At 36.4% G+C, this 121,896-nt stretch overlaps 12 protein-coding genes across 23 annotated transcripts in view; 8 read left to right on the top strand and 4 right to left on the bottom strand.

Annotated features, from left to right (window-relative positions):
• Nucleotides 1-1,351: 1,351 nt before the first annotated feature.
• LOC106174902 (uncharacterized) lies at nucleotides 1,352-6,939 on the bottom strand. Its single transcript, XM_013556673.2, has 5 exons — nucleotides 6,514-6,939; nucleotides 5,189-5,358; nucleotides 4,860-5,040; nucleotides 4,358-4,563; nucleotides 1,352-4,042 (listed from the first exon to the last, which is right to left on the bottom strand). Exons 1-5 carry the CDS (start codon nucleotides 6,866-6,868, stop codon nucleotides 2,681-2,683), a joined length of 2,274 nt encoding a protein of 757 aa, XP_013412127.2. The 5' UTR covers nucleotides 6,869-6,939; the 3' UTR covers nucleotides 1,352-2,680.
• A 225-nt stretch (nucleotides 6,940-7,164) lies between these two features.
• LOC106174880 (cytospin-A) lies at nucleotides 7,165-27,804 on the top strand. Of its 7 annotated transcripts, none has more exons than XM_013556625.2 (9): nucleotides 7,165-7,282; nucleotides 11,957-12,159; nucleotides 17,521-19,455; nucleotides 20,926-21,369; nucleotides 21,710-22,350; nucleotides 24,872-24,977; nucleotides 25,104-25,220; nucleotides 25,455-25,514; nucleotides 25,733-27,804. In XM_013556625.2, exons 3-9 carry the CDS (start codon nucleotides 17,569-17,571, stop codon nucleotides 25,826-25,828), a joined length of 3,351 nt encoding a protein of 1,116 aa, XP_013412079.1. In that variant the 5' UTR covers nucleotides 7,165-7,282; nucleotides 11,957-12,159; nucleotides 17,521-17,568; the 3' UTR covers nucleotides 25,829-27,804. The 7 variants fall into 7 exon arrangements, with proteins under 7 accessions (XP_013412079.1, XP_013412078.1, XP_013412081.1 ...); XM_013556624.2 differs by having other exon boundaries at nucleotides 11,957-12,173; XM_013556627.2 differs by lacking the exon at nucleotides 7,165-7,282 and adding an exon at nucleotides 10,336-10,944 and having other exon boundaries at nucleotides 11,957-12,173.
• A 455-nt stretch (nucleotides 27,805-28,259) lies between these two features.
• On the bottom strand, nucleotides 28,260-52,372 carry LOC106174802 (zinc finger SWIM domain-containing protein 7-like). 3 transcript variants are annotated; one of them, XM_087000177.1, is made up of 6 exons: nucleotides 52,251-52,372; nucleotides 32,008-32,105; nucleotides 30,815-30,836; nucleotides 29,816-29,997; nucleotides 29,308-29,333; nucleotides 28,260-29,139 (listed from the first exon to the last, which is right to left on the bottom strand). In XM_087000177.1, the coding sequence occupies exons 2-6, from the start codon at nucleotides 32,069-32,071 to the stop codon at nucleotides 29,035-29,037; spliced, it is 399 nt and encodes a 132-aa protein (XP_086856303.1). In that variant the 5' UTR covers nucleotides 32,072-32,105; nucleotides 52,251-52,372; the 3' UTR covers nucleotides 28,260-29,034. The 3 variants fall into 3 exon arrangements, with proteins under 3 accessions (XP_086856303.1, XP_086856305.1, XP_086856304.1); XM_087000179.1 differs by lacking the exon at nucleotides 32,008-32,105 and adding an exon at nucleotides 43,767-43,863 and having other exon boundaries at nucleotides 52,250-52,293; XM_087000178.1 differs by lacking the exon at nucleotides 52,251-52,372 and adding an exon at nucleotides 43,767-43,863.
• On the top strand, nucleotides 44,923-46,148 carry LOC106174801 (lactadherin-like). The gene is made up of 2 exons (XM_013556492.2): nucleotides 44,923-45,432; nucleotides 45,661-46,148. The coding sequence occupies exons 1-2, from the start codon at nucleotides 44,980-44,982 to the stop codon at nucleotides 45,796-45,798; spliced, it is 591 nt and encodes a 196-aa protein (XP_013411946.2). The 5' UTR covers nucleotides 44,923-44,979; the 3' UTR covers nucleotides 45,799-46,148.
• LOC106166439 (lactadherin-like) lies at nucleotides 49,497-50,965 on the top strand. The gene is made up of 2 exons (XM_013544997.2): nucleotides 49,497-49,997; nucleotides 50,226-50,965. The coding sequence occupies exons 1-2, from the start codon at nucleotides 49,545-49,547 to the stop codon at nucleotides 50,361-50,363; spliced, it is 591 nt and encodes a 196-aa protein (XP_013400451.2). The 5' UTR covers nucleotides 49,497-49,544; the 3' UTR covers nucleotides 50,364-50,965.
• A 108-nt stretch (nucleotides 52,373-52,480) lies between the features above and the next one.
• LOC106166453 (beta-ureidopropionase-like) lies at nucleotides 52,481-60,120 on the top strand. 2 transcript variants are annotated; one of them, XM_087000171.1, is made up of 13 exons: nucleotides 52,481-52,693; nucleotides 53,400-53,571; nucleotides 53,895-53,982; nucleotides 54,151-54,245; nucleotides 54,402-54,486; nucleotides 54,896-54,972; nucleotides 55,356-55,410; nucleotides 56,108-56,222; nucleotides 56,438-56,519; nucleotides 57,306-57,375; nucleotides 57,523-57,563; nucleotides 57,861-57,947; nucleotides 58,620-58,649. In XM_087000171.1, exons 1-13 carry the CDS (start codon nucleotides 52,593-52,595, stop codon nucleotides 58,632-58,634), a joined length of 1,083 nt encoding a protein of 360 aa, XP_086856297.1. In that variant the 5' UTR covers nucleotides 52,481-52,592; the 3' UTR covers nucleotides 58,635-58,649. The 2 variants fall into 2 exon arrangements, with proteins under 2 accessions (XP_086856297.1, XP_013400481.2); XM_013545027.2 differs by lacking the exon at nucleotides 58,620-58,649 and adding an exon at nucleotides 58,795-60,120 and having other exon boundaries at nucleotides 52,482-52,693.
• A 682-nt stretch (nucleotides 60,121-60,802) lies between these two features.
• Nucleotides 60,803-70,830, top strand: LOC106166452 (protein regulator of cytokinesis 1-like). Of its 2 annotated transcripts, XM_013545025.3 has the most exons (14): nucleotides 60,803-60,964; nucleotides 62,063-62,321; nucleotides 62,741-62,974; nucleotides 63,326-63,496; nucleotides 63,810-63,959; nucleotides 64,195-64,342; nucleotides 64,947-65,083; nucleotides 65,300-65,398; nucleotides 65,657-65,803; nucleotides 66,195-66,317; nucleotides 66,584-66,694; nucleotides 66,818-67,012; nucleotides 69,036-69,081; nucleotides 69,633-70,830. In XM_013545025.3, coding segments are annotated over exons 1-14 (1,836 nt in total). In that variant the 5' UTR covers nucleotides 60,803-60,950; the 3' UTR covers nucleotides 69,635-70,830. The 2 variants fall into 2 exon arrangements, with proteins under 2 accessions (XP_013400479.2, XP_013400478.2); XM_013545024.2 differs by lacking the exon at nucleotides 69,036-69,081.
• Nucleotides 70,831-70,968: 138 nt separating this feature from the next.
• Nucleotides 70,969-76,297, top strand: LOC106166436 (acid-sensing ion channel 1-like). Its single transcript, XM_087000170.1, has 8 exons — nucleotides 70,969-72,968; nucleotides 73,213-73,450; nucleotides 73,658-74,216; nucleotides 74,444-74,542; nucleotides 75,115-75,286; nucleotides 75,481-75,537; nucleotides 75,684-75,840; nucleotides 76,158-76,297. Exons 2-8 carry the CDS (start codon nucleotides 73,317-73,319, stop codon nucleotides 76,267-76,269), a joined length of 1,290 nt encoding a protein of 429 aa, XP_086856296.1. The 5' UTR covers nucleotides 70,969-72,968; nucleotides 73,213-73,316; the 3' UTR covers nucleotides 76,270-76,297.
• A 409-nt stretch (nucleotides 76,298-76,706) lies between these two features.
• LOC147764932 (uncharacterized) lies at nucleotides 76,707-78,857 on the top strand. Of its 2 annotated transcripts, XM_087000175.1 has the most exons (4): nucleotides 76,707-76,847; nucleotides 77,035-77,226; nucleotides 77,482-77,652; nucleotides 78,073-78,857. In XM_087000175.1, the coding sequence occupies exons 1-4, from the start codon at nucleotides 76,815-76,817 to the stop codon at nucleotides 78,355-78,357; spliced, it is 681 nt and encodes a 226-aa protein (XP_086856301.1). In that variant the 5' UTR covers nucleotides 76,707-76,814; the 3' UTR covers nucleotides 78,358-78,857. The 2 variants fall into 2 exon arrangements, with proteins under 2 accessions (XP_086856301.1, XP_086856302.1); XM_087000176.1 differs by lacking the exon at nucleotides 77,482-77,652.
• On the bottom strand, nucleotides 77,352-87,941 carry LOC106166459 (uncharacterized). Its single transcript, XM_013545033.3, has 10 exons — nucleotides 87,652-87,941; nucleotides 84,354-84,603; nucleotides 83,110-83,306; nucleotides 82,565-82,709; nucleotides 81,892-82,045; nucleotides 81,390-81,572; nucleotides 80,987-81,101; nucleotides 80,360-80,554; nucleotides 79,747-79,886; nucleotides 77,352-79,271 (listed from the first exon to the last, which is right to left on the bottom strand). The coding sequence occupies exons 1-10, from the start codon at nucleotides 87,710-87,712 to the stop codon at nucleotides 78,906-78,908; spliced, it is 1,806 nt and encodes a 601-aa protein (XP_013400487.2). The 5' UTR covers nucleotides 87,713-87,941; the 3' UTR covers nucleotides 77,352-78,905.
• A 1,024-nt stretch (nucleotides 87,942-88,965) lies between these two features.
• On the bottom strand, nucleotides 88,966-100,900 carry LOC106166442 (DNA-directed RNA polymerase II subunit RPB2). Its single transcript, XM_013545002.2, has 23 exons — nucleotides 100,717-100,900; nucleotides 99,288-99,624; nucleotides 98,808-99,064; nucleotides 98,556-98,677; nucleotides 98,170-98,334; nucleotides 97,687-97,883; nucleotides 97,413-97,532; nucleotides 97,093-97,279; nucleotides 96,541-96,684; nucleotides 96,043-96,182; nucleotides 95,483-95,594; nucleotides 94,867-95,021; nucleotides 94,436-94,634; nucleotides 93,970-94,138; nucleotides 93,686-93,782; nucleotides 93,331-93,425; nucleotides 92,892-93,013; nucleotides 92,638-92,718; nucleotides 92,070-92,207; nucleotides 91,439-91,660; nucleotides 91,096-91,256; nucleotides 90,619-90,814; nucleotides 88,966-90,389 (listed from the first exon to the last, which is right to left on the bottom strand). The coding sequence occupies exons 1-23, from the start codon at nucleotides 100,733-100,735 to the stop codon at nucleotides 90,300-90,302; spliced, it is 3,525 nt and encodes a 1,174-aa protein (XP_013400456.1). The 5' UTR covers nucleotides 100,736-100,900; the 3' UTR covers nucleotides 88,966-90,299.
• A 149-nt stretch (nucleotides 100,901-101,049) lies between these two features.
• LOC106166443 (phosphatidylinositide 4-phosphatase SAC2) overlaps nucleotides 101,050-121,896 on the top strand; it is a 79,306-nt gene continuing 58,459 nt past the window's right edge. The window contains exons 1-9 of the mRNA XM_013545003.2: nucleotides 101,050-101,224; nucleotides 101,652-101,732; nucleotides 104,224-104,360; nucleotides 104,895-105,029; nucleotides 105,354-105,398; nucleotides 106,008-106,187; nucleotides 106,458-106,635; nucleotides 108,944-109,011; nucleotides 109,632-109,743. Of these exons, the coding sequence (XP_013400457.2) occupies nucleotides 101,128-101,224; nucleotides 101,652-101,732; nucleotides 104,224-104,360; nucleotides 104,895-105,029; nucleotides 105,354-105,398; nucleotides 106,008-106,187; nucleotides 106,458-106,635; nucleotides 108,944-109,011; nucleotides 109,632-109,743 (1,033 nt within the window). The 5' untranslated portion in view covers nucleotides 101,050-101,127. The remainder of the gene's footprint in view (nucleotides 101,225-101,651; nucleotides 101,733-104,223; nucleotides 104,361-104,894; nucleotides 105,030-105,353; nucleotides 105,399-106,007; nucleotides 106,188-106,457; nucleotides 106,636-108,943; nucleotides 109,012-109,631; nucleotides 109,744-121,896) is intronic.

The following is a 121,896-nucleotide window of genomic DNA, read 5'->3' as shown; positions in this document are numbered from 1 at the left end:
TGAATATTACTATATGAATCAAACCCCAGAAAAATTGCTGGCAAATATCTTTTAAATCTTAACATAAATAAGATACATTGAACTGTACTGATGGATAATTATGCCTGCTATTCTGCATGTGATCTTTCTTATTAACATATTTTGACACAGGCTCCTCGATCAGACTTGACAGCCTATGTCAAAATATGTGAATAAGGAAGGTCCAGAGTCAGAAACAGAAAATATGGTCTAAGCAATGCAGAGAAAATTCAAATCAATGCAACATATATAGGTTAATGTAATGTCAAACAATTATTTTAAATTGATGTATTTTCAATGTATTTTCAACAGCAGTCTGTTTACTTACCACGAAACAGATAGAAATGCACTCTTTTTTATTGGTCCGTTTTCTGTGTTATCCATATTATCGGACATTTTGATGCTATCCACGCCCTGCTGTAACCTTAATCGTTCGTCGAATCTAAAATTCACCTATAATAATTTAAAAAAATCATCAAAATTGGTTAAGTATTTCTTATCAAATTCAGTGAAAATTGAGGCACGACGTTTTCTTCCTGTGCTTTTAATAGTTGAGCGGCAGGGCCATTTATTTTGATATTTGGACAAAATACAATCGCAATTAATACATTGGCGTATTTTTCGTGGTACGAACTACTTGTGGGCATTCTTCAACTGTTTATCTTCATGCACTGCTACTCTTTTAAGGCAATAAAATGATAATCGACCGCGGGCAAATAGCCTACACTGGCCACCATTATAAACATTGTTGCATTGTGGAGAGCAGCTTCTGAAACAAAAAATACGCACCACCCGCCTTAAAGATCGAAATAAAATGGAGACAGACGTTAAATCGTATTCGAACTCACTCCACTCACACTAAACGCCCTACGCTAAAACATCCCATTCATCGTTGTAAATTCCCCTCAGACATTAGTTAGAAATGCCAGGGTAAACGCGCACGAAGCGAACATCTCACCGTCTCTGCACCATCCAAGGGGGCTTTAAAAACCGGGCCGTGACGTAGCGCATGGAACGGGCTTTATGAAATGGAGCCGTGCCATTGGACCGGTATTTTTGGATTGACCCCGAGGTCAATTCTTCTTAAACTAAAATTAATAAAAATCAATAAACTGATAGGAATTTTGTCACAGAATCGTACCCAAGACTTGGTAAATGCTGACCCAATGGAGACATTTGCATACCCAAGGCAGTTGCATACTAGAAATGAAAGATGACTAGATTTTGCTGTGAAAATACTTTTTTTTTTTTAGAAATTTGCTTGTCTCGCATAAAGTGGATAAAAACTTTTATCTAAAAAAAAAAGAAAATTACACAGAACTTGAACAAAGAGTTAAGACTTCAACATTATATTTACTGCCACCTTCATCCCTCATCTATTTACAAATTTTCTACAGAGATTTTATACACTGTGAGATCAATGAAAGATGTGATGTCATACGTGCCTGTGTTCTGATGTGGTATGTCAAACCGTCAATAAATAAATTATCATAAAGCACCATAAAGTAAACTCTGAAAATGACATTCTTAACAGCAAATACTACAAAATTTCACATCAAAAACAACTTTTCAATTTGCAAATATGTACACATCACTACTAGTCAATGATACATTAAATCACATGCTACTATTTAGATTATCAGTCCATATCATTTATAAAATTATACTAATTAGAGCCCAGTGTAAAATTAACATATTAAAACAATACAGGACAGAAAGCATATGCACTAAAAATATAAGTAAAATGACAGGAGTTGAAGCAACATCCAAATAGAGTATAAATGCCTAAGAGGGCAACATGCTCAAATTGGATTAGATGCGATTTAAAATTCACTATACAATTCTAAAGTAATTTCTTAATCTTTCAAACAAAAATAAATCATATTTGTAATGTGTTACAAACACTGAACATTGTGAATTTAATGGACTGAATTACTGGCCTGTATCTAGGTCAAATCTCTTTTAGGAATAATACTACTAACATGTATGCATGTCTATTTGTGTGCAAAATTATGGTGGGAGGTATTGTTATATGACTCTATACATTTGTTAATGCCAAAAAACCAAATTTATTTTAAAATGTTCATATCAACAATAAATAACAGGGTTAACTAAATGAAAAAAAGTGGATAATAGTCAATAAAACCCTGAATTTGACTTTGTCAATGGAATATTCAAGAGGTGGAAGCACACATTTCTGTAGTTCACCTCATTGCAAGTCTGGTCATAAAAAATTTAATGTACTATGACTTGTCCATCCTCAGTCAAAAATCCACTTTTGTAGAGTTAAGACAAAAGAGTAACATTTTTTTTATAAGAAAACACTAAAACTCATCATTAAACATCATTTAAATTGTTAATAAAATGAATTTTCCCACAAAAGATGTCTGCAATTTTTTTCCTAAATGGTTTCGAAAAATATACATTTATAACATCTGCAATCATCACATAAAATTATGCAACAAAAATTATCCATCATCATTTAAAAACTTTGACAATTACTTAAAATACACAACTTCCTAAACATCAGCAGCCAATACTGTAACATCAATAAATCCCTTGCATATTTTGTTTCATAAAAATAATGTGAAAATGTTTAAATTCATCACAAATTTTATGACAATAACAAATATAATCAACTATGATGGTAAAGGTTGTACCGCTATTGAACCTTTTGTCGTAGCCTGAGTTTCATACTGGTATAGAGGTGCTGGTTGGCCTGCTCCTTGGTCAACTTACAACTGCCATCACGCCTTGACCGCTTCTCTGACATGTCACAATTATAGGCCAGAACCTCACCAACTTGCCTCTTTGATCCAGCTATTTTTATATCCTTTTCAGTACCTATGTCTCCTTTACTGCTGTCCAACTCCTCAGATTTGACAATCTCTGACGATCTCCTAGACGATCTTCTTGTGCATACTGGTTCATGATGCTCTGGCGTCAACTTTCCTAATGTGCTGGTTGACTGTGGAGTGTTCTCCTTTCCACCATTACAAGGAGTATTGATCGAGGACTTTTCCCCTTTACTATTCTTAAAATTATTGCTTGGAGTAGCTGTGCTTTCAGATATGCCACCCATTTCCTGTGTGGCATCCTTAGTCGACAGCCTTGTGACCATTTTTGTTCCCTGGAGTTTGTTTGCACTGTGTGCTGTTGTGACACTGTTTTGAGTGGATTGTGGAGACTGGTGCATCTTTTCCTTTTTACCACTGCAAGACTGGGCTATGCTTTCACTGTCTGCACTGGAATCATCAGGGGTTATTTTGCTGCACTGGGCAATATGTCTTTTAACTTTAGCCTTTTCTTCAGGTAAAAGTTTTACAGAATCTTTTACAGAGTTTTCGGGTGTCGAGTGTGCATTTGAAAAGCTTTTTGCTTGAAAACTTTTCTCTCTGCTAAAGCCAGCAACCTGCTTTTCTGGGTCCCCATCTCCACCACCATCATTAGCCACCCTGTACTTAGTTGGTGTCAAATACTTGGGAAATTTCCCATGTTGTCTCTGAGTATGTTCTTTGATTCCCTTACCCTCTGGGGCTTTGACTACAGGCGGTTGACTAGGAGTCAACTTTTTTCCATCAGCCTCCTCAAAGTCGAGTTTTATCCTTTTCGGATTTGCTGATCGTTCCTTGGGGGACTCATCATGAGCACGTTTCCTGTACATGCTAGGTGTAAGGATACGAAGATACGGACCATCCATTGGATCAGGAATTCTGAAGGGTTTCTGATACTGACTTTTAGACTGGGGCCCAGCCAGGCTTTTGGGCTCACGTGTCACAGAAGGATATTTCTTCTCAAACATCGCCTGACTTTTTGGCTCTGGCGCTGTATTTACAGGGCTGGACATACTTTGTTTCTTTAATCTCTCTTTCTTGAGGTATTCTTGTCGTGAAAATCCTGGAGGGTCTATCAAGACAACTACACAGCTGGTGTTGTCTGCCCTCAGGCTTCTCTTGCGCCACTTGTCTATGGCAGTATTCACCAGGGTGCAAGCTGGGTTAATCCAGAAATTTTCTGTCGTGTTCTAAAAAATGCAAAAAGGAATTTTTAGGTCAATCTAATTAAATGCAGTGACTGCAAACTGTATTTTTTCCTGGTGAATTTATTCATTTTTTATTATTTCTTATCCATTTCTGATATTCTGTATTCAAGCATATGAGTTGGTAATTTTTTCAATGTTCACCTATGTAAAGAATTTTATTTTTTTATTGTTTTTTATTTTATTTTTTATTTATTTATTTATTTATTTTTTGTAAAGGAGAGGTCACTACTATTTGCCAAAGCTGCTTATCCTAACAATTCAAAGACATACCAGACTATTAACAATTCAAAGACATACCCGACTATTAACAACTGTTTCGTATGTTTGCTTCTCCACACAATGCACCATTTCTGCCAGGTCCTGTGAAGTGAACATATTCAGCAACCCATCAGTGCCTAGGATCAGACAGTAATCAACCCTGTGGTCAAAGGGAACAACATCCACATCAGGCTCTGGTGAGACCGAGTATTCATTGGTCGAAGAGTTGTAACTCCACAGGTCACCTGAAAAACATCACATATTACATGGCATATTTAGCTTTGAAACATATGTACATTTGGAGATGGCACTGAGACATATCAACCCAGAAGTCCACATCCTATCATAAAACTTCCTGTACATTATTGCATATTATCTTCAAAATACTCAATGTCCCTTCATTACTACCCAAAATGTCTTTCCAATTTTTAACAGTTCAGAGATTACAATTTACAAATATTCAAAGTCTTGTTAAAAAATACAATAGTGATGATGATAATTAGTTAAGTATAATAATAAGTTAGTTCCTAGGCTAAGTTACCTAAAGACCTTGCAACTGCTAGAAAAGGTACATGAACTAGCTCTGTGCTGCGTCGAATAGGACCTTTATGGTTGACAGAGGCCCGCTTCCACACCACTCTGTTTACCCCAGACTTCACCATCACACAACCACCAGCATCTTCTATCCTCTTTTTCTCAAAGGGGCTTTCTGGCTTATGGTCCTTTATGAAATGATAAAAAAATCACTGATACATTTTGAGATAATTAATAAATCCCTTTTATTTAAAATTAAGTTGCAGTTCAAATCCAATTAAACAGGGACTCTTTTTTTTTTTATTAAAGACATTCTAAACGTGTCATTATCATTACCTTTGTAAGCTGTTTTCCATGTACCTTCTGGGTTTGTGGATCTTTGTACCCTAGTATAATACCCGAATCACCAACATGGCCAATATAAATTTTGCTATTTTTCATAATGGCCACACTGGCAGTGGTGCCTGCTGTGCTAGGAAACCCAGATGATGTTTTAGACCAATTACCTGCAAAAGAAAAAAAAATTAAGGTCCATCATTTAGAGGACTCCAAAATCTATATACACCATTATTCATATAATTACTACCCTGAGCTTTTAAGTCCAATAATGACTGTCTCCATTACTAGAAAGTGTGTGTATGTCAGCTTACATAGGCATGGTATTTACCATTAATTATGGGTATGCAATCATCAACTCCATCTATAACAAAAAGGCAGTCTCATTGTTTACCACACCTGTAAGCACTACACTATGATGAATGCTGGTGAGCTCCTTTAGTAATACTACTAGTACATGAATCATGATTAAAACAATAAGTATTAATGACTTCTTAATTGACTTAAAACATTTTTACTGAAAGAAAACAATCATATTTTTAACAAAAAAATCCACTATTCAAATTTATTGATTTAAGGGCATGGTAAACTTGTCAAACCTATGCAAGAGAGCTAGAATTCTAGATAATAGTCAAAAGCATGAATCTGACTCAGTGCACTTGAAATGGAACAACAGGTAATTTCTTGGGTTCGAGGCACACAAGTCCTACTACTGTCACTAGTTCACTATATTGCCTGCAGGAATCTTAAGCTCAGGGTAATAAGCTGATAATATAATTATGTTGCCCTCACATATTTGACAGTTCTAACTGAATGTAGGGAAAGTGTGATAACACTTGTAAACAAAGCAAAAATGTTAATAAACAACATACACAAAATCATAGATAAGTTGCTAACATATTGAATAATACACAAGGCAGGAGACCCATTTTACCATATCTGACAAAAAAGCAGTGCATATCATGGTAAATCATTTGCCTACAATGACAAAGGCATAAATACAAACATAAACTCTAGAGCAAAAAGGACAGTGTTATCACAGTTGGCCCATAGCCAGCTAATCACCTGAGTGTGCAGGCAGAGACCTGCAAAATGTAAATACGTTTGATATGCCCATACAGGTTTTACTACTAGACTGCCTATAGTTTCAAATAAAAAAATCTTGTCCAGTCCCCACAAGATCATGCTTCTGGTACTCAAATACAGTCTGATAAACATACCCTTTAACTTTACATATCCTTTAACTTTGGGCGGTAAAAGACTTAGCTAAGCGGGAAAATGTTTTTACGAGTAAACGCTCCAAACGGCCGGTAACGAAAACGTACCTCTTTCCTTCCACATCGCATCATGTGTAAGTGTGAATGCCAGCTTGATCGATGCCTTGATCTTTTCGTCATCCTCACTCCAAAATCCAGGCTGATCTTTTAAATACTGAAGTAAATGCTTCTTGGCGAACTGAGAGGCTTCTGGTCCGCCATGACCATCGTATACGGCGAAAAACCCGAACAGTATATCATCGCCGTCTGGTGACTTTTCAAAGTGTACTTGGGTAACATCTTCCATATATTTTCTCATCCCTTGGTTAAGACTCATGGTCACTCTTAAGTTAGCCCCGATCCCTCTGCATATTCCTTCCATTTCAGGGAAAGAAGAAGAATTTTGATATTCCCCCCTCCACATATTTCAGCTTCGTTTATTCCTCAACTTCATAAATATGCATTTGTTCGGGCCTGACACTAGCAAGACCAGCTGATTGGCTGACCTCCACGAGGTCAATGTCCAAATTTGAATGTGAAAAGTCATTTCCGTTTACTTGGGTTTCTATCGAATAGAGATCGGACTATGAACTATCCAAATTATGCAACTTTTCTTTCTCATAGATCTACCTACATAAAATAGCTTCTATATAGTAAAATCGATGAATTTCATGCCTTATTTCAAGAAATGATTGAATAGATATTTTTCAGTTCCTTGTTTAGTATCATATGTGGACACTCTCGGCTCAAAACGGAAATGCGCAAAATAGATGCGCATAAGTAATTTAAACTTGGCGTGACTGGCAGCAAGTGTAAACATTGGCCGGTACGAGTACAAGTAAGTAGTTTCTTTGATGAAAATGATACAGCTTAACAGTGTTTAAGAGGTGAACAGAAAATGGTTATTAAGAGGTAATTACTACCCGTAAATTGCTGTGATAAAGGACAAACTCACAGGTCGTCACCGCGAACGTAGAATACTGTGCTGCAAGTGGCAGCTACAGTAGAAGTGTTTCATACTCTAGGTGTTACTATCACTGTCACATCCGGTGACATAATACGGCATCTTCATGAAAATCAGTTCTTTTTTATGAACTATGTGCACCGATTCGTGTTACACCAATCTGTTGCTATCGTTATTAAACGAAGAAAAAAGACAAGAACGACAGCTGTTATTCTTTCGTTCATCTGGTTTTCTTCAAGTAACTTAACACTTATAATACAAAATTAGTAAAGAGAAATACCCAATCTCGTGAAGTTGTGTGTATTGGCAGCAGTCTGTGCAACTTTGTCACTTTCTTATGAAGAACCAAACTGTGTTCTTTTTTCACAATTTGCCATAAAATCCTGTGTAGTACCAACAGACTGTTTCATTTTGATTTGGATTTAAAAATTAAGACTGGCATATATTGTGAATAATTTTTGTTCCAAAATTAATTGAGGTTTAGCATGATGTATATTGTCATATCCCAATGTTTTCTCAGTCAAAACAATTGTCTTTCTTTAGATGCGCTGAGTTTTTTCTTTATTCGGTTAAGGGATTTATTTTCTTTTCACTTTTCACTGAATTGCCCTTATCCAGTAACCTCAAATGGACTACTGTGAGGGTTATAAATGTATAACAGTACTTTTATAAAGCTAATGAAATGTTTTTAAAGATTTCAAGGACATTTCAAGCATTTTCCCCAATGGCTTGCAGTCCAGTTTATGGTACAAGTTTTCCCCTCGTCATCCAACATCTCTGATAAAACTTAGGTGCTTATCACATTTTCCAGATCACACTAAAAAAAATGTCAATTTGCCCCCTCCCCCCACCAACTTACAGTCATTTTGTACCTCCACCAATTTACAAAAGTAAATCCATACTTTAAAAACCTGTAAAGTATTGAACAACATTGTAAAGCTACATTGTATCCTTACCTAACACCTTCCCTTCTATTACTCCCTTCCTGTCTGAAGATTCATATCATTCAGTGAATTTGAAAGTCATTTTAATCTTTCCAACTTAATTAGAAAATAAAAGGCTGTAAAATTCATGTTTATCAACTTAAACATAAAAAAGATTGAAGACGATAATGATTAAATTAAGGATTGACACCATAGGATGATTCTGTACAGTTATGAAAGATATCACTGTATTAATACAGGTAATTGAAAGGTTGACCCCCAGCAAGTTGAAGATAAACTTATTCACAAAATAGCTAAATTATTGAAATGCTATCAGATTTTGAGGTTTGTGGAGATATGAAATTTTTATGATAATACAATATTTTTTTCCAGTTTTAACCTACTGTTTCTAGTGCATCGCCATGTATCTGGTTTGTATGTGTACATGTATTCTTTGAGAGGCAGGGATGTGTTATATTCAAGTTGTCTGTAAGATGTCTGAGGTGTTATCATAATTAAATGGGAGCAAGAGATCAACCACAGGGGTTAGGTTTAAATGATTTGTGGTTGTGATCTCATGGCAGGTGTTTTCAGGTGAAGTGAACCTGATCCACCTGTAGCAATGGAGAGGTGCATACATACACAGCACTGAAGGCAGTGGATATGGAAATAAAAGCCTACATTATGTGGTGTGTATGGGAGTTATAGTAGAAGGAGGAAAGGCATGAAATTTCTTGACATATCTGGAAAGATTGATGTTACTTGACCACCCTTGGCGATGGTTGCAAGTCTTTTGATATGATTTAATAGGTTAGCTTTACATGAAATATTCTATAGGTTTTATCTTTGTTGTCATCAGTTTGCTTTTACCTCTGGCTGCAGGATGTTACCTGGACCAAGAGTCCTTCAGCAATAATTACATGTATTTCCGATTATATTATGGTTACAAGTCCACAATTGTTTACGCTGTGTTGATTTTATTTTGTTTATGATTTTGGTGTAGAGGTGTTCAACAGACTCAACAGACACATGTTACAGTCACTCAAGTTTAGAAGGTAAGGACGTAGGTTTGAGTGCTTGACACATATATATATATATATTTGAGTAAATACACTTTTATTTGGTGAACGCTATACTTTTGCAAAAATTATGAGGGGGCTACTCACTATAAATACTGCATTAATTGGAACTCTAGTACTTATCTCGTTGTGCATCTGCAGTAATTGTGATACCTCTTGGTTGAGGCATCTAACAAAAAAGTAAGAAGTTAGTTATTTTTATAGGAAGTAGTATTTATTTATTTGTTTATTTAGTTATTTATTGTGAGGGGTGTATGTTCATGCCACTTAATTTCACTGAAGAAAACAGATTTGTGTTGAAGCTACATGTACAGTATGTAGAAGTTGAACTCAGTCTTTATTGTATATTATCCTGCTGGACAATCTTTATCTGTGCTTTGATAATCTGCACACCATGCAGACTGGCAGGAAACCCTGCTGTATATCCCTTATATCACTTCATTTAGACAAGCATGATATAATTATGACTTACCGGTACAATGATTTTGCCATGCATGTGTATTTAAGTTTGGAGTCCTTTTTTATCAGGCTGCCTTTTTCTTATTGTATGACTTTTAAGAGATTTGTTGGTTGTTTTTCCTTCTGTAAGTATACCAATAACATATTAAATACTGAAAAAGCTTTTATGCTGTAATTTGTTTAGATTGCAAAATGAAATTTGATATTGCAAGTAAAAATCAATAGGTTCAAAACCTTTCAACTATTTGTCCCAACTTAGAATTACCTTTTAAGCTTGAGTTCACAAATTAAAATTTGAAAAAGTTTTAATAATTTATGATTGAAAGCACATTTAATTTCCGGCATAAAGTATTGTTCCACATTTGAAAAGTTGAGCTGATATCTTTCATTTGCCATCCATGTTTTCACAGCATAAAGATAAAACTGTAATTGTGACTATTGAAACAGGTTGTGAAAGGAGGACGACATAAATCCATCTTCAGTAGTTTCACCTGTCACCTTGCAGACTTTTTTTTTACTTTAATGTATACATAAGTAATTCTCTAGCTCAGTCTTTTCATGGGTCTCTTTCATCCCCGGTAGTGGCTCTGCTTTGCTGATCCATGTTCATTTAAACCCAGCCAGTGTAACAGCCCCGATATTTACCCAGGTAGCATTGTGAAGAATTGGCCCTTTGAGGAAACAAAATGTTTGTGCGACTTTCCTAGCTTTGTTGGCAGAGAAGAAGAAAAACAGCGTAAAGAAAACACGATGTGTTTGCAGTGGGAAGGCAAAGCCCAAGGTGCACAATGAAGTCTTTTGGTGAAGAAAAAACATCAAGCAGTTGAGCACAGTACCCAGGGAGTTTGAACAGTGTATACCTACAGGATGTGCTTCATTGAATTGAGTCGGTCGGGGTCTGGAGTGGTGACAGCCCATCCAGGCATGTTAATCCCTGAGAGATAAGAGTACAGGTTGGGAAGGTCCTTGGTGTTTGGTGATCAGAGGCTGTATGTACACTTGAGATATATACCCCAAGAAACTTGAGCTTAGGACTAGAAATGGTGAAGATGATCTACTTTCCGTGACATTGAAGGTATTTATCATCACACGTGAGGCTTTGGATTGCTGAGTCTGTCTGGTTCCCATGTTATTAAAGTAGGACATGCGTAGTCCACATGTACTCATCATGCTGATGAGTGAGTAGCCTACACATTGAGCTGGAAGTGGTCACCCAGAGAACACTCAGAGATGACCAACAAACACACTTTGGTGCTGCTGAATTTCTACATATAGTATGTTGAGTCTCACATCTAGGGTTGTGCAGCAAAAACATTTGAATTGTTGGACAAAATTTGAAACTCCCCCCCTGTCTAAAGTGGTAATTTTTGTCTGAAATTAAAAGGAACTTATTTGATGTTCATAATTTTCTAAGAAGAGTTAAATAGGATTTGAACTGTTGATGGTTAACCAGAGAGGAAGAGGGGTGAACCAACCACAACTTCTTATGGAAATTTGATGTTTGCTCATAAGCTTATTTTAGGCCTGTGTCATAACTCACATGTCTCTGCAGTGTTTGTGGGCGATTCTCCTTGTTAAAATGAATTGTAGCTCTGGCTGCAGCTCAGATTTCATGCCTCATTTTATGTGCCTTAAATGTGATTAATAGGATTTTGTCTTTTTTTAGCTTAATCTGTGACACTGAACAAGAAGTTGGAGATTGTCAAGAGCTTTAGGTAGCTCTGCATTCTGTACATGTATTCTTAGTTTTCCATATATATATATACGGTATATATATATATATATATGTGTGTCTGAGAAAACTAGCAGTTGAATTGGACAATTCCTCAGAATATCATTATTGTTCTATAAAATTATGTTGGGAATGAGGAGTTTTCAGAAACTGATTTCAGTGACAAATCAGTGCTCCAAGTCAAAAGGAAGGAGGGTACCACCCATGTAAATCAATGTTAGAACTAGCCATTTATTTTGTTATGTGCATCTGTTTTTTGTTTTTAAGTCGATAATATTGACTGTATTGTTCATATTACACACTCCATACTGCTGCAGAGGAAAGTGTTTACCTATGTTTTGTCTCTTACTTTCAGATCATGAATTGTGTGAAATGAGTCAGCTCTGGCTCTGACCTGAGAATAGACAGTGGGACAGCAAGCAGAGGGGACTGTGACCTGAGAATAGACAGTGGGACAGCAAGCAGAGGAGACTGTGACCCGAGAATAGACAGTGGGACAGCAAGCAGAGGAGACTGTGACCCGAGAATAGACAGTGGGACAGAAAGCAGCAGCAACAGGTGAGGTGTGGACAGTAAGTGGCAAATCCAGTATTCACAGTATAGTCATTGTCATCCAAATTCAGGATAATTGTTAGCTTTTTACCCTCCTTATAAATGAATCAGTATCATACCTGTGGAACCCAGTCCATCCCTGAATATAAATTACAGTTCAAACACTTAAATTGTTTGATTAGCAGGTTTGTCATGACTAAATTTATCATTGATAAGGGTGTTAACGTGGTAGAGAAAAGATTTGTGTCGTTTGGTGATTATTTAACAAGTTACAACCTCACAGAAGGTAAGGCGAGAAACTTAATGAAAGGTATGTTGTAAAGAAAGATGAACTGAAATGTATATCTCATTTAGTTAATTACTAGTGAAACTGGTGAGAAGAATTTATACAGTACTAATACATGAATAGCATCAGAGATATAAGGTGTTAATTAAGAATCTATATTTTTACTTAATTAAGGATTTCACATTCAGTTATATTTCAGACAAAAAGTGAATTTTTTTTTCAATTTTGAATTATACAGAACAGATTTATCTGGCTTCATCTTATTTATAAGTACTCCTAAAGAGAGAGTGAAAGAGGGGGCAGGCTACTCAGGGAGGGAGGGAGGGGGGCTTCACTCAAAAGCGGTGACTTACTGCATAAGCTAATGCTTATTTGAAATAATTATTCCATTGTACAACTACTTAACATGTGGATGGTATATTATTATTAAAGTAGACCAGTGCACACAGAACAGGTAAGACCAGGGAGGGTTAATTGCTATAATTGGTGGGGCACGCTGACATCACATACACAACCTTGATTCATGAAATGGAAATTAAATGATTTCACTCCCTGCAAATAATGGGCTGCAGGTGAGAACATCTGATAGTCAGGTTCTCAAAGTGGAGTTGATCTAGACTGGAGTGAATTAGTGCTAGTGCCTGTATTCAGCATCAACACGCAACCTGTTAAGATGTCTACTGCTGTCAGGAAGTCCCTGCAAGCTAAGGTAGTCTGTTTTACTTTTATTTTTCTGTGATATATATATATATATATTGGAGAGGAATGGTTTTGTTGCTTCTTGTCTAAATTTATGTGGCACTTAAGGCTAGCTTATTACAGTAATTAATGCATTAACTTGGTTCCTTGGTTCCTTAGACATGAAGCTGTCTAATGCTCATCAGTAGGAATACGGTAGTTCAGGTGAGACAAACTGTTATCTGTTGCAATAGAAAAAATGGAAAGGTTCATGATATAACTAATTAATGTATTTGGTAACTTAAAACAAGTACATTTCCATTGAAGTGTATTAGACCCAACTAGAACTCATTTGAGGAGCTTCAGGTATAAATAAAATATATGTGGCACGTCCATATGGCAGTAACCAGATAAATAACACAAATATGATTTTTACCTTTTTTCTCCCCCCCCCCCCCCCCCCCCCCCCCCCTTGTCCAACTACTACTTGACTTTTCCAGCTGGCATTATCAAGGATAGACAATGTTGATCAGGAAACCCTGAGTATAAATCTTGGCCATGTACAGTGTGTATGCATGTAAAGGTCAGTCTTGACTGTGTTAATGGAGTGACCACAGGGAGTTATGCAGGTGAATTAGGATTACAGGTACTAATTACTACCTGGCCAGTCTCTAAGGCTACCTGAACCAGCTGAAAGATTGTTAATCTGTCTTCCTTTGCCCTGCTATCCCTTTGATTATTCCCCGCCAACCTGGGGCTGTCATAAGTAGAAACAGTCATTAGAACAATATAAATGTGTTTTTATTAGAATAAGCATATCGTTACATGACATAACTTGGCAATATTTTCCTCACACCTTGCCAATATTTTATAGCCATTATCCCTTTGATCTCTTTCTTATAATCAATTTCTATTGTATTTCACCCCTTAGGATGTTTCACTTCAGTCAAAAAGAGGGCGCTTTGGGCAAATCCTTCTCAGCTGGGTTCAGTTAATAAATGCCATGTTATTGAATCTGTTGTGCCCTTGTCAAGATATGACTAAGGCACTATAATGTGGGTCTGTTTATTTAGAGGCACTAATCAATACCTGCTCCAATAGACTGTGTTTATTTCATCGGCTGTGGGCTGAGCCCCACCATTACCATATGAAAGCATGGCCAGTGGTTTAGCGAGTGCATTTCCTAGTCAGTGCACAGAGTGCTGGCTAAGACGTTTTTAAGTCCCAGCTGTCAGAACTGCTCTCAGATGTGCATTCTTGAAGAGGCATATATTAGATTTTGTGTATGGGAACAGTGCTGAAATGGATCGGGGACCCTTAGGTGAGTCTTGTTGATCTAGTGAACTGTGACTGGGTGTATGACTTAACACCAGGGCTTTGTATGGGGAGATATGGCTGTATGACAATAAATTTTAGCTGTTTCTATTTTTTTTACGACGGAATGAAGTGTATGAGGTGCATTATTAGAATTCTTCTCTGTGTTTTCTTTTAATGATATCTTTTAGGTCTGAAGCACTTTTGGCATTAAGTCATCCTTTAGGTTTATTTCTAGACAGATATTATGTTCATGCTTATAATTGATCTTTGCTAGTCTGTATATAAATTATGTACAAAAGGAGCTGTTTATGTGAAGGATGCATGCTGGCATTTTGCATATGACTGGAACTGAAAATATTTGCTGTATTTATGCAGTCAAAGTATCCCCTTCTTTGGAGATATTTTTCTCAGATCCTCATTTGAAGGTACAGGATTTTATACATCTTCAAAGAAACATGTTGCATATACATGATGATAGCTGTCAAACATGAAGTTTCAAAACTATATAGATATATATATACATATTTTTTGAAAATAAGGGCTTTTCTCCCCTACCTAATTTGGTTGGGTATGACGTAATGGCTGCTTCCTACTGATTGGAGCTGCAGCTGGCAAATCTATAGACTTCTGGCCAGTGAATGCATTATGTAATATCTCTTATTGATATCCTTATAAGCAAATATTAGTTCTCCCATCAGACCTATTTGATAATATTAGGTGAATTATAATTCCCTATTTATGTGATATTACTGTATCCAATATAACTAGGCATCCAGTGCAGAATTTGAGTACAGTGGCTGTGCAAAAAGTAGCAGGGATTTCTTTACTGTTCAAGTTCAGGTTTATTATGTAACATGTAATTGTCATTTCCATTTGTTGTCATTTTTTTCTTTTTTTTTTTTTTCATTCTTACAGTTTTCTTCATTTTACTGATAAATCATAACTGACTGAATATGACTCTTGCAGATGCAGTTGCATGGTTTCCCAGTTGTCAATATTGTTCAAGTAATATTTCCAAGCTTGCGTGTGTGCTGGTGTTCCCACACAGATGCAGTTAATGATTGATACTGACTGCCATTTTTGTGTATCCTAATGTGTCTCATTAAGGCTTTAATTATGGCTTCAGATATAATCTGTCTTATACTGGGATTTCATGGTAATTTTATGACTTGGTGATCCCTGCAATGCTCTTCGGGTAAGAGATCATAATTGTAGAGCTCATGCATGGCCATTATATAGTTGCTATCATTTATAGCATACAGCATGAAGACTTGAAGACTTAAAATAGACTCATTCTTTAACTGGCATGGAATATTTTATTGGAAAACAAGACACACTTCTAAGGAACACACAGGTAGCTACAAAAAGTGGGTCAAAATATATTTGTTGTTGCAAAGGTTTGCATGAGAAAAGTGATGCTTTGTTTTGGGAACTGTAAGCTAACACTTAAACACAGCACATATATAGTTGCTTCTTCTAATAGCCAGATATGATGGGGGAGCTTAAATAAAAGTTTTATTATATTATTTCTTTAATGGAAAGCTGGAAAGATTTAATGGAAAAGTCTGTCTATGAATTGAACATATGTTTTTTTCACTGCATTGGGCACAGTGAGAACCAAAGCACTTTCACAATATAATCATTAAGTCATTCTTTAAAAAAAATCTAAATACTTAGACTTGAAAAATTGCAAACAGTTTGGCTGGCATTCATACTCTTTCTTGTATTTGATTTCCATAACAAAGAGTTATTTTTCTTTTTAATGGCATGTTATTGTATATATATATGGTTTTGACTTATTGAGGGTTTTTTGTCTTTAAATTACTCTTTAGCCATTAATAAACTGAATTTATGCGTCTGCTTATAAATATATTTTGGTCATTTGAAAAAAAAATTGGAAATATGATCAAAAGCTTGGTATAAATTGGCCTCGGCATACAATTGTGTGATTCAGTGCCATCTCTCCCTATATTACAAACTGGCCAAGCAAGGATCTATAGGCAGTGATGCAATAAGGCTATGCAGGCAGTGCAATAGGTAAGCAAATTTGGGTAGTTAGATAGGGAGTGTTTGGAGCGTTTCTCATGGAGGATTTTATTTCTAAATTAAATAAAACATCTGGCATGTGAGACATATCAGTATCACTGGGCTTGGCAAGGCAAATGTCTCATTTGAGTTATTTCAAATCAATCAAATGCCCACCCGATGGAAAGATGACAGCTGAATTGTAGCCGAAGAAAAGAAATTGTCCCTTGTAAAAAAGATAATGATTCAATAATGTGTGCATCATTGCTCCCAGTGAATAGCCTTCATCACAAAGGCACAGTGTGGGCTGCTCGCTGTTGCGAAACACTCCATGCGATCTCGTGAGAGATGCTGATCATTTTCCAGTGCAGTTAAGAGTGCAGGGTAATAAACTGAATGTGTTTACTACATGTATAGGAATATATAGCAGCACTGGGTATGGAGCTGTCCAGGGTAGATATGTCTGGTAGGATATTTTGAAGGGTTGTCTTGACTCTGAAAAATATTGAGACATTAGGGGTATAAGAATAAGTTATAGATACTCATGTCTAAGTTACATATTTTAATTAAACTGTGCACAAAAAAAAAATTAAATTATGATATGTGGAATCGTGTTTTTTACAATTAAGATTAACATATTTACAATGTCTTCTGGGATTGGTTTTGGGAAAATATTGTATTTTGTTTCAGAAATGTATGTCTGAGTCACTTTTTTATAGAACAAAAAAAGGAACAGGATGTCTTTTCAACTGTAAAATACAATAGAATACCAAATGGATTTTGTTTGTGTCAATTAGAACCCACCCTGGGTGTCTAGTTAAACAAGAAATTTGTCATTTCCTTAAACTGTATGACATATTGTGAAAACAGGTCCTTAGTGGTTTTTGATGTTATATGACAATTATGCAGAGTTTAGGCAGGTTATATGTTGATGTTTAACAATCAAAATGTTTGATAACTGAGTTAAGCATTGTTTTATAAATTTTATAATGTATTACATCTTCTTACATTTTATTCTATAAGATGAAATTAAACTGACCATTTTCAAATCATAATTTCAGCCTCTTTACAGCCAGAAAGCAAGTGTGCTCCCTGTCCCCAGGCCTGCAATGAAGAAGACACAACAAGGCTCCACCAAAATCCCTGTTCAGGGCAAATCACCGTCATCGAGCAAGTTGCCTTTTGAAAAATCCAAATCTGACCTTGCAGCCACAGCTGTCTTCAAGAAACCAGACAAGCCGCCTATGAGCAAGAACTATCTTAGTAAGAGTCATGACAATCTTGCATTTACTTTACGACGACGTGCTAATACAGCACCAAAACCACGACCCCAATCTACGCTAGGGATACCAAAGCCAGAGGACTATAGCAAAAGATTCTATATGAACAAGGATACAAATAAAAGTCCTGCTCCTACGACACGCATACAAAAATCACGTCCTACAAGTGGTAGTACGACATCTTTGCGTAAAGCAGTTAGTACACAAAGTATAGAACGCACTGGTTTGTCGACACCAACTAAAAACATGGAGGCCAAAAATGGAGGACTGATGAAGAAAAGTTCTAGCATTCAGAATATTGACAAGACTCCTGTTGTTATTAAACGGGCAGCAAGCTCCCAGACTTTAAGCAAAGAAAGAATGGGGAGAAATAACCGTGTCTCTGCCCCAGCAAATGTGCTGGCTTATAATGCAGAACTCTTAGCAAACTTTGAGAAAGAGAAACGCATATTGGAAAGTAGAATTTCAGAGCTTATCCAGATTACAGAAACTAGAAAAGCAGAAATTGAAAAATACAAAATAGAAACAAGAAGACTGAAGGAAAAGCTTCCCTCACAAGAGGTTAAAGAGGAACTTGATTTATTACGCAATGAGAACAGACTTCTCAAAGACAGATTGCAAGAGCTTGGAATATCTGTGGAACAGATCACGGACACGGAGAAACTGTCCATGCTGAAGAAATCCCATCACGTCCAGAAACACCTGACTGTGGGCTCAACTCCTGCTACCAGTGCCACAAATAGAACTGAGTCTAGCTCAGCTGGGCATGAGGAGGGCCCTGCAGGTAGCAGTGCCTCAGAAGACAAGCCTCAGTTAGGCAACAGTGCCGTGTGCTGCACAGGCAGCATAGATAACATTGCTGGTTCCTGTGCAGGTGAATCAGACACGGGGCTGTCTGTGGGTGAGCTTTCCTGTGTTACTCCAGACCACGGCTCCTGCTTCTCCATAGCTGAGAATGCTAACTGGGAGACCAAGAGTAATAAGAGCAGCGATGTCTTGAGTGAGCTCTCCGTGGCTTGTCTTCAAGACAGGATTCTCCAGATGGAGGAGTCCCATTACAGCACCAATGAGGAACTGCAGGCCACGCTGCAGGAGTTTGGAGACATGCAGGAGGCTGTCAACGAACTGTCCATGGAGAATGAACGGCTGGCAGACGAGAAAGCGGTGCTGCTGGAGTCTCTGTGCACCCAAACTGAAAAGTTAGAGAACTGTCGCATTCAGATTGAACATTTGAAAGCACTGCTGTTGACTGATATCGATAATGGTGATCGCTCTGAGCGTGAGGTACAGTTGGTCTCGCTCCTCAAGGGTGCGCAGGAGGAGCGCGAGGAAATGATGCTCAAACAGACGGAGCTAATTAACAGTTTCCACGCAGTGGAAGGAGAGAACAGGGAAATGGAAGACATCATTAAAGCGCTACGCGACAAAATTCACATATCTGAGGACAAAATAGAGAGCCTCCAGGCAGATAAGCAGGAGATTGAGAAACAGGTCCTGGAGCAGAAAGAAAGGATTGAGAACGATCAGCTTGAAATCAATCGCCTCAAGGCCCTGGTAGAGCATGAGAAAGCTAAGTTAGTGGACTTGGAAAGCAGCAGGAATGTAGAAGACAAGTCTGAGCTGGAGACCCTTCTGCAGAAACTGAGACAGGAAAAGGATAAAGCTGAGACTGAACTAGCTGAGGTGCAGGACACATTGGCACACAGTCAGTGTGAGGTATGTACTTAACTGGTGGAGAGAGAGGGAGGGAGGGAGAGAGAGGGGAGGAGGAGGAAGGGGTGGAGAGACAGGCAGAGAGAGGGAGGGAGGGCAAGAGAGATAGAGAGAGGCATGGTTATTACAGAAACAACCCTTTATGAATTAATATCGTGAAAGAAAAAAAGGCAAGTTTAGAATTCACCAGTATGTTTACTGATATATGAGATGAGCTTGCTAGTTGCTGCTAAAGGCACTACCCCCCATACCAGCCACATTAATCACTGTGTACTGAGTGAGTGTGGATATACATGTATACCACTGACTCAGATCATGGCAAATTTGGAATGGCAACAGTGACTGCACTTGTATACCCCAGTTTCAGCTTACCTCTGGTTTCAGTTGACCCTATCGTAAGTGAATCACAGGGAAAGCAATATGTGCTTTATAAACCAAGCTAAATATACACACCTGAAGTCCACCACTTCTCCTTTTACCTGTGCACGTTCATCTAAAGGTGTGTTTACAACCCAATGTGCTGCAAGCTGAGAATTGCAGTGCTTTTTTATGTAGATAACTGCAATCACCTGCTGGGTTGTTTATCCTCACAGAATGCCATGTATGAATGATTGGGTAGAAAATACCAAGGTATGAAATAAATGTCTGTTTTGTTATATTTTTTCTTTGTCTAAGGGAAAGGGATTTTTTTTTAAGTGGCTAAATTATTATTCCCGAAACTTACCTGTATATGAATGCTTGTGTTCATGTATATTCAAAGGGAATGTCTCTAGTGCTCCAATAATGTGAGGCTTTTCTTATTTTCATTTAGTTTTGAAAAGACATGATAATAAATGTCATTGGAGTCCCTCGCTACCTGTAAGGTACATCTCAGATCACACATTGACAACTGATGATTATTTAAGAGTTGCCTAATATTACTCAACATGGCCAAACCATTAACTTAACACTCTAGCAGGAAGCAAACTTTTGAAGTTGTAAAAGAGAGTTAAATCCCCTGTAAGGAAATTACTTGTTAGAGCCTCTCAAAGTGGACTGGTCCAGTTCAGTATACCATTCAATGTGAAAAGGGCCCCAATCCCAGCATGCACAGTGCAATCGTGGGGAGGGAAGATTGCTGTTTCAACCTTTCTTCCTTTTGTCAAGTGCATTTCACTTCTTGTAATTGTTTGTTTAGGTGGTATTTGATATTAAAGTAAATGTCAGTGTAACAGCTTGGAGTCCTTCAACCCATAGAGTAAACAGCTTTATGTAAGCAGATAATCATGTTACAGTATTTTTTTGTACAGTTTTTACATTTTTTTATATTATTATTGTTATTATATATTGGATGCTCTTTTCTCTAAATATCAGTTGCACAGTCATCCCGTGCAGTTACAGATAATAGCTATTTATACCAGTCTTGCTTATGCAGCTTTTCTAGTTATTTAAGAGATAACTTAACATTGTTCTAATTTCCATTTTTTTCCATAGGTCAGCAAACTGAAGGAGACTCTGACCACTTTGGAGGAGGAGTACAAAGTGGTGAAAGCAAACCAGACAAAGCGCGTGGATGAGCTGGAGACACAGATCCAGAAGGTGACCACCGAGAAGATGGAGCTGCGCCAGGAGGCTGACACCCTGCGCGACCACATTGACCAGCTCTCTCAGGACTGTGACCGCTACCTGGAGTCCAAGAAATCCTACAACGCCACGCTGAGTGACCTGCAGCAGGACCTGCGTGAGTCGCGCCTACGCTGCGTGGAGCTCCAGAAGGAGATCGAGGAGATGCAGCACCAACACGAGCAGGAGATAGAAGACTGGAAGCAGTTCCAGCAGGACCTCCAGACGGCAGTGGTCATTGCAAACGATATCAAGACAGAGGCGCAGGAAGATGGAGAGAAGATGAGGACTGAGAATGATGTTCTCAGGGATCAGGTAGGGTGGCATGCTAGGCCAGGGTATGGTTTCAAGATATAGAGTGTTTGGATTTTCACCAAACTTAAATCATCAAAGAGGGAAGAAGACTCTGAAAATTACTTTTTATCATTGATCTATCATAATGAAGACTCAGCATCAAATAAAGTCAATATGGCCTTAATTATTATTACATTGGAAATATTTCAATATCTTGAAAATTTTACTCATTAGCTCTTTAGTTACAGTATTTATTTTAAAATTGAAAATGATGACATGATTTCTGTGTGGGTTCTATCAAGCTGTTATGTACTGCTAAAACGTGTGTGTAACAGAAGAATCATATGTTTTTGTTTTGTAGATAAAAAAGCTGCAGAATGATTTTGAGAGATATCGTGAGGAAGCCGACAGACTAAAAACCCAAAGAACAATAGAAAACAGATCTCCAGGTGTGATTTCTTCCAATGAGCTGAAAACACGCATCCTGAGTTCTGCTGATCGTGAGCTGATTCTTTTGCGTCAAGGACGAAAGCCAAGTGACGCAAGAGGTGGAAACCAGTCGCAATCTGTGAAAAATTTAATCCGATCTATTGAAGATCAAGTGAAGACATCTTCCAAGTCATCTAGTCAGAACAGCTCCAGGAGGGGCTCTATGGACAGTCTGGGTCCCTGTAGCCCTGCCAACATGGGGGCAACAAGTCCTAAATCAGAGACAATCAAGTCCCCAACAGGTGACTTACGAAGAGCAAGTGTAGCTGTGGACACTCCTTTTTCACATAAAACTGTATTTAAAAAGACTCCTGATTCCGCCAAAGATGTGCGCCTCCAAAGACATTCCGTGACCTCGCTGATCTATGAGAGCTCACAACAGCAAACTGACGATGCCAAATCTTCGCCCTCTCTGGCTGCTCCTACAGCCAGGAGTGAGGGAGAAACACCAAAGAGAAGTCCAGCGATAACCTCCATATTGACAACAACACCAAGAAAAAACAGTATAGCTGGGTGAGTATCTTATTACCTGATGAATTTTTTTTTTCTCTACCAAGTTAAATATAACAATGTTTCCTTTTTTCCTTTCAAGTTTTATTGGTATTTAAAAATTTACCCCTTTTATCAGTCTTGTTTCTCATTATTCTCATCAAGATCTTATTTGATAACAATCAGTTTTATTGTGTTGAGATATTCTAAAGAAAATTCAACATTTGGAATGTGTCCTCATAATATCGTGCCTACAGATGCTATAGATATAGCATTTGGGTTTCCAAGATTGACCCAAGTAAGTTTAAAAGTAAGGCAAACGGACCATTAAACTGGTACAATCTGTTTACTGCAGCTGGTAGCTATAAGTAACACTCATTTCAAATAAGTCTAATTCATGTTGCACGTGGACTGCTACATTAACGGTCTCCAGGGGGTAGCACAGCAGTCAGGGGATTAATCATTTAAGTGTTTTTTAAAGGTTTTTTTTTTTTTTCGTCCAAATTGGCTTTTTTGCCTGTAGTGCTAGTAAACAGAAATGACAGTTAGATTGGCTACATAGCTTTGTATTTTGGCACTCAAAGGAACAGAATAAATTCATTGTATGAACTGTCAACGTGGCGTCAACTTTTGTAATTTGGAAAATAATCACAAAAGCAATCAAATATTCCTTCATATTGAAATATCACTATATGATTGGAAAAAAAGTTATTGTACAGTTTGGTCTTATATGGATAATGGATACTGCATGAAATTTCATATATCTGTTACTCCATTATATAAAGAAAGACGTTCTACCAGTTAGATTGCAAACAGTTTGTGTAAAGCAAGTATTGCTTTATATTAATCAAACAACATTAATATCATATATATGTGACTGGATGGGGCTGGTAAATGCTGATGGAAGACCTGAGAAATGTTCATTTATTCTGGCTTATGCTAGCACTTCAAGTCCATTTATATACCAAGTTATGACTATTTCACAAAATAATCCTTATTTCATTCACACGCTGCAGAGAATGCGTATAAAGGCAAAGCCCTCTTGTCCCTTTGAGCATTGTAAGCTGTGTCCCTAAAGGTATGATAGAATTGTGAGAAGTGGCTTGAGAACTGAAGATGCTGCCCTTTTTTTATTTTGATTCCATCCAAACAGAAAACATACCTCCACTTAAATACAGGCGCCCCATGAAGATGAAAGATGTACATGAAAATGTTATGAAAATTGTGCACTGAAGTATCAAGTGAGGCTTATAAGTTCCATTCAGTATTTTTGAATAGAAACTTTCTCACAGACTGAGTTTTGGCATGAAACTTTGGTAGATGGCAATTTCCTCTTTGGGCATCGGTGCACCCCACGACCCTTGGAGACCTTCAGCGACACAGTGAACCAATATGTCCACCTGAACAACAACGCGGTCCTTAATTGACATTCCATGCTTGTGCTCAGCAACAATGCTTAAATAGGAAGAAGAGTAAATCTCCCATGATCAGCAACATGCTGTCATTGATAATTTTTTTCCTGTGAATGGCAGAAACTGACATTTTTTTTTTTTTTTTCATAGTGGAGGGCAAAATAGTAGAAGTGAGGGTCTAGTCTGATGCCTCTGCATTTGGTTGAAACTTACAACTCCTCATTTTTAACAAATTTAAGATAAAAAATGGCATTGCTACTTGCCATCTCCTTTAGTCAATTAACTTTATTGAAATCATACTAAGAAAAGAGTTAACTTCTCACCATGCCAGTGTTTTCTTGAATAAAAAAAATATGACCCTCAACTCTCTGGCAGTGCATGGTCATTTCCCAGCACTTCCTTCCTGTAACTCCAGTCAAGGCTGAGGATATGCTTGGAGCTGGAGTGTGAAAGGAATGGATGGCTCTTGAAGATTACTGACATCTTGTGGTGAAGTTGTTGACCTCTGCAATTTGTCAGTCTCTAACCCTTCAGCCACACTGCTGTACACACCATGGCACAGCTCCAGTGCCTGCACCCATGTGAATGTTATGGTGAACATAATGCAGAGAGAAATATGGGGGGAAAAAAATCAAGAATTTGTTCCTGTGTGTGTTTGTGAATATATGGCTTAAAATAATGTACGCTTACTCTCCCAATGCAGACAATGATGTGTTCATGCACAGGATCTTCACATATGTGGACTTCACATATTTGGACTACTGTGGTATTCACAGTCACTTTAACAAAAAAAAAAAAAAAAGGACTAGAAATGCAAATTTCATACATGTACTTAAGTGTATCATACTAGGCTTAAACATAGAAATACATCTAATAATGTTGGCCCATAACTAACAATTTTAAAAAGTAGGGTGGGGTATCATGAAACCTTATATATAATCTAGATCAAATTTTACCCAGAGCGTACCCTTTCCTTCCAAAACTGCAGTTCGTTGGAACCCCCCCCCCGGCTGCTGTACTGAAATGACAGTGGCCCACAAAAAAATGACAGACATGAATTGTTTCACCTGTTTGTACCCTAGAGTGTGCCGTCTGACTGGTCATTGAACCTTTTTTTGTCCGTTTTCTTTCAGGAGTCCCGAGGTGCGTGACCCCCTGGCTGCACTGGCCAAACAGATGGGCGGATCCAAGAGGAATGCCCTCCTCAAATGGTGCCAACAAAAAACTTTGGCACATAGGGTAAGTATGGGTGCAGTTACTTTACAAAAAAAGTCTTATTTAAAAAGAAAAGAAAAAAAACTTAATGCTAATTAAATATATTTTATATTAAACAAGTTTAGTATCTAAAATTTGCTGTTGTTCCAGGGTATTGATATCACCAACTTCAGCAGTAGCTGGAATGATGGGCTGGCTTTCTGTGCTCTCCTCCATTCCTACATGCCAGATAAAATACCATACAATGAACTCAACAGCCATGATAAGGTACAGAACAGAAGAATCAATCATGTTTTGATAAATATTTTAATCACAGTACCCGATAATAAACAAATTGCTCTTGAAATAAAATTGTTATCATTTATTATGGACCATCTCTCACTTTTCAGCTATATTTGTTACGAGTTGGTTTTAATTTGTGGATAAAGCTCACATTTTTGAGTCTGCTGTTGTGTACGTAGCAGTTCACCAAATTATGTTATGTAATTCTTTATTTTACAGAGGAGAAATTTCACATTAGCTTTCAAAGCTGCAGAGAAGGTTGGAATTCCATCGACTCTGGTAAGTTTGTGGACAACAGAGACTCCATGTTTTTGTAGAGACCTGTGTGTGTGTGTATTTTTTTATGTGATACATTTTATATTTAAAATATAGTTGGAGAAGGCTTTGGTAAAGTAATGCTGTTAGTGTAATTTTTTTGCTTTCTAAAAAACATCATGGATAGTAAAAATGTTAGGGTACGGCATTTATTCTCCTAAGCCGCCATTTTCTCTCTCCAGAGTATCAGCGAGATGGCAGCCACAGAGCGTCCAGACTGGATGCAGGTGATGGCGTACGTGGCCAGCATATACAAACATTTTGAGTTTCATGGTTGAACAGCGGGGATCGATGCTTCACTGGGACTGCACTCTGACGTGTTTAGTGAAGAGGAAATGTAGATTTTAGTAATACACGAAGATCATTGTTAATTTTTTTTGTCACGGACTTGAAGGTACTTACTGTGGGGGATGGAGAGATCTGGAACACTTACACAACATAATACAAACTAATATTCATAAGTGAATTACATGTGATATAAGCAGTGAATATTTGATGAGTGGGCTTAAACAGTGGAAAATAACAATTATTATTTATTTTTTTAATCATTTAAAAAAACTTTTTTTGATCATTTTTAAGAAGTTTTTTAAGTTATTATAAATGATGTAATTTCCATGTTTGAACTACTCATAACTGGTACATTGTAAGGTAATCAAAAGCCATGCTTTAAACATATTATGATAGGCTAAAAACGAAGCATTTTTTTCCACGTGTTGCTAACCATTAATATAAATAGGTGCATGTACTTTACTACTTAAAATACAATAATTGTAACAGTGTATATAGATGTAAAACAAAAGTACGACAGTGACAAGGCAAGATATCACTGCACCAATGTTTGTACTGTTTTGAAGGGTAACAAGAGGAGTTTTGTGGACATTTTTGGTTTCTGTAGTCAGCTGTAGAAAGAGTAGGCGTAAATATATAACAAGTGATTTTAAGATGTGAGGCAGACCTTCACCTTCATAAGTTATCCTTTGAAAAAGCAAATCACAGCAAAATCTATGCCAACCATACTCTTGACCCAGAGATATATAACATGAAAGGTGAGAAGCATGTTGAAACTCTACTCACATTTGTAACCAAACCAAAACCCTTAAGAACATGAACCTATGTCATTAAAGAAAATTATTTTATTGATATATATTACCATAATTAAAATATTTTTATGCTGCTAGTTCTGGAATAATATTGGCAGGATATTCTTTGTGCTTTTTTTAATCTGTGGTTCCAGTTTTGTACATGTATTGTTGTATTTGCATTGTGGGTCATTTGTTAAGGTGACAGTGTTACTTTTACTTTAATTCACTTTTCACAGGGACTTAGTGTATCTTTACTTGGAGGGCATTATTTATTATTTCAAAAATTTGTCTCATTACTTTGCATATAAGAGCCATTATAATATTTTGTAAAGCGTAAATAACCTGTTTGCTAGCTTCTGTGTATATTTATGATTTTTTACAGTGGATAATTTTATGTTACCATTCAGCATGTGTGCATATTTGTAACATTAATTTAAAATGAAGAATTGTCCCAAGAATTATATATATATATATATATATATATATATATATATATATGGTAGGTATATTGTAGAACAACCTGTCTCTTTGGGCTTAAGCCTGTGTAACATTGTAAGCTGCCAGCAGCTTTCCACCGGTATTTGTACATATCAATGTTGTAATACAAGACAATCTGTGGAGAACAAACAAGGGTAGTATCACAAGAAATCCCCTCCTGCACAAATGCACTGCTCAAATTTACATGTACCAGCACATTATAGTCAATGTACATCTGATAGCTAAAATTACAACACTTTTAAATTTGTTCTCAATTTTGTTGTTGTAAGTTCTTGTTGAATTGGCACTATATTTCTATTAATTTATTTTTAATTGATCAAAAATTTTTTATCGTCTTATTTGTTCTTGTCACAATATGCTATATCTCATTATTTTATTTATAATCACATCACATTATATTTTGTGCTCATCATTAAGTTCTGACATTTCATGTAAATAGCTGATATCACAGTTTTCTACCTTTAGGTATACCCATACCTGCCACACAGAATTTTAATCACTGAAAAAAGTGTCTCAGTTTTATGTTTTAATGCTAGCATGGTCTTTTTTCTTTACATGTATAATTCTTCTTGCTGTAAAATTCTTTGTAAATGTGCAGCTTATATTGCTGGTCATGGTTTCTTGTTAGAGGTTTTATCTGCCTTTTGACGTACAATTAAAATTATTGAAAATAAGGACATTTTTTCTTCCATTTATTTCAGTTCCTTTACTCTTTCATGGGATTAAAAAACAAATATATCAATCTCTGATATGGCTCATAATATATATCATCATACAAAAATTCAGCACCTCAGAATACAATGTCAGTCAAAGTATAAAAAGAAGTGGAACAAGACCAAAATTAGAGCAACAGTTTGAATTTTTGCAATGCAATCTTACACATGAAAATTTACTAAACATGGGCCATGGGACACAGACCAAATGGGAAATGGTTTACTGTAAGGTTCTTTTCAATAGCATACTGAGCCTTTTTGAACATGCTTGTCGCTACTTTGCTTAAATTACAGTCTCTATTGTTAATGTAGTATTTTCTTAGGCCGCATTTTCAACGAATTGAGCCAGGCTTTACAAATCCTGAGGACTAAAAATGGTGGACGTGCATGAAAGAAAAACTGCCTAATCTTTTAATAGTCTCTCTGCCTCTCACTCGCCTCCCCACACGTCGTCCCTGCGGGGTACAGTAATTAAATCTCGGCTCCGAACATGAATATCTCTGTGAATATCTCTGGTGATATTATCTCCGTAGATAGTCGATTCATTGCTGCTCTACGGGCCAATTCATTCCTTTTTCGTCTCTGTTTTGAAAGATAATAGAACAGAAGAGCTTTTTTCCTTCGATCGCCTTCAGCCGCCATGCTTTCTTCACCACGAGTTTAACTGATGAGCATGCGCACTTAATATTTCTCAGGTAGCTTCCGCATGGCGAACGGAGCCGAGGTTTAATTACTGTACCCCGCAGGGACGACGTGTGGGGAGGCGTGTGAGAGGCGGAGAGACTATTAAAAGATTAGGCGGTTTTTCTTTCATGTACGTCCGCCATTTTTAGTTCTCAGGATTTGTAAAGCCTGGCTCAATTCGTTGAGAATGCGGTCTTAGTGTGTCGAACAACTTGCTTAGCACAAATTTCATTTTTCAAAACCTTACTTGTTACTCAACGAGAATCTACTTGATCATACTTGGTTTCAAGAAGTGATGAAAACCATGCAAGTGATTTTCAGTTTAACTAGGTCCTTCACATTATGAAATATTAAAACCAACACATCTTCATGTCATGATGGACAAAACTGGACCTATCTATAGTTGAAAAACCAAAATGAATAAGTACATCAAATACTTGTCCGCTAGCAGACCCTGAAGTCATAAGATGTCAAAAGCCTGCAGAGATATTAGATCTGCTCAAACTCTTAGTCCATTTGTCGGAGAAGTAGAGCCAGCTCTTTATTTGAAACTTCCTGTTTCTTGCACAGACCCATGGCTTCACTGAGATGGATGGCTAGCACATGCTTGCACTGTAACAGCAAAACAGACTGTGACCATGTTACTTCACGTGGTTATGAACATGAGAATGACTGTTTAAATGTCTTTAAAATCATTTACTTGTTTTCCACTTACTGTATATTTTAATATTGTTCAAACAATATAGTGACCAAAATTCCCAAATAACTATCATTACTTACCATTATAGTATCTCCTCTTTTTAAAACTGAAATCGTAAAATGTTTGAATGAGCCCAAAATATGAAGAGAAAGCAATATTTTCAAATATATTCCAGTAAAGAAGACAATTATGGGGGGGGGGGGGTCTGGTTTGTAAGAACGACAGGCAGCAAATGTGAAGCTGACACTCCCCCCCCTCAACCTCCAACCCCACCCCCTTAGTGTGGGGTTTGGGGCCCGATGAAGGGCCCCAAAAAATGTTGGTATTTTAGAGGGCGAATGGTGCCATTTGGTACAGTTTAGAACTATAATTCAGCTAGTCAAAATTCTTATTTCAAGAGGGGACCATTGGTGTGATTTTTTTTTTCAGAAATCAAAGGGGGGGTCAGGACCCCCCTGACACCCCCTAAATCCGCCAATGAATTCATCTTTCCCACTACCATGTATTGAAAGCATTACTAAAATAACAATAGGTACAGATATGCATACATGGGTATAAAACAATCCACTTAATACAGAAATAATTTACCTGAGAAAGTGTAAGCTGGACAACTGCAGTAGTCGCTGGTGGCCAGACAGCAGTAAGGAACACCTGTGGTGCCAGTCACCTGGTACACTGACCGCCCGCTGGGGCTGACCAGGTGTGTGATCTTGCCATGGTCAATGAGGTCCAACGATGGCAACAATGGTGCTTGGAATACAAAATTCAGCCTGGAAATGGTTTTGTAACAAAACATCAAGGATGGCACATGTAAAAGCATTAAATTAACAAAAAAGAAAAAGAAACGGGATTCACTGACACCTAGGCAAGATGGGTGATCCCTTTTTTCTCAAAACATTTGGAAGAGAGGAATCAATATCTATCATGATAAGAGGATGTTAAACAGTTTTATTAGCTATGTGTGTTTAATAAACAGCTTTATTACTATAAGAGGAGAAATCATGGCACTGGTGAGTTTCCAGTCTTCCACATATATTACCCACGGATATTCCAATTTATTTCATAAGATGCCGAGATTTAGTGATTCTGATTTCAGGAGAAAGTGACCAGGGTGAAGTCACTTACACCCAGAGGACATTTTAAAATGATTTCATTATTAGGTGATCATCTTTTTTTTCTGAACCATTCAAGGTATACCAAAGTCTGTCAGAGAAGCAGCTACAAATAAATGCACTGATGCAATGCAGGGAAGAAGCATCCATCAGTGAGAATAAAACTGTGGATCCTTCAGTCCACTTGACATGGGAAACAAAACACCATAAAAAGCAAAACACAATGCAGTTGTAAATGTGTGCAGCAATGAATGAAATAAGAAATGGATTAAAAGTGGCTTCATGAATGTATAAAACTAGCAAGGTTTACACGGAGTAAAAAAAAGCTTACATTGTAACCAGTAAAAATATACTAATGATCTTCATAAGTGATTATATATTGATTAAATTCTGCATACCACATTGAACTGATTCTTTAAATTTCATGACAAAAGAACTGAAATTCCATTTTCCTAGGGAAATTACAAAAACTTACGCTGACAGTATGTCATCTGTCACTGAAAAAAAAAGATAACACTACATAAGTCAGGCATTATTAAAGCATTATGGAACTTTAAAAAATGTAGAAAACAAATTACATCTATGAAAAAGATTTTTCATGGTTTCAAAAAAGCAAGGTTCTTCTTGACTGAGAGATTGAATGACAATTGTCTCTTAGACTGTGTTCCCATCCCTAGATCAATCCATCTGGATAAGTAACATAAGTATAAATAATATCCATTATAAATAATATCCATTATAAATAATATCCATTATCACTGGATGTTTGTCTATTTTCACATCAATTTTGCTCATTTTACCAAATCCAATGTAATTTCTATAAATTCACATTACTAAATTTAATTATTAAAAAATATTAATGGTTAATATCAAATTTTACAAGCAATAATTGAATTGCTATACACCCAAGCACTGATCCATCTGGATCGATCTATCTCCCTGGGGAGTCTCACTAAATACTGTCAACTTAACTGGCTTAAATGTCTATCACGCTTACCTAATCAGCTAGGGGGTAAAGATAATTACCCCCAACAGCTTTACTAGACAGACATTTAAGCCGGTAAGGTTGATAGCAATTTAGTGAGACTCCCTAGGGAGAACGATCGATCCAAATATCTGTGGGAATGGTCCCAATGTTTCATCAATTTCAATGATTGGGGTCCATGGATGGTGGATTGAAACAAGGTGTGCGACTAATTCATCTCTAACTGAAGAACAACTGTTTTATCACATTACATCTACACTGTAGGAGGAAATTGGATAAACGTATATAGGATTCAGAGTGGCAATCTAACATTTTGATCTAGTCTTCCAATTTGTGAGTTTTGTATTCCAACAAAATTCCTAGGAAGACATCTGAGAGGTCCGTATTTCTAAATCAGATACCAAAACCCACACAAAAGTCATTACTTGGAGGCTACAGTGCTGTGTTAGACAATAATTCATTTTAAAATACGTAACATAAGTATAAATAATATCCATTATAAATAATATCCATTATCACTGGATGTTTGTCTATTTTCACATCAATTTTGCTCATTTTACCAAATCCAATGTAATTTCTATAAATTCACATTACTAAATTTAATTATTAAAAAATATTGATGGTTAATATCAAATTTTACAAGCAATAATTGAATTGCTATACACCCAAGCACTGGTACATACAATGTTGATGAATCTGGTAACCTCGTTTCACTTCTTCAAACAGTTGTTCTACTACATCTTCCATGCTGACCCTCCATACATTTCATAAAACACATCTCCTAAAAACCAGAATAAAAGCAAGAAAAACAATAAAATTCCATTACACAGTAAGTTTGTATTATATTCTACCAGGATCACAGAGTGAATATTTTTTCAACGAGACAATTTCTCTTCATTTTTGATGTCCCCTTCTGGCCTCTGGTAGAAAGTAGGTTTGTATGCATATTATAATGTAACAAAACAAGAGACTTGGCAAATGAAAAAATCATATGTCAAGGATACTGTATCATGGCACATTATTATGGAGTAAAATTAAAAGTATTCACCTTATATTGTTGATGTTTTTTTAACAGTGTTATTTAAAAATGTTATATTGAAAAATAATGATATATCAAAATAAAGGGCAGAAAAGCTGACATTTTGAACAGACATTACTGTAAAAAACTGATAGGCATTAAAGAAGTCACAAACTGATGAATAACCATATTAATGATGAAAAAATAAAATACTTTTTGTCAACTTTGTTACAAAATTACGCATAATTATTACTAAATTTTGATTAAGTACTACTATTACTACTGACATTCAGAAATTGCAACTAGGACAGAGCTTGGGAATTCAGAGTCAGACCTTTAAAATGTCATTTTGTGAGAAAAGAAAACAATGCAAAAAAAAAAAGAAAAGAAAAAGAAAAAAGAAAAAAAGCCTCACCAACTAAAGACAGGGGTTGCAGTATCATAGCATTAAAGAATAAGGCTGCGTTCACATGAAAAATCTATTTTCTTTAAATCTATCTGCGGTATCTTGTGATCACAGTCTGTGCCCTGAATACCCCACAGTGTAACTACGGGCAGCGCGAGCCAGTTACTTCCAAAGCTGTAATTAATTCTCGTAATTAATTCAGTAATTACACCGCGGGGTATTCAGGGCACAGACCGTGATCACAAGATACCGCAAATAGATTTTTAGATTTTTAGAAAATAGATTTATCATGTGAACGCAGCCAAAGAAGACAAGAAAGGAACACACTACAGAAGGGTACAAAAAAGAATGAGTAACTTCCAAGGCCAGAGGAGTCTAAATAAATACCCTCTTTCCAAACAAATTTTATTTAATAATTCATTGCCTTTCATCTCTTTCCATAATGCCATTTTGTCTCTGGATTGCAGAGCAATGTGATTCTTCAACTGTACATCATAGACGAAATATAATCAAGCCCATTTTCATTATAACTTGACACAACACATAAATTCATTTCTTGTTTATTTCAAGGAAATGAACAGATAGCCATCAGCGTCTCAGTTTCTGTCTTTGTTCTGTGCCAATTCGTAAATAAATAGAGCTGTATTACCTCATACCAGTCCCTCAGACAGAAGTCACAACTGATTAATGCCAAGATGGGTATGAGACAAGCTAAGGTGCTGATCATTTTGGTACTCTATGTTGCCGTTCAGTCAAGAAGTTTAAAGGATGAAGTGAAAGTCCTAACCAACCGCCTGAATTCCTTGGTCCCTCCAGAAAACTGTAGGGACCTACTGGTATCTGGGAAGCAACCGATTTCTGATAAGGCCACACTTTTTTATTTTTCTGGATGACATCCTGCCCGCGCACCGATTTTCGTCCGTTCTCCAAAAAAAAAAAAAAAAAAGTTTGATACGTGTTTCTGTGGTAAATTAGTGTTTCCAGCTGTGTACTGAAAACATACCTTTTCTTAAGCAGTTTTTTTTTTTTTTTTGGACTGTTTTTTTTTTTTTTTCGCCCGCTCGCACCGATTTTAGGGTCACCAGAGGATGTCATCCATAATTGATAAAAATAAAAAAGTGTGGCCTAACAAGATTACAGCTTCTTATTGGAGGCAAAATCATGTTTGCAGCCCAGTCATGTCAAGAATATATAAAATGCACAAGGATGTTGGAACCTGGTGTGCTGACATAAATGACCAACATCAGTGGCTGCAGTTTGACCTTGGGACAGTGAGGAAAGTGACAGCAATACTGACCAAGGGCAGAGAATTTGATTTCAATCAGTTTGTCAAAGAATATGAGGTGCATTATGGTAACAGTAGCCAACTGTGGATGAAAGCATACAGGGATGCAAATGGACGTATTAAGGTATAGCACTACTGTCAAACATCCATACAGAAACTTAACTAAATATATATGAGATTACTTAATTAACTACCTAAACTATGTCAAACTTTCTCATAGCCTATTTGCAATAAATATAGGCGACATTAATGTCCCTATGATATCAGGTTGCAATTGTCATATTGACAAAACAGTTTAAACTCATATTTCTTATACTCAACATTGTTCTATTGCTAGTATACTGCTTTTCATGTTTTTTTTTTCAGACCTTCAATGGAAATGTGGACACTAGGAATATTCAGGAGAATGTGCTATATCCTCCAATATATGCTCGTTATGTGCGGTTAATCCAACCTCCTGGAATGATCACATTTCTATGAGAGCAGATCTGTGTGGATGTTGAATGATGAAAATTTTCAATTTTGGACATTTGCACCAAAGTTAAATATATATATAAATAAAATTAAATATATATATATATATATATATATATATATATAGTAAAATGGTGAACAAAACGTTGCAAGCACAGTGATAACACAAACAATTAGCTCTAAGATGAATAGATGAACAGAATGCTCTTCAGCCATATCGTATCTAGGGCACAGCATGTGAAAGGCGGAGCCCATCCCTCTCCTTTTGATGCCTTAACTTCCCTAGCGGACCAGGGAACTCACCACATAAAAGGCATTTACTGCTGGTTGGACAGAGAAAGTTTTCCAGTCCGGACCCCAGTGGGATTCAAACCCGTGACCTTCTGCACCATAGTCACGCGCTCTTACCACTCGACCACGACGCCTTTCAAAATTAATCGCCTTTCAACATTTGTCTACCATAATGAAAAAAACTCACCACATAAAAGGAATAGAATACTAGATATCATACAGTCTTCAATGTATATGGTTTGAGTTCAAAAACCTCTCTAAGGGTGTATTCCCAGAGATTTAGATCGATCCAGGGATTAAGATTTAGATCGACCTAACTCCCTGGGGGTTCACGCTAAATTGCAGTCAGCCCAGCGCGCACAATAGTTAATTACCCCCTTACAGCTTTCAGTAGGCGAGACAGACGCTTAAGCCGGCTAAGCTGACAGTAATCTAGTGAGACTCCCCACAGGGATAGATCGATCTAAAATCTATGGGGTCTAAGTCATATTTTCTGTGTCTACATATCCTGCTAAGCCATTGATCTTTCTCAATTGAGACAATTTAGATATATAAAACCCTTCATTTATTGTGAAATATATATCTCATACGAAGAGTTATTATCCTTTTATGGAAACAGTTTAGACTCCGTTCACATGAAAAATCTATTTTCTAAAAATCTATTTTCTATTCGCGGTATCTTGTGATCACTCCGAGCGCAGCCGAGAATTAATTACAGCTTTGGAAGTAACTGGCTCGCGCTGCCAGTAATTACGCCATGGGGTATTCAGGGCACAGGCCATGATCACAAGATACCGCAAATAGAAAATAGATTTTTCATGTGAACGAAGCCTTAATTGGGCAAAAAAGGAAAAAGCACTACCATTAAATGTTCAACAAATAATACCAAACCCTTTAGCTTTATGTGGAGAAAATGGATCCCCCTAAGAGGAAGATGGACCCCCCCCCCCCCCCCCTCTATAAAGGAAATAAGTCTTTATCAAGACATTTTTTTTTTTCAATCAAATTACCCACAAACTTTTAATATAGGGTTCCCTAAGGAAATTGCCTACACTAGCATATATATATATATATATATATATATATATATATATATATATATATATATAGTTATTGACGCAATGTTTCAGGTAATAGCACCACCATTACCATTACTTAAAACTTTCAAACAATATGCACAATCTCTTTACAATAGTAATATACTTAAATTATTTAAAGTCAAAGATATTGTGTAAATTCATGTTGTTTTCGATAAACCAGTGGACAAAAATAAATATTATCCTAAACAAGTTGAATGTGATAGGAGAGATCAGGGTTGCTTAGGATTACTCATGAAACCTCTTTACCAGCAGTCTGGCATGATTTTTTAAGCAATAAAATTGCTCATAGAGCAAAAAAACCTGCAAATGTTGTGAATTTTTTTAAATTTCAATTTACTTTCAGGAATCGTCCTGGGTCAAATCTGGTTGGGCCAATTTGGCCCACTTGATCAAAAAAAGTGGGCCATTTTTAAAAAATGTGTGCCGTGAATTATTTAAAGATGCTACTACCCCGAAGTCCTAAATAATTGTAGTTTGTGGAAAAATCTTCCAAAATAACAAATTGTACTGTCCGAAAAAATTGTACTTTATGGAAAAATCTTTCAGAATTAATAATTGCACTATGCCGAATGCATTCTTTTTTAACCTGAGAGAAACCTGCTTTAAATATATATATATATATACTTACATAGAATCTACGCTCGTAGCAAGCAACTACATAACATTACAAAAACAAGTTAGCATACCTATTAATAAATTTACACATGAAGTATATGTGATTATTACACTGCTGCATGGCCTGACGCTTCTGGTAACCTGTCCGGTCAGGCTTACTGCTAACAAGTTTCACCTGTCCCAGTTTCCCCAGATAATTTCCACTTGCATCCCCCCCCCCACCCACCAAAAAAAAAGTGCTTTTTTTTTCAATATCTAAGCTAGTTCGTTTAGATGAATATAATGGACAGTTTTGCATCCTGACTGTGCCACTGCAGATTTTCTGCATTGAAAACAATATTGTCCCTCATTTTAACATGCAGCGCTGCTAAAGGTGCAATATTACTTAAAATATCCGTTAAAATTAGTTAAGAGCACCCATCTAAAAGCAAATGAATATTTCTCCCTTTTACTTATTGATTACTCAACATGCGGTCCGAAATTAAAATTGAAATTAAAAAAAAAATTCTGAATAGTTCAGAAAATAATATGATAATCGTATTGTACTAAAAATAGGGCTTGGTTTGTATGATAGCAGAGATCAAGTAACTAGGTAAAAACATCTTGATAAAATTAAGTTGTAAATTGTATGAGGAAATTTATGTTAATGTTAATAGGTTGCATGGTTACATAGTTAATGATCCCGACTTGAGTAGGTTATATAGGTCAAAGGTGGGTAAAATTATGCAGGTTTTGTTTGTATGTTCTGGGTGTGATTATGTTTCATTTTTTAGGGGATTTGGTAAAAAAACAATCTACTCTGTATTTCATAGGTATGCTGACTTTATATATGGAAAAATTGCTGTAGGAACTCTTGATGAAGTAGGTGCAGGGAACTACAGAAGTCAACTATTAGCTTTTTACCGTCTGTCTCTTAGGTTGTCTTTATTTTAGAAAATGCTGCAATGCTTTTTTGTCAGTGAATCCAGACAGTAGCCCCATTAGTTTTTTCAGAAGTTTGTATAATAAGGACCTCAGTTATTCAGAAAATGTTTCTATTTGGTTAGGTAATATAAGGTCGGCTTTGTTAGATGTAGAATTGTAGCATGTATTGCCACTAGAAGATAGCTTAGAGTGTCCCCACAGATGTGGGGACAAGCAGGCCAGAATAGGATAGAGTATTTAGATGTCTTAGAATGGGGGTACCAGTTAGAAGGGAAACTCAAATATAAATTCTCAGCAAATGAGGTGGATAAATTAGCACAGGATAATTTTAATTTCTTAATGGAAGGGTGTAGTTGTAGGAAGGTAGACCACGTGTGGCAACCGTTGTGGATGAAGGAAGAAAAACAGAACATGTGGGCCAAGTTGTGTATGCGAAGGGGAGTGCATGTTTAAATAGCTTAGATAATTTATGTAGTGAAGTAATTATAAAAGAAAACAGTGATAGTGAAAATAGTTGTAGTGAAGCAGAACTTTAAAAAGCAATTCGAACACGCAAACATAAATAGCTAGGCATGCTTTATTGTCGACAGAAAACTGGATATATGCCCTTCATTTTTAATTAAGAAATATAGGACCGACTTCTTCTTGAAAATTGAATGATTGTTGTGATTTGTCAAGGGTAGAATTTCCCACTATCTATAGAGCCTTCTTGATTCTTGGAGTAAACTTTGAACTCAACTTTTAGTCGTATTTTATTTAATATTGGGATTGGTAATGTGATCTTCATACTACATGGTAGAAAAGCTACAATTATACCAAGCTCATTTTTTTCTTTTTTGCCCATTTTTTGGTTGGCATAGTTTGAGAAATCTGCTGAACAGGCTTTATTTCCAAGAAATCACGAGGAACAATAATAATGAAACTGTTTACATAACTGCTATATTTGGATTTTCATTACAAAATTTAATCAACTGAACTTTAATAATAAATGATACAATCAGATGGTGCTACCACAGACTTTTTACATAACTGCTATATTTGGATTTTCATTTCAAAGTTTAATTAACTGAACAGTAATAATAAATGATACAATCAGATGGTGCTACCACAAACTTTTTTCAGGCTACAGAATTTGAATGCTTTAGGTTGCACACTTTTAGATTGAAATGTCAATAATAAATGACCCAATCTTGATGTAAAAGCTGATTTCCTTAAAATTTCAGTGGACGTGTCCACATAATTATTTTGGGTTAGGGAATATGAATGCTTTGGGTTGCACACTTTTAGATTGAAAAATCAATAATAGATGATTCAATCTAGATGACAATCTTTGATCATAGGCTTTGATTTTATTTTATTATATTCTTTTCATTAGGTGTTTCTAAAGAATTATTTTGGGTTTGAAAATTTAGGTTGCACACTTTTACAAAGATATGTCTTCAACAACAAAATTGTATGTTCTTAATGGGGGCAAGTCGAAATTTCTTTAAAAAATGAATGACATTATCAAAATCAAATGGACTAGGTACTTGGTTTTTTCAATGAAAAATCACAGACAATTGTGAATTTTACACATACTGTATTTTTTAATTCATATTTTTTTAATTGTAATTTTCTCATTGAGTGGTACAACAAAACTAAGGGTGCTTTCCCAGAGATTTAGATCGATCTAAAGATAAAGATTTAGATCGACCTAACTCCCTGGGGGTTCACGCTAAATTGCAGTCAGCCCAGCGGGCACCATAGTTAATAACCCCCTTACAGCTTTTAGTAGGCGGGACAGATGATTAAGCCGGCCAAGCTGACAGTAATCTAGTGAGACTCCCCACAGGGATAGATCGATCTAAAAATCTATGGAAATGGGGTTAGTGCCTTACAGTTTTATTCTTTATAATAAAGACACAAATCCTACATGGAAATATATTTTTGAACTGAACTTTGCAAATTTTCTATCCCTTATATCTGGAAAACTGGCAGAGATACGCCCATAGTTACTATTGAACTTGTATAGGAGATCATATTCTGGCAATCTCACCAAGACCTTGCTAGTTGACCTTTGACCTACTTTTCACCATGATCTGAACTTCTCAATTTTTAAACTAATGCTATGATTTGTCAAGGGTAGAGTTACACACTATCTATAGAACCTTCTGAATTGTCGGAGTAAAATGAAGATTTTATTATTACAGGTGGTTAATCAGTTGTATTTTATTTAGATAAGACACATTACTAATGTGCTATATTTTTAAGTAAATGAAAAGAGACAGGAAGTGAGAGGTATTCAACAACTTTAAAACTCTTAAATCTTAACCATAACAACACCTTAACAGCTGACTGCCCACATACCTTGTATAAACTATGGATTCTGCTATGGTCTGACAAAGGTATGAAATACAGTAGTACAGAAATTGCATATACATGTATGTAAATGTGGATGATTAAGAAAGTAATTTTAATGAGGAAAGTTGTTTTGGAATATAAAACCTTTGAAGCATTCAAATATGAATTTGTGTGAAATTATTTTTAAAATTAGCTTTGTTTCATTTTTCAGATAACAGCATTGCAATGGCCACATACTTCTTATTAAAAGGACATATAAGGTATACGTACTGTTTGCTGTTAAGAAGAGACAAGAGATGGACATTTTTTTTTTTTTTTTTGTGTCCATTTTGTTGCTAATAAATTACCACATATATATATACATTTACATAGTTGTTTTTTTCTTTCATTTGTCACTCCATACAAGTCTCACTGAGGCAAATACCAATATTGGCACAGATTTTCTTAAATAAAAATACACATGCGATAATTGTTAAAAAGTTGACATAAGACAAAATAAGTTATAAGTTATAAGTAATAATGATAAGTAATATCGGAGTTTTTTTCATTTTTCATTATTATTTTTTATACAAACATCATACAACATATATATGTTTCTTATCTCCCATATGTATTCTCAAAACAGGAAGTACATTTTAACTATTAGTTGCTCTTGTCTTGATAAACAAATAACACTTGACATCTGACAGCTAGAATCACGGTGCCAGTTTTCCGACTGGTAAAAAAAGTTGCCAGGTTAATTTTTAATGAAACTTGATAGTCAATTTTCTCATGCAAAAAGCCACCTTCCATTGACGTGAATAAGGTGCACAGTTTCTGTGACGTGAGATATCTAAAAATGTTAGTGTTGCTATGGCCAAAAAGTGACCAGTTGGCAGACTTCGTTGAGATCTACCTCATTCATTGCTTCTTACTTCTAGGTAAATCACAAACGCTGATACACATAATAAACTCTACTACCACGTCTTAATTTTCACCAGGTACTTATGCAGGGAATAAAGTGCAACTCTTGAACTTCCGCGAAGGTTACGCAATTTACAAAATTTTCAACTGCGACGCCATCTCAGAGCATGCACTCCATTCTGAATATCTTCCTACGCGCAGCAAGTTGCCATATGACTGGTAAAAAAGTCAAAAACTCGAAAAGTCAAAAACTCGAAAAGTCAAAATTTCAAATATACAATAGGGGCCACCATAGTATTGTATTATTGCTTGTACTGGTACATGTATACTAGCTGCTCTTCATGTTTTTCAGACCTTCAAGGGAAATGTGGACACTAAGAATATCCAGGAGAACATGCTTTATCCTCTAATATGTGCTCGTTATGTGCGCATAAATCCAACACCGTGGAAGAAACACATTTCTATGACCTGCGTGGATGTTGATGACGAAAATTTTCAATTTTGGCCGTTTACACACAGGGTTTTTCTTCTTTTACATCAATAGTACAATAGTGAACATACAGTTGCCAGTTCAGTGATAATACAAACAATTAGCTCTAAGATGATCAGAAGAACAGAATGCTCTTCAGGATAGGGGAAAAGAAACATAAGAATAATAATGACTGATAATTCCAGCTAAAAAAAAAAAAAAAAAAAAAAAAAAAAAAAAAAAAAAAAAAAAAAAAAACTCCAAAGTTACTAAGTACAAGTTCCATTGTTGTGATATATTCAGACATTTCAGATGTACATACATTCAGATAAGTGCTTATAGTGCTCTGCTTCGGACTTTGATGATAATAATCAGATCGTCACAATTTTGTCCTTCATTAACAATGTGCATTTACAGTGAATGGATTACTAAATGTAAAACATTCTTTCAATTTAAGAAGTTTACATTTTTTTCTTCAAAACTTAAATTTGTATTATTAAATTAAAAGACACGGTAGAAGACCACTGGCGTAGACTCCGCAACACCTGGACATCAACATGTAATGAGGTTCTTGGGAAGAAAAGGCGAAAGCACAAGGAGTGGCTCTCTATAGCCACATGGAACCTCATCAACAACAGAAAAGAGCTAAAAGGAAAGATCAACTTGACACAGGGCCAAGAGGAGAAACAAGAGCTGCAGACACTTTACTGGGAGACCAACTGGCAGGTAAAAAAAACAGCACTAGGCAAGACAAGCGAGCCTTCATTCACGAACTCAAAGAGGAGGCAGAGACAGCAGCAAAGAAGGGAGACATGAAAAGAATCTATGAAATTACAAGAGCGTTATCGGGAAAAAACGAGGAACCCTACCCAACCAGTGAGAGACAAGAACGGTAAGACCATAACAGGAAGGCAGAGCAAAGAGCAAGATGGACAGAATATTTTAAGGAGACTTTGAACAGACCCCCACCAGCAAGTACCTCCTGACATACCACTGGCCACTCAGTTACTTGACGTTAGTACTAACCCACCAACAAAGCAAGACATCATGAAAGCCATCAAGTCCCTGAAGTCTGGCAAAGCAGCAGGACCAGACAGCATTCCAAAAGAAGCCCTGAAGGCAGATGTCCAGACATCAACGAACATGCACCCATTGCTAGTAAAGATCTGGGAGAAGGAAGCAGTACCAGAGGACTGGAAGAACGGCTGCATTGTGAAACTACCCAAGAAAGGAGACCTCACCTTGTACAACAACTGGAGAGGGATTATGCTACTTTCTATACCTGGAAAAGTACTGTCAAAAATCATCTTGGAGAGATTTAAGACTGCCCTCGACAAGACCCTGCGATATGAACAAGCAGGCTTCCGCCAAGATAGATCCTGTACAGACCACATCCCCACAATGAGAATCATCATAGAGCAGTCATTGGAGTTGCAGATACCACTATACAGCGTTTTTGTAGACTTCCAGAAGGTGTTTGATAGCGTGGACAGGGAGGTCATCTGGAAACTGATGCAGCACTATGGCTTTCCCCCAAAGTACTAGTACATCACCATCATTCAGCAGATGTATGAAGATGCAACCTGCCAAGTCATACACGAGGGAAAGCTAACTGACCCCTTCCAGATACAGACCGGCATATGCCAGGGATGCATGTTGTCACCAGTTATTTTTCTGATGGTGGTGGACTGGATTATGTGGCAATCCACTACAGGCCACAAGACCTGCATACAGTGGACATTCACCAAGCAGTTGGAAGATGTCGACTTTGCAGATGACATTAGCCTTCTCTCTCACAGAAAACAACTTGTCCAGGATAAACTAGAACGTGTCGAGTAGAGACAGAGAAGACTGGCCTCAGGATCAACATCGAGAAGACCGAGGTCCTACGCATCAACAACCAACAGCAAGACCCTCCATTTCTACAGCAGGAGGAAATCAAGGAAGTAGACAAGTTCACCTACCTGGGCAGCGTAGTGAGTAAAGATGGTGGAACAGATGATGACATCAAGAGCCGCATCAACAAAGCAAAGACATGCCTTCAGACTTCTTCGTCCTATCTGGCGATCTTCAGCTATCTCACTCCAAAACAAGATCAGAATTTTTAAAACCAACGTCAAGTCAGTCATGCTGTATGGCTCAGAGACATGGCGCACAACAAAGACCAACAGGAAAAGACTGCAAACTTTTGTCAACAGGTGCTTGCATAACATCTTGAAAATAAGGTGGCTAGAAGTTATTTCAAACGAAGACCTCTGGGGTAGAACAAAATAAACACCAATAGAAACAGACATCAAAAAGAGGAAATTGGCAAACCAACATCAAACGTAACTCGCCAGTCACTAGACTGGAACCCCCAGGGAAAGCAGAAAGTTGGAAGACCTAGGCAGACTTGGCGAAGGAGCACGGACACTGAAATGAAGACAGCCGGAATGACATTGGCTGATCTCCCAAAATCATTTCCGTTGGAGGAGTGTTGTTGCTGCCCTTTGCTCCCCTGGGGAGATAGTGGCATAATGGAATAGATGGAAATTTAATTATAAAAAAATATTAATGGCTAATATCAAATTTTACAAGCAATAACCGAATTGCTATATACCCAAGCACTGGTACATACAATGTTGATGATTCTGGTAACCTCGTTTCACTTCTTCAAATAGTTGTTCTACTACATCTTCCATGCTGACCCTCCATACATTTCATAAAACACATCTAAAAACCAGAATAAAAGTAAGAAAAACAATTAAATTCCATTACACAGCAAGTCTGTATTATCCTCTACCAGGGTCACAGAGTGAATATTTTTTCTACAGACAATCTCTTTCTGTTTATGATGCCACCACCCTTTTGGCCTTTGGTAGAAAGTAGGTTTGTATGCATCTCACAAATGAAAAAATCAAAGGAAAGAAATATTCTCCTCTTCATAGTGCCAAGGATACTGTATCGTGGCACATTATCCAGGAGTAACATTAAAAGTATTCACCTTATATTGTTAATGTTTTAACAGTGTTATTCAAAAATGTTTTATTGAAAAATAATGATATATCAAAATAAATGTGGACAGACATTAATGAGAAAACTGACAGATACTGAAGCAGTCAAAAACCGATGGAAAACCATATTAATGATGAAAGAACAAAGTACTCTTTGGTCAATTTGAAGCAAAAGTACTACTAAAAATGCCACTTTGTGAAAAAACAAAAATTGCAAAAATAAAATAATTATAACAACAATTATAATAATTATTATTATTATAAAGAAGAAAGCCTCACCAACTAAAGAAAGGAGTTGCAGTATAGCAGTATTACAGAGTAAGAGGACAAGAAAAGAACACAATACAGAAGGGTACAATAAGGAATGGGTAACTTCCAAAGGCAGAGGAATCTAAATAAATACCCTCTTTTCCAAAGTTTAATAATTCATTGCCATCTCTTTCAATAACGCCATTTTGTCTCAAGTATAATATTTTCATGTTATAAAGAGCTTTTCAGTCACAAATACCAGATGTACTATGATTATGAAAATTTTGTCTTTTTGCCTTTAGAGTATTTGTTACAGTGCAGTTTCAAACTGGATTGCAGAGCTTTGTGATTCTTCATCATTAATTCACAGAAATGTAGTTGAAATATAATCAAGCCCATTTTCATTTCAATTTGCCACAGCGCATTGATTCATTTTTTATTTATTACAAGAAAATTAACAGATAGCCAATCGCTGCCTCAGTTATCAGCATCACAACTTCCGTCTTTGTTCACTGCCGACTTGTAAATAAATAGAGCTGTACATCACCTCATACGAATCAGTCAGACAGGTCCCTGATTAACGCCAAGATGGGTATGAGACAAGCTAAGGTGCTGATCTTGCTGGTACTCTATGTTGCTGTTCAGTCAAGAAAATTAAAAGATGAAGTAAAAGACCTAACCAACCGCCTGAATTCCTTGGCCCCTCCAGCAAACTGTATGGACCTACTGGTATCCGGGAAGCACCCGATTTCTGATAACATGATTACAGCTTCTTCTTATTGGAACAAGGATGCACACCACAGCCCAGTCATATCAAGAATAAATAATAATTACAGAAAGGTTGGAGCCTGGTGTGCTGACAAAAATGACCAACGTCAGTGGCTACAGTTTGACCTTGGGACAGTGAGGAAAGTGACAGCAATACTGACCAAGGGCAGAGAATTTGATGGGAACCAATATGTCAGAGAATATCAGGTGCACTTTGGTAACAGTAGCCAACTGCAGATGAAAGCATACAGTGATGCAAATGGACGTATTAAGGTATAGCACTACTATCAAACACCCATACAGAAACTTAGCTAAATATATATAAAATTACTTAATCAACTACCTAAACTATGTCACACTTTCTCAGAGCCTTTTTGCAATTAACATAGATGACATGAATGTCCCTATGACATCAGGTTGCAATTGTTATTTTGACAAAACTATTATTTCTTATACTCAGTGTTGTATTATTGCTAGTATACTGCTTTTCATGTTTTTCAGACCTTCAAGGGAAATGTGGACACTAGGAATATCCAGGAGAACGTGCTTTATCCTCCCATATATGCTCGTTATGTGCGCATTAATCCAACTTCCTGGTATAGTCACATTTCTATGAGAGCAGATCTGCGTGGATGTTAAATGATGAAATTTTCAATTTTGGCCATTTGCACACTTTTCAGACATTTGAGATGTATGCATATTCAGATATGTGCTTATAGTGCACTTCTTCTGACTTTGATGATAATATAATCAGATTGTCACAATCTTGTCCTTAATAAACAATGTGCATTTACAGTGATGGGATTATTCGGAAAACATTCTTTCAATTTAAGAAATTAACATGTTTTTCTTTAAATTTTAATTGGGATAACTTTAAACAATGTTGAATCGATGATGTCTGTATTCTTATTTGCTTTTGAAATATGCTGCAGTGAAAATTACCAAGAGGACAATAAAGGGATGTAAAAAAAAAGTAATGCATTATGATATTTACAATCACGCTTGATAGTGGCTTAAACAGTTAAAGATCCTTAGTACTACAAAAGTCTTTAGAATACCACGCTAGTCTACCATAATGCAAAAAAAAAAATCTCGTCACATCAAAGGTATAGAATACTAGATATCAAAGTCTTCAATGTATATGGTTTGTGTTCAAAAACCTCTCTAAGTCATATTTTCTGTGTCTACATATCCTGCTAAGCCATTGATCTTTTCCAATTTAAACAATTTAGAGCGCATTCTCAACGAATTAAGCCAGGCTTTACAAAGCCGGTGACCTAAAAATGGCGGACGTACATGAAAGAAAAACCGCCTAATCTTTTAATAGTCTCTCCGCCTCTCACACGCCTCCCCACACGTCGTCCCTGCGGGGTACAGTAATTAAATCTCGGCTCCGTTCACCATGCAGAAGCTACCTGAGAAATATTAAGTGCGCATGCTCATCAGTTAAACTCGTAGTGAAGAAAGCATGGCGGCTGAAGGCGATCGAAGGAAAAAAGCTCTTCTGTTCTATTATCTTTGAAAACAGAGACGAAAAAGGAATAATTTGGCCCGTAGAGCAGCAATGAATCGACTATCTACGGAGATAATATCACCAGAGATATTCACTGAAATATTAATGTTCGGAGCCGAGATTTAATTACTGTACCCCGCAGGGACGACGTGTGGAGAGGCGTGTGAGAGGCGGAAAGACTATTAAAAGATTAGGCGGTTTTTCTTTCATGTACGTCTGCCATTTTTAGGTCACCGGCTTTGTAAAGCCTGGCTTAATTCGTTGGGAATGCGCTCTTAGATATATAAAACCCTTTATGCAGATAAAAGTATATCTGACATCATTTCTCCTGGCATGTACAGGAAGACATCGGCATTCTAAATTTAACTAGAGGATCAGAGAGGCGATACCGCCTCTGGATATTGTACCACCAGCTGGAGTAAGCGCATTCTCATGTAAACCCCACCCCCAAAAAATGAACACCACCACCAGTCTTGTGCTTGACAAGCTCTATGAAATGCAATAAACAAGAGTTCTCAAAATATGAAAAAAAATATATATATATCGAACAAACATAACTGTTCAAAACAAGCAGATGTTCAAATTGAGCTGTATTTTCCTAACACTGATCACTCCTGTGATTTTCTAGACAATAGGCCTATTGGTTTTCCTTGAAATGCGTTATCAGTATTGCATATTTGCTGACAAAAGAGAAAACCTAGGGACAACAGTGGGCAGATCTCTGCTAGCTTTGAAGATATGAGGGGCAAGAAAATATGCAGAGTTCAGTTTGTGGGGAAAAAGTAGGTCAAAGGTCAATTTCAAGGTCACAGTATATGACTTCCTATAAAAGTTCAATAGTAGCTATGGGCATTTCTTTGCCAATTTTGGAGATATGAAGGCCAGGAAACATGCAAAGTGCAGTTCATCATAAATAGTAGATCAAAGGTCAATTTCAAGGCCATAGTGAGATTGCCAGTATATGACTTCCTATTCAAGTTCAATAGTAACTTTGGACTTATCTCTGCCAGTTTTCGAGATATAAGGGATAGAAAATTTGCAAAGTTCAGTTCATGGTGAAAAGTAGGTCAAAGGTCAATTCCAAGGTCACAATAAGACTGCCAATAAGACTTCCAATTAAAGTTCAACAGTAACTATGGGTGTATCTCTGCCAGTTTTGGAGATATAAAGATCAGAAAACTTGCAAGGTACAGTACTGAAAAGTAGGTCAAAGGTCAATTTCAAGGTCACAGTTAGATTACCAGCATATGACTTCCTATTCAAGTTCAATAGTAACTATGGGCGTATCTTTGCCAGTTTTGGATATATAAAGATCAGAAAACTTGCAAAGTGCAGTTCATTATGAAAAGTAGGTCAAAGGTCAATTTCAAGGTCACAATTAGATTACCAGTATATGACTTCCTATTCAAGTTCAATGGTAACTATGGGCGTATCTCTGCTAATTTTGGAGTATTTCACATTTTCCCCACTGAATATTGCGATGTTGTAATTTTTGATATAGGGCAACGCCTAAACCATATCAAAAACAAAAAAATGGACACCACCCCCAGTATTGCACTTGACAAGGTTTACAAAATGCAATAAAAAAGAGGTCTCTGGCATTTACCATTCCAGATTTAGAGCGAGTTTTCAGTTTCGGTATCTAATGGCTGCTTCTCCCGTGAAAATGCACCGATTGACCCCAAACTCCCAAAGATGAAAGGAGTCCCCAATGGTAACCCCTCACTATAACAGGAGAGCTTAGGGCTGTGTAGTTTCCAAAAATTAGCACAAACAAATATTTTTTTACAGAAAATTCCCATTTTTAGGAAATTTTGGCTTGTTTGACCTTGAAAAAAAGGTCAAAAGTCAAATCCAAGGGCACATTTGGAATCACCACATATGACTTTCGGTCAGACTTCTGTAGTAATTTTTCCCATAATTCCTTTGGTTTGGGAGATATTAAGCATTGAATTTTCAAAAATTTTGACAAGGGTGCATTTCAACAAGCGTCATGCCCAGGCCAGTGCACCGATGGAGACAAAAAACCAGGGTGTTCAAGTTGAGATTATATGTGACCTAAATCCAAGAGATGGGGACACAGGTCCTTGCGGTCTAGGAGGAGAAGCAGTAACGGTGGCTTGTTTCCGGCACCCGACTGCGGGGCCGTAGGAGCCGGCGGAGCTGTACGAGACGGGTCGGGACTAAAACCATGAGTACTGCCAGCGTACACCCTGGTGGTACTAACTAGCCATGCAGTCATTTAAAACTTAATCACTGAATCAAAATGGATTAAAGCTAATATGATTTGTGTGTTGGACAAAATTGCTCCCTCTGCCTCAAAGGAAAGTTCAATTTAGCTGTAAATCATAGAGTTCTGTGTCTGGAAGTTCTATGGTGTATAGATGGTGATTTTAATTTTCATTAAATTAATTCTTTCAAATATAGTTAATTAACCGATTTTGAACATTATTTATTGTTTGCAATATATTTCACTTCTGTGATATATTATGGTTTTTAGATATGAAATTAGAATATGAAAACTCAGCCTTGAAATGTTGTAATTACTAGACATCAAGGATGGCACATGTAAAAGCATTAAACAAACAAAATAATAAATAAATTAAAGAAACAGGATTCGCTGACACCTAGGCAAGATGGGAGATTCCTCCACGGCCACAGGAAATAAAATCAAATATAATCAAGCACATTTTTATTCTAATTTGACACAGCGCATTAATTCATTTTTCGTTTATTTCAAGAACAGATAGCCATCAGTGTCTCAGTTATCAACATCACGACTTCTGTCTTTGTTCACTGGCAATTTGTAAATAAATAGTTCTGTACATCACCTCATACGAATCACTCAGAGAGGTCCCTAATTAATGCCAAGATGGGTATGAGACAAGCTAAGGTGCTGATCTTGCTGGTACTCTATGTTGCTGTTCAGTCAAGAAAATTAAAAGATGAAGTGAAAGTCCTAACCAACCGCCTGAATTCCTTGGCCCCTCCAGCAAACTGTATGGACTTACTGGTATCTGGGAAGCACCCAATTTCTGATAACATGATTACAGCTTCTACTTATTGGAGGAAGAATGGACAATACAGCCCAGCCATGTCAAGAATAAATAATAATTACAGAAAGGTTGGAGCCTGGTGTGCTGACAAAAATGACCAACATCAGTGGCTACAGTTTGACCTTGGGACAGTGAGGAAAGTGACAGCAATACTGACCAAGGGCAGGGAATTTGATCACAACCAATATGTCAGAGAATATCAGGTGCACTATGGTAACAGTAGCCAACTGCAGCTGAAAGCATACGGGGATGCAAATGGACGTATTAAGGTATAGCACTACTGTCAAATATCCATACAGAAACTTAGCTAAATATGTATGAGATTACTTAATTAACTACATAAACTATGTCACACTTTCTCAGAGCCTATTTGCAATAAATAGATGACATGCATGTACCTATGACGTCATGTTGCAATTCTTATTTTGACAAAACTAATACTTCTTATACTCAGTGTTGTATTATTGCTAGTATACTGCTTTTCATGGTTTTTTCAGACCTTCAAGGGAAATGTGGAAACTAGGAATATCCAGGAGAACGTGCTATATCCTCCAATATATGCTCGTTATGTGCGCATTAATCCAACCTCCTGGAATAATCACATTTCTATGAGAGCAGATCTGCGTGGATGTTGAATGATGAATTTTTTCAATTTTGACCATGCACACTTCTTTTTTTTTCTTTTACATCAATAGTACAAAAGTGAAAAAACAGTTGACAGTCCGGTGATAATACAAACATGCAATTAGTTCTAAGATGAATGGATGAACAGAATGCTCTTCAGGGTATTGGAAAAGAAACATAATTATAAGAATAATAATGACTGACAATTCCAGTTAAAGAAAAAATCCAGAGCCTGCAAGTATGAAGATACCTAAGTTACTAAGTACAAGTTCCATTGTTGTGATTATTCAGACATTTGAAATTTACACATATTCAGATATGTGCTTATAGTGCACTTCTTCCGACTTTGATGATAATTATCAGATCATCACAATTTTGTTCTTTTATAAACAATGTGCATTTACAGTGGTGGGATTATTAGGAAAATACAGTATTGTTTAAATTTTCTTTAAGTTTTTCTTTAAAATTTCATTTGGGATTAACTTTTAACTGGGATTAACTTTTAACAATATATTAATGTCTGTAATCTTATTTGCTTTTGAAATATGCTGCAGTGAAAATCACCAAGAGTTCAATAAAGGGATGTAAAAAAAAAAGTAAAGCTTTAATGCATTATGATATTTACAATCACACTTGATAGTGGATCTTGATAGTGGATTAAATAGTTAACGATCCTTAGTACCACCATTCTATGGTACCACAAAAGTTTTCACACCAGTCTACCATAATGCAAAAAAAAAGAAAGAAAAAAAAAAGAAAACTCGCAGAATACTAGATATCACATAGTCTTCTGACTCTTCAATGTATATGGTTTGAGTTCAAAAACCTCTCTAAGTCATATTTTCTGTATCTACATATCCTGCAAAGCCACTAATCTTTCCCAATTTAGATATATAAAACTTAATCATTATATCAAAATGGAATAAAACAAACATGATTCGTGTGTAGGATAAAATTGCTCCCTCCCCCCCCCCCCCTCCCCCAACTCGGAGGAAAGTTCAATTTGCTGTAAATCATATACCCCATTTCCATAGATTTTAGATCGATCTATCCTTGTGGGGAGTCTCACTAGATTACTGTCAGCTTTGCCGGCTTAAGCGTCTGTCCCGCCTACTGAAATCTCTAAGGGGGTAATTAACTATGGTGCGCGCTCGACTGACTGCAATTTAGCGTGAGCCCCCAGGGAGTTAGGTCGATCTAAATTTTAATCTCTGGATCGATCTAAATCTCTGGGAATACACCCATAGAGTACTATATGTGTCTGGGTGTAGATGCTGATTTTAATTTTTATTAAATTCTTTTTAATATATATCCTTCATTAACCCATTTTGAATGTTATTTATTTATTGTTTGCATTGTATAATTGTGTTATATATTATGGTTTTAGATCCACTTACCAACCATGATGACAGCCGAGTCTGTACCGTACAGATCCTAATTAATGCACTGAGATATCTTGCACTAGCTATACAGGCAGTACAGCGTACATGTAGCTAACATAGGCTCTGTTCTCACAACTTTTAGATCGATCTATCACTGCGGGGAGTCTCACTAGATTACTGTCAGATAATCCCCCTTAAGTGTCCGTCCCCGCCTACTACAAGCTTTAAGGGGTAATTAACTTTCGTGTCCGCCCGGCTGACAGCTATTTAGCGTGAACCCCCAGGGAGTTAGGTCGATCCAATGTAGGTCGATCTAATCTATGAGAATGGGGTGATAAAGTCATATATAGAGGTGTTTACTTAATTGATAATTCTCCCGATGCTCTTGTAAACTTAAGTTAAAGTTAAAAAGTCTAAATGGAAACCTTAAGACAGTTAATATAAACATGATGCGAACCAATGGTAAAACCTAAAACTAACATACGAACAGCTTACTTTAATCAAACTCATACTTACACATCTCAAACAACACAAACTTCCGCGCCACCACAAACTATCAATAGCCCAAAGTAAATATAGAAAGCAACTAAGACTTCAAAAAGCAAAGTAAAAGCATCATAAATGTACAATGCCTACATATATTTCACATACTAAATTTTTTCAAGGATAACTTTTTGACACAGTATTTTATCAGCATACACTTCTTCTTAACTCAGAAATTTTATCATATAGACATAATACCTAATTGGGTTTTGAATACTTCGAGTTTTGCCACGGTCTATTTCTAAAAGAAGCTCAGACTCCAAAACTTATAACTGTGCAAGCAGGATTCTACGGTGACTTCTTAATTTCAAGATCATGTCAGCAGAAATTGAGAGTATAGAAAGTCTTCTTGAGAAAAACATTAAAGGGGAAGAACTTTCCGAAGTTAGAAGGATACTTTATGGGAAAGAACTCAAGTAAGAGAAACTACAGCTATTAAAGTTGTTTGTCCATGCACACAGGTTACCAATGTAATGAAAGAAAGGCTACTGGTATAGTGTCCTTATGTTAGTGAAATATTTTATATATTATTTTTATTTATTTATTTTTTTTTTTTTTTTTTTTTGTGCATATTATTATTATTGATTGAATAAACCTACTTTTTGTTTTTGTAAAATTATTTATTAATTGTATTATTATTTGTTTGTGTTTGTTGTTAATTATTAGCTGAAGGCAAGTTGAGGAATATTTTCATGTTCATGGTAGCTCACTGATCAGAATGTTAAACTTTCAAGGGACATACATGTACTAGTGTATGTGTACTTTTCTTTAATTGATGTGTATGTACTTCTTCAATGCCCAGACATAGGAAAACCTTTGAAAATTCTGAAGGTCCGGAGGAACTGCACGTACTGCTAGTACATAAAATCTGCTTGTCTGAACAAAGTATTTTATTTCTGTTAGTCTGTGTTTACGTGAGATTCATTTTTATTTTAGTATTTTCACATAAACCTTGCCAGTCCAAATTATGTGCAATATCAAATTTATTGCAGGTCCTCTAACATGGCACACAGTCATGTTCTGTAAGGCCAGCAGTTTCCCCATACCTGCATCATGCCCCATTTAGAAAAGCATGGCTTTTATATTCTAAGTAAATACGGTTTTCTCTTTGCCAAAATGTAGGTCAGTGCACATTCCTGATAAAGTCACCCAGCTGGCTATATCCAAGGACTTTGAAGTGAAGGCATACGCGTTTGAGGCTACCCCTGAGCAACTGAGGCCGCCAGGAACAGTGAGGGTTGGATTAATCCAGAACAAGATAGTGCTTCCCACTGATGCACCTATTAAGGCCCAAGTATATACAAAATATACAGAGACAGAAAATACAGTGCCCTTTTACTAGTACATTAAAAAAAATATTTCCATTCCATGGTTATTTTTATCAATACTCAGCGTGCGCATATCTGATGAAGACAACTCAATGAAATCAAGTGACAAATTTTTAAAATTGTATTCCTTGGTAAATATCTGTGTACAATAAGTCATATTTTATAACTTTTCTATTGGATAATATAGCAGGTTTCAAAGTTTTTTACTTGCAAACTCATCAGTTTGTAAACCTGTTCTTTAATGTTGTCACATATAATAAGAAAAAAATTTTTAAAAATTATTTTTCAGATTGAAGCTCTTCACCAGAGAATTGGTGACATAATTCAGGCAGCAGCAGAATGTGGGGTGAATATTGTGTGTATGCAGGAGGCCTGGAGTAAGTTTTCTTTTTTATTTCTGCCACCTTTAATATTTTAGTACATGTAGATGGTCATGTTGTGCAGTCATTTTTTTTTTTTTTTATCATTGAGGTTTGAATTTTGCTGTTTAACTAAAATAGGGATGGAACAAAACATTTCTTATAATTCCCCCTTCATTATTGCAGCCATGCCTTTTGCCTTTTGTACTAGAGAAAAACACCCATGGACAGAATTTGCAGAGTCAGCAGAGACGGGACCAACCACCAAACTTATGCAAGAGGTTTGTGTTCATACCCTGTGACTGAATTTAGTATAATGTAATGTAAACAGAATACAGCACTGCACAGTACAGTGCATTTTTTAATAACGATAAACAATTTGACAGTGTAAAGAGCATTTTATTTGCACTGACAATGTGAATGTTTGTCTTTGACAGCTGGCTCAGAGGTATAACATGGTGATTATTTCCCCCATACTAGAGAGAGATGATGCCCACGGTGAAATACTGGCAAACACTGCAGGTAAAAACAAAGCTAGTGATATATGCATATATGAATGAATATATGCACTGACAAATATTTTGTTTTCTATCTGATACTGCACTAGATTGGATCTAGATTTGAAATTAAGTTAAACAAAAAATAATACCTATAAAACTTGATAGGTTAAATAAAAATAGTAGGGGAAAGTGGATTTGTTTGATTTGCTAGGCAAATCAGCACAAGTACATTGTACATGCATCTGGTAGTTCATGGGTTTAAAAATTACAGATAGAGAAAAGTTATTTTGTCTTTAGGAGGGAAGAAAAAGTAACAACAAATGAATGGCAAATAATAATGAAACTCTTACCCAGTGTCTGCTAATTATTTCTTAACAATAAAGCAAGTTGCTTTTAGATTATAAAATACAGCAATTTGCTTCATATTTCAGTTGTAATTTCAAACACGGGAGCAGTGCTTGGAAAGTCCAGGAAGAATCACATTCCTAGAACTGGGGATTTTAATGAAGTATGTGTTTTTAGTGGAGGTTAACATACTCTTGTATATATGTAGACTGACAGACTGTTACCTTTAAGTTCATTCAGTTTTACAACTTATGTCTTCTTAGGAGGCTGTTTAATCATTACAGTATATGAAAAAAGGGAGAATATAACGTTCTGTTAAAGGTTTTGTCCTATTATCCTTCTGCTTCAGTTTATATGAGCTCAGTGCATATCAAGGAGATAGTTTCTTAGTAGGGCTCTTCTTTAACACACATCCCTGTACTCTGCTACTAGTCTACAGTCAGTTAAGATATACAGCAAAATTAGGCTATTACAAAGTTAACAGTAACAGTACAGTATGTGTCATAATCAGTTATTTAGAAAATTTTGTTTTTGTATCTTTTTCAGTCTACCTATTACTTGGAGGGTAACACTGGCCACCCTGTGTTCCAGACTCAGTTTGGTAGTGAATGTTTTATGTGTAGACTTTGAGGGCTCATTCCCAATAAAACTATTGGTCTACATAGATCCATCCAACTGTGCTGGGACTCTCGCTGAATGCAATCAGATCCACAGATTAACATGCCTCCTCTTGTTTTCAGTGTACTCATATAATGCCAGCTTTTCTGTATTTTACTCAACACCAGGAGAAGTTATATTAATCTGAAGGCATTCAGCGAGAGACCCCGCGGAGTTGGATTGATCAATGTTGAATGATAGTTTCATTGAAAATGAGCCCTTAGTTTAGACTAAGAAGTGTTTTAGAAAATCTCAAGGTAAAAATATTGGGTTCTTATTTACAGTAGGCATGAATACAGCTACCAGATGGCTTATTTTGGTGCTCTGCATGAGAAATCTTTATTCAGACATGAGCTTTTTCTGCATAATTCTGCTTTTTTACATGACCCCAGAGCAATTAAACCCCCAAAAATTTACAAAAGGTGTTTGGTTCCACAATAATGGTTCAGAGTTATTTTCTGAAACCTGGGCTCATGTCTGTTTATTAGTCAGTGTTTGGCAGTGTCAGTGTCATGCACCCATCAGCTTCATTGTGCACTTTTTAAAGTGAGACATAACTTGTGAAACATGCTAAAATGCCTTTGTTGATGTCCCTTTTACCTAAAGGCTGTCCAAATAAAATCACAATTGTCACATTTCAGGCAAGATTGCTATTAACATTTGCTATGGACGCCATCACCCTCAGAACTGGATGATGTATGGCGTCAATGGCGCAGAAATTGTGTTCAATCCATCAGCCACTGTTGGATCTCTTAGGTGAAGTCAGTCAAAAATTGCAAAGTCTCTGTCACCTGTACAGTAGCTGCATTCTTCATAACCAGTTGTAGCTGTATGTAAAAACTTAGTAATGGCTTTTAACTGAGAAATGACCATGTGATGACATTTTGAAAATGACCGTGTGATGAAATAATGAAGCTGATTTTCTATACAAGCCAGACTGGATATGTAATCTTACAGTCCTTATGTTGCAGTGAGCCTATGTGGCCCATTGAGGCCCGGAATGCAGCAATTGCCAACAGTTACTTCACCTGTGCCATAAACAGAGTGGGAACAGTGAGTACTCTGTCTAACTGTAGCATTTAAGATTAAGAGACCATTCCCAGAGACTGTCATACTAACTTTGGATCGATCTATCTCTAAGGGGGTTCTCACTAAATTGCCATCACCTTCAGCGGCTTAGATCTCTCGCACACCCACTGAAGCTGTTAGTGGGTAATTAACTATCATTTTGCGGCTTCAGTAGGCGTGGCAGACATATAAGCCATAAAGCTAAAAGCAATTTAGCGAGAAACCCCTTCAAGATGGGTTGATCCAGTTAGATTGAACTAGGCATGGTAACCCAGTCTAACTGCTGTAGTGAGGGAACCTTGTAGGGTTCCACATAAAAAAATATGGCGTGCTGGCCCAGGGTCATTGAAAGTCGATCTCGGGGGCCAGTGAATCATGAGGGTTACTGGTCTGAAGGGCAATTAAAATGTAATGTGCCAAGTAACACTGGTAATGTTTACTGGACCTCACTGGTAGGGCTATGGTAGCTCACTGGTAGATGAAGGGCCAGTGGAGAAATTTAGTGTCAAGCCCTACCTTGAAAATGTCTTGAAAAAGCCAGATATTGATTACATACAGAAAAACATATAAAGATGAGTATTTTCTTTATGAACATTTTAGAAGAACATTGAAACTGGTTGAAGTTACTTTTCTCCTTGTTTATTCAACTATATCTTTTTTAATGTTTTATTAACATGTACTAACTATATAATATAATATCTTTTTGACTACATACCGGTCTGTTGTTTCATTTATATTCTTGTTAATGGATATTTGTTACTTGTTCTGCAGGAATATTTTGCCAATGAATTCAGCTCTGGAGATGGAAAGCCAGCTCACAAGGACTTTGGTCACTTTTATGGTATGTAACTAAGCTAAAATACATACCTCTGTTATAATGTGAAAAGGTTTCCCAGAATTGTTCACCGAATATGCAATTTCTAATGATAATTCCATTATTAGTTTGTTCCTGGATGAACATTTGAATCTTTTGTTTCTTTCTTCCAAGGTTCAAGCTATGTGGCAGCTCCAGATGGCAGCAGGACCCCGGTAGGAAACTCTTAGGCTTTGTGATCACAGTTTAAGTGTCAATCTGTAGGCACATTGTTTTAATTTTAGCATATCCATGAGAATGATACATGTATTTAACTTCATATGACTGAGGGTTTTTAGAGCATTTTGACCTGTGTTGTTGTTTTTTTTTTGTCATCCTCCACATAATGTATGATTATATGATTGTTGGGTTTCTATCGCTGCATACCGCAGCTGTAACTAAATTAAATGTAAAAATTTCAATTGCACAGCTTAAAGTAAATTTGCATTGCATTGTATTATATTGTTTTGTAGGGGTTATCCAGAACCAGAGATGGTTTACTTGTGGTAGAAATGGACTTGAACTTGTGTCGTCAGGTTAAAGACAAGTGGAACTTTAGGGTAAGTAGAGAATCTTTGAAACAGACTTCATGTTTAAAGGGATAATACCTCTTCGTATGAGATCTATATTTCACAATAAAAACATTGTGAACAACACATAGAAATGTAATATATTCTGTTTTACCACAAAAACGGTTATAGCTATTATTCTGATATCTGAGCTTGTCTTCAGACTACGTGACTTACACTGATGTCTATACTGTGTTATAATCTCTTAAGCGATTATAACAAAAAACAGACTTTTTAGAAAAAAACCAGGGACTAACTTTGAATGTAAAAATGGATTCATTAACCATTGGGTAAGTATGGAAAATTGTTGTTAACTCCATCAAAATTCATTTTTTTGGCCAAAACGAAGAGTTATTATCCCTTAAAAGTGGATTTTATCATCATTTGCCTTCCTACTAGTATTCTCCAACTGAACTTGGTTCTATGACTTGTCAGTTTTTTAATTTATTTTTTATTTATTTATTTATTTATTTATTTATTTATTTATTTATTTTTTCAAATGTTCAATTAATATTGCTGCTCTCTCTGTCTTTGTCTTCAAAAAAGTTTTTGTGAGCAAAGAATTAAGATGATGTAATTTATTTAGATACTTACAGGATTTTTTATCTTTAGGGATTTTCTGTTATTTAGTTTTAGCTTTTACAGTTTTTTTTTACCTTACAGCTTTTACCTGAGTAAAGGTTGGCAGTAACCTTGTCTAAGAAAAAGTAAGGCTAAATTAAAACCACAGTCCATCATAGTAATCATAATAGAGGCCACATTATGGACATGTACATGACCAGTATTTGTGTGCATATGCTAGTGATGTGCAATGCACATGTCTAATATTTCTCTTCAGATGACCCAGAGACTAGAGCTGTACGCTGAGTCTTTGACCAAAGCAGTCCGCCCAGACTATCAGCCACAGGTTATTAAGGAGTGATCACACTTGAGATAGAACATCACTTCCTCACCAGTCGCAGAAAACACAAGTGGTAGTGGTTCTTGTAGGAAGGTTGACATTTTGATTTTTTATGATCACTATCTAAGTTTTTTTCTGTCCTGATTACATTTTTATGAGATGAAACAATACAGACTTTCAAAAAGGTGTCATTTATTGGAAATCATTGGAGAGATACAGTAGAATATATATATATAATTTCAGTAAATTCAGATTGAATTTCAATCAAGATGCATTACACATATAAATACCTTATTATTCTCAGATTAATATATATTGATTAAACACAAGCCCAGTTAATTTACATATATAACACCAGGAGACATTTAATATACAGTTATTGATAATAAAACTTATCCAAGCAGTTATCCATATACATAAGTTATAGCATATTTTAATTAGATACATGTACTTAGTAATATATCTACTGAGTATGCATAATTAAAGATTCCATAATTTTGTATTTTAATCAACTGGTCACTTGTAGACAAAATAATCTGCTTAAATTGTCGCAAGTTATATGTACATGTACTTTAAAATCTTTGAAAAGTCCCATATTTACTAGTAGTTTGTCAGTAAGTGTACCAGTTAATTACTATAGACTACCATAGTGGCTAACACAACAGACTAATATATTTATGATAATTTTTTACAGCAATAAACTGACCTACTTTCATTCCTATGGTGCTAGAAATTTGATGTTAATTTTTTTCTTAATTGGCGTTCATAATTCACTTTGATGTTTACAGGTGTCTGTGCTTTTCTAGATTTAGTTATAAAATAGAGGGGCCATATTGTAAAATTCTCTGAACAAAGCTTTAATCAGGAGAAAGCATTGTTTTGTGAAACCTACATAGTAAAAGTTGATTCATTTCTGGAGGAGGACTAAGTTCCCATTTAATTTACCATACAGACATACTTTAGGTGAACTGTCTAAACGTAAGGTTTAATAGAACCATGATTAGGACTTTATGATTCCTGAATGTATGTAATTGTAGTACATACAGGTAATTAACACACATAGAGGGCTACGTATTATTTGAGTTGATGCAAGTAATATCAAACAGTATGTGTAATGGTTTGTTATATAAATTTTAGCTTAAGAAAGAGCAGCTCAATTGAAAATACCAGTATAGATATAGTGCACTTTTTTGCACAAAATGTTATCTGAATGAAGCAATTTAATAAATAATATATATTAAATAATAACAAAGTTGAAATATGTATTTGCTTTTGTTTTACTTTGATGGAATCCAATACAGTAACATTTTTTATTAATTCTAACCTTGTAGAAAAACTTAATTATAATTAAAATTATTTTGCACATGACTTATAATTTAAGTTATTTTGCACATGCATTAGATGAGGATAACCATGAATGATTAGGATAATGTTGTCTTTAAATGTCATTTTTTTAATTCATTTTTTTTAAATATTCTATATTTATTGTATTTTTTTCTCATGGCAAAGAATCTTAACTATGAAATATTATAAGCATTTGTATTCAGTGTTTTGGGCATATGGAAAAATCAATTTTATTTGTTAAATTAAAGAAAAGTGGCATCAAAATATGTTCATAATTTACTATGTATTATTCTTTAAGGTTAATTACAAAGAAATTAATCTTTTTTCAAAATCTCAACATACACCAGATTGAAATACTCTTTTAACAAGCTATAATGTACTGGGTAGCAAGATTATATTTACTGGTATGGAAAATAAACATTACATAATTTTCTTTATTTGAAAAAATAAGTAAAACTTGGATAAACCTTCAGTGAGTAAAAATATTTATATAAGCAACAGATTTATCAAGGCATTTGGAGTTATTTGAAATAAGTTTAAACTGTTCCTGTGCTGAGGGATTGTTTTGATTGAGGACAAACCTCGACTTTGGAGCGTCTTGTTACAGGAAGTTTATGGGACGACGGGTAGTATTGAAATTGGCCAATCAGAAACTAGGCCAGGTCACAAATTTTGATTTGAAACCCTACATGGAAACTTGAAGGATCGCTGTGATTTTAAATGACCAACATTAATAGATAGACAAAATAATGTCCGCGAGAAGGTAAGAATGAGTGCAAAATAGTCGCATATACAGTTTTTCGGGTCAAGATTTAATCTTAGACAGATATAGCGGTGATGATAACGTTTACCCGGCGGTGACCAACTTTATGTGGCCTGCAGCGCATGCAATGTTAAATAGAATTATATGTACTTATAATATCCAATACAGTAATATACTTCTTACGTAAGAAGTATTGGTTATTTTACATGGAATTTCGGTTAGTTAATTACTTTGTTGGGGGGTTTGTATAAATAATTCATGCTTGCTTGAGTTAATGTGTTAAAATCGATGTTAGAAAGGTGGCACAGCTGTATGATTTTTGGGGATGATGAAGGTAGCACATACAGAAAAAAAGACTTCCAATGGAATCATATCACTACTAGAACGAAGTTCAATGTCAGATCTCCAGAACTTCCAAATTAGTTGAGACTAAGCTTGGATTGTAATAGCCAAATTATCATTTCTGGTAAAGCTACTGTACTACTTCAAAGCAGTTTTAAACTTGGCAGTGTGATAAGTTTGGTAACTGACAGAATTTTTAAATTTAATAATGTAAAAGTCTGCTCAATAACAATTTAAAATCTAGTTTTATTAGCTGTTCCTGTGATTTACAAAAATGTTTACAAGTTTCATAAGTTACGGTGTATATCATTTCACTGTCAATATGCTTGAATCTAATCCCTTTTGTATCTGAAACTTGTCAGGCAAACCTCAATGTCATTATATCAATAATTGAACCAGGTTGCCCTGTGTCATTAACTTCATTAGCAATTAAGTTATATTGATAAGTATACTAAATAGTGTGGAAACTGAAAACTTAATAAAACAGCTAGGCGTTCAGATCAGCATTTACAAAAAGTTTGCTGGACTAACTTTGAATAAGGAATGGCAGTTCTTAAAATTGTTGCTACTCCCTTGGACCTACTAAGCAACATTTTCAGTAAGTCCTGAATTTTTCATCAGTCCTTACTGGTCATTAGAGTGTGGTTTCGGCCTGACAATTTTAGGTTTGATTGCAATCTGGTGATATTTGAAAAACATACTTTAAATTAATAAGACTACATTCACACTGTTCACTGTTCCATTGTTATGTTCCAGTCATGAGGAGATGCAGCAGGAGCTGGGCAAGTGCCTGGGCACCACGCTGAACAGATTACAAAACATCTGGGACGAGATAGGGATTCTGGACGAGCAACGACGAGAGCGCACGGACGTTGTGTTCCTGCACCTGCGTAACCTGCTGGAAGAGATGGTGAAGGAGGAGGAATCTCTGAAGACCAACCTGCTGCGCAATGTGGAAACATATGGTGCAGACATGCTGAAACTGAGCAAAGAGCTCGCTGTACAACTTTATGAGGTAAAGGAGAATGTGATTCTTTGGATATATAATAAAGAAAATAGTCTAGGAGGATTATAAGAGACTGGTCCCAGAGATTATCGTACTAACTTTGGATCTCCAAGGGGATTCTCACTTATGTGCGTAACTGGCTGAGATGCCTGTGATGCCTACTGAAGCTGATAGGGAGTAATAAACTATTGTTTAGCCATTTTAGTAGGCGTGCCAGATTTCTAAGCCACTTAAGCTGAAAACAATTTAGGGGGAAAACCTCCGTGGAGATCCTGTTAGATCAATCAAGGGATGGGAACCCAGTCTAATATCCAAGATATGTTGATTCCTTTCTACATTGATCAATTCTAGATAAATTCTGGACTCTGAAAATTATTTTGCATACAAATCGCCCACCATTTATAATTCAGTTTTTTATATATTTGTAGCCCCCAGATGGTATATCAATCCTTCAGCTTGAGAAGGAGCTCCGGACTAAAGTGGACGTCATGCAAAAAGAGAAACATAACAGATTGAAAACCCTGAAGAAGCTGCGTGAGCAGGACCAGCATGTGTGTGACATCCTGTGTACAACACCCTATTACATTCCCTCAGGCACAGTGCCCAGTGAGGAGGAACTGAACTCATTAAGGGAACATATTGCGTCACTTGAGGAAGAGAGAGTAAGAAATAGTGATTAGGCTTTTTAAAGAAATTAAATCTGTCTCTTTTAATATTTCACAATAGAATATACAAACTTTTTTTTTTTTTTTTTTTTTTTTTTGCCAATTTTCCCTGACCCCCATTTTTTCCACCTCAACACGGGACTAACCACCCATATTTTTTTAACCACCCAACATCATGTTTGTATTTAGTGCTTTGCCTTCAGGTATAACATTTGCCAATATCAAAATGCTTTTAAATTCTTGAAGGGAATTGGACCAAGTTGTCTTGCAGCATGTTTATACCGAGTTGTCATTATGTAAGTGACACAAGTCATTGATCTTTAGGCAGTGTTTTATCCTCGTTTGCAGGAAAAGCGTCACACTGTTTTCCTGAACACCAAAAAAGAGATAGCAGCTATTTTAGAAGAACTTGACCAGTGTCCCAATACATCATTTGAAAAAGACATTATCAATGAAGAGGAGGAGGCTTTCCTGTTATCCAAAGAGAACATGGCTGCCCTGAAAGACTTGCACCAAGATGTAAGTCAACTTTATGACACATTTGTCAGTTTCTTATTTTTTTAAACATACTTTCCCCTCTCACCTGCTCATATTTTTCTTTCGTCCAAGCTACCAAATCTTGAAAGATTCTTATATTGTAGTTAAATAGCATTTTGATTTAAATTAAAATTGTGTTGACTTGGCTCAACAGAAAATGTTAATCGTTTCATTCTATTTCAAATCATTTTGATAACGTGAAACTATAATTAAAATGATTTGAAATAGAATGAAACAATTAACACTCTATTTCAAATCATTTTAATAAGGTGAAACTATAATTTGTTTCATGCAGCTCTCACAGAAAAAGCAAGATGCCCAAGATCTTGTGGAAAAGTTAAATGAGCAGCTGTTTTGGCTTTGGGACCGCCTGGTTATTCCACAGGAGGAGAGGAGTGCTTTTAAAGAAGCTAACAAAGGCATTAAACCCAAAGTCATACAGGCAGTAAGTATTCACTTGCATGTTTGAAAATTGATACTTGTATACTATTCAGATATATATATTTAAATCAGCTATCTGCTTTTTTTTTCCTTGGTATTTTCTTCCTGTCATGCTGCCCCCATACCTTATGTCATGAGGCCACCCAGACTTTTCTTCATACTTTCTTTTTTCTGACAACCCAAGAGAGTGCCTGTGCATTCATTATTGTATCAAATTTGCTTTTAAAATATATCTTCAGATACGGGACGAAATAGCCCGTTGTGAACAGCTGAAATTACAGAACATCCAGAGGTTTGTGGAAGGCATCAGGACAGAGCTGTCCAACTGGTGGGATAAATGTTTTTATTCAAAGGAGAAGAGAGAGGAGTTCACAGCTTTTAATGATGGTAAGTATCATTTTTTTTATTCTCAATTTTCATCCCAGCTGACTACTGAGCACTCAAAATGTCATGCCAGCCAGCCATCAGTTCATTTGCTTTAATTCCACACTTTTCACCAGTGTCATTGCTTTTTCTAAAGTCCTTGACATTCTACATGGATCATCCTTTGGTTAAAAAACCAGGGGTCCTTCAGTCTGTTACATGTGGTTTCATTTACAGTAAAATTTATAGAAGAAAATCTTACTGTTGCATAGGTACTAAGGATTGATGTAAAGCTTGATAATAAGATCTCACATTGATCAGAAGCAAAGTTACATGCCATTGCCACTTGTTTTTGCAATTGTTTGGCGCATTGAAGCAATCTACAGTTGGTTAGGACCTTGAATTGGTAGATGATAGACAGCTAAAAGAATTTGACTTCCTTGGATGATAAACTTAAAAGTTGGATTATAAAGAAGAACACTCAAGGTGCTGAAACATCTTATAATTGAACTCCTTTTTCACCCAGTGTGATGATGGCAATAAGAAAAATTATCCAAAAAACTATCCTGTTTAATTGCTTTAGTACATTTAAATTTTTCATTTCTTCCCTTATTTTCTTTCATTTCAGATAATTTTACAGAAGAGTTGCTTGAACAACACGATGTAGAGTTATCAAAAGTTCGCAATTACTACGAAGAGAATAAAGCTCTCCTAGACAGGGTCCACAAGTGGCAAGAAATGTGGTGTGAACTCAAAGTTTTTGAGGTGCTTTTTTATTTCTTAATCAAATTGTTACACTTGTTCAAATGCCCAAAATCCGTCAGTAATTGTCACTATTTGTCAGTTGATTACAAACAAGTTTACTTGTTCAGATTAAAACAAAATGCATTTTGCCTTGATTGTTGGAAGATAAATATTTTGTAATTAATTATCATCATTATAATTATTTTTATTTCATTATTTGTTTTGTGGTCTCTACAGAAAAAAGCTGCAGATCCAAACAGGTTTCACAATAACAGAGGGGGTGCTTTGCTGCAAGAGGAAAAACAGAGGAAGAAAATAGAGAAACAGCTACCAAAAGTGAGAGGAACTGAAATTATTGAAAATAGGCACAACAGTTTTGTAGATTTGTTCTACAAATTTAAAGCATTTTATTTAATCTTATTTGTTTGTTCATATTTTTATTTGTTTGTTTTTATTTATCTTTTGGTTGTGCAAGACAAATTTAAGGGTGTGCTCACACAATGTACCAGACGTTTCCCAACTTTTACAAATGTCAAGCCCTTCTCCTATTCCTCAAAGTGTGATCAGTTTTGAACCTTGTTACCTTGCCACCAGGTGGAGCAGGAGGTCAAGACAGCCATCCAGCAGTGGGAAACAGAGCACAGCAAACAGTTCCTAGTGGGAGGTGTGGAGTTTGTGGACTACATTGAACAGCAGTGGGAGATCCACAGGCTGGAGAAGGAGAGGGAGAAATTAGAAAGGGTAAGGGCCAGTTCTTTGTTCACACCATGCATTGAGCTTATTGCAGTTACACTCTGTGTTAAAATTGCCGAGCATAAAATATTACCTTGAAAAACTCAAAGCTGACGTTTTTCCTGGGGTAAATGGTATTTTCCTCGGACTTACCAGCCTTTGATCCTCCTTTCCTTAGAGTCCATTTAGGACTTCTTAAAAGCCACATTTATCTGATGGACATTCAATTCCTTCAAGTGACTAAAGAGGATTTTTCTTAATACAAGAGAGGAAATCGGTTAACCAGACAGTCACAAACTGATTTCAGCATAAATCACATCTTGAATTTTAAGTGAAGATAGCTTTGAGATGTTTTAGGATTTCACTCTCATTTTGACTAATGCTGTCTGTTTGTTCCCAGCATCAAAGAAATGCCAAGGTGACGGAGGAAGAGATGATCTTTGGCAGTAAGCCAGCCACGCCCTCTGCCAAGAGACGGTTCCTTCTCACTCCTTCCAAGACTCCAAACAGCAAGATGAGAAAGGTACGGTGTTTCTGGTAGCCATACATTGCTTAGCTCTGTTAAGTATTTATTTATGTTTTATTTCAACTGCATCATTATGTTTCCTTATTCAACACAGGACAACTTTTTTTAGCATTGTGAGTTGAGAACCTGTGCAAACAGGACTTTAATTAGTTCACTTTAGAAAATGAAGGTAGGTAGTATGTAAATAGTTATTTTAGGTGCATGATGTCCTTGCTGCAAGCACTTTTTGAAATGTTATCTCAAACTTCCTGTTTTTGTATCAGCTGAATGACACCACAAAGACACCACGGTCTACAACATTGATTGGGGGCACCGTCTTCCCTTCACCAGCTGGACTCCCGCCAAAGTCTGCTGGCAAAACAATGTCATCCAAGGTAGGTCGAAAGGGCAGATTTGAAGAATTTCTTTAAGAAGGGGAGAAAGGACTCAAAATTAGCTTAATTAATATGAACCTTAATCCTAATTATAGCGCTGTTCATATTCTTCTTTCTTGTCAGACCCCCCGCAGATTGCGGCCAACACAGCAGCGTATGCAGCGCAAAGTGCTGGGCGAGAACACCCAGCAGAATGTCGTGGGTGACCAGTCCAACATCTTCAGTCACACAACCCTGAGCGCAGGCGGAGGAGTCGGAGGTATTCATAATGCAAGTACCGTGTCAATAGGCTCCACAATCACGTACCAAGACTTTGCAGTAAGTAGTGCTTGTGTTGCATGATGCTGGCGTGATTTAACTGTGGGGAAGCTTTCTGTTTTCTTCTAGTTTACATAGATATAGGATTATTAATATCTTTAACAGATTAGTTGTTGAAATTGAAGGTGATGACTTTGTTTTGATGTATTTATTTGTCAGTTTTGGCACTTTAACACTTTGTCTTCAATGGAAACTGATGAAAAACTTCAAAGCATAGATGGCTCTTCTCCATTTTTTGTTCTTTGAATGTCTCTAGTAAGTTGTGATTTATGAGTGTTGAAGATCTTCAAGATGTTTAATATACAAAGTGTTTAAGCTTGAATGATAAAAAATTCATCTGTTATTTTGGTTGCTTTTTTTTATACAAAGTGTTTGATAACAACAAATTATATTACATTTGAACTTGTATCCTGAGCAGTGTGCATGCTGCTGCATCATTAATACTCTCACTTTATTCCTGGAAAGCTTCCCTTGCTTCACTACTTTGCATCTTTAATTTGCTAATCTTTTCATTCTTGTATATTTTTTTCTCTCCCTCAGCATTTGCTAACTGTTCCATTTTTATTTGACAGCAACACATTTTAAAGTGTAAATCTGGGTTTAGTCTCATTCCTGGTTGACAGATAACAGTATGTTGTGGCTAATGGCTGGTTAAAAGAATGGACTTACTAGTACTTGCATGGTGGATTGTTTGTGGGGAAAGAAAGCATGCACTGATAAGTCACTGGTATGGTGTCTAAAATTTCCCACCAAGACACTGTCTTGGTGGTGAACTTGAGTATATATGTGTACGTCGGATAAATGTAGAATTTATGACATTTAGTGGAAAAATATAAACATTGGTGGCAACGAGGGATTGTATGATTTCATATTTTACCCGACTCTTTTATATCAAGATGAAAGTTCTATGAATTGTTGTCTGTTAGCTTATTATGAAAATAAATGTTGAAGCATTTGAAACCAACTTTATTTCATCATCCAGTGACAGCTTCTGCAAGAAGATAGCAGCAAGAAATAATTGTAGAAAATTATGGGCTGGATAGTTTGGCTTCATACTTGTTACTTTGTTAATTACATGAGAGAGAGAGGGAGAGATAGGGTGTGGTTGGGTCCATGTAGAGCATGGCCAACTGCATGTGTTGATACCAACTTAATAATGGTGCTAACCACTCACATGTGAAAAAGTTCATACATGGGGATGCCTGTATGTGGAACAGGGATGCCTGCACGTGGAATAGGGATGCCTGCACATGGAATGGGGATGCCTGTAATCGTAAAGGGTGTGTTTGTGTGTGTAATGGGGATGCCTGCATGTGGAATAGGGATGCCTGTATTAGTAAAGGGAATGCCTGTATGTGGAATGGCGATGCCTATATGTGTAATGGATGCCTATATGTGGAATGGGGATGCCTATTTGTGTAATGGTGATGCCTATATGTGTAGCACCGTGTAGTTTGTTAGGTTATTCACAGGCTAGTGGTGACCTAGTGGCTTCTGCTTACCTAACAGCCAGGCACTACTGCAAAGGTCGACATGATTCCCATGCTGTTATATTGTTTGTGGATCATGTCAAATAAGTCGTGATTGTCAGTCTGTGTTATTGTGTCCAAGTATAGCACTGCTGCAGCCTGTTCTGTTGTAGATAAGTAAGACATTGTTGCAAAGACTATAATCTGTTTATATTATAATAGCATGCAGCTTATTCAGATTATAAGAATTTTTTTACTTTTTGTAATCTGAATATTGTTCATAGGCTAAAATGTTTGTTTATTTATGTTTTTATTTCCCCTGTTGTTTAATTCTCCAACACAAAGTGTTCTATTTATCACAATCCTTGAGGTGTGGAACTGCATGCCAGCCATCCCCTCACCCCACCCCTCTGTTACTGCTCACATCTTATTCCAGCTTACATATCTTTATGTCTGGCCTAGCAAGTTGAAAAAAAAATAAGTGATGAAAGTATTTTTAAACATTGTGGTTGTAAGTTGCATGGATAATGTTTGATATTGTTTTTGTTTTATAGAACGAAGTCCTCTACACAGATGAGAAAATTTCTTCTTCTCCGAAGTGTACGTTTTTTTAAAGAATCATTTTATGTGATCTGTATTATGGCTGTACTGTAAAACTATACCTTAATAGCTTTTAACATTAAGAAGCATAGTGTGACTTTCTGATTATATGGAAATTATTATGTCAATACAGTGGTTTTGCTTAATGGGTAGAACATTTGAAAAGTTGTTTGCAGTGAATAGTGCATAAGTGCTAAATGGCAATTAATCCTTGTGGAGGTAAAATAGGTGACGTTGGCATTATTGAAATATCAATTGACGTGAAAAGTGACACCAGCCCAATTAACAATCAGTTAGGGTGTCATGGTATTTCCCTGTTACTGTTGTATCAATCAGTGAGAGAAGGTGTCTTCCCAGACCCCAACCCATGAAACTTGTACACATGGGAACCTCTGCTTGCTTTTGGTTCTTCTTTTTTGTGCTTTTAGTGTGCTTAGTCATAGTATTATTTGTATCTGTTGCAGTATCCTGATCAATTACATTGTATTTTCATTTCTTCCAAATCTGAAATGCCTGGGGACAAAGGCTGATTTTTTATTTTTATTTTTCAGAAGGGCCTTGGTCACAAAACACGCCCAAACTGCCGAAGTAGTGTCATTCCTAAACCATGCCCAAAAGCTACATACCTATGATGAGGAAACCATTTTGATCTGCTGAATCTGAGGACAACTTCATAGAGCTGCATACTCGTAAAAACATGTGCACTTCTGCTGCATGTGACCTCGGATGGAATTATGTTGGTGACTTTTAGTTTACTTAAAAACCTGTTCCCAGTGGCTAGGAAATCCTTCTTGAATCTTGAAATGCATTGGAGACATGGCATTTATCAAGTGCGTACATTGAGATTGGGGAAAAACAATATGATATATAAAGTATGACTTAATGATTTTATTTGTGCTATTAAGCAGGCCACCCTGCATCAAGTGTCAACTGATCTATTTCTAAAGCTCTCTGGGCTACTAGTGGTGCCATCTTTGGGGTATAGGAATCAGTGACCTCTGCGGGATATCTTTCACTTGCAAACATCCTTGTATCATGGTGGCCAATGTTAACCTTCTGGTATTTTTAATATATTTTAAACACATTCTGTTGTATATAGCTGTACATAGAGGACTGCTATGATTGTGAAGAGTGGATCTGGAAGTGACTGACTGATAATTCAACTGAGCTACTTAGGTGGAATGTATCAAATAAAAGCAAAACACTTTTAATTTGGCTAATGTTAGAAATAGGTATGAAACTTATAGGCCTTTGATTTTGATGATTAATATTTGCACCTTGAGGAAGCTCAATGACAGATACTTTGTAACATTACCAGGTGACTTGACAGATGAGTTTGAAACCTATTACTGACACTTGTTATTGGAAATTAAAGGCCAGCTTTTTTCGGCATTTTTTTTTTTTTTTTTTTTTTTTTTTTTTTTTTTTTAATGATTTGTGATTATTATTATTATTATTAATATCAAACATCCTGAGTGGGTGAGGTTCACCAAATATGAAGAATTATTTCTAAACCACCTACTGTAACATTTGTCTGATCATGGAAATACATCGAAAGTGGTGACAGTGATATCTTGATTTTAATGACATTTGCAGTTAGCTTGGTTGAAAACTTGTCTGAATTTAGGAACAAAATATCTGGGATTTTTTTCTACTGGTGCACTTTCTCTAGACTGGAGATGTTTGTACAACTTAGAGTATAGAGCCAAGAACCCCCTGTAAATAATGGCAAATAAACACCTACTCTCACTTTTTTGTGTATTTCTTGTGCATATACCACCATCTAGTACGCAGAAGGTACCCTGAAATTAAATTGGAACCACTTGTTCACAATTTCTTCAGAAAAAATTTGACCCAATTTTTCCAGGCTATTAAAACAGGTGGGGGGGGGGGGATTCAACTCGAAATTACTACGATGTCGCCTGCAATGTCCGAACATGAGAACTACATATCTGGAGTGCAGGCGACACCATGGACATAACATATTCATTTATTCTTTTTACCGAAAAACTTCGTTGTTCCCACATTTATCAATCGATACAAACAGAATGGTCTCATAAATAAGTATATATAGATATGCATACATTTTGTACAAAGAGGGTGCGGTATGAAGTTTAACAGTAGCGAGGAAGGAATTCGAAGGGCCGACCAAGCCCCCCTTAGAAGAAAAGGTTAATATTTTGGAATAAAACCACACACACAGCCACCCTTGTCAACCTAAGATATTAGATTAGTTGTTCAGTTCACGATAACTTTTCTCCCAAAGATAACTGGCTACTGCTATCTTCGTGGTGTATGGATTAAATCCATTTATAATGTGCCACAGACAATCTGTCCAGTCAGTAAATTTCTGGTTCTGTGTATCTATTACCTGGAGAAAATTTTGTTCATAAGCTTTCCATCATGAATTCTGCTTAAAGGGCAACCGTTATTGATTATAATTATTATCATTATTTAGCATAAGTGCGAAAAGTGGAAAACCGCGATAACATAGCAAATAGCTTCGGTTGTGGTAATTGATGAAGTGAAGAAAATCAATTTTTCAGTTACGATGGAATTTATAAAGGCATTTATGTAGATGACCGAAAAGGTTTTAAGGGTGTGAACATATGAACACTGGAAGCTGAAACTGATAGAAACCGAAGATTTTTTTTTCATTTTCGGAGCAAGACAATAAGACCCTGTAAGGACATACGGTGGTCGTATGGCCCGAGGAAAGCACTGAAGAGACATTAGTTGTTTCCAACAACACGAAGGCGTGGTTCATAATAGAGATGCACTTATTAACTTGCCATCAAAGACGACAGTCCACGTAGGTTTGTACGTCGCTGGCGAAACGCAATTAGTTTTCCAAGTTGAAGTGTCGGAAAACCTTAATTTAATGGTTTATTATTGATTTTTGACATTCCGGTCGTTGGAAGTAGGGAAAATGTTGCTTCATGCCTCACGAGCCCTTTGTTTCACCCCTGATTTCATATTTGACATAATCGTTCAATCTCTCGAGTGCCACGGCTCCATTTCCGTTTCATGCGCAGATACATTTTAATGTTTATAAACGTTCAGATACATGTGTACATTGCTAATGGCCGGCCAGCAATAGAATGGATCTTATATCACCTCTTTTTGTGCCTGTGTCATCTTGTCCAATAATTCGATAATTAGGCTTATGATACCTGTGTAAAGATTTAGAATAGTAGTTGGCGAATGGAATTTCTCACAAAAAAATGAAATTTAGCGATTTCAATGCGCAAAAGTCGATTCAATTTGAATGGTTTCACAGAAAAATAATCCTCCCGATGGAATACTATATCTTTTAACACAAAAGCTAACTGTGTAAATAAGAGATAATATTACAGTTACACACAAGACCTGCCATGCATTGAGCAATTTTAGCATTTCTTCGTTTGACATCAATTTGTTTGTGTTTTCAAACTTAACGGCAACGGGTGTAGGGGTAGGCTTCCTTCATCGCCAATATGCCGTAAACGATTACTAATTATGCAATAGGTACTCGGTACTTGAATTTAAGAGTAACGCCTTATTATTCACTTGAAGTTGTACATCCATTGCTCATTCAAGTGCTTTTAAATGCAGCTGTCGTCATTAAAATTTACGACGACTCTGTTACGTCCGACTGTTTCTGCGTCGCCAATCAACGTGAAATACCAAACAATGCTAGCAACACGGCCGTCGCCGGTCTTGCTGATACATTCTGCACAAATTAGCACCACTTACAGACCTTTATTCGCTGAAATAATTCTAGGGAAACCAGAACAAGCAATTAATTGCATATTATCTTCCCCTTTCAGTCGACTACCTGCTATCGTTACTAAGGTGATTGGATGGTCCATTACCTGAAAGGAAGCACGTGACCCGGTCACTCAATGGTAAAGCATAATCCAATAGATCTGTCGTGTTATTAAGTCATCATGACATTTGTTTAATTGCTTCTTGGAAAAGGTGACTTGGGCTTTAGTCCAGTGGCCATTGTTTACGTGAAACTATTTGGATTATTGGTATATAGAACCTTCAAGTATGGCGTATGATTATGTCAAACGTTATTTGAAATAATTTCAGGATATCTGTATAAACGTCAAAGATTGAAATTGTCACTGATTATTTTTCATGTAGGAATACCAATAGCAATGTTGAAATTGTCCTAACTGTTAAATCAGTTCCACAAAACAACTGCGAGTGAGCAAAATTATGATATAGTGCCACGTCAATTTACAAGAATGGAATCACCGAAAAAGGTTTTAGAAAATTCAAGTGATGGACTGAAGGAAACGGTTGAACGCTTTGGCCAGGATGCTACAATGCATGGAGTCCAGTACGTTCTGGGCGGGAAAGATGTTCACATTGTTCGTAGGTAAAAACGATTTTTGTAGACTTAATTAACACTTTTTGAAATCTTTTCCTCGTTTACTTTAGGTTTTATCGTGTCATCACGTATTGTAAATGGCAGTTTTTTTTCAAAAGGCTAAAATCTAAATTTTAAATCCCTTTAAATCCAGATCTCTAATAAGAGTCATTTATAGTGCTCTTCGTAACCAATGCTGTTTATTTCTTATTTTAGGTTAATATGGATTTTACTCGTGATATCCATGAACGTCCTCTGTGTAGTTCTCATATCTCGCACCTTCATTCAATTTGACCAGCATCCGGTCCAGACGAGGGTCGGGATGCAATACGCCCGGCCCATTGCTTTCCCCACAGTCACGCTGTGCAATTTCAACCGGTACAGAAACTCCACCCTGCCCCAGGACGGGGAACTGTTTAAGCTTCTCGTGGCAGCCACCATGAGGTACGAGGACGACGACATGGCGCGCGTTAACTTGTCATCACCGGTCGTACAGGCCTTCATTAACGACCCGAACGTCGTGGAGAACCTCAAGCGTAGGGGCCACCAAATGGAAGACATGGGAGTCAGGTGTGCCTTCCGAGGGAAACTCTTCAACTGCACGGATTATTTCCGTCCAGTTATAACCGACTTCGGACTGTGTCACCAGTTTAATGGTAATGGTACCATGGTGACCGAGCGTGCCGGTAGCACTGATGGTCTCTGGCTGTGGATCAGGGTGCAGCATGAAGAGTACACTTTTGGCCAGCCTGCCCTCATGTCAGCCGGGGTGAAGGTGAGCAAATAAAATGAATAGATAAATTTTATAAAGACACTCCTTTTACTGCCACTGTCAACATTGGTTTTAAATGAATTAGAGCCCAAGGCCTTGAAGCTAAAATCAAGCGAGACGAGTTCTTTTTATTTTTCAGTGTCCGTAGTTTTGGCTGTTAGTCTTTATTAATCTGAAGTTGCCAGTACGTCATCATAATAATGGACTCCATAATGTCTATTTGTTGACAGGTTCAGGTACATGGCCACAAGGAAACGCCGATGGTCAAGAATTTAGGCGTGGCTGTGGCGCCCGGGACGGACAATTACCTTCCCATACAGAAGATGGAGGTGAGACTTCAAACAAATACATTAGAAAAATTCAAATTTCCATTTCTTTGTGTGATATGTTTGTTTGTAACAGTGGATGTATGCAACGAAAGGCAGACATAATTTCATTTAATAAAATAATTTACTTCCTATATCTGCTATACATGGCATTCAGTCGTGCATCCAGAACATACTCTGTATACCCTCAGTAACACATAAAGCCACCTCATACTGCTGCCTTCCGTGCCCAATCGGACACATGTATATATAATTCATATAAGCAATTAATAATGAATGAATGTATGATATTTAAGTTTCGTGTAGATAATAATCTTGGTTTCTCCAACACAAAACAGACGCCCGGCCTAAACGACGAGCACGACAAGAGAACGGCAATAAGTGCTCTTGAAATATTCTACATGCCCAAAACTATTCAAAAATGTTTATGACACGCATATATTTAAAGATCAGCCAAAAGATGCTTGTATCCAGTATAAGAAAAACTAACTTATACTTTTCTTCATACAAATGATTATCAGGGCAAAAAAGTTGATGTCATTTGTCGAATTCAACACTTTTTTTAATCTCTGTAGCTGGTCGGCTTGCCACCACCCTACAAGGGCTTTAACTGCGTTGCCACGGATGACGCAGAGTTTGTTAATCCACTGAAACACACGAGCGATTACAGCTTCTCGGCGTGTGAACTGGAGTGTGAGATGGAGCATTTAGTCAGTCTATGCGGCTGTAAGATGGAGTTTCATCCAGGCAGGTGTTTGCTGATTTAACAAGCATTCATATTTATTTATCTTGCCATATGTACATGAACTTGCGTTAATGAAAAATGCATTTTGGCCCATTCTGCAATTTAGTCTTAATTATTTGAGTTTTTGCATAGTCATTTTGGATTATTGATAGGCTAATCAATTTTCTTATTAACGGCACTATTTTTGCCTTTTTAGGGCCTGCGAACGTTTGCACCATAGCTGAGGTCATAAACTGCTCTCTCGAAGTCTTGGGTAGGTTTTAGACATTTTTAGTAACATCTAATTATATACTTACATAGAATTTTGGTCTAAAAAACGAGGCCTAACTATAAATAGACTAGGTTGATGTTTCTGGCAATCTGCAAAAATCAAGTTGTTTTTTATTATTTTTTTTTCAGAAAGGTACCACCAAGAGCGTAACCACCATTGCTGCCGCCCGCCATGTAAAGACACGCAATACAGCGTGAATTTGAACAGCGCCACCTATCCAGCAGATTTCAGTATTGGTCATCTTCCAGACGAGCTCCCTCAGGATAAACCATTGGAATACCTCAGGTTTGACGCAAAATTTTCATTTATAAATTATGAAAGATAACCATAACACCACATACCCAAAGTCAAAGTAAATATGTGCTTTTTTTTTACAGGATATTTTAAAAAGACACCTTGAATGATAAAATGGCCTACCGTGAGCAAATTAGCACTGTGCTATTAAAATATCTTAATAAGATCATCTAAGTGGAATCTTTGTTAGCATTTTGTATATTGTATCCTGAAGATATATCAATTTTCTAATTTGTCCATTTAAGAGAAATATTGAAACGGCTTTGAACTTATCTCCATCAAGATTAAATTGTTCCGTATCTTTTTAGAAAAGAATACTTGGAGCTAAGGATATTTTATGAAGAATTAAATTTTCAGCGCATCGAGCAAATACCAGTGTACACACTTGAAAAGCTAGTCGGCAAGTATCTTTACTACTGAATGCTTTTATCTAATTTTAAAATGTGAAAGGGCCAATTAATGATGTCAAAATTGAGCAAGTTAAGCATCATTATTATCGTGAACAGTATTATTGTTGGCATTATTTATACAATTTGTGTTTATGTACTTTGAAAATCGAAGCAAGTTTACCTGTATACTAATAATTGGCATTTAGTACGGTGTGTTAAGTGCGAAATAAAAACACGCTTTAGGATAGAATTTTAAATGAATAGAAGAAGGAAAGGCTCTGTGTAACACATATTTTTTATTTATTAATGAGTGCAATGACCTTTGGTTCGTTCTTTTATATATATATATATATAGATAGATAGATAGATAGATAGATAGATATATAGATATGAATCTACCAGTGTGGAGGTGTTTGCAGGCTATGCTGTCTGAATGCATTTTTGCCTTAATATTCACAAATAACACGCACACTGCATGTACATGCACGCAGACACCTGTATTACACACGAAAACAGTAAAACGCCCTCGCATACAAGCAAATACGCTCTACAAGTACACAGAATAGACAAAACAAGATGAGACGTCGAAGGCGGATTAAAAAGAGCAAGGTGAGCCCAAATTACGCGTAATAAACTTGCTCTTCTTTTCTTCTGTAAATTTTGTCAGCGGTCGGGTCTCAAATCTAAGTTCGCTATTTCAATAATGCAATCGTTTGTTAGAAAGAACTCAAAAACGTTTCTTCTAGTGAACCTTAATAGAAACGGTTTCAATAATGCTTTATTCCATTTGCTTCAGATAAACAGTCTAAGTCGGGCAAGTTCTTTGCCCCCTCCCCGAGCAGCATCCGGGCCTAAAGCTCCATCGGAACGCTCAGGGACTGTGTTTAAAGGATGGAAGAAGAACGCCATCGATCCAACCACCTTACCAGGCCCCCGAATATCGCCTAGAATAGCGAGACAGCGTCCACCTACCGCCACACAAGTACATGTAGGTCCTTCTGATTTTTTTTTTTTTTAGTTTTGAAGTTTATAAAGCATTTTTATCGTTATTGTTACTCACATTTTTCCTCAAAGAGATCGTAAAAGGGCATTTTGAAGCAAAAATACAATGACTGTGAGCATTTTACATTTTGATTTTATTGTTTTACAAAGATTTAACATGCCTAAGATATCGAAGTAGTCTGTGAACATGTGCAGGTATAAAGATGTTTTAATCATGAGAAAATGCATTTTCATATTCAAGATACTTACACAGACCACGCCTAAAACAATCGATACTAAGATAAATACCAAAGGTGTATTGAAGAATATAAAAAACATCCAAAGAAATGTCCTCACTCCAAACTCTCAAAGAAAATCCGGTCATCAGACAAAATCGCCGTCGCACTCAGATATTAAGGAGGCCATTAAACAAGTAAGATATATACCAACTTTTATTGGCAACATTTGAATTCAGAAATTCCGATAACTATAGTATATGATGTATTATTATTATTATTAGATACATGTTTAAACAGGAAAATGCATAACTTAGTTTCAACTGGAAATCGTCGATGTAAAAATGTACTTATTTGCACACAATTTTGGTACTTTATAGACGCACAAGTAAGCTGGGTTTAATATCTTATATCTTTCATGGTATTTTACGTAGCCCAAAACAAAACGTGGCCAAATCGTCAGCACATTGTACATAGGCCTGGACTCTACGTATGTATAGAGCGTAGACTATATCAGCTGAATTTAATTCAGATAGAAACTGCTTCTTGGGAATTTGTTATTCATAACAATGCAGATTTTTTGTCATATTTTTCTGTGCAAGACCTTTTCTGTTTAGGACTTGCGCAGGCGCATTTCATCGCTTCCCATTCCCTGCAGGCCCCTGTCACCCGTGACTACAATGGGTCTACGGGAACTTGGCAGGGAACTGAAGATACGCCTGGCGTCCCGAACGCCGGAGCTGAGGGAGACGCACACCGACAGAGGAAGGTGTGTCGTACAGCTGAAACACACAGGATACAGAAAGGTCCCTCTGTATGACATCGATACTAGAAAACAAGAAGGGACGCTGTCTTCTTACGTCAACGTGAAGTTGATGGCTAAGAATATGAAATACAAATGACTAACAGGGCTTGCATCAAGGGATTCCGACAACGTAAGAGACGTCCTTGTTGTATTTGGTTTTCATAAAACCAACCATTACATTTGGCTTTGTAAGATCAGTGCTGTCGACATCAGTTATATGATTCAATATAATATATAAACTGAATAACATTAAATACCACAAAAATATATAGCTTACTATTACATGAATTCCAGTTATGGTTTAACAAAAATCAACTATAATGCCTATCTAATTCTGTAAACATCCCTACGCCACTAGAAATAATAAGTACCAAGTTTAATGGGCATAAGACAGCAAGGTAGCCAATGTAATGAGATATTTGGGCATTGAGAAGTAAAAAAAACTCTACAAACCTCATACAAATGTATCAATGTAAAGACCTATTATACTGTATATTATGTCTTGAAGTTTTAGACAAATTACATAAGTAAGGTTTTGCATTCCGTGTTCAATATCACTCAAGGCTCATTTGGAATAATACATTTTTGACAACCCAATCCATTTTACATATTTTACATATACATTTTATGTTCTATCTAGTTTTCCTATAATTTTTCTTTTTCATCCTCTTCCGCCTTTAATCTATCTTTATCTTGAGCTCGCTTTTTCACCTCGTACTTCTTCCTGCGCCTCCTAATTGAGATATATTTGTACAGTCCTATAGCCGCTAAGATTAGGAATAAAGAGACGGCCACACCCACTAGAGCCCCGTACAGGGTAAAGTCCACGCCTTGTTGACCCGGGGCTGGGGCTGTTGCAGACACGGCCGGTGGGGGTGCGGTGGTGGTGGTGGTGGTGGTTGTTGTGCTGGTCGTTGTCGTGGAGACGTACAAGGCCTTAGCGATCACTGCGCGGTCCATTCGCTTCACTCGTTCCACGTCTTTCACCGCGTCCTTTGTCATTTGAGATATCTGACAAAAAAAGAAAATGAACAGTTCACATTTCAAGTTACCTTTTCATTATAACATAGCAATTACTACAGATATATTCTCTTCTTTGATGAATATAACTTGGTTTATGTCCCTTATCTTAAATGTATACTATCCGTGTTTCAAACTTGACAAAGTCATTTTTCCACGTCTACGTATCATGTCGATATTACCTTTGTAGTAAGACATGACTGTCTTAACGTGACAGGGATAGTTATAACTTAATTATATAATTACAAATGCTATTAAACGTCGAATTTAAGTCCAGAAACAGAACGTGCAGTAGTAGAAAATAGAAGTAGAAAAAAAATTTTTCCAAGGAAAATTCGATTTGGCCGGATAGGATACTTTAAGTTGAATTTAGGTGACTTGTAACCCATATTTAAATTCAATGCTTATATGCGTATGTGTGTATTAGAGATATCAAAAGCACACGTAAGATCATAAGGAATCTTACAGCAGGGTTTCTTGACACCACACAATCAAACTCGCACGTCTCTCTGAACGCTGGGTCCTCCACATCCTGACACACTTGGTAACAGCGCGTCTCCGAACGCTTCTTTCGAGATCTCTGGCGGCGTTCCTCAATGACTCCGCCTGTGAGTAAAGACATTATAATTAGGGATCTTTGATACAAAATTATTATCAATATTTGAAACTTGAATTTTCAAATATTCGTTGGTAACACCACTCCAAAACACTCATCTAAGACAGAAAAACAGAACATTAGGGCCAATTTCATCAACACTGGATAGTGCTATAACACAACACCATTGGATGGACTTGTAATCCTCTGGACAGTTACCATGAGGATGGCAGCCATTTCTAAGCACAGGACAGCTATATCAGAGGCGAAATAAAGTAACCAGTGTTTGGGAAACATTACTTTGCCCACAATATAACTGTCCAGAGGATGAAAGTTTTATCCAATGGACAGTTATCTACAGGATGGCGCTATCCAGCATTGACGAAACTGGACACAGCTGTAAAATTTGACACCTTTCCATGGATTCGTAAAAAACATGCATGATTATATACGAAACTCTCGAAAACATCGAGGCATTCTCTACCTCTGCCAATGAGTTGATTGGCTGGACAACCAGTAATCAGGAGACCGTAGGATTCCTGGCAGAGTTTATCCGCGGCTCTGATAGTGAAGAAATAGTGTGGGCCCCAGTGCTGTATCATTAAGACCACTCCCAGCGTCTCGTGTAGTATCTGTACCTGGGAATAGTGCATACCAGTGAGTACCACCCGGTCCATGCCTGCAGGAGAGAAAAACTGGGTTGAACATGATAAGCTCTTTTTAATGCTTTCTCATCAAACGTACGGGAAAAATATGTTTTAATATATCATATAGTATGCATTATCATTATCATTTTAATGCTTCATTACAAGGTTCTGCTTACCACATAAGTACATGTAGTCTAGAAACTCTTTTCTAAGGAATGGAGTGCTATACACTTTTTATGTGATTATCAAAAACTGGATCCAAGAAGGAAAAGAATGAAGCGTAAAAGTAAAAATAGACTTTTATAATGAGTTTAGTGTGTGCACAATGCCAACAGTCATATAAAAACCTTGCGCTAGTGAATACTAAGAGAAGGAAAAATCTATATGACAATGGGCCGTAATGCCCCCCCCCCCTCCTTAGACTATAACATCATGATCCTACATGTCCTCAGTGTTAAACTCACCAGTTCCTATATAGTTAAGGTGTGTGTTGTCAAAGTTCACTGGTAGCTGCCCATTACGGGCCGTGTACGAGCCGACAATCTCACTGTCGTTCATTCTGCGGAAATAGGCATTAAGCTGAAAATGAAGAGCGTGTAATTAATTATATCATGATCACTGAGGAAGACGGCACCTATTATGCTTTCGTCATTGTTTTATTTCACTCATCAAAATATTGAATTTATCGATTACCTAAAACTTTATACAACTTATCCCACAGTAATAAATAAATAAATAAATAAATAATAGAATAAAAAAGACCCACTTTTAATATTGAATTTATTTTAATATTTAATGTCAATCCAATGATAAATACAGTCTTCAGTCTACAAATTTGACATATTAACATGTACATAAAAGACTCACACTCCTGACCGTGGTGGCCCTCTGACCGATGTATTCGTTCACTCCACTGATCTGGATGTATTTATTGGTGAAGTAAAAATGGCGTCCCTGGGAAGAGCAGGTGTACAGCTGACTATCGTTACACATCTTCAGATGAGGATCGCCGTATACCCCGATCGTGCATCGGGTTTCACTGGCAAAGTTCTGGAAACAATAAAAAAAGACATTATGACTGAATTTGTCTTAGGTACTTGTCTTAGATACAAATACTATTTATTTGAAGTATTTTATTGGAAAAATTATCAAAAAGACTTTAAGTTGACTAAGTATCACCGGAGACGCGAATATCTCTCTGAATTTTACGCTAAGACAGGATACGCTGCCAATGCTCATTACTTTAATAACCCCTAATATCGGGGGACTCTAAAATAGTATACAAAATTAAAGTATACATGTAAAGTACAACGGGTATAATAATTTTGTAACAGACAACTCGCAGACCCTGTGGTTAGAGAGAACTCACCACTGTGGCGTCTCGTTGCATGTCCAGTGTGGTCTCATTGATGATGGAAGGAAGCTGTAACTTCACCAAGTGAAAGAAATACTCCCTGGTGACGTCATTACAGCGAGAGGCCGTCACGATATCTCGCATACATCGGAACTGAGCCCTAGCGAGCCTGGAATAACGGGAGGGGTCAACTATATTGTACCTGTCTTATAACTTAAAATCTTGAAAATTATGTTATGTTATGTTATGTTATGTTATGTTATGTTATGTTGTTATATCATATTCTTTTCTGAAAGATAAAAAAAAATTAAATTGTAGGACAACGCAAGTAGGCCTACTAAAAATGATCAAAAAGCATGACCTTGTTTTTTTTCGCGATGGTAGGCTATCAGTCACCATTATGGAAAATGTGTTCTACGTTATGTAATTTACACCTTTTTGTCCACTACCCCCACAGTATCCATCATTTCAATGCTGTCACTTCCACAATATATACGTAAAAATAAGATATTTATTTCTAATACCTTTTCACAGTAGCATAGCAAATGAATGTGTTTGGAACGCACACCCTCTCTTCCAACATAACCTCCCTGTGCTACAATGCTACCAGTCACCATTTCGGCAAATATATGTACATGTATAGGTAAACTATACGACAAGCAATTACCTACCTGCCGTGCACCCCTACCTGTCGTAATGTGCCCGTAAATCGTTGGAGATGTCGTGCAGCCTGTCAGATTGGTAGATCTCGTGGGTATGTCTGGAACAGTTCTGCATGGCTGTGATCTCCCTGGGGGACATACACTGGGGAGACAGCTCAGGGCTTACCAGAACTACACGCAACATACATAAATATATGGATTAGTCTTATTAAATTTAATGGGTTAATTAATTAGTAAGTATGTACGTGATTGAATGAAAGGAGGACAGAATGAAAGAGCGACAAAACAAACTCGCAAATAACCAAACAAGTAAATGAAAAAATATTTTTCATGTAAAAATAATTATTGATCGGTAATGGGATGCCGAATATTAAAGATCAATTTTCAAACTCATAGTGGTCTTTCAATGCTTGATATGATTAGTCTGAATTCTTATAACATATACTCAACACGCAATTCCCAAAATGAATCATTGCAAAGAACCACCTACTTTGGGACCAACTGTGTGTATATCCGCATTAAAAATTAACGAGTCAGAAACAAACAAAAAATGCATCAAAAAATAACGTACACTTCCTGATCTCGGGCTTAATGGCGTCCCCCATGCAGGTTCTGTCGTAGAAGGCGTAGTGCGGGGAGGGTCCCAGTTTGTCCTGCCATGGGTAGATGAGGTAGGAACGGTTCCGGAGGAGATGGAGAGACCACTCTTCTGTACACTCGGGCACTGGTTTGACGGCGTACACACACAGGGCGGCAGCTCGCCAGCGGCTGGATACATTGTGAATAATAATTTTGAGAACATGAAATTTCATAGTCATACATGTATTAGATCTATTTAACAATACAGGGAAAGGGTAACAAACCCCTATTCGTGAATTACAAGTGAACCCACAATTCATAATTTCGAAGGCAGCAAATTTTGAATTTTAAAATCAAAACTAAAACCAATTAAGAGTAAGTCATCTAAACCGAAAATTGAAAATATATTAAGTAAACAAGATGTTAAGAGTTTCATGCGACATAATTTATGCACCTTCACAGTCTTCCATTAGAAGTGGCTCCCGACGGGTCACAGTGTAAACAGAAGTTTCCTTGTGGCGGTATGTCAGTAGTTTCTTTCTAGCGGTGTATGTTGGTAAAAGTATCTGCACTCATAGTGTGCTTTTTTAATATTTTTTTCATTCTACTTATTTTTCTATCATTTTATCATCATCATCATTATCATTATTATAATTATTTTCAGAAAAGAAACCCCAGACTTAAGGTTCGTAAAGGCGACAAAATGTTAAGAGGGCAATGGCTCACTTGGCCATTTTCATGTATTCAATATGCTATTTATTTTAGTAATATGAGAACGGAAACCTCTAACAACCCGGAGGATTACCATTGTATATTTTCCAGCAGTGAACGTTGCTAGGTCAGTTGAAAAAAAGCTGTAGGAAATACTAAAACATGTTCTAGGCTGCAATAAACCAGAGGCTAAATTTTGTGATCGTGAATCATTTAGAAGAGATTGACAATTGCTGACGTGGGAAAATATAGATTGCGTGTTAATTCCATTGAGTTATATGAAAATGATGTCCCTTCTGTTGCTGTGATCACATTTAGTAACTGTATTCTGACAAATGTTGTTTTGATAAGATAGGAGAATATTCTTCAAGAAATAACATGATTGAAATACTCGCTGCTTACATAAGTTTGGCATCTTGGGGTTATTTTGGGCAACACAGTTTTTTGTACATTTTCATTGAGCATCTTTGGAAAAAAAAAAACGAAAAGATGGATACTCAATACTGAGAAATAAATTTCTATTACCTGCATATTTTGTCCCATTGGAAGAAATCTTGGAATTCCAGTTGGTTGGAAGGAGGTTTGTCGAAGGGGTACAGGTTGTGGTACCATTTGTCAAAGTTTCTTGCACAGCAGGTGGTATCAGAGAGAAAGTAGGGGTCGTCCACCTCCAGGCGGCTGTGTCTGTCTATATCGATGTCTTCCCCACACCTACTACCACGCCCGGGCCCAGGGGTAGTGCTGGGGTCGATCTCATCGAAGGCACCCCCTAGCCCTGGAATCAAAGTGCGTCTCAAATCAACGTTCTCCTTGTGTTTTGTAAATCAATAAAATTACTGCTTTTTACAATAGAGTGGCAGTGACATGTGGTTTTTAAGTTATTATCTTCTTTTTGTTTAACCGATTACTCCGCCTTGTGACTAATAATGTAACACATTCGATTTTATATATTTCAAATAAAGTCTTAGAAGAGATTCAGAGTGCTGCGTCGCTCAGTTTCTGTTGGAAAGTTCCGGACACTGTCTTACTTAACTCATGTCGTCTAGAAAAAAAAAAAAAAACTAAAAAGCTTCGGCTGGAGCTTTAAAGGTATTTATTCTGTGTCAGGTTCATGAAACTCTATGGTTCTTTGGGAGCCGTTTTATGAGACGGACATAGTTTGAGGAGTTGTGAGATCCAGCAGAAAGAGTGCCTGTGTTTTACCTGAACAGCTATACATGTACTTGTCGCGGAAATCGGGGCCAACAGATCAGCTTTCCGGTCAGTTCGGGATAATCTGACGTCATGTGGCAACCTTATAAATTACATATCGCATTCGTTTTCTGTATTGATGCTGGAAATGCTGGAATGTTTAGAGGGGAGATAATGGCACTTTCCCTCTTCTTGCTTTCAGATCAAACGCTCAAGGGCAAGAGGTCACCTAGCCGCCGGACATACGGGTATGGTTGGCAACATTCCGTCATATAGAGCAGCATACATTACATTTTGATATACTGCGTAAAGTTCCTTTACTGGAGGTATAACAAGTTTCCCAGAGAAAGCTATTTGATCTACTTTCCTCGCATAGAGAGCTGAATTGATTTAGACATTAGGAAAAAGAGACCAAAGTCGGGTCGGGAACATGTAATTCTGCGTAAATACCACCATTTGTCATATTTAGTTTCCCTTCTTTAAAAAACCTGATAATACGACTAGACATTGGGGTGGTAAAACAAACAATTCATAAAAGATCGCCTTTAACGAAATTCATTGACGAAATATTCATGGTACATGTATCGTTTTAAGTTTGCTTAAAAACTGACCTTTCAGTTCCAGCAAAAAAAAAAAGAATAAAAAATTGGCAGCTGCACCAAATGCAATCGTTGATGAGAATTCTACTGTCAGTTCGGAGCAACAGTTTTTTCTCAAAGTACAAATAACACTTTTTCTCGTGAATTTTCTCGAGTGTTTATTGACACTACACTTCCATAGTTAGCGAATACTGTCTACGAGTGCCTCGTTTGCACGTATAAGTGTAGAATTGAGGTATGTCACACGATAAAAGACTTCACAGTGACAAGTTACACCTCACACCAAGTCGCCATGTATTCTATAACTCTAAAATATTTTTTCTCCTGCTATTTCTTCATTTGCATTTTGTGAAAAACAAAAAATAAAAAGTATTTCATCGAATACTTAAAATTCGCTTTCTTTCTTATTATTATATATGTATATCTGAAAACTCTTATCCAATCACTTTCACTAAAAAATACTACGCGTCTTGGAAGATAGATTATTAACTAATTCCATACATTTTCATCATTCTGCCTTGGTAATATCTACAAGTAAAATCTTAAACTGAGCAGAATAAAACATTCACAGTTGGTGGATACTACAGATAAAAGCAATGCGTGAGTTACTTTTCTGGATTGTCGAGAAGTTCCGGAGGTTGCGTGATGAATCATAACGACAAAAACTACGCTAAGTATAGTCCTTTTGCTAGATGCTCCTTGTGATAAAATGTATAAAGCGGAATAAGCAAAATAACACCGTACATCACACGCCCTCTCTAATCCCCGCAGACTTTATATAACTCTACACATCGCTTTCTGTTGTAAGACAATTAAATTGAAATATGAGCGTGCATTCAGTTAGAGATTGGAATTTTGTGCGAATTTTGGCGCGAAAAAGATTTTTTACAGGCACAATCAGCAGTTGACAAATTCATTATACATTTGTCACAACTTACTTTCATTGGCTTTACTTATACGCTTGGTTTTAGCCGAGTGAACTGTTACAATCATTTCTATCAGATTTATTTTGATTAAAAGTAAATTGTTTGAGCAGTGGCATTTTCATTAATACTTAGAAAAACGATATGTTTTGTTAGACATAAGCGCATGTTATTCATAATGAAAATTGGAAGTCTTAAGGTAACCAAAGTTCACAAACGGTGACTTTAAAATTGGTATCCAATACGAGTATACATATAGACCATAAATTTACAGGATGAGTATACATATAGACCATAAATTTACATAAATTAACAGGATGGCATTTGTCTATTGATTTTTCATTATGTGCATTTTTGCAGCTGATTTATTGCAAACCATGCTAAGATAAGCCTATCCCTTACTCTTAATTTTATCTATAACTCGATTGCGTGCAATGCAGGCAAAGCAAAAAAAAAAAAAAAAAAAAAAAAAAAAAAAAAAAAAAAAAAAAAAGAAAAGGAGAAAAATTCCATTTTCTCCACCTAGACTTTTTTCTATGCTAATTAGCTATGTTAATCGCATGAAGTTTGTTACGTTTTTTTTCTCGCAGTCATAAGTGGTTGACCTAAGGCTTTATATTTGTCGTATTTCCTCGTATAGATTACTATATTGTCTGGTTCAGGTAACAGTAGTGGCAGTGGTCTGTGGTAAACCTGAGACCGCACACGTCCCGTGCCTATTTATTTTGCTGCATGGTTTATAACATTATGAAGAAATATCACTTTCAAATTATCGATATTGTGGCAAACTGGCGAGTGGCATCAATAGTTCACTGGCCTAATATAGGATTGCTAGTAATACCTTGCCAAATGGGGATATTGACCTAGAAATCAAGTTTAGAAAAACGCATTTCGTGGAGAATGTACCGGTATCAAAAAATATTGTAGACAGTAGTCTAAATGAGTCTAAATACACTATGTACTGTTTTGCCTGATGTTTCAAACGCGATCTATTGCTTGCTCTCTCTTATCGTTTATATGCCAGTTTTAGTACGCATTAACACCGTACGTATCTATCTCCTGTTTACCTGTACATCCTAATCAGCAGCAGAAAAAAAAAGAAAGCCCTACCTTGATCTACATTTAAAACGAGCAGCGCTATATAGCACATGAAGAGATTCAAATCCGCCATCTTCTCTCTAGCTTGTCGTCTGCTGAATTGGGATAATGCCTCAGTTTGAGCCACAAGAGAACCTCCCACAATCAAAGATGCCCCTCAGGTGGGCATGTCGGTAGGATCGTAATCAGAATAGCTCCCACGTCTGCTCTGCTGGCTGTTACAAGGTCTGATGCAGCGTTGTGGTATGTCCGTCGGTGTATTATGTTCTCCCCCAAACAAGCCGGGCTATCCTATGACTCAGAAACGACCTTTCTCTCAGAGGGGAGGGCCTGGGTCAAGCCGGGGACTTTTTATGTTTTGATATTCATAAATGTGGTTTGACTTTAAAAAGAAACAAAGGTGAAAGAAACGTGTTCAAAAGCGATTTAACAAAAGGAGGACATGAATTATTCCATTTAATGGCCCAACGAGATGTGACTAGAATAGGATAATAAACAAATGTCTGTCACAACGTTTTTTATAAAGCAGCGACGCTGGGTACTTTTTTCTATAAATGATATTAATATTTCATTTCTTTTTTCTTTACAATTCAAGGTGTTGTGGGGAGGGTGCTTAAGATATAAAGGGTAAACGATGTCTTAGCGATTAAAATGGATAAGAGTAAAAATATGAAGTGATAAGAGGTCCTCCTCATTTAGCTCTGAAAAAAGCCCAGATAAGAGGCATTTGGTTAACATTATAGTCGTTACCAATTATTTCAAATGGTTGGGTTTCCCCCGAAGGCTGTGCACAAATATTACTTTACCCTTCCAGATGGTTTTTAACTTAGCCAGAGCAGAAAAAGCGCATTCAAATGGAATCTTCATACGGCCATTTCAAACAGCTCGTAGGCGTTTTGTTCGCAAGTGCACTTTCGAACAATTCGGTATTTTTTACCACTTTGCGCTTCAAAATAAAAAAAGAAGTTTGTTTTGCACTTCCAAGTTTTCGCAGATGACTTTTATTTCGCACCCTTTAGGGCAGCCCAATTACCCAAGAAAAAAATGAAGATTTTAATTGATAAGTAAACGAGGTCTTTATTGAAATTCATAACAGCATTGGTCTCGGTGAGTCAAACTTCATTCTGAAAAATACTTTCACATTAAAAGTCGATTCTACAGGTGTCAACAAATGACTCAATAATTAATCTCAGAACCTTAATTTTCATTATATTCAAACACAATCGTTAATCCGGGAATAAACCGACGTTTGTAGACAGGATTTTTTCCATAAGATTTTAATTGATAAGTAAACGAGGCCTTTATTGAAATTCATAACAGAATAGGTCTCGGTGAGTCAAACTTTATTCTCAAAAATACTTTCACATTAAAAGTCAATTCTACAGGTGTCAACAAATGACTCATTGTCACAGAGTTCAGACGACTGGGTTCTTCTTCAAACAATTTACATCTTTGCTTTGGAATTGTTCCAAATGATTCATCAGTACAAGGAACTATAAAAAAACACAAAGTTGCTGGATTGACATCAACTTTTATCACCTTTGGTAGATATGCATAACAGCTGGTAACCTTCCAGTCGCAGGTATAAAGACTATGTGGAGCTGGGCTGACTGATGACGTCACATGACGGCATCTAATTAAACTCCTCCCACTCACATTTCTATCAAAACCTAAATTTTCATTATATTCAAACTAAATCGTTAACCCGGGAATAAACCGACGTTTGAAGACAGGATTTTTCCGTAATCAAAACCCCAACAAGATTTAAGATGAGACAAACATCACGTCACTGTAAAAATACTTTGGAAATGTTCCAGTGTTTCTCTTTCGTTATTTCCTCAAAATGTTAAAGTGAGTGCTCACTTCACACTGCTCAATCAGTGGAATGAAAACCCTCAATTAAACTTGCATCACTGCATGTAGCAGTGCAGCCTGGCGGAATACCAGCCGTGTAACCGTCTAGACCGTGTGTCTGGCATGTCTGTTGGCTAAGATAACTACAAGTCCTACTATACAATATACTGCAACAAGACTAGGACTTAACTGGAGGTTAATTAATTTTTATAACCTGCATAATAATGCACCTTCGCACTACACCTTGCATGTGGACGTCCCTATTGTGTAATAAAGGCCACGTCCCCGTCTGCTACAGTTAGTTTTAATGACTTATATTACACATATTAAATTCATCTGGACTCCTGCACAATACACATGGCACTACCATATTATGTAGACATCACTGGTCTGAATACCTCCCAGCAGTGGCGTACCATTTGGATCTGATCTTCATGCTGGCTGACTGCACTGTACTCAGTTGAGTTTATACAACTTCAGACAAACTAGTTTTATATTACGCTTATTACAAGAACCGGCGTGTTTTTGCTTCAATTGTCAGGATGTAACAACTTGCGACAGGGAACAAGCTGTCACCATTGAAACATTTGATGTTAATATGCTCAGTCACATCACTCCATGTCTCAGGCAGCTTTCCTGCCAGCCTTTCGTGGAACATGCTCCTTGCACTAGCACAGCAGTTTTTTAAAGAAATACACTTCCTGAAAGACTTGCTACTGCCATCTCGACAAGGAACTGGGCTGATTGATATTTTTTTCCACTTTTTTTAAAGAAAGAATTTCTCCAGCTTAGTTTCCAATCCAGTGTTATGAGACCATCATCCTGGGTGATATACTCATAGCCATAAGTTCCTGGAACAGCAGCTTGCAGGCATACGGCATGCGTAACTGGGAGATCTGGAAGAAAAGCGAAAATCATATTTATTTCTATCATTTGGCTAGGAGAGCATTATAAAACTACTACATATCTATATATTATTCACTTTACTCATAGTCATTTTAGTTCATAGTCATTTTGAAAACATTTTCCCAGTCTAAGCTGGATATTGCACACTTTCAAAAGGGATTGAACATTTATTTTTAAGTATAGCATATACCTCCTAAGGTAAACGTAATCATTATTTACCTGTGTCTTATTCTTGCAGCCCTTGCACTCAAAGGTGTTGTTCCTCAGGTTGGCAATGGCAATGAGGCCACAAAGGTTGCACACATGAACTCTGTATGGATCAGACGCCTCAAACAAACGCTCCCGCAGGAACTGAGCCGCGCCATGGGCAATCTGACAATCACGCTCCATTTCACCAAAACGTAGACCACCATCACTGGAAAGGCAAATAGTTAATCAAATCTCTGCTTAATTGAAATTTAAAATGAAACAAGCCCTCTGTACAACTGTAGATTTTTCCAATTTCCAAAACAATTCTTCAAATTTCTGTTTAATCAAAAACAAACTCATATAACCCTTGTGCACAATTATAGGTTGTCAAATCTTATAACTTGTAAGAATATGAAAATTTTAAGAAGGAAAATAAAGTCAATATATTAGCCATATTCACAAACAGCTTTGTTTTTCCTGGAAAACCCCTCTGTCTGTTGAACGTACCGTGACCTGCCCTCCATAGGCTGTCTGTTGAGGATTTGGAGGGGTCCTCTAGCTCTGGAGTGGATCTTGTCATCCACCATATGCTTCAGACGCTGGTAGTAGGTGGGGCCCACAAATATCTGGGAGTTCATCTTACGCCCCGTGTGACCATTATACAGCACCTATAACAAAGTATAAACTCTCTTTAAAATGTGTGAAATAAGAACATTTTCAAAAGATGTTTTGGGATGATAAAGTTTTAATAAGTGAACACAGACAATAAGTTTCTCAACATATTTGCTATAAATCTGGCTAGCAAATTTGAACTTGAATATGTATTTGAATATGTAAATTGAGTATGTACCTCATTTCCACGCAGGTGGTAGCCATACTCGTGCAACAGGTTTGAGATCTTCTGTACATTGACAGTGTCATTGAATGGGGTGGCATCACCTATCTCCCCCTTGTTGGCTGAGACTTTCCCCTGGAGACACTCAATTAAATGCCCAATGGTCATCCTACTGGGGACAGCATGGGGGTTGATAATGATGTCAGGGGTGATCCCTTCACATGTGAATGGCATGTCCTTCAAAATAAAATTAAAAATACCAATTCATAATGTGAAATAGAAGTAACTATCTACAAACAAGTATTCTCTTCTCTGAAAATTCATAATACTAGGTTCCTGTTGACAGATACTTTATTTATTGTAAGCAAGCAGAAGAAAAAATGTGAGGAAACCATAATATCAGCATATCTAGCCATAAGAGGGTGTGTGCGTGGGAGTGCTTGCGTGTTTATATTTACACATATTGGTAGTGCATTTGTTTGCCCAAAAAGATATGACTGACCTAAAATCCAAGTGAATAAAGTTTAATAATACTCCAAAAACAACCAAGACACACCAGTAACACAATCAAAGTCTCCACCTTCACAATAGCAAGCAGCACACATGTTAACAATCTCAGATTTCTCAACTAACACATTCTCCTCACCTCCTGTCTGTATCTGATTCCACATGTTCCCTTCTGCCCGTGACGGCTGGCAAACTTGTCACCAATCTGTGGGATCTTCACTGTTCTCACACGGATCTTACAGAACTTGTAACCTTCCTGGTTTATAGTGACCATCACCTGGAAGGAGCAAACAATACACAGGAATGAATCTTGGTACTCCCTGTGGACAACAAACCCTTGTTTTAGACATTTTTTATACAAGTTCAGAATTCAGCTATTTACTAGGCAAGATTTAAGTGATCAATATTCACTGAGTTACAAGCATCAAATAAGTTGCAGCCACTGAATAAATTATCAAACAAATCATTTTAAAAATTATAAGCAAGTTTACAAAGACAAAAATAAAAGTTAATGGTTGTCTGCTTAAATGGAAAAGATAGGAAGAAAATATACAGAGAAGCACATTCCCTTCTCCAGCAGCAATTTCTGTAGCATTCAGCCCTTCAACGAAGACCCATGACAACAGAGACTTCGGTACACAAAGAATGCCAGTTTTCATTTTCCTAACATTTAAGAAGTGAGAAGTAAATGTAAAGGGGGGAAATACCTGGTCAATGATACCATATTCACTCCTCCTCATAAATACACTGGAGTCTCTCTTGGTGAACCTCTTTGTAGTCTTCTCAAGCTGCAAACAACAGTATGAATACAAAATAACTTCAAGACTGAAAAATCTTATAACAAAATAAAATTGAGATTCACATTCTGCACATATTTTATAGAGTAAGTGATGCCACATATGAGTCAAGAAATACAACAGAAAATAACTCAAAGACAAGATAAGGATAACGTAATTCTCACCTCATCCTCTGTATCAGGTAAAGTGATAGTCTTTCCAATGAGGACATCATCTCCAGACACTCTGATCCCTGGGGCGATGATACCATCATCATCTAGCTTATCATAGATGGCATGACGCATACCTGCAAACACACACATATATATATAGGCAAACATTATAACCTCTTGTTAAACAGAGTAATAGAAAACATTTGGTACAGTCTGTGCATTAAAAAAGTTTTGGCCTACTGGCCCTTAGAGACAACAGGGACCAATAATCTGCTGGCTTAAAGAACATACATAGGACAATTACAGAACAAATTCACAAAATTTCACTGGTCAAGTTTTCATTCACTGCCATTTTGCTAGGGGCCAATGTTAATGCTGCAGATTTTTGCAAACATTTTTGGTAACTCTTCAGAAGCTGTGTTATTGTAATCATAACTAAAGCCTCCCTTACCTTGCACAGTTCTTGGATCAGGTTTCTCAAACACCTCCTCCTGGTCCAGACCCTTCTTGGATTCCTGGTCCTTGTAGGCACGGTAGAATACAGATCTGCAGAGAAAAGAGGTGACATATCAGCCTTGATTTTTAATACAACAACTGTATTGTGTGGGGAATGAATTTATACTGAAAATTATTAATTAGGTTGCAGATGGTGATAATCTAAGCTTTAGGAAATATTAGATGTCATGGCAGTTGACAGCAATGACCTAGTATGCAAGATTGGCAATATCAAACATCATAAAAAGTTGTACACTTGAAATACAAACATTTTCTTTTCTTTACAAATGACACACCATATAGTCCCTTACCTGAAGAATCCCCTGTCTATGGCAGATTCATTCAAAATGACCGAATCTTCCTGGTTGTATCCAGTATATGACGCAATGGCTACTATGGAATTGATACCTGTAACATAGAGTAATTAACACTTATGTGCCTTTTGGGTAGATTCCGAAAATGCATACGTCATGTGTGAAAAAAAGAGTCAATTATGCATTAGCATAGTTTATGAGTTATATAAAATCAAAAATACATCTACAATTCATTCGTTATCTGTAATTTCAAGCCCAGTGTATGTTAAACAATCAATTACCTGCAGGTAACTCCCTAAAGCGCAGGTACTCCATAGACCTAGTGGTGACTAGAGGTTTCTGTGGGTAGTAGAGCACATTGGCCAGTGTGTCCATCCTGACGTGGAAGTTGGTGATGTACACACCCATGGCTTGTTTACCCATAGCAGACTGGTATGTGTTACGGGGAGACTGGAAGGAAGAATATAGCTCTAAGAACTTGGGTGTTCTGAATGACATCAAATTGAATAAGCCAATTTCAACGGTTAAGTATACAATACCACATTCAGCATAATTTTTTTTATAATTCACTGATTAAAAACTAAATCATGTTCTGTTACCAGAAAGGTATAAGAAATGAACAAGTATGCATCCCTTCAGCAGCCATAATATCTGGGTCTTTGGTATGTGAAGTGTACAACGTACAAATTTAGTATTCCTCAGTTAAACACTCCCACAATGTGATATGTATTACTAACATGCTCTTACCTGGTTATGATCAGGGAAGGGAATAATTGAGGCACACACCCCCAGGATCATAGATGGATGGACCTCACAATGAGTATATGTAGAACAATATCCCTGTCCCTTCTCATGGAGATCATCAGGGTACATAGCACACATGATGGTTTCTTCCTCCATAGTGTCTATGTACTCAACCACACCACTGGCTACCAGGTCCTGCCAACTGGAATGCAGCAAATATTTCAAAATACAGCTTTAGATTTTCAAAATTCTTCATGAGAACAATTATAAAATATCTCACATTCACATTCACCAGCAGGTTACCAAAATGCATAGAAATTTATAAAGTTTTCTGAAAACTGGCTTCAAACAAATTGTGAAACACTGAAAGATTATTGTTTAAGTTGTTCAAAAGCTGTTCTTACTGATACTTTGCCAACAAAGAGAGATTATACCTGTAGTTGTTGTATTCTCTCTCCTTGAGCAAGTCAATGTGTCTCTTCTTCAGCAACAATTTCTGGTTCTCCACAATAAGCAGTGGCCTACACACTCGGCCAGCATCTGTATAGATCTTCAGCTCACGCTCACGGATGTCACGCACCATAGATACCTAAAATTTATTGTAAAATTCATAACATTAACACCATCAGTATGTGGCCAAGGGCAAGCAAGGTTTTTCTTTTCTTTTATCAGCTTTTCTTAACTTAAATGTCACAAATAATTTACTTAATTAACAAATTATAACTTATAAATAGCAGGATTTCATTTTTAAAAATTAAATCACTGCCATGACAACAATGTGTGTATGTACCAGTAACTCAGTAAGATGTGATAAATAAAGACACACTTTCCAAGTACTGTGACACTTCTCTCTAGCATTCCCCACTTCAGCAAAAACCTACAGATCCAAGGTCTCAGATACGCAGGAATGCACAGTCAACTCATATCATAAGGTATCACACATTCAATAGCCCACATTAAGGAAGCATCTACTCTCATTAATGGGCAGTGTGTGTGTGGGTATATTCTGTACAAATACACCCCCACTCACGATGTAAAAAGGTCACTGACCTCAGACACAATGATGTCCATCTGTCTCCTCAGTTTCTTCAATGTCACCATCAGCTGCTCTGGATCTCTGTGGATTCCTACCCAGCAGCCATTCACAAAGATTTTGGTGGCACTACAAACAAAGACATGTTTATCAGGGAGGAAAGGTTTCCCATCCTTCAGGCATCCTATATAAAACATTTAGAACCAAATAACATAAGATGAATAAAACTACCAATTTTCAGGATTGAGTTATTGCCTCCGTGTTTTGAAAACAACTGGAGAATCGGTATTTAATGAAATCAATCATAGATGTATGTAACAGCAGGGGAAATGTACACAAATGCACACCTCTGATGGTAAATACTGTCACAATTTCTGTAGCATTCAGCCCTTCAACGAAGACCCATGACAACAAAGCCTTCGGTACACAAAGAATGCTAAACTAATGACATCATCCATAGATAATTTATTATCAAATCAAAATTTCTCTCCCAAAATGCAAAACTGTGTGTCACAAGCAAGGTGTATGGAAACAAAGATATCAGTTTTAAAGGAGTAAAGGGTCACACACTACTTACTCGGCAATGGCTGAAGGTGCAATCTCCTCCAGGTTCTCCATACTCCACTCCTCCAAGAATTCCAGGATGGGGGAGGGTTGGGAGCCTACAGAGATATAGGCCATCAGCGCCAGGTTCTTCACCAAGCCTACAGCGGCTCCCTGGACAATGGAAAGAACAGTGTAAGACATGAAACGTTTAACGAGGGTGTCTAAATTCACCAACCTCAAGTGCACAAGGAGAGGCAGTGTTGTTGATACTTTCAAAAACATTACAAGAAAGAATCTTTTTTTTTTTACAATGATTAAGCTGATTCCTCAGGTTATCTGACTCACTGTGTCCCTCTGCACACCAGACATGAGCCTAGGTTTAAAAAAAACCCAAAAACTTTGAACATTTATCATAGGACCCAACACCTAACCATACGTGGGCCAAATCTCAAGAACCATCAGAACTGAATTAAAAAACGCAGAATTCCTCATTTCCATGGAAAAAGAAGCTCATGTCTGAACCACTCACCTCTGGTGTCTCAGCAGGGCAGATCATGCCCCAGTGAGAGTTGTGGAGCTGGCGAGGTCTGGCCAACTTCCCGTCTCTCCCTATAGGAGAGTTCAGTCTTCTTAAGTGAGACAGGGTGGAGGCAAAGGTCAGCCTGTTCAACACCTGAAGAAAATAGGGGGATATTCAGGGTTGTAAAATATTTTGATGACAGAATGAAACTGCATATAGAGAGAAATGTGTAACCGAGACTGAGCATACACATAATTTTTTTAATCAACAGGCGACATTTTGTGTCTCTGACATGTAGTTAATTAAATTTTAATCTGAAAAACATATTGAAAGAAATTTTTTGCAGTAGTCTATCCAACTACCATGATTTGGGGTTTAGGAAAAAAGAAGGAAGAAAAGGGGTATGGAGAAGTAAGGTGGAAAACTGCAAAGAAAAAATTTGGACTTTATTGGATGAAAAAAAAAAAACATGTCTGACCTACTCACGAGATGAAAAATGGTGAGGAAAAATAAATTGAAATACAAACTTAATAAAATAAAATAAAAGTGAAGTCTTAGTACCTGTGACACCCCAGCCCTGGCCTGGTGGGCCTTCTTCTGGTCCCCCCAGTTCCCAGTAGCCAGGGAGTACTTGAGGCCGTCCGTGATGATCCTTGTCTTAATGGCCAGCTCCAGGTTGAAATCCTTGCCACGGTCAATGAACTTCTGGGCATACATCCTTACTTCCTTCATTAGGTTGCGGAACAACCTAGAACATGTATAAGTATCAAGATTGCAGAACTACCTCAGTCTTGGAAAATTTAAAAGAAATTAAATACTCCTGCTTACAACCAAAACTTTAAGATCAACTATGAAGTAATAAAGAAAAAAAAAAAGCTTACCCTCTGAACAAAAATGCAAGCAAGGGTCCTGCCAAATCCAATCTCTTGTTGCCATAGTGATCTCTGTCATCTACCTCTCTACGACCGATGGCAGCAAGAAGCAAACGGTGAACCATGTATCTGAAAGAAGTTGAGGATAATTAATGGCAATCCAGTCTGTTTTTAAAAGTCTAATTACCTCTCAAAAGGAGAGAAAATCCAGTCTAAAAAACCCTAGAAATGTAACTTGTCACATCTGTCAAACCTATTAACGAGTGACAGAACCGATTCTTACCCCAGAAAATAGGCCTTTTTGGTCTCACAGAAGTCACTAACACCGACATGGGGCAGCATTTCCTTCTGCAGAATCTCCCTGGCATATTTGATTCTCTTTTCTTTAGTTACCCCAGGCCTGGCTCCTCTAGCTCCTATGAAATTGAGAGCTACATTCTGTTCCTGTATCACAAAAGCCTCATCCAGGGATGGCTTGACCTGAAACCATTATACAACACTTGTAGAAATATATATAATGCAATCTTAATAGAATAAATTGCATTTTTTATTTATTTCACATATATCTGTAGCCTCAGGCCCATGATAACACAAAACAATCTTATTGTTTACCAATGTAGTGTATTTTCAATTAATTCAGCCTTCAGTGATAAATTATAATAAAACAATATCATATTAAGTTGCATAGATGATGAAGTTAAAGGAATGTAATTTAATATGCATTGCATATAAATAGGTTCAAATGTCACCAGCATGTCATTATTACCATCTCCATCATCTCTGGGTCATCAAAGTCATAGATGATGTGTTCTAGGATGTCTCTGTCTGACACAAATCCCAGGGCTCGGAACACTATTATAATGGGGATCTCCTGCCTGATATAGGGGAGGATGGCAATGATCCTTTGGCCAATTGCACTTTTGCGGGCACCCTACACAGAATATAAAATGAAATAATTAAAGATGAAAAATACACATTTATAGTTAAATGTGAAAAAGATATCTGAACTGCTGCTTTAACTATCCAATATCCCTAGACGTCTAGTTTTAAAATAACTGACAGCAGACAAGACAAATGATATCAGAGGAGATAGAAAATATGGCTGTCAGGCTGATACAATAGTGATCACTGCAAAGGGTAGTGCCAGCTTACCTGTCCCCCTCTGGCTAGCATGTTAACCCACAATGTACTGGTAGGTCTGGAGGAATGTTCAAGACAGGAACGGATCTCCGTCTTATAGGCATACTTGGAGTCCTTCTGCTGGAACACATACACTGGAAGAGAAAACTGCTCTTAGGACTAATCCATGTTTATGAAGCAATTTAGCAGTATATTAATTAACAAGGAATCCAAAACAGGGCACTGATGAAGCAGTGATAATTACAATCCAACATCTGCACTCACCAGTATTCGTGGCCATTTTCTCCTGGGCTATGAGCACCTTTTCTGAGCCATTGATGATAAAATAACCCCCAGGATCCAAAGGGCACTCGTTTAACTCTGTCAGATCTCTGTCAGTGAGTCCATTCAACAGACAGTAGGTGGATCTTAACATGATGGGGATCTTGCCAATGAAAGTCTTTTGATGTTGAGTTTCTATGGGGTCCTCTCCCTCCTTCACCACAGTTTTGGTAATATCAACATACAGTGGGGCAGAGTACCTGTTAATAAGAGAGAAATGTTGTAAACTGTAACTCTGTGTACTAAGTCATAAGTGAAATTTGTGAATTTTGAAATCAGTTGAATCAGTGTAGGGGGGATGCTTTGCACATAATCAGCATGCTGAACTGTTCACATCCAGGATTACAAAGAGTTGGCAAAGATAATACATGATTCAATCTATCGTTTTATTTGGTTTCTTTGCAGAGTAAATATAGTACTAACGTTAGATTTCTCAGCCTAGCCTCGTTGGGCATCATGGGGCTGGGGGCACCATCTTTCTCCCAGTGGGTAGGCTTGGACAGGTAGATCTGTTCAAATTTCAGCAAATAGCGAGGTGGTGTCTCTACAACCCCAGATGTATGCTGTGCCTCTGCCTGGAGGTCTATCTGTGGGGAATCCTCCACAATTCTCTGGACAGACATCTGAATGAACTCGTCAAAGGAGTCCAATTGCTGCCTCACCAAGCCCTTCTCATCAAAGTAGGAACTGATGACGATCCAAGCAGCTTCCTGCCACAAGTCTGAAGTGATGTCGTCCCCATCATCTTCATCAAACATTTCTGAAATTGGTTAAGTGGATCACCTCACTATCTATCTGTTACAGGCTTGGTGATAATCTTTAGTTTAATGAAATAACTTTAGGTACTTTTGTAGTATACCCCCCCACCCTGTAACTTCCTGAAACTTTCATTTTTCAAACATTTTTTTACATTGTCTTTTTCACCTATGTCAAAACTGTTGAAATAAAATGTTTTTGTAATTACCTGTGGTCTTTTTATTAGTTTTAATCACGTTTAATCCACCCCATTGAAATACGATGTGAAAATTTACAATGTACCCGCAGTCAATAACTTGCCGCGTTTTCGTTGGCTAACTCTACCTTATTTTATGTGAACATAGGATTGATACATTGTATACTTGGACTTTCTCTGTGAAATTATTATGAGCTACTTGTTCACATAAAATTACCTTTGAGTTAGCCAACGAAAACGCGGCAAGTTATTGACTGCGGGTGTAAATTGAAGATTCTAACTTTGTATTTCAATGGGCTGGATTAAACGTGATTAAAACAAATAAAAAGTCCACAGGTAATTACAAAAGCATTTTATTTCAACAGCTTTGACATACATGAACAAGAAAATGTAAAAAACTGTTTGAAAAGTGAAAGTTACAGAAAGTTACAGGGTGGGGGGGGTATACTACAAAAGTACCTAACTTTACACCCCATTCCTCCTCAAGCCCTAGGCTGGGGTAGCGCTTACAACCGCCAATTTAGCCAAATGCTAAAACTTACATAAATTGGCTAAAGAAAAAGGGCTTGATTTGACATGTTTTAGCCAAATTATAATCATTTTGATAACAAATTGACAAAAATGTGGTGATTGGCTAAGTGAAAAAATTGCTAGCGCTACCCCAGCTAGGGTTACTCTCACGTTCAAACTGGTTATAGATCTTATCATGGTTTCCACAAAATAGTGCTGAATATTATCATGGACGCACCCATTCGTTTTTTTTTTTTTTTTTTGTTTTTTTTTTTTTTTTTAAGTCTTAACTCTGACACTTTGTCACAGAGACTGGTTTTGCGTTTTGATTGTCGATAGCCGGTAGAGCTTAGATAGGTAAACAATGGTCGATTTTGAATACTTTCTTACCCTCATCTTGGTCATACATGGTGTTTTCTTATTGAAAAACAACCCAGACGTCGATAAGACAGAGAAAATGACTTGATGCAAACTGAGTTCAGTAGATTGCCTCCGATTTCGCAGAGCAAAGCAATTTACGTGATAACGACCGCCATCTTCACTGGCGGAAGTGCGTCAAAATAGGGAATGTTTTGTTTCATTTGCCAAAACTGTCCGTACCACAATAAACGATAAAACATTCTAACACAAGTCTATGCAATACTCTAAGATAACAATCCAATTGCACTCACATATTCAAAGCATTTATTGATTATTTTCTAAATTAATTTTTTATTCGTTCCAAGGTACGGTAACCTAGTAAACATTGCTGTGTTAGACATGGCGGAAGAGGCTTTCACTTTTCATTGATAAAACCACAACATGGAGCTTTTCGAGGCTAGAGATCACTACATAATTCAAGAAGGAGACAACAGCCTCTGGTGCAGCCGCTTCGATGGATCTCTGGTCGCAAAAACAGGTAAAAGTACTACGCCAAATGCATTTAACCGGCTACCGTTTTGGTCCACCCTCTAACACAAACAATCATTCATTCTACTGGTCCGTCTCTGACACGGTCATTATTAATATAGCGGGAGTGGACATTCTTGTTTTACAAATGTTTAGTTTCTCATTGAAAAGGCAAAAGAAATAAAAATGGATTTTTTCAATTTTGGGTCATTGATAATCGAAATATAAAGAGATCGCAGGTGTTGGGTGAAGGGGGTGGGGGTGAAAGCTTAAAGCCATAATAATAATATATAAATGAGAAAAATTGTTATATAGTTTCAAGGGTCATTATAAATCACAATGGTGTAGAAGAATTTACTGAAATATTTTAAAGATGTATTTACAACATATATGTTAATTTTTCACCACTATTAAACAACACCATCTCTTTACTCCAGGTTCAGACATAGTCAATGCATGGAACCCAGTATGCTTAGGACTGGTTCATGGGGTCATTGGAAAGTTCAGAATATTGCCAGGTACAGTGGAAATAATATCCTCATCATCATGGTCCCTGCTTTATAGCAATGACAATCAATCCCTTCTACATCTCTCTGTATTTAGCAGCTCTCATTATTTCTGTCATTCTAGTATGTTCCATATTCACCAAGCACAGTGGTCTAGCATTTTCCCTTTTTGTCTTCCTCTGCTTCCTTTTACTTACATCTTTTCTGATGTTACCAGTTGCTGTTCTCATAACTTGTCCTACTTCTAAGCAAGTGGCTTTTTTTAAAGCGGTCCAATGAAAGTGATGATATTTAAAATAATGGGGGATTGACTGGTATTTGCCTCTCTTAGGACACTTTTTTTTAGTGTGACTTCATCACCTTTTGCCATGAGTATGCTACTTGACAGTGGGAAATATAGGAAAGGAATCCCTTGCAAAGTCTGCCTTCCACTTTTTTATTATTTACACGATATATTTCAAATTTATATTTTTATAATTGAAGTGCTAATGAATAAATATATATCCTGAAACCTCTCAGATCCTTATTGGCATGTCAAAATACATCACTAGTCCAAGTGTTATCTAGTATATGTGCAATTTTACAGCCTTTTTCTTAATATTGAAGGTGAAAAGCATCCTTGAGAAACAGCAGATTCTACCCCAGCTAGATATTTTGTATGCCAATATTTAGGGCAGCTCCTCTCAAAACAAACAAAAATGCAATCTTTTTAAGTACATATGTCTGTAACAAAAGACCTTTGCATCTTCTAAAATAAAATAGGATTTGTACTTTTTATGTGGGTATATCTCTAGATATGAACATTTTCTGCCCTTGTTTTATTGGTAGCCCTACAAGATGATCACATTATGGGATCTGCTTATTCTTGTTCTATTACACGTACTTATCTTCATGATGAAGCTGAATTGTTTTATTGATCTTTTTCCTTCAGGAATAAAATACACTTCAGATCAATTTATAAAGAATATTGACTTGAGAATAAAGCCATGTTGTCATTGTAATAGTATTTAAATGGCTTATTGCAAACAAAAATGTTGTATACTTTTATTTGATATCTGTGAACTGAAAGGAATAATTCTGTAAAATCATAAATAACAAATAGAATAGCTCTATCCGAAAGAAGCAATTGACAATATAGAAAAACACTTAAAATGCTTTTTGTAATACCACAAAGCACTTTCTTAAAATGAGTTATTGCAGTGTAAAATCATCTGTAGACCATGGTTTTGTTTAATGGAAACATATTGATTTTGTTTAACTGAAGTAATCTCTTGAGTATCTGAGGCCTGAAACTAGGTATTGGTAACTGCTACTTATCCTTAGAAGTTGGGAACAGGTGAAGGGTATAAAGCCATAATACCTATTCTTAAAGAACAAATATCTCTTGTGACTTAATAAAAATCCTTTCTACCCTAACAGTGTATAGCCATAAAAGCTATGCAATAATTGTGTTATATAAATATATATCATTTTTTCCATCCAAATGCTTTTTTTAAAATCTATCTAGATTACTTTATAGGGACTGATTTCTTTTGAGTTATTTATTCAGGCATATAGGCGGTTGTCGGGTGTTGCATTTCTCAAATTGCATGAAATTAAGCCAACAAGTCACAAAGTATGAATTATTTATCCTGTCATCTCAGACAGTCTAGCAGGCTGAATATCACAACTTCATGATTATCAACTGAATAAGGTTTTTGATATAGCAATACTGTCAAATACCAATCATTAAGATATGTATGAGATTGCTTAATGGCATTATTACAGATCTATAAGCAAAATGGCTCTCAAATTATTATGTAGGAGATAAGAGATAAGGGGTCCTGCACTATAAGATAATTTTGTTAGAACATATAGATCATATGAGTTACTGTTATTATTAAGGAGATAATTTGGAGATTATTTATACTTAGTTGTTTGTTATTGAAGGGTGTCGTGTTAAGGGTATCTTCCAAATCAATAGGTAATTGATTGATGCAACAGCATTGCCACATGTGTGAAAGTGTTTGTGTCCATACAAGCAATCCATATATGCTTCATTCTCACCATTTTCACACCTTACTGTAATAGATACAGATAGATGTATGAAGAGTAATTTTCTTATGTTAAAAAAGGTTGGCATATATGTAGAAGTCTTTTTTAGGCATACTTTTGCACTCAGGAAGTACAATAAAAAAAACAATTGGGGTAAATGACAATATTTCCATACTTTCCTTTGGTTAATTAATCCATTTGGGCATTTGAAGGTATTTATTGGATTGTTTTTTGTTTTTTTAAAGTTATTGTTGTAAAAATCTCTTATAGCAGGTTATCACAGAGGGTAGTCAACTATGAAAGTCCACCTGGTCCGATTGCAAGCAATAAGAACAAGAATAATTGTTATATATAATTATTATATATAATCGATAAGATGTTGGTGGCTACCATTAGATTATTGATTGATTAATTAGTTAATTAATTTAGCATCCTTGTAAGTGTTTTCTCCTTGAATTCTGTTTTGCAGATTCAGACTGGAGGTTGATGCTGATCCAGGAGCGCCACCTGGTGGGACAGCTGTACCGAGTTCATGATGTCTACAGGATCACCAAGGTGTGCATTGTGCCACTCACACCTGAGGAACCAGGGGAGTTGGACCTACAGGTAGGTTGAACTTCACTCTTAGTCTAAGGGGGGATCCAGAGATATTTTCTGAAACTCTTCTAAATGACATCTTTGTTGATTCTTCTGATGGAAAAAATTAGATGGCCATCAATATTAACTTAAAAATTTTGACCGTCTTCTGAAGACCCAGAAGACGGTTTCCATCCACTCTTACAACTTGGATAGGTACCAACAGGGCAGATGGGGTGTTCACTGTGTTGCCTTGTATTTACGCTGGATATTACATAGTAAAAAAATTCCTTTTTGCTTTGGCTTCATGATTATTCATGACCAGAGAGGCCTGGCTTTTCCTGTTAAATCTTGAAAGTTACTACATCGTATATATTTTTAACTTGTTTTTTGTTTGGGGGATTTCATTTTGTATATAGGCATACATAGTTTATATATGTATGAAAATATGAACGTATCGATAAGCTCAGTGTATAGATAATTTACTAGTGGGAGAATACTCAAAGAAAATTCAAATTTCACGAGACCTGTTATATCATCAACTCATTCACATTTATAATTTAGTTGTGTAAGAAACACCACTTTGGGATAAAGAAGACCAGCCGCATTGCCAGCACACTTGATCAGCAACAGAAAACACTGACCAAAACATGGAACCATCTCAAGTCTGTCGCAGGCCACGCCTCAAGGAATAAAAAGGTACACTTATGTGGACTTTTTAATACTTGAGCATCCTACACAAAGGTTGAATAAAAAGGAAAATTTAATCTCAAGCATCTTAAATGAAAAAAAAAATACATTATATTATGTGAAAGTAGTTAAATGTTTTGAAGCTCTATATTATGTGAAAGTAGTTAAATGTTTTGAAGCTCTTCCTAATTTTTTTTCTTCAAAAGATAAAACAGAAAGTTTAATTTTGTGGTGAGCAAAACTGAAACAGAAGTCTAGCAATGGCATCTAGATATATTAAGATACCAGAAAGGGTTGATTGAAATATTATTACTTATTTCCTTGTGGTTTCAGAAAGAAGTGAAGGACAGAGAAAGGTTTGAGAGGAAGGTCACTGAGGTATGTAGTCATAAAGTAATGTTGATCAACTCCATTGATTTCAGTAGTACATACTAAACCCAGAGATTATGTTGTGTTGTTTTCTTGGACACCTGTCTGCTTGAGTGTTAAAAGCCCACTTTGTTACCTTGTTTGTAAAATTAGGAGTAAGTAATATTAGGTCTAATGAAATTTTATGCATGACAACACAATAATTTGCTTTTATATAGAAAACAACTTGAAAGTAGATTGTCTGGTGATATTGATAACTCTTCCAATATTCTCTCTCTCTCTCTCTCTCTCTCTCTCTCTCTCTCTCTCTCTCTCTCTCTCTCTCTCTCTCTCTCTCTCTCTCTCTCTCTCTCTCTCTCTCTCTCTCTCTCTCTCTCTCTCTCTCTCAAGATTTCTCTCTCTCTCTCTCTCTCTCTCTCTCTCTCTCTCTCTCTCTCTCTCTCTCTCTCTCTCTCTCTCTCTCTCTCTCTCTCTCTCTCTCTCTCTCTCTCTCTCTCTCTCTCTCTCTCTCTCTCTCTCTCTCTCTCTCTAAAGATTTCCTTGTCGTTTGATTGTTTACCTGAGTCTTGCAATTACACACATATGCCAGTCTTTAATCTTAACTTGCCATTTATTCAGGAGATCTTAAAGATGTTCAATGAGACGGACTCCTTCTACTACAGCAGCAGCACAGATCTGACCAGTTCCCTCAAGAGGCAGCACGGTTCTACCTACAACACTGCCGACCCACTGTGGAAGAGGGCAGACCAGAGGTTCTTCTGGAACAGGGCTATGCTGGAGGAACTGGTCAATTCTCTGGTAGGATTTGGATTTGGTTTATCTGGTCTTGAGAACATTTTCCTTAGTTGATAAGTTACTTGAAATTAAATTTTGATAGTGAAAGTTGAAGTAAATGAAGAAAATATAGGCCAAAGAAACTTTTTTAAGAGGCAAAAGAAATTTATTTCAGTTAATCTGATGTTTTATGCCTCAGATACAAGTGCTCAGATGACAAGTTATGGATTAATTGACCATGGAGCAACCCTCTTGTCAATTAAAAAAAAAATATGTATATATATTTCCCTGTAGGAGCCCCTTTCTGATCACTGGATAGTTCCAGTCACCCAAGGCTACATCCAGATCTCTCAGTGCCAGATGGTGAATGAAAACGAGATGAGCACCTTTTACACCAGCCATAAGGATATGATGAGGGATGCGCCCCAGTACACCATGACAATCATCTCGCGAAGGAGCAGGCACAGGGCAGGTAAGACAGACACAGTAGATCACAGATATGTTTAGAAACACATTTGTTGCTTTACCTTAAATAATCTCCCAGTCAGATGGCTTATTCTCAACGGATGGCTTAGTGAGGTGCCTGCTCTACTGAATACTGACTACTAATGCTATAAGAAACAGGTTTATAAACTGTGTGTGTGTGTGTGTGTGTGTGTGTGTGTGTGTGTGTGTGTGTTGCATGACTTTAACACCTCTGTTGATTTTGGTGTTTTTATGTGAGTGTGTCAGGTGTGCTCAAAGATGTGAAATGTGCTGCAAGTCAAATGTGGTTGATGAGATAGGAGAGTGTGACAAATTGTACATTTGTATTTATTATGGTTGGATTTATAGGATTAAGATAATCTTAGAACATTGATAATAATCAGAAAATTTTTCAGTGGTTAAGGTCAACAGGTCCAGAATCCATTTTTTAAATAAATTTGGTATTTGCATGATACTACCATCAGGCATTGTTATGTAAAGTTCTATTTATATTATAACAAGATCGATAATCATGATGTTAAAATATAGAGTGTAAGAGATGAGTAAATGCCATTAACTTATACTAACATTTTAGATAAATTTCAAAAAAAGGAAAGTCAGAAAAAAAAAAGACCTTAGGATGACTTGAGGAATCCTATTCAAATTTTTTTATGCTGTTAATGTTTTTGATTCAATTCCTAACCAAAATTAATAAAAGTGCATTCTGAAAGATGATCACTACTTCTGCACTGGAACTTGTTTCACAGTATCTAGATAAGATGAATTAAATTAAGTAGAGCATAAGCAGGTGTTTATTAACACTCAGAGAATCATTATTGTATCACAGTACCACAGGGAAAAAAGTAAACTACGTCATATCCTCTCTTACCAGTCTCATCCATAAGGTGTTACCCCAGGTGCCACTCTGCAAATCTTGTTTGTTGTAGACAATTGTTTACCAAATACAATTACAAAGCAAGAGGGACCATCAGGAGTATATTTGATTTCATGTTGTGTTCCATTTTGTTATAACCTGTGCTCAATTTTAGAAGCTATTAGGGCGAAAACAAGGCCACATTTTGGTATGTTTGGTTTTGATTGATCCCTGGTCCCCAGTGCCCACTCCAACCACTGAGGTGGTGCAGCCACTGTGCTTGCATAGTTTTCTAACACTGTATGCTCTGTTGGTGACTCCGTTTGGCGTGAATGATTAGAGGATAATCACTGTGAACTAATGAGGTATGGATTGATTCGGGCCATCCATTAGCTCACAGCACTTGTGGTCATCAGTGATCAGACCAAGAAAATGAACTCTCTACTTTTGACTCCCTGTGAGCTGTTCAGAGTTTCTGTTTAACTACTTTGGTGAAAATGTTTGTATGGCATACATTAATGATAGTAGAAATTAAACTCACACTGACTAAAATATTGGGAATTTCAAATTATAAATGAATTATTGTCAAACATTTTGATAATAATGCTCCTTATTTCCACTTTTACTGTGAAAATTTGGCTAAGGAAATTTTTTTCAGGTTTTAAATTACTTAGAATGCAGTTAAAACATTGCTTTTCTTAGCTCAAAGCTGTCTTCTGCAACATTTTTCTAATACCTGGTACTTATCCCTCATTTGAACTCATCTCCAAATGAGAGCCACTTTATCTTATTGATTATCCCATTCCTCTGATCTTTTTGTGACAACCCTCTAAATATATCTGCCTTTCTACCTCAAGAAGATGTGATGCTCCTCTTAACATTTATCTGTATTTCTTTTGCTGCTGGAGTTATGTCTAAATGAAAATCAAACTATGTCTTTATGTAAACAAGCAAGAAATGTTGCCCTTTCAAGGAAATGACCATTTCCATCAACCTTGGTCTTAACCTAGTTAGTGTCCTGAGTGTAGTGAAGGAGAACAGTGATAACAAAATATAACCTTTTGTAACATATGGGGGAGATTTCAAGTTCCAAGTGCAATATGCAAGGGCACTTGTTTGAAAAGATCAAGGAGGAATTACTTGAAAAAATTAGAGAAAATATGGATTTCTGCCTCGCATTAAAATGAAAAATTAAAATGAATAAGTAAATTATCTAGAAAATAGAAACTGAAAACAAGTTTTGTATGAAAGTGGTTGACAAGTGGTTATAAATTTAAGCAAAGATTAAATATTGTCATATTTTGAATGTAAATTCAGTGAAAGTAGAAAATAGATTTTACTGATATATTATAGAGAGAACACTAGCTTTGTAAAAGTAAAAACTTTGGTAATAATGCATGGAATGTTTTTTTCCACATTTTATATTATTTTGTCTCTTTAGGTACGCGTTTCAAGAGGCGAGGTGTGGACGAGAGTGGGGCTGTGGCAAATTATGTGGAGACGGAGCAGGTACATTTGTATTGTGTGACCCTACACTGGTAGAATTCCTCTTGACTTATAATATGTGTAGGATATCTGGTAGTTAAATGTATGTAATGTGGTAAGGTAAATAGATATTAAATCTTGAAACTTTCAGTGGTATTACATCATGTTCTTTATTGTTACCCCATACATATAAATCGTTGTAAAAACACATATTGGCCACATTCACAACAGCCGACTAACTAATGGACCAAATATGGCAACCCCCTTAAAAGCTCCCCTAGTAGACACTGAATAGACTCCCCGCAGGGATTATGCAGCGAGCATTCAAGTGGGTCAGCCATATTTGATCCAAGGACTAGTTTGTCACTGTTGTGAATGCGGCCATTATTACTTTTTTCCACAATTTAGAAAACTTTATATTCAAATAATGTGCCATGTAGAACTTAAAATGATTCAAATAATTATGAAACCATCTCTGATGCACAGAAAGACCCCTGTGAAGAAAGAGACAGACGCCTTAGCTCCAATAGCTTAGGCAAGCCAGAATACCAACTTTATGGATAAAAGAGTATATCATTCAATAATTTATAATTACATATATATTTTTGAAAAATAATTTCCATTATATTATTTTCTGTTTTCAGATAATCGAGTACCTTCCCCATGTGGTGTCATTTGTCCAGGTGCGAGGGTCCATCCCAGTGTACTGGAGCCAATCAGGATACAGATATAGACCCCCGCCAAGGCTGGACAGAGGTAGGTCAATGCTCCCTCGATTTCTCTCCTTTCTTTTCAGTTCATTTTCCCCAACACTCATCAATTTACAACAATCTGCTGAGACTGTTAGCCCACTGTGTGCCAACCATTAATTCTAATGAATTTTAAAGTGCATGGAAAATGCACTGAACTTTTCACAAATCATTAACTGCATTTTGCAACTTACTTGGTAGGGCTTTGCTGGAAGGAAAAGTACAAAGTTGTTACTGGGAACAGTCGTGGGTTTTAACCTTGTAAAAAGCACTGTGATATTTCCCAGAGCCCTCTATAATCTGATTTTGAAATGTTTGGGAAGCAATAAGGATTTGAAGATCTAAAGTGTTGCTGGATGATCACCAGCAAAACGTGTTCTAGACAGACAATGGCTTGTAACTAGTTTTAAAATTCACTGCCTTTTGTTTATATTTATTTCCCAGAAGCACATTAAATTCCATTTAGATTCCATAGTGACAAACTTAGGGTGAAAAATTAGAAAGGTTATCACCATGTATATTTGATAAACCTATAACTTAGAATAACAGTTGATTATTACATCTAAGCATGCAAAAGGATAATCAACTCAAAAAGAAAAATGACCTTTTGATGTCTCACCTAAGGTTTTGTTTTGCCTCTCGGCTAGAATCCCTAATTGCACCCAAGTTGACCCAAGTTGTTTTTAATGGATGTTACTTATGAAAGCTTTGTGTGTAACGGTCCATTTTTATGTAATTTGGTAAGGGTAAGCTGTTTCAAAGGATTTATTTATCTTTTCAATTTAAAGGCAAGTAATTTTGTTCCAGAGAGAGAGAGAGAGAGCACAGTGGGCATGATAGAGATTGTCTATTTTTATTGCATATATTGAAAGAAAATGATTTTTCTAATCTAGATAATATGAAATGTGGTTGAAAATATTTAGATATTTTAATTTACCCACTTCAGTGTTCTTCCATTTGTTCTTATTTTCTTCTTTATTTTGTTTTTTGAAACAGGATGATAATGTTTTAGTGCTTTACTATTACTGATGTTTTTTTTTGTTCATTTAAGAATGTGCATATATCTTTATTTTTCCACAGGGGATGTTTGCAAGCTTTAATATGTAGATAAGTGGAAGAATACATTTCTTGGGTTGTTGACTTCGCACTATTGCAGTGAATTGTACATGGAAAAAGGCTTACGTTCTTATTTGATAACAAAGTGTCAATCTCGTTGAAGTGTTTCAGCAGAAGGATATATGCACTTTTACCAAGGTCATAACAAGATGACCAAAGATTAGATAGGAAGAACATAATGCGTGGAAATATCTGGGGTTATTCCAGGCTCCTCAATAATTCCAGTGTTTAATTTTTTTCAAGGCTGATAATTTTTAAATTAGTGCTAAAGAAGATATTTTCTTCAAAGTGAACTTAAATTACCTGTAAGAATTTTCCAATCAAAATTTCCAGAATAATGGGCATTATTTGATAAGTGTACTTAATCAGTTTTGTTCAAATTTATTGAGATTTTATTCAGTTTTTATTTATTGAGCATAAGTAAATGCTTATTTAATGGGATTTGGATTGATATACTTGCTATTTGAACTTTATCAAATAAGAACAAAACTTTGTAATTTGAACATATAAAACTGTGCCAACCAAAATGACCCTTTCTCTCCCTTATTTCCTCTTCTTACTTTTCCTGCACTGAAGGGGATTTTTTTTCAAATGATATTTGCTGTCATCTTGGCTTAAATAAATAGCTGATTTGTCCTGATGTGAAATTTTCCTCAGTTTTGCAGAAAATCAGCACTTAGTACATCTGTCTTAAATCTGCGTTGCAGTCCAATTGTTTCACTATCCTATGGGGCGGTGGTTACAGCTCACTGACTTCAATCACAATAATTATGCTTTCTCAATAATAATCAAACTTTAATTTTTAAAAAAATCTTATTAGCCAAAATTGATTGTTTGTATTGAAACAGGTTTGTGTTAGCAACATTTTAACTCAAGTGTCTCATCTCTTTCAATTATTTATTTTAAAGTGCAGGTTCTCTTTTGTCTTTGCTGTTTGTGTCTCTAGGGATGCAAAGTTTTCTCCATAGCTCATTAGGAAGATGAAATATAATCCCAGTGGGTGTACTGTGGATACGGTTCATGGCTGTCACCAGTCTCTGAGGTCTAGTTAATACCTATCAAGAAATTCTCAACAGACACGGTTTCCAGTTACTCACCTCTTTTGACCATTTTTGTCTTTCATTTTGCTAGTTGCTGGTTTCACTTTTAGTAATTAGTATAGATTTTTAGCATACACGGCAATGAAATGGGTTTCAGATCAGTTGTTATACAGTAATAAGCCAATTTTAACAAAATCTTTGTAATGTGTATTTAAACTGCAAAATGCTCTTTTAGGAATTCCTTCACTCATTGTTATTTCTCTTAGTAAAACGTCATTAAAAATCTTACTCTTTATGACTTAAAGAAAAATAGTTGCCACTCTCTTTTCACTTGAACCTTTCAAAAAGTCAACCTAAGTTTTCAAAAAGATCAAGCTTGACATATTTTTAAAACAGAAAAGGGACCAAATATCTTTCAACAAGATTTTCTCTGATCATTGCTGATGGTTTTGGAATCTAAGAGAAATATAAACTGATAGTTGTTCATGGCAGGAGGTTTAGTTCTGTAACTTGCCTTTACCGCTGTTTGATTACTGCATGTTATATTGACATTGAAATGCCATTAACCTTACTTTGTCACATCCCTTAAGAACCAGCGTAGTGAAGCAATGTTAAAGCAATTGATTTAGGCAGGGCTTTCCTCTAACTACCAGACAGTTTATTAAGATCGTCACAGATTTTAAGCCAGTGTTACACAGAATTTTGCGTATGGTGAATCATTGATTTGTTCTAAAGCTCTGATCAACCAAAGAAGTGTGATGCAAATGACAATTCTTTTTAATTTGAAGGTTTCAACTGATTAGCAAAACTCGCCATCTGTTAATCCTCGTCCGACAACCAAAATTAGATCAAATCTTACAGAAAAGGATGTTTAATCTAATGAAAAAGATGAAATCATTAAAGAATGTTGCACAAAAAAGGAATTTGTCTCATTGATAAGGCAAAATAATAACAATAATGAAAATAAATAAAAAATAAAGAAATAAAATTAAGAATAAAGGTTGAACTGAATAGTTTTATTCTTCCAGAATGGATAATATTTATGTAAGTATAACTGATAAATTTCTCCTCTTAGATTTCTATTCTTGGTAAACAGTAGGAATATCTCAGTGCAAAAATTAATTCATCAAATCTCCATAACTGGCAGTTTTTCTTTTTCATCTCAGATTTGCTGAGGATTTTGTCTCTGTCTGCCATCCTTTTCTGATACCGTGTGTATCTCAACTAATGCAATCTGCAGCACAATTCTGATATCCTGGTTTTAATTATATTATTCATGCCAAGAAAAGCATTCAGATAGTGCCAAGGCAGCCCAGTTATTATAAGTGAATTAATCAATTAATCGATCACCACCAAAATCTAATCAATTCAGGTCAAGGTAGATACAGTGTAGGGCCAGAGAAGGTTACAACTACATGTATTTGTATTTTTTTTGGGGGGGGGGTTAAAAAGTTAGTTAAATTTTTTTATCTATGCTTATGATATACGTAACATTAAAAAGAATAAGTCTGCAGGCTAACTCAAAAGTTTTTATTTCAAGGCCTGCAAACAAACACAAAATTCTTATGTCCTAGAACATTAAAATGTGCAGAAATGCAAGTAGACTGACGTGTCAACTTAAGGTTATTGGCCATGTAAAGAAGAACCTTTGGGCTTCCCTTGACGTCAGATCAGTTACATAACCCATGTTTTGTTTCCGTCTTTCTGCCTACACTGGTGTCACAAAGCCACCCACTGGATATCATCGGCTTGTAAACACTGTTTGCACATCATTTTCAATTCAGATTATGGCATAATTTTCTTTCCAATACTTGTGATTGCGACCACCAAATTCTCATTAAGGAAGCGAATGCCTGGCTATCTTATCTTCCCATTTGTGAACCATGAATAAGAAAATGAGGCATAGCACTTGGTTTCGGCTCCAGTGAGTTCAATAATGCTGATTTGAAAATAGGAGACGGAACAAATGGTGCGAAGTTGCTTCATACTGTGACAGTGGATGGCAAATAGGTGACTGACACTGCCAAAATGGAATACAGCATTGATACTGATATATATATATTTGTTCAGAGGCATGTATTTCGGTTATTGCTATTTAGATATGTTTATTTATTAACCCCTTAGCAGAATATCAGGCCTGCCACTAACCCTTCTCTCTAATTTGTTGCAAATTTGCAAGAAGACATTTTATGTTCTTGCAAATTTGCTGCAAATTAGCAGCAATACAAATTTTTCTTGCAAATTCCTTACCGCAAACTTTCATTGAGCAGCAAATTTGCTGCAAACTTTTCATTTTGCTTAGGGAAATGACTAACAACATTGAGATATATGACGGAGAAACGCATGTAACACTTGAATGCACATACCTAAAAAGGCCATACTCTTTTGATTGGACCTTCCCCAAATGTCACATAAAATATCAAAGTTGGATTTCAAATACGATGAATTTCAAAGCGAAATGCTTTTTTTCTGAGCACTTGACAAAGGTCCACTGTTATGAGCATCACGGTTATTGATGCCTCTTTATATAGGTAATGGCTTGAAGGCTGAGTTTAGTAACTAATAAAGTTATCTCTTCAGCCCTCTTTCTGTGATTCCTGGATGAAGCATATTGAATTAAAGCAACATTAAAAAGTTACCATTTTCACAAAGCGCACTGAATGCTCAAGGCTAGTTTTTAGGTGAAAATTGATTTTTGTTCTCATTTTTGAAGCTCGCGTCCCAGGGAGGTTAACTGCTGATCATTTTTGTTAGTTTGGAGAGATGATAGCACTGTGGGCATCTGTAATGTGCTGGCTCAAAGGAGTTGCTAATAGGAAATTGTATAAACACTGTCCTCAGTTGGGGTATGCCACAATTGATAAAGTGGAGAACTCCAGAAAGATAAGAGAGCAAAGAAGCTTTTACTAAACATCCTCTGGGGTGGGTCGGGAAGGTAGTTTGTTGCATAGTGTGTGTCAAAAGGACTGGTTTAAAAGAATGTTTTCTTAAAATGTCATGTTCAAAAATGTGAACACTTGTAACATTCTGTTGCTTTAGCCTGCAGTTGTATTATCTGATTTAGTTTGATTGAAGTCTGTGCTAAGTGAAATCTTGTGGGTTACCTCATTTTTAAAGGCTATAAAAGCACTCAGAGAGTGCAGACCTCCGCCAAGGCAGTTCAATTCTTGTCATTGATTTATTAATGGATGACCCAAATCTGTCAAATTGAACCCATTATGACCAACCCTGAAAATTTTAACAATATCCACCCATAACTTAGGCTGTTAACTATTAAACCAACTAAAGCAAAAACATGCAAACATGGCACCTGATTTCATGCAACAAAAACATGTTTTTATTTTAGACCAAAGTTAGCCAATAAGCAAGAAAAAGGATAAACTGACATCTTCATCCCTCTATGTAAAGCATTTTAACTCACGTTCAGATAAGATTTGGTTCCCACGTCAGAAGTACGTATGGGGCTAACAACTTGGTAACGTTACCAGATATGGCTTGTGAATATCTTTTGTGGGGTCCTCACCAATTATATTTGAGGTCAAATCGGGCACCATTCTGAATAATTTAACATGCATTTGTTGTTTTTAGTGTAATATAAAAAATGAAAATTATCAAATGTGGAAACTCTGTCAAGCATAGGTTTGATTAAAGAGATTTGGCAAAATTAAGCTTGAAAACTTAGTTTGGCAAATCTTTGCCAAGGTATCTATTTTGGAATTGAGGGAAATGCTCGTAATTGGTTTGGTTCCCGTTTTTTGAAGCTTTGAGCTGGGAGGTTATTGATTAGCTTTCAAATTGTTGGGGAGTATACAGACATGACTGAAAAGTCTTCAAACCAATTTCTGGTGTTGCTTGACACCCAACCCCTACAAGGACATCGCAAAAAACTACAGACTAATAACTTTGGGTAATGACACAACAATGTCCCCTTCTTGTAAAACAACTGCACTTGTTATTGTTTGGTTGCTGTGTTGATTAAGTTTATCATTGGAAACACACACACCTGAAATGATAAGAAGAGTTATACACATTTTGAAAGGTAGTAGGCAAGTACAAAGCAAGGAGAAACTTAACATTATTCTGATCTAACTTTAAAAACAACTTTTGATATCCAACTTTTTAGTTTAGGTATAGGGTGAAACTTAAGTGAGTTTGAAGCAATGCAAAGTTTAATATCATTATTGGAGTGCTGCATCAGTTCAAGAAGTATGGCTGCCTGTCAATCCACTTTGTTAATTCCCTGGTTGTCTGTTGCCCTTCAATTAACTGATTTCAACTATCTGATTACTTGCTAATTGTGTATTGTGTTCCTATGACACTGGGAAAATTGCCGCTGGAGATTTGTTAGAGGTAATTATTTACAAACATGAAAGCTATGAGAAGTAAAGGACTAACGTGCATTTTGTGCATTACGTTGTCCCATTGAATATGTTGTCTAAAGATTGTTCTTAAGTATGGTGGTTTATAAAAAGATGCTGTTCAGTCAATCTGGTGCTTTTTTTTAACTGCATTTTCAATTTGAATTCTGTACATATTAAAGATATGTCACTATCTATTTATAGTCTGCAGTGTAGTAAACTTTGCAGCTTACTGGCATTTCGGACCACCACTTTCCTAAAATCTAATGGTCTGATTCAGGATTCACTGATTTGAATAAAACTACAATAGAACTGAATATTTCCCCATTGCACTATTAATATTAGTAATAACAATAACTTGATTTTGCTAAAAAATTTTTTTTTAATTTAAAATAACAGTTTTATATCATAAAAATTTTAATCAAATCCAAAGCTCCCTTGAAAACCTATGGAAAAAATCTACTGGCCTTTATGGATCTCTAAATTCAGACATTTTATAAAAATCTACTGACGTAGGACCAGTGGCCTATGTCGTTGACTGCATTCACAATATTAGGACTGTGCAGCTATTTTAAGACCTGCATATTTGGTGTAGTATTGATTCGTCAGGTGGCCACCATTACCATGAACAGGTGGTAAATAGAGGTGTCCCATTTTAATGATAACTTGGAAATGGACTCATTAAATGTTAAGGTGCTTCTTCAGTGAAAAATGTGTTGTATTATTAATTTTGATTTATTATTAGTTTCTTTTCTGTCCTTTTGTATTATTGATATAAAGCAACAAAATGTTGTTTTGTTTTTATAATGGTGATACCTTTTTTTTAGGAAGAAAAATTTATGTTCAGGGACATGATTGCAGGTCCACCAGGTCCACTCGTTTTGAAATTTGAATAATGTTTATTGATTACAGGGCAACATTTTTTAAACTATTTTATTGCTTTTAGGATGAGTCACTTTGGTGTCTGTTGTTCACAGATTCCAAAATGTTCCATAAGAACTCTACTGTCAGCTGCCTGTACAATTATAGTTCAATCTGATCCCAAGATAATCTGCCCCCTCCCTCTTTACATTAACTGCATGGTGATATTCTGGTTTTCCTGTTTACCTTGGAATAGAACTGGAAATTATTGATCATTATGGGTTCATTTGTCGGCTATAGGGGATGAACAGTTTGTGAAGTCTACACTAGGATTGATGAGGGGTAAGAGAGGCTGCTAATGGAGCAAATGGGGACCGCAGCTGCAACTTAATATACCTGGGTGTACAAACAGTTAACATTCTCTTAAGCATACTTCTGCGTATAGACAATTCTTTTTTCCCTGCTTTTTTGTTGTTTTTAATACTTAAACAGTTTCTGTCTGTATGCTTCCAGTCGTACTTTCCCTGCTCTTTCACCTCTCTCTGCTGCCATTTCTTTAGTTCTCTGTCTTTTATTTTTTTCTTTTATTCATCTTGCTTTTTATTCATTTATTAATTTCTTGCTAACTTTCACATTTTACAAAAGTTAATATTTGTATCAAGATTGCATCCATTTTACTAAGTTTTAGGTTTCTAGGATCCAGTTGGTATCTAGTTGGTATCAAGAAAAACAACCTGGACAATACTTCTACATTACAAGTGTTCACTGTTCTGAATGTTTAGTCTCCAGACGTTGGATATTTCAAAGGTCTGCTTGTACAAAGTTTTGCCATTCCAAAATATGGTTCGTTCTTCTGAAATACACATCGAGAATAAAAACCCAGATTTAAGAGGTCCTAGAATTATTTTCGGCATTTTTCTTAATGGCGGACATTTGTCACACAGACTGACCACATTTCACTCTACTGCACACTTGTGGCATTATTTCCAACAAGGACATATCATAGGTTTCTAGAAATAAACTATATCTAAAAAGTTTTTTTCACAAGGACAGGTTACAGATATACTGGTATTTATCAGAAGAAGGTCTGCAGTGTCTCTGACCTGTCCATGTGCATTTCAAATAAACTGTTTTAATGTTTGTCTCAATCTTAATGGGTTTGATACACCTTAATTATTTTCTTACTCTTCGACTGTAGTAGTTTCTCTCCTTGAACTGTTCATGGACCTTTGATTTTTAATGGCATTGATTCCTGCCAGAGCACTCACACATCTGACATTGAGAGAAGAAAGGTAAAAGCAACTTTTGTCTACAAAAATCAAGAAGAACTTGTATTTGATTTAGAAGGCAAGCTTTAACTTAAAGAAAAAAATGTTTTAATGTACTGACTTTAACAGGTCAATCCCTGTCAATCATTTTATTTTTAAAATAGGGTTTTCAGCTGATGGTGTAAAATGTAGTGAAAAAATTTAAAAGACTTGTCTTTTTTTCATCCATATCAGCATCCATCTTTCCCAGACTCCAGGGCGATGAAAATGTATTTTGATATCTTTTAAAAACGTCTGTTTATATGCCAGCTTTGTTGTCTATCTGTTCATTGTAATTAGAATTTAATTACAATATCAGCTTCAAAATAGGTAAGTGCTTGAAATGCTTAGTTACAGCAATTTTTATATAAACAAAAGCTTGAATTTAATAAAAAGATAGAAGTTATCGCAGTTTAGTGAGATTTGTGAATTTAAATTTATATAGTTCTTAAAAATACAATAATATTATTTATTCACTTATTTGCAAGATTATTTTTGCAGATTTTGAAAATAGTTTGTAACCAACATTAACTCACCCCTGCTCCATTGGAAGTTTAAGGATGGAGAAAAATGTTTTTCTTTATTGTGCAATATTTATGTCATAATCTACATCAGAACATTAAGATGTACATTAGTTCTTTGAGTGAATAATATTGCGATCCATAATGTTTGATGGCTGGATGTTTGATTGATAATAATACAACGGATGGTGAGGAAAATGATCACAATTATGTTTAATTATCATGGTGTGCTGTGAAGTACTTGGTGCATGCTTGTAGTCAGTCTGTTATATGTTGTAAAAATGGTTTTTTGAATAGTCAATTGATGTAAGTCAATAACAGGAGGAATTAACGTGAATGGAAGAGAGGACGTATTACCATATTGATTCTTTGTGAGATGTGTCTCCTCAATATGCGGAAAGTTTCAATTAGTACCAAGAATTAATGAATTATAAATTACGTTTTTAGACAGACTTTGCATATAAGAATTTATGATTATGCTTTTTTTTAAAAAAAATTTAACACTGCTGCACACATACTACCAATAATTTAGGCCCACTAGAAGACATGTTGACATGGCATAGCACAGTGAACCTGTACAGTAAGAGGCAGCTGCTCGTGTCTGGCAACTGTGTCTCAGAAATGATGCTGTACTCATGAGTTTTCAGTTCACATTTTTTACGGAAGAGAATAGAGGTCAGGATGACGCTGGTTTCGTTTCAGTAACAGTAGTCCCAACACACTGACATAAGGCTTGTGAAGTCATTTTTGCCATTATGTACATTGAAAAATATATACATTTTGTTTCAATTATTAGAGTTCTGAAATGTAGGAGTATTCCTACAAAGCATTTTTTTTTTTGGTCATATGGCCATTGTATCTTCTTTAGCTTTACTGTCCCAATTTAGGTGCCTAATGTTTAAGCTTAGTGAATTTAATGGAATTATCCTTGATTTAAGATTATTGGAGTTTCAGTAACCAATTCATCAAAAAGTAATTGTATGTAACACGAATGCATGCAATAGCATTAATTTCCATGAAAAACCCTATGCTACTAATCTGGGCGCTGTTTGAGCGATAGACTACGTAGAATTCCAGTTGGAGTCTTTGTACATGTATTGACACGGCTCATGACTGGCACATGGTCCAACTCTAGTTTTCTGCAGAATAGGTGGTTCAGACATTTTTTAGTTGGTACAGAAAGAAAATCCTTCTTTTCTATACCCCATTATATATTTCCTGATAACTGTAAAACATGAAACAAAGGAGGTAAATTGGGACCATCCACACAGAGCTAAATGTGATAGATTTCTGTGATTGTGAATGAGTTAAAAAGACAGTCATCCTTCCATTAACACCACCTTGGCTCATCACTTTTATCAGTCTGAAACATGCAGCAAGTGTCAAATCACGGTCTTCTCCATTAGCCTCCACGCACACAAGCCTCAATGTTATCTGGTAATTATGGTCGTAAAGTTTGCTTGCAGAACTGAGGGAAAGCCAGGAAAATTGCTGTTATGGTGCTGATTTTAACTGGGCCATTGTCGCCATTTGTTTACGGAATTGTTTGTGGAGTGTGATGAAGCGGGCACACAGGAAGTATGTTCAGTTCAGCAGGGGCGTTTGGTGATGAGAGGGAATTGATGAGGCAACTGGCCGCAGGAAGAAGGAGTTGATGAACTAGATGCTATCCACTTTGTTCAGCAAAATGTCACAGCTTTCCTCTGCGTGCTCTGATCGTATCTTGATGGAATCTCCTAAGTCTCCCCTAAAACTATAACAGTTGCCTTCTTTTGAACTCCGGAAGTGCGTCCCTGTTGTTTACATATATTGGCTTAATAGCCAGTGAGAGGTTTCTTGATGAGATAGTGCCTATTTGTGCTAGGCTGGTATACTGGCTCTTCAGATAATGTTTTTCAGTCAGCTTCAGAGAATTCATTTGTGGATGATCAGTTTCTTGTTGGCTGAAAGACAACGAGACTGGAAGTGTTTGTGTGATGGAGTCTTTGAAGTTCATGCAAAATTACTGTATGTAAATGTGCATGAAATGGAAAATGTTTGCTGCAGTTGCAAGTGATTAAGAGTGGTATGACAGATGAAGGTGTGATAGGTTTTATGTCAGCCAGTGTATACTGATGAGAACTAGAGATTGAGAGATAAAGGGACCAAATATGTAATTAGTATAGTGTTAATCAGCTTGAAAACCTTTATATTTATGATAAGTTTTAGCTAATATTATGCCTATCATTATTCCATACTGTTTTTTTTAAATGAATTTCTTCCCTTTTTTAAAGCTTTTGATTTAGACATCATTTACTTTTTGGCCATATTTGCCACATTCTTTCTCTTCTTAGGTAAAAGTATACATGTATGTGTGAGAGGCCTTATGAGGAGAGACATGTCCCTATCCCTTTTACATGGAGTGGTATACTTAACTGGACTGGTCCACCTTGATGGTCATCCTTACAGACCCCCCTGCACTCAGCACTGATACCAATTGATATACTGAAGAGCAGCATATGAAGCAGCTTGTGATAGAGAGTAACCCCCCCCCAAGTAATGTAATTACCTGACTGTACCTGTCAAAGTGGACCGGTCCAGTTAATTGTAGTGCTCAATGTGAAAAAAGGACTTAAAATTGTCTGTTTTTGATGTGTTGATATGTTTTTTATTTTGCACAATGAGCTTTTTTATACTCATCCAGTCTGCACCAGGCGTGGCCTGGTTTACTATACTAGATGACTCTATTACATAATAGACAGGCCCCTAAGTTGTCTACATATATCTTATAGTGAACTCGTCCAGCCTTATATATATATATATATATATATATATATATATATATATATATATATATATATATATATATATATATATATATATATATATATATATATATATATATAAGGCTGAACGTGACATGCCCCTATGTGTCCTGCAGAAACCATTTTGACAGATGTCTTGGCAAGGCATGCCAG

Source organism: Lingula anatina, chromosome 1, assembly GCF_051362555.1.
Source record: "Lingula anatina isolate TDL-2025a chromosome 1, LinAna3.0, whole genome shotgun sequence".
NCBI lineage: Eukaryota > Metazoa > Brachiopoda > Lingulata > Lingulida > Lingulidae > Lingula > Lingula anatina.
Note: the sequence above shows the minus strand (reverse complement) of the source record. Positions and strands in the feature narration are given on the sequence as shown.

What these genes read in the sequence shown, in the direction of transcription:
- LOC106166453 (XM_013545027.2), top strand. Translation starts at nt 52,593, where the DNA reads ATGTCAGCAGAAATTGAGAGTATAGAAAGTCTTCTTGAGAAAAACATT. An exon ending in GTGTATGCAGGAGGCCTGGA is followed by an intron (nt 53,983 to 54,150) that starts GTAAGTTTTCTT and finishes TCATTATTGCAG; the next exon opens with CCATGCCTTTTGCCTTTTGT. An exon ending in GCCACTGTTGGATCTCTTAG is followed by an intron (nt 56,223 to 56,437) that starts GTGAAGTCAGTC and finishes CTTATGTTGCAG; the next exon opens with TGAGCCTATGTGGCCCATTG.
- LOC106166442 (XM_013545002.2), bottom strand. An exon ending in GCACCTTCAGCCATTGCCGA is followed by an intron (nt 95,595 to 96,042) that starts GTAAGTAGTGTG and finishes CTTTGTTTGTAG; the next exon opens with TGCCACCAAAATCTTTGTGA. An exon ending in GCTGCAAGAATAAGACACAG is followed by an intron (nt 90,390 to 90,618) that starts GTAAATAATGAT and finishes CTTTTCTTCCAG; the next exon opens with ATCTCCCAGTTACGCATGCC.
- LOC106166436 (XM_087000170.1), top strand. Translation starts at nt 73,317, where the DNA reads ATGGAATCACCGAAAAAGGTTTTAGAAAATTCAAGTGATGGACTGAAG. An exon ending in GATGTTCACATTGTTCGTAG is followed by an intron (nt 73,451 to 73,657) that starts GTAAAAACGATT and finishes TTCTTATTTTAG; the next exon opens with GTTAATATGGATTTTACTCG. An exon ending in TAAGATGGAGTTTCATCCAG is followed by an intron (nt 75,287 to 75,480) that starts GCAGGTGTTTGC and finishes TTGCCTTTTTAG; the next exon opens with GGCCTGCGAACGTTTGCACC.
- LOC106166439 (XM_013544997.2), top strand. Translation starts at nt 49,545, where the DNA reads ATGGGTATGAGACAAGCTAAGGTGCTGATCTTGCTGGTACTCTATGTT. An exon ending in ATGCAAATGGACGTATTAAG is followed by an intron (nt 49,998 to 50,225) that starts GTATAGCACTAC and finishes TGGTTTTTTCAG; the next exon opens with ACCTTCAAGGGAAATGTGGA.
- LOC106166452 (XM_013545024.2), top strand. An exon ending in TCGCTGTACAACTTTATGAG is followed by an intron (nt 62,322 to 62,740) that starts GTAAAGGAGAAT and finishes ATATATTTGTAG; the next exon opens with CCCCCAGATGGTATATCAAT. An exon ending in TAGAGAAACAGCTACCAAAA is followed by an intron (nt 65,399 to 65,656) that starts GTGAGAGGAACT and finishes CCTTGCCACCAG; the next exon opens with GTGGAGCAGGAGGTCAAGAC.
- LOC106174802 (XM_087000177.1), bottom strand. Translation starts at nt 32,071, where the DNA reads ATGGAAGATGTAGTAGAACAACTGTTTGAAGAAGTGAAACGAGGTTAC. An exon ending in ACAGATGACATACTGTCAGC is followed by an intron (nt 29,998 to 30,814) that starts GTAAGTTTTTGT and finishes AACCATTTCCAG; the next exon opens with GCTGAATTTTGTATTCCAAG. An exon ending in AAAGAGGAGATACTATAATG is followed by an intron (nt 29,140 to 29,307) that starts GTAAGTAATGAT and finishes TTGCTGTTACAG; the next exon opens with TGCAAGCATGTGCTAGCCAT.
- LOC147764932 (XM_087000175.1), top strand. Translation starts at nt 76,815, where the DNA reads ATGAGACGTCGAAGGCGGATTAAAAAGAGCAAG. An exon ending in CTACCGCCACACAAGTACAT is followed by an intron (nt 77,227 to 77,481) that starts GTAGGTCCTTCT and finishes TTCATATTCAAG; the next exon opens with ATACTTACACAGACCACGCC. An exon ending in TTAAGGAGGCCATTAAACAA is followed by an intron (nt 77,653 to 78,072) that starts GTAAGATATATA and finishes TTTTCTGTTTAG; the next exon opens with GACTTGCGCAGGCGCATTTC.
- LOC106166459 (XM_013545033.3), bottom strand. Translation starts at nt 87,712, where the DNA reads ATGGCGGATTTGAATCTCTTCATGTGCTATATAGCGCTGCTCGTTTTA. An exon ending in TAAGCCCGAGATCAGGAAGT is followed by an intron (nt 82,710 to 83,109) that starts GTACGTTATTTT and finishes TGTTGCGTGTAG; the next exon opens with TTCTGGTAAGCCCTGAGCTG. An exon ending in TGGTGTCAAGAAACCCTGCT is followed by an intron (nt 79,272 to 79,746) that starts GTAAGATTCCTT and finishes TTTTTTTGTCAG; the next exon opens with ATATCTCAAATGACAAAGGA.
- LOC106174801 (XM_013556492.2), top strand. Translation starts at nt 44,980, where the DNA reads ATGGGTATGAGACAAGCTAAGGTGCTGATCTTGCTGGTACTCTATGTT. An exon ending in ATGCAAATGGACGTATTAAG is followed by an intron (nt 45,433 to 45,660) that starts GTATAGCACTAC and finishes CATGTTTTTCAG; the next exon opens with ACCTTCAAGGGAAATGTGGA.
- LOC106174902 (XM_013556673.2), bottom strand. Translation starts at nt 6,868, where the DNA reads ATGTGGAGGGGGGAATATCAAAATTCTTCTTCTTTCCCTGAAATGGAA. An exon ending in TGCGATGTGGAAGGAAAGAG is followed by an intron (nt 5,359 to 6,513) that starts GTACGTTTTCGT and finishes TTTCTTTTGCAG; the next exon opens with GTAATTGGTCTAAAACATCA. An exon ending in AGCAGTTGCAAGGTCTTTAG is followed by an intron (nt 4,564 to 4,859) that starts GTAACTTAGCCT and finishes GATGTTTTTCAG; the next exon opens with GTGACCTGTGGAGTTACAAC.
- LOC106174880 (XM_087000165.1), top strand. Translation starts at nt 15,741, where the DNA reads ATGGAATATTTTATTGGAAAACAAGACACACTTCTAAGGAACACACAG. An exon ending in CACTTCTAAGGAACACACAG is followed by an intron (nt 15,789 to 17,520) that starts GTAGCTACAAAA and finishes TCATAATTTCAG; the next exon opens with CCTCTTTACAGCCAGAAAGC. An exon ending in AGAAAAAACAGTATAGCTGG is followed by an intron (nt 22,351 to 24,871) that starts GTGAGTATCTTA and finishes GTTTTCTTTCAG; the next exon opens with GAGTCCCGAGGTGCGTGACC.